Source organism: Aythya marila (genome assembly GCF_965140915.1).
Source record: "Aythya marila genome assembly, chromosome: 2".
Classification (NCBI taxonomy): Eukaryota; Metazoa; Chordata; class Aves; order Anseriformes; family Anatidae; genus Aythya; species Aythya marila.
Genome location: NC_139043.1, coordinates 110,738,978 through 110,858,718, shown reverse-complemented (window position 1 = coordinate 110,858,718; position 119,741 = coordinate 110,738,978). Strand labels below are relative to the sequence as shown.

The 119,741-nt window shown below is 40.1% G+C and overlaps 1 protein-coding gene across 4 annotated transcripts; it reads left to right on the top strand.

Moving 5' to 3' along the window:
• The first annotated feature begins 7,857 nt into the window (after positions 1–7,857).
• Positions 7,858–85,231, top strand: LOC309874480 (chloride channel protein C-like). 4 transcript variants are annotated; one of them, XM_082752691.1, is made up of 16 exons: positions 7,858–8,131; positions 9,070–9,199; positions 11,785–11,865; positions 12,823–12,998; positions 14,577–14,669; positions 17,894–18,137; positions 21,518–21,712; positions 25,555–25,652; positions 31,128–31,228; positions 31,723–31,894; positions 33,504–33,675; positions 50,291–50,457; positions 67,603–67,782; positions 80,763–80,859; positions 81,859–81,954; positions 84,119–85,231. In XM_082752691.1, the coding sequence occupies exons 1-16, from the start codon at positions 7,881–7,883 to the stop codon at positions 84,335–84,337; spliced, it is 2,472 nt and encodes an 823-aa protein (XP_082608817.1). In that variant the 5' UTR covers positions 7,858–7,880; the 3' UTR covers positions 84,338–85,231. The 4 variants fall into 4 exon arrangements, with proteins under 4 accessions (XP_082608817.1, XP_082608816.1, XP_082608818.1 ...); XM_082752690.1 differs by having other exon boundaries at positions 31,125–31,228; XM_082752692.1 differs by lacking the exon at positions 14,577–14,669 and having other exon boundaries at positions 31,125–31,228.
• Positions 85,232–119,741: the final 34,510 nt, after the last annotated feature.

Below are 119,741 nucleotides of genomic sequence, written 5' to 3'. Positions count from 1 at the left end.
TTGGGTTTTAGTTCTCATGGTTGCTCATAAGAAAGTAAGCTAATGCTATTCTTTTGGAAATAAGACCTCTCTTTTTCTCCTCTTGGAAAATGCAAGCGTTTGTTCATTGCAGTGAGAACATGTAACATTGGGAGCAAGTCGACTATTTGCATTCAAGATTTTATTAGTAGTTCTTTTGAAAAAGTGAATTTAATCAAAAGCCATCAAGTCAGGTAATTTTGTTTGACATGCCTTTGCTTATCTCTCATGTAAAGAACCTCTAAAAGCAATAAACTAGGTGTTTTTTTTTCTTTTCTTTTCCAGTCGAGAGATTTAATTAATATTTGTCAGTTTATGCCTCTTTTTGACAAATTTGGCACTTCTAGAACTGGTGGAACTGTAAGCTGCCAGCTACCTCTTGTCTGTATTTATATGACATATCATTTGTGACAGTATGGCTGAAGTGCATTGCAACATTTTCGTGATTTTTTCATTTGAAATATCTTGATGCCATTAAGTCTTTCTTACATTATCATTGCTAATCTATATTTAATTAAAATAATGGAACCACGCAGTTCTGAGATGTGAATTTTTTGGAAAATAACATAAACATGAGGGAACGAGAAGCACTTGTGGACTATTGCATGCCTGGTAACGTAATTCACACAGTGTGAAAAGGGGCTGGTTATTTGCTTGGTCATGTGTGGTACGAGATGATCCCACAACAGTTGTTCACCTTTGTCTGTACTCTGCCTGTTTGTTCACATCTGCATATCCAAGTGTAAGCAGGTGCATTTTGCATACATAAGTCAAAGTAATGGTGGTGAGAGTTGACCTGTCAGCTGAGCTGACACCAGGGTGTGTAATATAAAGGTTGACTGTAAAAAAATATTTCTGCAGCCATTTTAAGTCTTTCGTTTTTTTTTTCCATTTTGCTCACACTGGTAAAAGACTATATGTAACTGATTGTGGACTTTCAAAATGTCTTTGGCTACTGCATAAAATTGAAAGCCTCCCCCAAACTGTTTCATTACTTGTATTTTAAAGCAGAACTGCTTCCTCTCCTCCGGAAAGGTTGAATCGTTTTACAAGTATCCATGTCTGATCGGCATCTGTGCAGCACTTGTTTTATCATGTTATATTTCTTCTTGGTAATTTAATTTGCATACCAGAATTATAAATTTCCTCTCCTTAATTTGTGTTCTTTGGTCAGGGTTTATGTTTGCTGTTGTTAGGAAATGCCTGTGGGATTTTTTATTTCATCAAAATTGTATTTGTATGTCTTACAAAATAGAGCACTGTATTAAGCCAGTTTTCTGAGGACCGAAGCTCAAAAGTTTCAAATACAGGGTATGTTCCTCAAAATGAATTTGAAGATTCATGCCGTGCCAGTAGTCATGAACTGGGATTTTAACTAGCTTTGTGCTCTGAAGCATTGCTGAAGTTCTTGTGTTTTAATTGTTCAAGGGGGGAATAAAGTTCACTGTGAAACAGAGGGGAAAAGTAAATCCAAAAGATGGATTCATGCTTTGTAAACCTTAAGGTATAATGAGCAATCCAATGGAAATATCCACATTAGCAGTAATGTGCCTTACCTTGTTATTATAAAGTGCATAAAATGTTTTAAGGTGTACACCTGCCAGCTGCCTTGATTGCACTGATCTTCCTGACAGCAAGATGAGAATACTGGACACCCAGCAGGACCAAGTCAGGAATTCACCTCCTCAGCTATTATGGAATAAGTGCATAATTCGTGCTGCTCCTAAATGTTTGGAACTGTGTAGTGGATACCTAAAGGAAAATGTTGGTGTGTCCTATCTGAGTTGATCAACCGTAACGGCAAACTGTGTAATTTTATAACTCACTTTTTTTTTTCTTTTTTTTTTTTTTTTTTTTTTTTTCTCTAAGTAACATATTCAGAATTTGTGTTTGGTAAAAGTTACAAAGATTTTTGAGGTGGGGTGTTATTTCACACTTGGTAGAACGGGAAGAGTGCCTGTGGTCTTTCATTAATTAAAAAAAAAAAATAAAAAAGGGAAAAGCTTTAAAACTACTGTTAATGCATCTGTGGTAACCACATAATGAAAGACTCGTGGGAGAAGGATTTCTTTTTTTTTTTTTTTTTTTTTTTTTTTAACCTGTTCTGGTGTTTGTATTATTCCTTGAAACAGTGTATTATTTTCAGTTGCCTTAAAAATACCTTTAAAAAGTACAAAAGAACAGGTTTCAATAGCTGATCTTAGCTTCCACGGCACTTGAGCGCTCCATTGAATGGTTAAAACAGCAACTTTCTCCATGGCCTTAGTGTCAGTGCTGTTTACAACAATTTTTACTAAAAGGATCTGTACCTCTGCTCAACTGATAAACGGTTGTAAATAAATGTACAGTAAATTTCATTCCATGAAATGTGTAGTGTATGCCAACTCTCAAGTCGCAGTCTCATACCTCAAATAGGTTGATGAAATTTTTCTGTCTTTATCATTTTAAAATAGTGATAAATGTAAAAAGCCTTTTATTATTTATGTGCTTTGGCATTAATGTAAATGGGTAACTTAATGGATGGTATTAAGGTAATGCAGTGCTTGGGATAGCTTGTTATAATGCATGTTTTTGATACTAAATTTATGACTTCTCACTATTTCTTATGGAAAGCAACCCAACCTGCTTTTATTATATACAGTAAGGACAACATGTAAACATGGTTTTAAAATGTATAAACTTTGCAGTTCAGGGTTAAAATAAAGTTTTCATCAGCTCCTTTGTGCTTGTTCCCACTCTGCTCCCAGTGGTTATTGCAGATGTATAGATATGGTGATTTTCCTTATGCAGTATTATTGCTGTTAACTTTATTAAACATGCAAGAGTGTTAAAAAGGCGTGGAAAAAAATCTGCTTTTCTTCTGTAATTTCAACTAAAAATTGTCAAGAAGACAGAAACCTGACAGAAATAAACATGGACTGTGTGTACTTATTTATTTATTTATTTATTGTTTTTAATGGACTGTGGGAAAAAAATACCTAGTTTTATTTTGTTTCAGTTGTTACAGGCATAAAAGCTGTTACAGTTAGGATACGAATAGCTCAAACAGTAGAAATGTGAAATTCTTATGGAGATGAGAAGGAGATTTTTTCTAGCCAATCTTTCCAGTGTCATGAAAAATGTTGGGTTAATAGGGGAGAGAGGGTTCAGTCCTGCAGAATCACTTTGGGATATGAGCTATCACTTCTATCTCCTTAAATTCAGCCTGGGGCAACTGAACCCCGTTCTCTTCCTCTCCTTTGCTCTTATGAGATAATACTCTTGCACTTGGAACTGCTAAATGCTGTGCTGAAGTCCAGCAGGTTGAGATGGACTGTTTCTTTTAGGTTTTGATCTGCAAAACTTGCCACCAGGAGGAACTGTGTAAATTAAGACCTTGAAATTGTGTGATGCTGGTGGCTGTGTGCTTAGTTTTTAGGTTACTCTAAGGGATTGGTGATCAGTGGTATTAAGTTTATATGTGTAATTAATGAAGTCAATACTATTAATGAGGAAAATTGGTCTTAAAACCTCCCTGTGTTTGTCACAGTATCAGGTGAATTGTTGTAGCCCTGACCCCTGCCCTTTCTGGCCTACAGTTTTTTCAGCTTTTTATTATTTCCTGGACTGAAGCTTCAGGAGAGCGCATGATTTGTGATCTGGGTGGTGTGTTGCACAACTATGGGACCTTGTATGTGTGGGACCTTTGGAGAGAAATCTCCAAAATAACTCCTTGCCACAACATCACGGTTTAAGGATTCACAGAGGCAGGCACAGTCATCTTGGTTTGTGTTTTCTGAAACTGTTTCCTGTCTTACGTATTTTTTTTTCCTGTATAAAGATCCACAGTTTAAATTTCTGATCGTACATAGTATTATTAATCTGTAATGATATTTTAGATTTGTTACAGCTGTTTCTGAAAGTGTTTCAAACTTTGAAACCTTGCAGTCCACATTAAACGTATGAGTTGTATTTATAGCAAACTTCTCGTGCTAAGTTAGCACTATATTATCAGTTCTTAAGTGCTGTAACTTGCAGTATTGAAACAATGTGAAATGAAAATTACCTGTCATGTTTCTGGTTAGCAATACTTTTATTACTGCTATTCAGTCACTGTGATTGCTGTTTGCTTCCTTGCGCTGTCATTCAAATTGTCTATTAAACACATATTATTTAAAGCCTTTGACTGTCACTTCAATTAGTAGTGTAATAGTTTTGATTTTTACAGTGGGATGCTTTGAATAGAGTACAGTTTCCCGAGCTCCTCATTCTGCTGTCCTGCTTTCAAGATGCTAAAATAATAAAATCTGAACTGCTTGTGTTCCTTGAAGTCGTAACTATTCCTGGCATTTAAAATTCACATTTACCTTCACATGTTTGGGATTTTTGTGCTATTCAGTGTAACAATGTCAGTGATCAATCTGTAGTGCCTTACTGTATTTTTGTGACTTTATGATTTTTCTAATATCTGTATAATAATTAGTATTGAAACATAAGCCAACAAACAACTATCTGCTGCTTTACTTGACAGCTGCACGACTTGCATACCCTGCGCTAACAAGCCTGCAGCTGAAGAAAAGGGAGCAGTGAAGAGTGAAGGAATTCATTTAATTTAAATGCACACAATTCCGTCTGCTGTTCAAAAATACATTGTTCTCTGTCACAGAAAATGGAGGTGCCAGCTAAATATTTGCTTGGTTATCATATGCCTGCTTCTATACAGCGAAAATTGCATTGTGCAGTCATTTAGATGCAGGGGTGATGGGTCATTTCTTCTTAGGCAGGAGTGTTTCAGTGTAATCAATCGTATCGTGAGTTGTTGTAGCTGCTTTCATGTGTAATAGTTGGAATCTGCTTGATGTCTGTGCTATTTAAAGACAAGTGGCAAAATGTTTTGGGTATTAAATTCATGCTGTATTGCTAATGCTGTTTGGAGGGTAGTTCTTATTTGCTGTGGTTTGTGTATGTAGCGATAGGTATTTTGTATTCCACCGTGCGCTCCTAAAAGATAAAGGATGCGTGTGTGTGCATACACATACTCTCACACTTCAGGACCTGTGACAGCATTTAGGTAAATAAAATTATGTTGCCCTATTTCCCCAGTTATTTGGGAGAGAAATTAGCTGGGGAATGGCCAGCTAGCAGCAATCATAGCCATATCTCTTCTACTCACCACCACTCACCTGTGACTCGGGTACAAAGCAGCAGTGGGCCAGTCACTCGCTGATCTGTCTAATTGCCAGGGAGCTATTTTCCTGGTCCTGGCTGGAGGCAGTCTAGTTCAGTCTACCTGCTAACTGAGGACATCTACCCACCCTTGTTTTTGCCTTGCCCTTGCTCTTGGTCCTGTGGTCGTTGCGGAAGCTGCCTGGGCATGGAACCAGGAGCTCTGGGGCTCTCAAACAGGGTTTTAGCAGCTCAAAGCTGGCTCCTTCCCCACTGTGGTATTTCAGAGCTGTCTCCCAGTTGAGTCAAATTCAATATAGAATTTGAGTCCTCTGAGCATTTTATAAAAGAAGCATGTAGCTGCTAGCGTTCTGCAGTGGTAAATAAAGCATACAGACTCCTTTCATTCCTGCTCTCCAGAGTAGCAGTTTCTAAGTAGATTATGGCCCCTCTGAGGTAAAATCAATCATAAGGCTGAAGCCTTGCAGAAGCAGGAACCAATATTGGAAATGAGTAGAAAACCTGGGAAGTGGCCGCAGCCTGGATTCTCAGTTCTTGTGTTGGGGCATTTATCTTCCAGCACTGAAAAGTATACCTTCCTCAGTGCCTGTAGCCAAGGTAAAATCTGAGCTATTGCATCTTGTAGTTAAGCAGGAAGATCCCTGTGTGGTGTTTGGAGATGAAAATTTATTGTAGAAAGCATTACGATCCTTGTGCAGACTTGACAGGCCAGCTAATATACCCTCCAAGATGCTTTGCAGGAGAAAGATGAAAGCTCGTGTTCGGCATCGATGTGTTAACTGTGCTCCCCCATGCACACAAGGACAGCCAAAATGCATAGTTTCAGGCTCCAATTCGGATGGGGGCAATTAAGCAATATGTATTTCCAGCACAGGAATTTCTGGTATGGGATGCATTTATGGCTCTAGTAATAATCTGGATTGGCTGCCTTTAAGTATTCTGAAAATAGCCATTTTCAGTTTCAAGGTAGAATAGATCTTCAAGTTTCTTTATAAATCAATAAGTGAATGCCCTGTGAATGCATGTGCATGTATTTTACAAGGCCTTGTCTTTCTCTAGAAGTGTGTCCACTCCTTCACTCAGGGATGCAGATGTGCCCTCCTGCAGCTTCAAATCTCTGCTTTCTTGCTGTTTGTTTTTGGACCGTGGCCATTTGTGCGCTACTTCACAGAGCATCATGAAATGTATTTCAAATAAGCAAGCGTACTGGTGGATTTAAGTTAACTAGAGAGGAAAACACAGGGGAAAGAAATTAGGGGTTGGCATTTGAAAAGCCATTCTCAGTCTGTTTTGTTTTTTAAAGTTTGAAAGCACAAGCGGGTGCCTGTGAAAATTGGCAGTACAGCTGAGTAGCTGCTGTAGAGATCAGGATGGATTAGTGTCTGATGGAAATGCAGTCGTCAGCTTCCATCTTCTGGCAGCTAAGGACAGCAAAGGCAAAAGCCCAGGTATGCTCTTAGGGATGTCGATGGTATTCCTGTTTGAGGAACAACAGCTGTCCTGTTTGCATAACAAATCATGACGTGGAGCAAAGTATAGCTGTGTTGTCTGAGGGCAGTCTGATTTAGCCTAATCCCCTTCCCCTAGAAACGTAGCTTTGGTTTTATTTTATTTTTTTTCTTTTTTTTTTTTTTTTTCCTTTTTGCATTGTTCAGTGGATTTAGTATTTCTGTTTATGCTGTGATTTCTGTAATGCACAGGTCTACTCATACATACCAGCTTGATCCGATGCAACTGGAAAATGACATCATATGAGTCTTTGTGTCCCAGAAATAAAGAAAAGCACTAAATTGAGATCTCTTGCCATTTAGCACTCATTAATTGACAACCGGGAACGATGTATGTTTCTTTCTTGTTTCAGATGAGGCATTTCCAAATTGATCCACGTGTCAGCAGCTGTAGAGCAGCAGCAATCTTTTACTATCCTGCCTTTGTAACCAAAAACATGCCCTGGAGGTGGCAAACTCAGCATGTTACAGGCTTTTCTTTACAGTAAATATTTAACCTGCAACAAGTCGTCTGCTTTGACTGAGCTGCCAACTTGTAAACTGCATAGTATATAATATCCAAAAGTAGTGAGTTAGGCAATCTTTATTTGCCATTTATTCTTAATTTCTCCAATGAGATTTATCTGTACAGAAAAAATAGTTAAACTGCAACTTGAAAACTAGATTTTATCTAAAAATAACTTTGTTATATTTGTAAATTCAAAGAAAATTGTGTTAGAAATGAGCTTTTATAGGGTGACTGTGTAATACTGAGAATGTAGGGTTTAACTCTGAATGATGCAGTACACTAAATTTTTATTTTTAAACTGTGTGATTATGTTGGATCAAGATCTATGGACAGCCCAAAACACACCTCTTTAGTACAGACAAAGGCCTTATTGCTTAAACATCACTGTCATCTGAAGACTCAGGAACAGGTGCAATAATCATGTTACAATGAACTACCTTAAGGTCTCTATGCTTTGACTTCACCAGAGAGCTCCAGCTCAGACGAGTTTTAATTTCTTCAAAGGTGCTGGGTCTGTGCATAGCCACAACAAACCAACCCCAAACACAAAACATCTGATCTCTGCGTCACAGCCACTCCATCCTCATGGGCTTTTTCCATTTCTCTCTCAGTCTCAGGGAGCCTGATCTTGGGCTCATGTAGTTCTTGTTGGCATCCCAGAGATTCCTGGAGCCACTGTCATGTCATCACTTTTTTCCTGTACGCGACATGTGGATGATGGTGAAGAGGAGATGTTAATGGCAGAAGATCATGGGCCTGATTTGATTCATGCTCACGATTTTAGGAGGCCATGTAGCATCAGCAGAAGTGATTTAGCATACAGTCACTGCAAGGAGGATGAGAGAGAGCAGCCAGTAGCCCATGAGAGTTTGGATTATTTGCCTTCACACAGTGGAGTTTATAAGAAGTGGCTACAAGAGAAACCATACAGGTAAATATGCTTTAAATACTGTTATGCTGCCTCTAAGCTATGGATAATTGGGGCAATCCAGGGAGATGCCTGCTAGCAGAAGGAATGAAGAGAGCATTATTTGTTGTTTTTGTACATAGGAAAATATTTCCATGGAATAAAGAAGGGGGCCAAGCAGCAAACAACCTTTGTTTGAAAGCGTTTTTTTTTTTTTCAAAGTGCTTATTCCTTTTCTCTTAACAAATTACTGAATGTGAAAAAAAAAAAAAAAGAAAAAGGAAAAAAAAAAAGTTACTACCTGATGTATACAATTTAAAAGAAGGAGATTTTGCAGAAGTTTAGAGGAACGTTTTCTTACTGAGACTTTTCTTGAAATCCAGTGCCCCAGTGTAATTCGCAGGAAACATGGCGTTTGAATCTCAGTTGGGCTGCTTTAGTTCTAGATGATACCAGGTATAAATTGGAAGTTATTATCAGTGCACAATTATTATTAGAGGAATGTGTTTAGAAAAAGTACAAACTAGAAGTAAGGATTTGCACATTTGAATGTAGGTGCTGTGTCAGTGAATTTGTTGTGGTAGAAGACAACAGGAATTTATTTGAAACCAGTTCTAAGAGATCTACTGAGTGTTTAATTATTGATTCACATAAATGAGCTTTGAGAGGGCATCAGAAAATCAACATCCAAAAGGTTGCACTGCAACTTTATATATAAAAATGAACAAACACACATAAATCAATGATGCTCATTACCCAAATGGAAATGGTTTTCACGTGAAGGTAGAATTTTGGGAGTGTACACTTCTGTAAGAGATATTGGTAGAAATAAGCTTTTGCTTGTGCAGTCATGATTAGTAATCAAATGATCCTAAAAATTGAAGTTGTGTATTTATGAGAGGAAACACACCGAACAGTCCTTTGCTGGAGGCTGAGAGGTAACTGTATTTTCCTATTTCTAGAAAAGAGTGGGATCGATGGCTGCTGATGGGGCTAATCGGAACAGCAGTTGGGATGCTGGGGTTTTTGACTCATCAGATAATTGACTCTCTCATCACATTGAAATGGGACCTGGTGGAAAATTACTTGAAGGTGAGCAAAAGAAAGTTAGATTGACCTGTTTCTGTGTGTGTTTATTGAAAATCCACATCATGAAGTCTTAACTGACTAGAAGTGCTGCCTGTCTAGGTGAGTATGGACATGATATATCCTGTGGGTCTTTGTCCAGGCATGCAGTGGGGTCCCTTGCTCCAATTTACACTATATTAGTATATTATCTGATGGAGTTCTTGTCATGAGATTGGTGAAGGCCTTCCTCCTCCCCTTGTGCATGCACATGATGAAAGGAGCAGGTACTGCATTGTGTATTGTTGATGCCCAAGGGGAGGGATTAGGTTTCCCTTAATGTAACCTAAGCAAGTCCAAGTAACTGTGGACTTGGTATCAGGGATGTTACTTGTTTCCATTTCTAGGGTCGCTATCTGTTGTGGATGCTGTACACAGATTATTGTGGAATGCTTAATTTTGTTCTTGATGGGTATCATGGCATTGTCATCTCTGTCATGATCAGGATGGTGGGGGCAAAAATCACTGAATGGCTAAAACCAATGCCAGTGTTAAAGCACCTCTGACCCAACTGCCTAATCAAATTTTAGGCTGTTTTGTGATATCTATGGTAGACAGTAAGAATATTGAAGAGCTTACTGTGAGAAAGGTGCTGTCCAGCTGAATCCTGCCCAGGGAGGGACAAGCATCCTTACAGATGGATGCATCCTTAGATCCTTACAAAACTGGAAGAAAACAGTGGTTGATAGGCCATATGATTGTGTTGGCATTCAGCCATCAGCTTCCTCAGATGCACTGGGAGGAGTGTTACCAGCAGGCTGAGGGAGGCGATCCTTCTCCTTTATTCAGTGCTGGTGAGGCCAGTTCTGGTGTATTCTGTTCAGTTCTGGGCTCTCCAGTACAAGGGAGACATGGACATACTGGAGTGAACCTGGTTAAGATCCACAAAGATGATAACTGGAGCCTCCGTCATACAAGAAGCTGAAAGAGCTGACATTGTTCAGCCTGAAGAACAGAAGGCTCAGGGGGATTTAACTGTGTGTTTGCAAGTACCTGCAGCGTGTGAGTCATTATTACTGAGGAACAGAGATAGCATTCTCTCAGTGGTGCTCAGCAAGGAGAATCAATGACTATAAAGCAAAATACAGGAAATTCCACTTAGACGTAAGAAAAAGATTTTGAATCTTTTGAGGTCAAGTGCTGGGACATGTTGCCCAGAGAGCCTGCGGATTCTTCATCCTTGGAGACTGTCAACAGAATAATGCTGCCAATTGCTGAAGGGCAGATCTCAACCACTTTGCAGAAATGCCGGTGAAGACTTACTCCTTTGAAAATATGGAATATATGAGAGATAAATGTATCAGGAGGAATATCCAAGAAATAGACAAGTGTAGGTTTTCCATTTGGAAAGCATATTATAAGGCTCTTAAAATCTTATTTCCTTGGAGTTTCTCTTATACATACTAAGCATATGTTTATGAAATATATGAACATTGGATGAATACGTACCTGCATCTATGTATGTGTATGGATATATATATATATATGCATATATATTTGTGTATATATAAGCACTGAAGTATAGCTAAATAATATATAGAAACAACAGTTTATCTTCAGGGCACCACAACAACTGCTGTGCACACAGAATGTCCTGTTGTGTTACAAAGTTTGTCCTATTGTATTAAATTAACAAAGAAGGACAGCAGGTAAGCTCTCACAGGCTCTTACAACAATATAAACATTTAGCTCCCGCCCTGGAAAACCATCCCATCTATACAACTCCTTCATCTGAAGATAAGCAAAACTCATTTTTGTGCAGTTTGCTTTCTTGTTTGTCTGTGCTGCACAATATGCTCCGAAAAGGTTTGGTGCGAGATGCTGACGGGAAGGCTGCGGTGACTGGCTGTAACACCATGACCTCCAAAATGCAAGGGGTGTGTTTGACCTGCACACACACAATGAATCACAGCTGAGCACTGTGCAAGGAGGCAAAACATGTGGGAGCTGAGGAGTTCTGGAGACAGCGTGGCTGCGGTCAGCCCAAGGACAAACAAACAAACCCAAAATCCAGGGAGACTGAAACGGGCTTTTAAAAGTGAGAAGGAGCAGTATGGGAGATGTGCTTTTGGTTAAAATAGAGCATGAAAATGCTTGCTTACATATATTCTGTCTATTCGTAACAGCTGCAAATTCATGAAGATATTTGCCAATGTAAGACCTTGAAGCCTCTGTTTGAGAAAACATCTGCTGGAGGCTTCATTTAGTGATTTCTAGTGCATGTTCTTCAGGTCCCTTCACTCCACCTCTGTCCCCCAATGGGCCTGGATAAGTAACAACATATCCCTTGCAGTGTTGGTAGAGATGGGGAAAACATCCTGGAAAAAAAACAGGAATTGACTCTGAAGGTCAGCCTTTACCTTGCTGCCACTCCAGTCCTTTTAAAGAAGCTGCACTGCTCGTTTCGTTTATTTATTTATTTTGGTTGGTTGGTTTTTACCTGTGGTACACATTCTATCCACAGAAGTCTGTGGGACAAAAGATGATTAAAAAACAGGCTGTATAGCTGGTATATGGGTGCCAAAGTAACGACCTGTTTGTAAACTGGACAGGATGGCAACTTCCACCTGACGTGGGTGTGTGTGCTCGGCACCGGGCTGGCCATGATCCTCGTGTCCTCGAGCTCAGTGCTGGTGAGTGTCGTCTCTTATGCAGCAGGCCCACAATGCAGCAATAACCCGCATCTCGTGCTCTTCCAAATGCTGTTTAATTCAGCATTTAAATAAAAAATTATTAAAAAAAATCTCTTTTACAACCCAACTGGAGAGGCCTTTTTTGGCCTTCAGCCTATGCTGAATTCCCCAGCACGTAACTTGTATAAAAGTGTCTGGGGTGAAATCCGTGGTGGCGGCCATGCAATTTATGCTTGGCGTGTGGTGTTTGTAAAATAAATACTAGTGGCAACTTGTGTAACTTGTGAGAACTCGGTGTTTGGAAGGGGCCTGAGCCAAAGACCGTCAGGCCATATAAAAATTACTGTTGGTTTTAGACTGATCTTTTAGCTGCGCTGTGTGGGTATCTCTTGCAGCCTAGATCGGAACTTTTACGAGGCTGCAACGCCTAGAGCATTGAGCCTTGCTGCCATTTACTGTCCTGCTGTGCTCAATTTAATCATAGAAAGGCAATTAACAGTGTAGGTGAAAGAAAAAGTGAAGTTTTACTGAGATTCCCCCAAAGTCCAGCAGCAGCAGTAGGAAAAGGGAGTTTGCTGTGATACAGGTGATAACCGACCAGGTTGGAGCTAACTAAAGCCTGAGCTGGCCGAAGGGCTGCTGCAGGCTCATGTACACCCCCGCCCCTCAGGTAACCTGCATGCAGGCTCCAGCCATGGGAGGCAGGACCTGGAGCAGAGGTGGGCCCTGCTCCATGGGTGTCTTCTCTCTCTTCTCCAAGTACGTGCATAGCAGCACTGTTGGGAACACAAGTTTTTAAACATCTGTAGCCAGAGGTTTATGTATGTATGCATTATTAATTCTGGGAAAATTTGTTCGTGATCAGAGCAAGGTGAGAGCTGGACTTACAGCTGTGTCCATAGATGTGTCTGGCAGGATATGATCATTGACTCTGCTTATTATTTTTTCCCTTTGCAGTTCTTTTGTCCAGCAGGTTCACCGTCTGGCTTGCCAGAAATCATTGGGTATTTGAATGGCACTTCTATTCAGCATCTTTTTAATATCAAGACCTTCCTAGGGACGTTTGTGTCATGCGTGCTGGCTGTAGCAGCTGGGCTCTTCTGTGGGCCAGAAGGTCCCATGGTCCATTTGGGGTAAGAAATACCAGACCAGAGTTAAAGGTATCAGTCAACGTGGATGGCTTTGCAATGTCTTTCTTGGTGGCAGCATTGGCTTAAAGAACATCCTGTACTGCATTAGCACAACTGATGTTGTGCTGTCCCCTCTATTCAAGCCACACAGCGAAGAAAAACATTTTTTCACTGTGTGTTTTAAATATTGGCTGGGTTCCTCAATGCAACTCACAGCAGGGTTCAGCAAGCAGTTATCTGGACACCTGCTTCCAATGTGCTGGGCAAGAGGGGGAAACTGGGTGGACAAAACTGCCGTCAGTTTTCTTCCTGGAAGCAACCTGTCCTGGAGCAAGGCCGGCTGCCTTGCACCTCGTGTAATGGCTTTTACCTATGCAAAGCCAGTGTAAAAATAAAGTCAGCCTCAAGTGGTTGCACACAAATGAGATGGTAAAATTGATCTCTGATAACATGGTGCAGATCAGCTGTTGGTTAATTTGCTCTTTTATTTCTGATTCTTTTTGGTTTTGGAACTTACTCATAGTTGAGGTTTGTTCTCATTGCTGACCCGACCAAACCTCTCCCCTCTAGCACGCTTGCACATTTGCTGTTATTCTGTGGGGTTTTATTTATTTATTATCTGTCTGTATGGAGGTGCAGCACCCTTGAGAATGACTCAGATTTTCAAAAAGAGGAGAGCATGGTTAGTCAGAGGGAGCCACAAACCTTTCAGTCAGTAAGTACCAAGGGTTAGCTCTCTCTTTAGGTTTCTTTTGTTTTCTTTGCTGTCAGACATTTGTCTCCAGGAGCTTGGAGACTGCAGCTGTGATGTTTTTCCTTTGTGCTAGGTTGGTAACAGTGATGCATGAGCCAAAGAACTGAATCATATTTCCATGAAGAAAGTCAGCACGGTATTAACGTGATGCCTTTTCAAAACACAGGACTTAAGAGCTAGTTTAATTTAATTTAGTTGGAACCTTCTACCATTTTTATTAAACATAAACACACGTAAGTTGCTAAAAGCCTCTGAGAGATTCGTTAAGACCCCTAATTTAAGTCTTGTAGAAAAGTCTTCCAAGATTATACAATGAATAGATTTTTCATTTCACTAAGGATTTGGTTTTCTCTTTTTTCCATTTAATTGTAGTTTGAAGTGCTGCCTGGGAACACACTGTAATAATTTAAATCCTTACATATCTTCTGTCAGAAGCAGATCTGTTTTGCCTGCCACGGTCATTAACCTGGGGGCAGATGATTGAAATGATGGGCTACAGTCTGACATGTCACCACACTTGGGCAGACATTAACAGGCAGTTCTTCAAAAGGCATTTCGTGGTCAATCATCACAACACTCCTTGCAAAAGAGCCATTTAAGTCTCTAGTTAAGAATCTGAAAGTCTTCAATAGCCTCCTGCTTTATGTCAACAGGACTTTGCATATTTAAAAGATATGTTCAACGTTTTCCTTGTTTAAATCTGTTGAAGCCAGTCTACCTTTGCTGCTGCATGCCAGCTAAGGCTCTGTCCTCCCCTGCCTTGAACCATGGCTGATTTATGAATAATTTACTGAGGAGCACTCTCAATTATACAACATCACTTTTAGTGCTATCCTGGGTTGTGGCCTGAGCCAGCTGCAGTCGGACACCCTTGGCATCCACCTCCCATTCTTCACCAGGTTCCAGAATTCAGCTGACAAGTAAGTGATGTGCAGGGTGCAAGCTGGGGGGGTCTCTGTGGCTCCCCCTCTGTCCTCCGTGCTCCAGAGGTATCTGGCATGCCACCAGCAGGCTCCTTGTGTCTCAAAGAGTAATCCTGTCTTTTGGTCTTCCTGCCGTTTGTCACTTTGGGGTGGCAAAAAAACCCACATCTCACTTTGTTTAATAAAAACAACCCTTCACAAGTGGTTTTATTGAACGCTTGTGGAAAAAGTGTGTTAACACTGAAGGCCTTTTTCCATTGTCTTCTCAGCTGTAAAACAAGGGAGAAAAACACAAGAATTTTAGCCATGGGGTTTATCCTCAACTAACGGTGTCAGCTCAGGAAATGGGAGATGATGGGGATTCCACAGTGTGCACTAGGGGAGCCTTAGTTTGTTTTTCTAGTTTAAAAAAGTTTTTTTTTTTTTTTTTTTTTTTTTTTTTTTTTTTTTTTGTCACTTTTAAAATCTGTCTCTTCTCTAGTTGCGTATGTCTGCAAGGTAGCTGTGGTAAGCCCTCTCTCGTGAACAGCTCTACTGAAATTAATGAGATTAATTCCCTGATTAATTCTTGTAAAAAGAATTTACAAACCAGTTTATGTTTTTTGGATGGTATTTATTATCATGTTGTCATATAAAGCATCCACACAAAAGTTCATGCAATACTGATTTTTCTAAAGTGAGAAAAAGAGAAAGACTCGCGTGTTCATTTCCTAAGAAAAGCAAAGTGAAAGAATTTGTATGAATGGCCACTGAACTATCTGTAGCTTGAAAGTAAATCAAAAAATACCAGAGGGAAAATACGGAATCCCCTTTGCTTTTATGCTTTTAAGGTCAGTCATTTAAATAAATCTGAGACGTGCTGGTCTCAGCAAAATGTTACTCATGAAAGGAGTCAGCACTTGTGGTAAGAGAAGCACTGAGAACTTTTGTTTGTCTCTGCAGGGTACAGTTACAGAGTAATTAGAAAGACGTGTTAACTTGCAGGCAGGAACTGTCCTGGGAGAGACAGGTTGTGTGGAAGTCCCCTTTACAAAAAGGTTTATTTCTGAGCAGCAGAGGAAAATTCCAGTCTAAGAAAGACCTCACTTCCTTTGCAAAGATCAGAATGAAAGAATCCCACTCCCCTGGTATATTTTGTAGTTATTAAGTAGGCTCAGTACCCTCTCCCAGTACTGCCACTGGCCCAGCAGTAACTCAACCAGCATGAGGATGTTGAAGGATCCTAAGGCCTCTGTCCATCAGATGTAAAGGATCTGCAGGGTTGGAGGGGTCTCCAATGGCTTTACTGATACTACTGATGTGACACACAGCATGTACAACTGGCTGGAGCATGGAGATGTCCAAGCAAAATTCCCCTAGTTTTTACTGTGGCATGCAGTATCTGTGGAGTTCCCTACTGCTGAAAGTAATGTTACTTTGCAGATACAACATATAAGTAAAAAACCATGCAATCCGTGCAGTGTCTAACTCCACGTTTGTAAACAGGGAAATACCAGATGTGAAGTTGTAGCTTTATGGTGGGCTCCTCCACAGTCCTTAGGGGAGAGGGAACTTGTAAAGGCTTTGACACATGCACTTTCTAATATCTTCCATTTTTTTCTGTCTATTATCTTTATTGCTACCCATCTTTGTACTGATAAAATTTTTGGATACCACAGAAAAGTCAGAAGGGACACTAATAAAGGGTGCATGTTTTCAGATGACTGGTCATATATATATATATATATATACACACACATTATTTGCTGAGAACTTGACATTTTTAATACTTCAAATACTCAAGTATTTTCTATACTCATTGACCTCAGTTAGTAATTAACACCCAGCATTTGTACAAATCATCCCTGAGGGTCTCAGTTAGCATATCCAGAGAATGCAAATTTTATGAGCTGGTGAGCACTAGTGATTTGTGCAATATATGTGTCAGCATCAGCCCAGTTTCCTTTACAAGTGCTAAATTTGAATGCAATTTTCCAAGGCAGAATTCTTCCATATTATTTACTCTTTCTATATACTTCCCGCTGTTCCGCACACTACAGCCTTTCTTAAAAATGTATGATATAGGATGTTGTTTTCATATAATGAAATAGGCCCTGGAAACAAAATGATGATGTGTGTGAGGAAATGAATAGTAATACATGCCTTAAAGCCTTTCTTTACAACACTATAATTCTTTTTTGTTACCTATATATTTTTTTGAACGTTGGACATGGTTTACTGGTCTGCTTACATGGTCTGCTTAAGGACGTGGTTTACTGGGTGACATTGGTGGTAGGGGGATGGTTGGACCAGATGATCTTGGAGGTCTTTTCCAACCTTAATGATTATATGATTTTTCTTTTATTTATTAATTTATTTGTCTTTACTGCGACTGACAGTGCAGATCTTTGCTATTTGAGCTCATAGTGCTGTTTACAGCAACACAAATTTACAAATGTGTTGCTCCTCAGGGTGTATGTGAGCTTCACATCCTTATGGGAGGAAGACAGAGCATATATGTTCTCTGTGGATTTCTCAGATATATACAGACTGAGGAACTGCTTGAGACCAGAGGTTCCAGGCTGTACTTTCGTTCTCTGGTGAATTCCAGACTTTCTTACCTTTTTTCCTACAATATTTCACCTCTGTGCCTGTACTGATTCTAGTATATGAAATGATACCTCTACTTGGCATTACACGGCTAGGTGCCAGTTCAGCATCTTGCTGGCACGGCACTGCATTCCTCATGCGATGTTCTAGAATTGAGGAGTTTTGTCAAGGCTGAAGGTCAAGAAAGAGGACAACAGTTACAGTATAAAGGAGATCTGTGAATGAAACATCATTTCCCCATTCTTGCTGACAAAATCCCATAAAAACTCAGAGGACTATTTAATGGTTTTACTACTCTATGGGTGCTTCGGTCACTGTTATGATTGGGTTCATTTTTTCTTCACAAGCCCTTGTGGACTTGGCAGTATATCAAAATCACTGTATTTCTAAGCTGCCAAGTAGCCCCAATAACTTGAGCCATAAGAATCAAATCTGAGACTAAGTCTGTATTCAGATCTTGGAGATGAAAGGTGCCATAATAACCCCCAAATGAACCATCAGTTCTTCAAATTCAGCTCCTTAAACACAACTTTGACATGAAGAAACGTTTTTGAAGACCTTCTGTTTCTTTTATTTATTTATTTATTTATTTTTCTGCTATTATCAAATTTTGACTCTTCTACCTGTTTCAGGCGCAGTTTCATTACGGCTGGTGCAGGTGCAGGGATAGCTTCAGTATTTCGTGCCCCCATTGGTGGGCTGTTGTTCACCCTAGAGGAAGTGTCTTCCTTCTGGAACATCAGGCTGGCCTGGCAAACCTTCTTTTGCTGCCTGATGGCTACCTTCACCACGGATTTGCTGTCCTCTTCTCTTTATGGGTTTGTTTACAGAGGTCATTTTGGATTTTTTGAAGCGGAGAAAAGAATTCTGTTTTGGGTAAGTACTGTGTGGATGTGGGAGGAAATAGATGCAGAGTTTTAGGCTTGTTTCTCTCAACATTATTTTTGGGGGAGTAGCAGGGAAGTGGGACTGAGAAGGGAGAAGGATGGTGTATGTGCAGTTACCAGATCAGTGGATATGGGACCCCTCATGCTTTAAGTCTGGTAATCACTTAGCTACAAGACAGATGTTTTGTGTTACCTACTTAATCAGAGAATTACGTTTTACATTGTAGTACAAGATGTTCAATGTCTTCTCCTGTAGCTGGCGTGAGCTCTCCTTTGTTGCTGCAGCCATTGCTGTGCCATGGCCTTGTTTCTTTGTGCTTACAGATTAAACATTTAAAAGCATATGATCACTGTTCCTAATTGCACAACAGAGGTCACCTTCAGCCTTTGTTCCTTGCAGCACGATACAACGTTATTCTTTGAATTTTACTTCCTGTCCACCTAAAAACAGTTGCTTTTATTATGTTTCTCACTCATCTTTGTTGTAAGGTGATTCAGCAGCGATGTGTGAGAATCACGATCTTCACTTCTTTGTGCCTGAATATCTTTCTCTGTATTATGATGTGACTTGAAGGTCAATTAGAAAAGTAAAAATAAACCTCCGGTCTCATGAATCCCAGTGCACTTTCTGTTACTAAGTAATTTTTCCTAAGCCTATTCCCCGACCACTTTAATTGGTCTCTTAATTTCTTCTGTTTTATATCTCTCTAGCAATACAAAAAATAGAAATAATGACATTTTTCCACATGTAGGCATATTATAATTTGAAAAACAAGAAACTTCTTTTGTGTGTGTGTGTGCATGTTGCCTGCTATAAATACCATGATTTGTCATGCAAAAGAATTTGTGGTATACTTTCTTTAACATAAATTCAGCTGTGGCAATGGGAGAAGATACTGGTTTTTAACCCAAATCCTTTTTTGTGGACCAACTCTTCATGCAGGCTCCCAACAACTGTAGTGACACAACCAAGAAGACATAAATTTGTGGTAGAAAGGTGAGATTAAATGGACAACGAAGAGGTCAGGCCTGCTGAAGACAGCTTTATTGCTGAAGCCAAAGTATTGTGTAATGGACAGCTGCATGCACAGAGGAGAGCAGAATTACTTTGGTTGCTATTTTACAATAAACATCGCTCTTTCAACACTCCTTTCAGGTTGTTTTCAGAAAAGAGCAGTGGATTCTGTCTCCTGTCTTCTTTTAGTGTCATTAGCAGGAAAAGCTAGCTAAAATTATTATCTAGATGGCTTCTGTCAGGGTTCAATAGTTTTTGGCTCACAAGTTGGTACAGATAACCAGAAATATTTTCATTTCACTGAACACTGGGCTCAGGGGAAATTTTGCTTCTTTCATGTTTTGTGGCATTAACCAACACAGTTTACAGTGGATAAACTCTGAGTTGGAAGCTTGTGGGTTTTGTTTCTCAAGAAAACTATTTGTTTTCTTTAGCTTCCTTCTACTCAGGAAAAGGTTACAGGAGGAATTTATTGTACCCCAGAGCTTGAGATTTTCAGGAAGCTTCACTTTACTTTTATGTAGAACATTGGATTATTTATAAAGGTGAAGCTTGTTCTGTAGGTAACAGATTTTTCTTGATGACTGGCCAAAGCATGTCGCTAGCACTTTGACAAAAGCAATACACTCTGCCGCTGTTCACTCCCACAATGCAGAACACTGGCTTGACTTTACCTTTATTGCCACACATGTGCAGTGTAACGTGTGTGTATTGCTTTAAAACAATCATCTCAGTATATCTTTCCCTTAGGAAAAATAAAGGCAGGGAGAAAAAACAGTAAAAACCTGCATGTCCATTTTTAGCTTTCATGCAGGTTTGGAATTAAGTAGAATATGCTGGAAGATATTTGGATCCTGCAGGAAATAAAACAAATTTCCTACTTCCAAATGAGCTATTTCTTCTAAATTTCAACACCTTAAACATTAGATCTATTTAAATCCTTTGGAAAAAGATGGATTTTGATGCAGCTATTGGTAAAAAATAGTGTTGCTGAAGTTATGGTTAGTATGTACAACAGACATATATGATTGTTGTAGTTCTGATTATAGGGCAAGTCACTCCTGGCTTCCTCTGAGTGTGTCTCCAGGTGTTGAGTTTCTTGTGTCTGCCTTGTCTATATCAGTTTTCTCAGTCTGCAGCACCCAATGGACCAACTCTTCAGGCCTGACTGGATTTTGACCCTGGCCTTCTTCCTCTCAGGAGATACCATCAGCGCTTAGAACAGCCTCCTGGTGTATTTCTTAAAGTCTAGAGTATTTCTAGCAGGAGAAACAAGAATAAGATTAAGGAAAAAGAATAAGAAGAGGAATAAAAAAATAACTTGAGAAGGGATTGTGTCCTTGCTCAAGCAATTTAAGGAAGGCTACCAGTTTCTCCTATGCGCTACCCCAAATATTATCCCAGTGTAGTTTTTATTTATTTATTTATTTTTCTGGCCTTTAACATGTGCCACTACTGCTCTTTGCCAGTTAGCTTTTTAAATGTTTCATGATCTCTTACTCTGTCCAGATCATAATCTTGACAAAAAGCTGTGTAACTCTAAGCCTGAGCTAAGGAAATAATATTCTCACAGCATTTAATAGATTTCTACGAATCTATTGACTTATTGACACCTTTTTGTTTGCTGGAAGATTATATTAAAGCATGGTGTTGCTCTCAACCTTTCTGCCTATTGAGGAATCAAGCAGAAAATTCAGTTACTATTCCAGCTGTCAGATTATGTTCTACATTTGTAATTTGGTATTCCATGAGTTGTTCCAGATCAGCATCAAATTACAGTTTTACTTAGAGCTTATCAGTAATGCATGTGGAAGTAGCTTGACACTTAATAAATGAACTTTCCCAAATTATGAGGTAGATAGAGATACTGTGAGCAAAGCTCTGGTCCAGCAGAGTGTCTCAAAGTGTTCACTAAAACCAATGTGTTATGTTATTTGCATGTAACCTGAAGTGCTGCGTGTTTGAGCTAACAGCTATGCATCATTGAAGGTTCTGTTAGATTCATTACTTTCCCTAGGGAAAAGAAGGACCCAAGAGGATACTTCTGACCTTAATTTACCACATTACTTGTTCAAGTCCTTTATAGTTATTCAGGAATGAAAATAACTGGCCAATGGAGCTATATGTGACAATGAGAGTATCTACCTGCTAGCTCTACTCCTGTGAGGTTTGCAAGAGCACTACACTGTCTCGTGTGAGATCAGCTTTAAATTAATTAGCTGAATCCTTAAACCAGGAGGAAAGATTTATTTCTTCTGTGGAAATTACTTTGTGGTATCAGGTTTTGTAGGAGAGGGTGCAATATGTCATGTCATTGGCAAGATGCTCAGAACATATTTTCTTCTTCAATGCAGGTTAAAAACTTGCTGGACATGCACGTCTTGGCCTTCATTCCAACCATCCTACTTGGAATGCTTGGAGGTCTTTTGGGAGCTCTCTTTGTTTCCCTAAATATAAAAATTAATAAATTGCGTATGCGGTTCTTTAATTCAATTCCAAAATCATCAGTTAGAAAAACAAGCAAGCTGTTGGAAACCATGCTCATCCTTGTAAGTAAATAATCCTTTTCTCTTGATTATATAATGTTTACAGTGGTTAATGAGGGTAGATCATAAGTTGGTTGGATGCAAAAGTGAATTTGGCCCTCTGGTTCTTGACCTAATGTACAATGGAGTAGAATAAACATACAGATTTCCAGAGGATGTTTAGGTATCTAATGTTGGTAGGTATAAAAGAAAGTTGGTTGTTTTTGGTATCTTTTCTTTTCTTTTTTTTTTTTTTTTTCTTTTTTTTTTTCTTTTTTTTTTTTTCTTTTTTTTCTTTTTCTTTAAATACTTGAAGTATTTTACCATCCTGATCTCCTGCTGCTGCTCTACTCTGATGGTACTAGCTCAGCTAAGTGACATCTGCCAGTCACGCTAGGGTGTTTTTGCACTTATTTGGGATCTATAGAGAGCTGAAACAATAGGTTTCATCCATTTTTCCCCACTTTCCCTTGCTCATGGCTGGCCTTATCATTACCCCACAGAGTTAGCTTGCTCCTATGCCCTGCAGCATAACCAGGTGGACATCTTTCTCCACCCCTCTGCACCTGGAGAACTTTTCAGCTGCCAGCATTGGAAAGAACAATCTGAGACCTCAGTCATATGTATTCTTGCCTTAAGGCAGCAATGGAGATCTCTGTCTGTTGTAAGAACAGATGCATGAATAATTAATGCTATAGTGAGTTTGAAAGATGTGGCTAGGTATAGCAAGCTTTCTGGACCTAGTTGTGTATCTGGGGTGAGTTAGCCCTATTCGTCACTGATGGAGGCTGGCCTGGAGTCTCAGGTATTGTGATATAAGGCATGATGGTGTCACTTCACCTCTAGGCTTTGCAGTTTCCATTTGGCATTGTATGACTTTTATATATACTATTGTACTTCCTTCCCTTCTGGAGAGAAGGTTGTTGAATTGTTTATCAATGAGGTGACCATATAGATACTCTTCTCCCATCAGCCCAGACACATGCTTCAGCAGCATCTACTCTGAGGTGACAGAACACAAACTTTGGGGAAAAGCAGTAGCTTGGCTTGCATTAGCTACCTGGATAATACTAATATAAAACATTTAGTATTTTAAATACTAGAAGGGAAACTTTTATAGCTAAAAGTGTGAATAACCACAAGCCGAGGTCAAGTTTCTGCAATCTGTAGCGATTCATTTTCTCTGCAGATTGGTACAGAGATGTGTATGTTTCCCCTAGGCTGCACTTTTTTTTCCCCTCTGTAAGGTCTGAAAGAGTAAATGTCATTTAGTCCTTGAATACTGTGCACGCTATGGAAGTCCAGTTTCTCCTCCTTGGCCAAGTCCTGTTCATAGCTCAGAGCAGCCTCCTGCTTGCTTGGTTCTCTGTTAGCACCACAGAGATGCAATCTGAGCTTCTTTAGGCGGATCAGTAGAGAAGGAGGGATCTGCCGTGAGCACTCTGTGCAGGAGCACGTCCACACCATCGATGACAACTGGATTTTAGCTCCTCTTAGTGGCAGGATGTCGGCTTTTCAGCTTGGAGCCGTGTTTGTTCAGCATCTCGCAGACATGAGATACCCTGAGGAAGCTCATGTGAAGCTTTTTGCTTCTTTGTTTGAAAGAGTGGATGAAGTAAGTAGGAAAAACAGCATTTCTTTGCTCCAGAGAGCACCTTTTGCCTGCCCAGCCTTCTTCTGTTGTGCTATGAATTTGCTCCCAGGTCTTGAGGAGGAGTTGGGACTTTGTGCTGTTGGGTGCTGCAGTGATACACCATGAGAAAAATCCCTGAGCAGTGAGTTTTCAGTCCATCAGAATGAGGAGTAAAGTTCCTTGTGTGACTCCCATTAGTCCTGTGTAAACTAAACGGTTTCCAAAAGATCTCATTTTGTGAAAGGTCAGGTTTGTAACAATCATTGTTTTAATGATTTGGAGCCAGAGCTCTGCTTTTGACAGCACTTCCCCTACCACTGGGAAAGGTTTGGCTTTCTCATAATACATTAGAAAAGCTTTACATAAGCTACTTAGAAAAAACACACAGTTCCTTATTACTTTTTGGAACAACAACAAAAATCAGAAGAAAAAAACACAACACAACAGACAAACAAAGAAAAAACATGCCACAACAGAAGCCAGCATGGCCCAGCTTGTTAGAAGATACTGTGGGATTAAATTTGAGATTAGTTAGCAAAGAGTCAAAGATTCAGTATCAGACATAGAGAAAATGCCCAGTAGAAGCTATTCTATCCTGCTTAGGAGTGTCACCTTACTGACTCCAAAAGTTCATGGGGTGGTGAGCACCTTGCCAGATCACACTTGAAACTGCAAGAATAGCACGTGTTTTGTGGGCTGCAATTATTACAAAAGCTTTGCAACTTATATATTTTGCCTTCGTCATTTTAAATAAATAAATAAACAACATACAAACATACATTTTTTCCCCATTACTTTTGTAGCATGAACTCTTGTTCAGACTGTTTTTCCTTTTTATTAGCTCTAGGGGATCCTGCTCAGGTCACAGTCCTTATTTTATCATAAATTGGAGAAAAAAAAAAAAAAAAAAGGCAGGAAAGAAACTGTTTGATCTGAGAAAGAACCATACAATTCATTTTTTTTTCTTTTTTTTTTTTTTTTCTCATAAACTCACATAATCAAGCAACTGAAAGAAACTATGTCACAGCGACTTTAACCCAAAATAATCTTGTATAAACCAGTCTGCATTTAAACTTGGAAAGAACCCATCATGGTATCTTCCACACCCACAACATAACCCGGAGTACCATTCCTTTGACTGGAATTGAATATCTAATCTTCAGCCCATAGATTAAGCAAAGCCGTCTTCCTAAGTGCCCTTCTGCCCCTTGGCCTGCATTTGCTTCTCTTCAATTCATCACCTTGCTCTCTGTGAGGAAATCACAGTGTAGATAAAGTTTTGCCAAGAATCTGGCAGAGCTATCTTTTTTTTTTTTTTTTTTTTTTAATCTTGTTGACTAATGCTTCTGTTCCAAAAGCTTAGTGTTTCCATGGGCAGGGTGAACAATTTAAGGATATATGCATATATACGCATATATTAAGCTGTCAAAACTTTAAAAGGTTAAGTGCAAGGATATGTATTTTTTTTCTGTTTAGCTGTGAAGATAGGGTACTGCTTTAAATCTCTAGCCACTGGCTCTTTTCTAGCTGTCCTAGCTGCTGTTGGACTTTGTGGCTTTGGCAAAAACTTGACCTGGGTTTGAACTGTCCCAGAGTTAAGTTTTCAGAAACAAAACTTGACCTAAGTTTTGTCAAGACCGAACCTCTCCCAGTTTTACCTATCTCTTTTAGAAGTGCTCTGCCCATAAATTTATAATCTCAGAGATACAGAGAAACAAATGCTTGGGATACAATTGTCAGACAAATTAGTCACAATTGCACACAGCTGAATCTCAGCTTGAGGGCTTCTATAAATGTGCTACCTGAGCTGTTTTATAACAATACTATAACAGTAGTATAATTGTGTGTTCCAATAATCTTTCCTGAATCCTTTTTTGGGGGGATAATGGGGTGGTGGGGAGGCTGGGTACACAATGAGCTCCAGGTCTCTCGCTCAGGAGGTAGCTGTGGCCTTCTGATGGCTACAGAGAGAGAGACTGCAACTAGAGACCCAAGTTGCGATGGGTCAGTGCATTAAGTTAGATGAATCTGGGCCCTCCTTTTTTTTTTTTTTTTTTTTTTTTTTTTTTTTTTTTTTTCACGGGCAACAGCTGATATGGGATATGTGGGCAAGTCCACAAGGACAATTCCTTTTTGGTAACTGCTGGCACTAGTGAGTTTAGAAACTTTTCTTTTTGTTTGTCTCTGTTTCTACATCTCATGATAGTTTATTTGATTATTTGAATGCCTGCAGGTATGTACGACGACTGTTACTGTATATTTACCGTATTTCTTCTCCTGCACTCCAGTCATGAATGTGAGAGATGGCCAGCTGAGAAACAACTCAGAAATGTAAGTGGGGGGAAGTCATCAGGAGCTCTTTCAATTAATTAAAATTAATATGTAAATTATCATGCAACTAAAATTACAATTAATGTGTAAATACAATTATTCACATTTTTTCTCAGTTGTTACAATTTATACGTTAAATGTTACAGATTTGGGATAAAAAAAAAATAAAAAGCCTGTCAGAACCGAATATTTAAAATGGAATAACCTAGAGACAAGAATCACACAATCTATTAATCACTGGCGTTTAATCACACAAACTTTTCTAGTCAGAAACACTTGCCACCATGCCAAATTAAAGAGAAATAGAGAAATGAAGAAACAAAGGAGTGTTCAAAAATGGAAAGAGCCTGAAATGTGACTGTATGCATCATCCAAGTACATTTTCAATTTAGAATACTACTTTTGCATTAAAACATATATAGTCCGTTTATATAGGTTCATAAGCCTATAGGTATCAGTTTGTGCTTTGACTGGAAAGCTGTAATGAGGAAAAACATTGTTTATTCTCAGCTTCTGTCAGCTACTGCTGGCTGAGGGACATGATCAGTCATCTATATAAGAACACCAACCGGTAATGAACACATCAGAGGTGCGTGCCAGTACAGCACCAACTGTAATAAGGGACCTTAGAACTACAAACATTGTCTTAATAAACAGTCAGAGAATATGGAGCTGAATTGTTAGGCATTTTATTGGTGACACAGCTGAAAAGATCCTTGAATTTGTTACAAGTTTTGCAGTCCAGGTATCCTTCTTGAGAAATACTTAGGAGGAATCCAGAGGAAACAGAAAAGGAATAGCTTGGATTTTAGGTGAAACAATAGTTTGGTTTCACAGTCATTGCAAACGGTCACTACCAACTTGTAGTCTTACATATCCTCCTTCCAAGTGGGCAGCATTCTATAGTGCATGATATGGGTAGTAAATGCTGAATAACTTGCCATTGGTGACCGGACTCCAAACAGCTTATTTACGTACATGGAAAGCAGGCATATTTCCCCATTCTTGCCATCAATTCTAGCCTAGCATTTGACTTGCAATACTTTTTTTTTTTAGTATTGTCTGCTATACTACATATTTACATATTTTTTATAAAAACAAATTTTGTCATCTACTTAGTACCTTGACTTAGTGACTATTGCTTTTTGGTTTGCTACAAGAAAAGCTCTCTTCCTCACCACAACATCCTTTTTATTTCAAGAACGAAATGCTTCCAAAATGTTATTTTTCAAAACAAAACTATTTTTACTCTAAAGAAAAACATCTGAAACCATGATAATTTTATTTTTTTTTTTTTGATTTGTCAGTCTCTGGATGAAAAATAGTCAGGCTGATCCAACCTAGAGGCTAAACTGTCTTAATGCCAATTTTTCATTTGCTGTGGCTGCAAGTTTTAGAGTACATCCTGTTGAAAATGGATAGATCTGAAGGGAATTAAGCACCAAATTATCATGGACTTTGCAAGGCCATGCATCTGCTGAAGGTAGTGATAATGTCTCCAGTGAACCTGTAATAAGGTACAAAAGTGAACATGGATAATTAACAGCTTGTTAATTTTTCTCCTGTTCTTAGAAATTTAGAGAGAGAATTATGATTGCGATCATGAGATTTTAGTTGGGATCATTTAAATTTGGCTCATCAGAGCTTAACATGAAATTTAAAATCAGTGATCCAGGGACAAGTAAATATCATTAACCACTAAGTATCCAACAGGTGGGTAATAGGCACCCTTGCTGCTTTAAAATATCCAATAAGAACCATGTAACAAAAAGATTCTGAGATGCTTGTTTTTGTCTTTTGTACTGATCCAACTCTTTCAGTGAAGTGTATATATATATATATATATATTTTTTTTTTCTTCTTTTAAACCATAACATTACAACAGCTGCAGCTCCAGATGGTGCTGTATGTGGCTGTGCCAGTATGACAATACTTCCTTCTAGCATAGCTTATCTTCATTAATTTATGTTGGACCTGTGCTTGCAATAAGGTTTTGTAATATTTCCAGAAGCCCCAGATATTCCTAGGAGAATGTGAAATAGGAGGACATGGGGAGGCAAGAGGTAGTAAAGGAGCAATGGGCTCCTTCCCATTCTTCTTAGCAAGTCCTGGTGAAGCACATGCAGTGTAGCATTGCAGTACTCCCATCCATACCAGAGACAAACCTGTCTTTAGGAGCAAAAATTAAATGTACAGGAAGTGGAAGCAGGGACACACGGCCTGGGAAAAGTACAGAGATGCTGTGTGGGTGTGCAGGGATGGCATCAGGAAAGTCAAGGCACAGATGGAACTGAGCTTGGCAAGGGACGCCAATAACAGGAAAGGATTCTATAGGAACATTGCTCAGAAAAGAAAAGCCAAGGAGAGTGTGCCCCCTCTGATGAATGAGAAGGGTGAACTTGTAACCACAGACATGGAGAAGGCTGAGGTACTCAACAACTTCATTACCTCAATCTTCACTGACTGTCAGGCTTCCCAAGTCTTTTGTTTCCCTGAACCTGTAGATGGAGGCTGGGGGAGCACAGTCCCACCCACTGTAAGTGAAGAGCAAGTTCAAGGCCACCTGATGAAGCTGAACAGGTACAAGTCTATGGGGCCTGATGACATGCATCCGAGGGTCCTGAAGGAGAAGCTAGTTGCCAAGCCTCTCTCCATCATATTTGAAAAGTCCTAGCAGTCAGGCAGGGTCCCTGGTGACTAGAAAAAGAGAAACATCACTCCCATTTTCAAAAATGATAGAAAAGAGGACCCAGGGAACTACAGACCAGTGAGCCTCACCTCTGTGCCTGGGAAGATAATGGAAAAGATCCTCCTGGAAGCAATGTTAAGGCACATGCAAAACAAAGAGTTGATCTGAGACAGCCAGCATGGCTTCACCAAGGGTAAATCAAGCCTGACCAATCTGGTGGCTTTCTATGATGGAGTTACTTCATCAGTTGACAAGGGAAGACTGACCGATGTCATCTACCTGGACTTGTGAAAGGCTTTTGACAGGGTTCCTTATAACATCCTGGTCTCCAGATTGGAGAGATACATATATGATAAGTGGACCATTCAGTGGATAAGGTGTTAGCTTGAAGGTCACACCCAGAGAGTGGTGATTGATGGGTTTATGTCCAAGTGGAGGCTGGTGATGAGTGGTGTACCTCAGGGGTCTGTCCTGGGACCAGTACTATTTAATATATTTATCAATGACATAGACAGTGGGATCAAGTGCATCCTCAGCAAACTTGCAGATGACACCAAGCTGAGTGGTGCAATTGATTCAACAGAAGGAAGGGGTACCATCCTAACGGATCTGGACAAGTTTGATAAGTGGGCCCATATGAACCTAATGAGGTTCAGCAAGTCCAAGTGCAGGATGCTACACTTGGGCTGGGGCATTCCCCGATATGAGCACAGTCTGGGAGACGAACTCACTGAGAGCAGCCCTGTGGAGAGGGACTTGGGGGTTGTGGTGGATGAAAAGCTCGACATGACCCATCAATATGTGCCTGCAGCCCAGAAAGTCAACTGTGTTCTGAGCTGCACCAACAGAGGAGAGGCCAGCAGGGTAGGAAGGTGATTGTGCCCCTTTGTTCTGATCTTGTGAGGCCCCTCTTGGAGTGCTGTGTCCAGGTCCGGGGCCTCCAACACAGGAAGGAGGTGGATCTGTTAGAGTAGGTCCAGAGGAGGGCCACAAAGGTGATCAAGGGGCTGGAGCACCTCTCCTACAAAGAAAGGCTGAGAGAACTGGGGGTGTTCAGCCTGGAGTATAGAAGGCTCCGGGGTGACCTCATTGCAGCCTTTCAGTACTTGAAGGGGACTTGTAAAACGACAGAGAGCAACTCTTTGCTCAATCAGATAATGACAAGAGAAGGGGGAATGGTTTTAAACTAAAAAAGGGAGATTAATATTATAGATTAGAAGGAAATTCTTCACTCAGAGGGTGGCAGAGTCACTGGAACAGGTTGCCCAGAGAAGCTGTGGATGCCACATCCCTGGAGGTGTTCAAGGTCAGGTTGGATGGGACTTTGAGCAATCTGATTTAGTGAGAGGTGTCCCTGCCTTTGGCAGGGAGTTGGAACTAGGTGATCTTTGAGGTCCTTTCCAACCCAAGCCATTCTATGATTCTATGATTTACTGATTTCAAACTGAAAGAGTCAGTGGTACAAAAGCCTGTGCAAAAAACAAATCCTGCACCTCTGTTCTCTGTTCTTTCTGCTCAACCATGTGTTTTAATTGTAAAAACTTTCTCCTGTTGTTTCTCTCTCTGCTATTTTGACATCACTGCAAATTTCAAGTTACCTCTGGGATGTGCTGGTTTTTGTGTATACTCCTTTACTGGTAGTAAAGACATTGTTTGTATGGAACTCGAGGTTTTGCTAGAAGTGGGTTACACAATCATTTGATTTCTCAAGCAGGATGGAGTAAATAAGTTTTTTTTTTTTTAATTGACCATTATGAATTTGGAATATATTCTCTGAGTGGTTGGATTAATGTAAAAGGCAAATACAAGATTGGGGAAGTATCTTGTGTTCCTCTGGTTGCCAATCTGGGGTCTGGAATAAATTTTCTTGTACTAGATATTGGCTGCATTTTAAGTTTCCCTTGTAGTTCTGAGCAGGGATCAGGTAGGTCAAATACCATAGATCTCTGGCTCCTTGTTCCAGGAACAGAGTTCATATTGTTACTGGACAATTGTTTAGGTTGTGGTGCTGTCCAAAACATGCTGGATATGTCCCAGACTCACAGAAGGAAGTCATACCTGCTTGGAGGACACAATTGCTCAAGATGACCAAGACTGAGAAAGCGTCCAGGAATGGATGTGCTGTACCAAAAGTCTGGTTATAGTCAGCATGATAACCGGCAGTCTGAGTTGCAAGTTTTCTGATGTTGAAATAACTGGTGCCAGTATTTACCAAGGGAGAGTTTTGAGAATGCACTGGACAAACATCTTTTAGGTGTGGTTTGGGTACAGCCTGCAGTGCTGTGGAAGACGGGAACCTCTGAGTCCTTCCTGATCTCTGTGGTGCTCTCCTGTACTAACCTGTCCATCTGCAGATGCAGTTGTGAGCTTGGGATGCTGTGCTTACCCACAGAAATGTTCATCAGGAGTGACAAAATTCTGGTCTGTTGATCCTGTTTTACAGTTACAATGGTACAAGGAGATCAAGGCCAGGCTGCACATTTTAAACCATTTTTTCCCCCCATTTTCCCAGTTTTAGGTAGTGCAATGTGATTCCTGGTTTTGGAAATTTTGGTTTTCAGCAGCTTTATGCAGAGGAACATGAGCATTAATAAACCAGGTTTATTAATTTAATGGAATAATTAATAAATTGTTCTAGTAAACTAGGTTTATTAGTGAATAAAACAACTTAATTGGGAGATGAAAGGGAAAGTAGGCTTTCTATGTAAAATGTATCCCTAACAGACACATGCTGTATGGTCAGTAAGTTAAGTTAGATTTTTTGTTTGTTTTTAATGTTTAAGCAGAAATCTGTTCAAGAGGGAAATTTCAGAATATGGTTGTTCACCAAGCACATCATGGATTGGTCCAGATGGAGTCAGATATTCTAATCGAACCTTCAATCAAGGTAAGGAAAGCTAAGTGATTGATACCAGAGAACAAACAACGTATGTAACCAGACATGATATCCAAATATATTTACTTGTAACATAGGTTTTCTTCGAAATAATGTAGTGCTCCCTTTGGAGGGGTGTGTCAGAACTAAATCCCATATTTGAGCTCAGGACACTTGGAAGTTTCTGAATTACCTCTGAAAAGGATGGGGAAAGAGCCTTACTAAAGTAGTATGGTTGCCATTCATTGGCTTAACTGATTGCTGTTTCTCCTTGTTTAGTTCAAGATTAATACCACACAGCAGACTGAAAAGAACAAATAATGTTCCTTGTTTTCCTGAAAATGCCTCAGATAACTTGTCACGTCAACTCAAACTAATTTTTGATTTCTATACTTTACTGACTTTTATCATGCTTAGGCGAATGAGGACTAATTCAGCATGGATCCTTTTGTAAAGGATCCTTTTGTTGTTTAATATCTCTCCACATCTCTTCCTCTGTGTTGCAGCTGCTGCGCTTCTAGTTGAAAATGGGAAGCAAGGGATCACATATCTTTTTAAACGTGGGACTCATGAGGAATTTGGATACGCATCCCTCTGCACTGCTTTGGCATTTTATTTCATCCTCTGCTGCTGGACTGCAGGTTCTGCTGTTGCCAGTGGCCTGGTTATTCCTATGCTGTAAGCTTTGCCCATTTTGGTTTGAGCTGTCTATACAAAAGGCCTGTGTTGAGTAGAAACAACCTGAGTGGTAAGATGAAAGGTTGGCAATAGCAAAGCTATAATTGCTCGGAGGAGATTGTATAGGTAGAACAGGATGGTTTGCTTGGAAAGAGAGGCTAAAATTGAGGAAACGAATGAAGAAAAATCATCTGAGAATAGCAGTAGAAGAATGATAGCCAAAACTGTGTACTTTCCAGCATAGATCATTTGAATCCTTTGGGGACCCAGCCTCGACTGCTGGCTCCATCTCTGTAACTGTAGAAATACCAGTTCAGATCCAGACTTTTCATCTGTTTCTTATGCACATAATAGCCTGAATCTTAATCTTGGACATCAACACCCTAGACTTTGGAGAAAACTGCTGTTAGGTCTTTTGTTGTAAGTTTTTAGAAAGCTGTTGTAGACTAGAGCAGAGTTCTTACTGTAATGTTAAGAGGTTCGATGTGCATACTTGAAGTGTTCAGTGAGCAAGGAGCCATGGCTGGAGGTTGGATATCAAGGAGGGTGGGTATCTGGCATGATGCAATTCAAATGCTGAAAAACACTCTGAAAAGAAACTCATGTTTCTTTGCCATACCCCTGAGTAGCCCCTCTCTTTTACCTCTTTTCTTCTCCAAGCTGATGTCTAAACCATTTTTTGATATGTAGTGATTGCTGAAGCATGGCATAGTTGGCTGTGTAGATACTGATAGTCAAGTCTTTCAGCCAGCTCCTGATAAGCTAGTTTTTGTAACCATTTTAGAACTGCATCTAACAATAGAATGAATCAACTGTGTGAATAAATGGGAGAGAAAAAAAAAAAAAAGAGGGAGAGTAAAAGTGCAAGATGAAGCTCCCCAAGTCAGCTAATATATATCACATATGTGCCTATATTATATGTAATAATAATTCACCATTCCTGGAAGGTGAATGTCTGTGCAAATGCAATTAATGGGCTGACACTTGGAAATGTATATTTAATTGCATGTGGAATTAAATGCTGTATCTCACCCCAGAAATTACATGTTCAACTGTGCTAAATTTTGGTTTTGTTCTTCAGTGTAGCACATGGTTAGTATGACGACTCCTGGGTTCTCTTCACAGTTTCATTCCTGCTTAGCTTTGGGCAGGTCATTAATACTTATTACTCCATTTCCCCATTTGTTATGTGGTTGTAATATTTTAATTGCCAGGTTTATGGGATGCACAAAGACTTAGTTTTAAGAAATTATATAAAGCTGGATCTCCAAAAGTGTTTCTTCTGTTTGTTTGTTTGTTTTGTGCGTACATCTGTAATCTGTATTTTTGACTGTATTCCTGTAAGATTTATTCTCATTTGGCTTTGAACAACATTAAGCAACACATGCACATAGTTCTTTTTCTTCAAATTATAGCAAATTTGGCAGTTTCCTGCTAGTGATTGGAACTAAATAATCATTCATAATAAGGAAGGAAGCTAGAGCTTTTTTTGGGAAAGGAGTTGTTACAGAAGTTCGTGATTAAATCTGGGACTAGCAAGTTACTAGAAGCACCTCTAGAAAACAGGATCACTGGCAAAAAGACTGCTCTTTTTTCTTCTCACATACAGGTACACAGGAGCTTTGTATGGCAGAATAATTGGTTTGATTCTTGTTTCCATTTTTGGTGTTCGAACTAATGAATATGGAGCATGGATTGATCCAGGTCTGTTTGCTGCCATTGGGGCTGCCTCCTTTTTCAGTGGAGTGTCAAGACTCACCATCTCCCTCACTGTTATAATGGTAAGTATGTTTTCAGGTGTTTGTGTGGCCGAGGTTGTGCTGAGCTTTTGCTGCTGCAGCTAAATGAACCACAGATGGTGTCCCACACACATTGGACCACAGAGAAATAAATGTTTGGCCTAGTTATTTCTAGCTCACCTGGAGAGGTTTTCCTTTCCTTTCCATTCTGTTCCATTCCTTTTAATTCCATTCTGTTTTCAAACATCTTTTGGTTAGAGAAATGATAACGGCTCCAGCAGTTTACAAACAAGGAAGCAGAATATACCATCTCTTCTTCTTCCAGATTACAAAAAATAGTAGACCACGCTTCCTGGCTTGTGAATTGACTTCTGTGAGGGGCTGAGGGCCTTGTGAAGTGTATCTTTTTATTTTGGGGATGAATATAGCCTTCTGGACAGTGAGAGAAGGATTTGCAGTAGTATAGGCAAGCGATGCAAAGGGAGGCTTCTCAGGTCTCTCTGGTAAATTTATGCCTTATAGATTTCAAATTTTTTGAGGTTCCCTTGCAACATGCTTCACATTCACATTTCCTTCCCTCCTCCTTTTGTAGCAGACCACTTTGAGTCTACACTGCAATACTTTCAAAGCAAACCTCTGCAAGTTAAAAGCTAAAGGAGGTGCAAAGAACGGCCTTATAATTAGAGAGGAGGTTCTTTGCACCTCCCTGATTGCAACACCTGGGGATGGTGAGTTGTAAGGTGCAGCTGAAATTCAGCTCAATCAACACAGAAGTGATTTTGAGGTCACAAGGGCAAGCTTTCACAATGTGGAAATTTCACCTCTGACTAAACCAAGTCTTGGCTGCCTCTGCCCAAAAAGATCTCATTAAAATCTTTGCAGATGTCGGAATTCACCCAGAGTGACCAAGTGGGGATTTTCTCTCCTAGTACACTGTTGCGCAGCATCTGATAAAACGACTGCTTATCGGCACTCACTCGGAGCTGGGGTCATTTTAGTGATAGGCTGTGTAAATTGTGTAGGAAGCATTTCTGTGAAGTTTTAACTTGAAAGGTGGTGTAAGTGCATAAAAACTTGTCTATTGTGAAAGAACAATTAGAATGATTATGGAAACACTCCTCCTTCAGTGTCCTTGTGATATTTTAGCACTTGCTTAGCCTTAAAGAACAAATGTACTCTGTTATTTTTGCTTATGCTATTGCTATTAGGCATCTTTTTTAAGATCCGAATGATTTGTTGGCCAGCTACAACGTCTGTAAGACTTAAAGTGTGGAAAGATGATGCCTGAACAATAGGTGTAAGTTTCTGAGAGCTCCAATTGCCACTAACTGTAATGTGTCTTCCAAAGTAGAAGAAATTTTACCCTGAATTTTCTTGCAATGACTCAATAAATCTTAATTGAAGCATTGTTTATAAAACATTAAGTTAGGGTCTTGCTGCAGATATAGGTCCTCAGGGGCAAAAGCAGCTGACTGACATCTTCCTTAGCTTTGTGCCCATGAGGCTGTGCTTCATTGCAGGGAACTGAGGAGTGAATGTGTGCCAGAACACTTGCTGGTCTTGGATGACAGAACCACATTTAATTCAGCTCTAGTAGAGAGGAAAAAACCTGTTTTATTTGCTTCAATTTCTCCCTGCCTTCCCAATTACCTGCACTTTTTTTTTTTTCTTTTTTTTGTCTAAGTTCCCTGAGCATGCATGTACAGCACGTGCAAAACAATAGCTGGAAACTGTTAAGAGAGCTGTACAAAAATCAGTTGAAAAGGCACTAGAAAAATGATTAGGATTGCATTGCAATGTGTTCTGAATTCCCCTAGGTGTCATGTTATAACTCTTCTGTGCCTCTTTCTGCACAGGGAGATTGTGTTTCAATTCATGTTCATCCAAGATAAATAGCTGCATTGCTTGAGGAAATATTAATTTTTGAGGAGAAAAAAGGTCTTGGACACGACAATGCAAAAACATAATTAAAAGGTTGTGCCCTCAAACCATAAAATGCACATATTTTTCCTATATTGTCTGATGGGTTCAAAAAGAATTGAGAATGTTTGCTTTGGCTTTTCACGCGGCCTTCCATTTGGAAACAGTTATGAGTGTGGGACTTGCAGTGAACAGGTTTGTAAAATGCTTTCTTTTTTTCTCATGGCAGACCCCACAGGCATCTGCCCACCTCTTCTTTCTTGGCTGCCTTTTTCTACCCCCCATGCTGACACTCAACTCTCATCCTCCTCAGTTCTTTGTGGCAAACAGGAGATGTGGTGACATTTTCCTTGGCGAGCACGCAGACCAGCCTTATGATGTGCCTTCCTGCAGCCTTCTGTCTCTTGTGTCTGTGTTTTGTGTCCTGAGCTTGGTGGCTTTAGATATAGGAAGAGAAATAGCATCTTCCTACAAGGTGTGCTTTGTGTCCAGGACGTTGTATTTTTACCTCTCAATCATGCTGCCTTGAAAAGACATTACACTGGCTTGAAGAGAAAGGACGGTACTGGGCCAGCCTAGAATTAGTAATGGTTATACTCCTATGGACAAGCTGTTCAGCAGCCAGCCTCAGAAAGAGGCTTGATTTATACTGATTTGGGTCCTTTGACCTATGAGTTGTCTTCCTTTTTGTTCACACATGAAGGAAAGTAGCCTTGATTCTCTCCATTTTCCTGCCAGTTCTGTTCAAACAGAATTAAAGCAATATATCAGTTTATTGGTCTGATTTATTTCTCAAGATCTCTACTGATGGATATGGGGAATGTGATAAATTGTGAAAAGGTTAAGACTCAAAAACCTCCTCTGAGTGTGAAACACTGAAATATCAGTCTTTCAACAGATGTAGAATAAAAGAGAAAACAGCATGTTCCTTAGGATTTGGATGGGGAAATGCCATGTCTTTGTATAAGCCAGAGGAAAATGTACATAGCGGATTAAATTGCCTAAGGTCCTTCCTTCTCTAGCTAATGGCAGGTGTGGCTGCTGTGAACGAGTGGCTGGTGCTAACGAGCAGTATCTTGCTACTGAAATAAAATGACCATCTGATGGTGGGTCTGAGAATTATGAAAGGTTAATGGCAGAACTAACAAGCTGTATGCAAAGTCAGCTTGCATACAGCTCATTCATAAAGCAGTATGGAAGGATCAGGGATGAAGGTTATTTGTGCTCTCTGATGCTTACCTCAGGACAGGCACAGTGGTGGAGCATGGTACATATTAATCTACGTTACTGTATGTCCTATAGCTTGGAATTTTCATATTTTTTATAGGTTTTTCATCAAGAAACTAAAATTAACTTTTCTTTTTTTCTTTTTTTTTTTTTTTTTTTTTTCATAATTTGGATGCATCAGTTGTAACATATAGTTCTGACGTGCTTCACAGCAGGGATACAGGTCATCTTGGATAAGTGCAATGTAATAGCTGCATCAGCAGGTAGAAGCAATTAAACCCTAACCTCTTTGCTCTCTCTGAATTTCTTCAGTACTTCTAATTCAGACAAAATGTGCTTACCTCAAATTATAGGCAGGATATATTACTTCAAATTCTGTGGTGAGGCTTCTCACTTCCCCTGAGAGAGCAACTCTTAAGTCCTCTCAAGAGAAGTTTAAGTAGAGCATCAGCCATGGGCACTTACTGTAGGTATGAGAGGCACACCTTGTTTTGCAGGTATGATGTAACCTGTAGCTCAATGTTATCCAACTATTTAGAGGAAAGTTATAGGATGAGCAGAATGGTGATATAAGATGTTAGAAAAGTAAGCATAGGACTTTTAAAACACATGTAAAATCTGCCTGGTGCCCAGGTTTTCACAAGACAGCTGTGTTGCCCTGTGGTTAAAGGATACAAGCTTGGCTTCTCTATGTTGTTGCTAGAGAGGGACCATCAGGGGCCAAAAGTTGTCATCAGTTTAATTTTTCTTCTCCTAAGTGAGGCCTGAGCTAATGGGTGAGAGCTCTATTTTACAGGTAAAGGTGGGTAACTTCTACGTTAGCTGGGCAAGGAAATTGTGGTATATATTACACTTGGATTAAATGTAAATGCTACTATATGTACATTCTGGGATTTCTTCTTACCTAATGGGATACAAGAAAAAGTCAGAATAGCCATACCTTTTGACATGCTGTCAGCAGTTGGACTGTGCTATTTTCCACCTCAGCTTCCCCCTTTTAAGTCCAGGAGAGCCATGCATTGGATTATTAGTGGCTGTGTCTGGGGCTCAGTTGCCCTGCCCATGGCAGGGGGTTTGGAACTAGGGGATCTTTAAGTCCCTTCCAAACCAAACCATTCTGTGATCCTACAGATCCAGCTACTCTGCTGGTACTACCCCTTGCTCCTCCTCATGCAAAACACTAGTGCTTTTTTGCCTTCTGCAGCCTCCACCTCTGTTCAGATGGGGGCCATTCCCACTACCTGGACCTCCTGCTTCTTTGTCAGAAGGGACCTTCCTTGTCCCTTCTGCTTCTTGAGCTGGGAGCAGAGATCAGAGTGAGCTCACAGAACGTGCAGCAGCGAAACAGTGCTCTCATCTGGGTGCTCTTTGTCATCCTCTGTTTTGTGAGTGCCCTGGGTCTGTTGTGCTGGCAACAAGGAGAGCCTGCAAAGGGAGTTGGATGTTACTCAAGGAGGTGCTCCTGCAGAAGTGCCAAGTGTCTTCAGTGCAGACTGTGCCTTATGTGAGACCTGTTCACTTGCTTGTAGGTTTCTTAGCATCTTGCTCTAGTAAGAAAAGGGGACAGTAGGAATACGGTTTGAACAAGCTGACTTCAAGTCACCCTTAATTCCCAACTACAGAGCATGTGCTTTTCTGTAATGAACTTGTCATTACTGTAATGTAATGTGTTTCCCTTAGTTCGTATTTTTTTTTTTTTAATTACTAAGTGCACAAAATGAGTGCTGTTTCAAAGCTGGGCTTACTTACAGGAGCCCTGCGTTCTTCCTGAGTGGAGCTGTGGCACTGTCATGCTGTGGAGTGGACTTCAGGAAATGGAGGGTTTTAAATTTCAGTCTGTGACAGCTCTTCAGGGCAGGTCCTGAACAGCAGGACAAATAGAACACAAATAACTACAGGAAATGCATGATATTTTGCAAGATGACAGATTAAAGGATTTAATAAACCTTCTGGTCTTAAAACAAACCATTCTTGATTTCATCACATACAATGTGGTGTAGCACCTAGTTGAAGAAAAGGGGGCTCCCTTCCAAACTCATAGTGCCGTCCGAAGTGCCATCTTTTTGTTGGTGAAGATTGTCATTCACTAAGGTGTGAGGAGAAAACTTTTCTGAACACCGAGGGTGCTTTTGGTCTACCAGCAAGCAGGAGAACAGACTAATTTGAAATACATGAATTTCTTGTTCAAGTGAAAAATCTTATGGTAAAACACAGCAAAAGTTTCTTCAATACCTAGCTCTGTGGTGGGAGTGACTATAAACATTGAAGTCTGCAGTAGGTTGCTTTTTCAGCATCACCCTGTTTAGAATGATCACAAAAAAAAAAAAAATAAAATCCCTTCTACTCTATTTTTGACTGAAAATTAGGATTTCAGATTCGTTTCACAAAAACCTTGAATTTTTCATCAAAAAGCTGGACACCTGAGGAACAAAGATAAAGCAAAAGCTATTTGAAATATCTTGCCATGAGCTTTGTTGTTTCATGTTATCATTTCTCTGTAAGAGATGAAATATTTCCCATGAAACACCAAAGAGACTTCCTTAGCATGTTCTAGGAAGGAGGGGGCAATGCACAGTGCATCATGAAAGATGCAGTTGAATCTGAGAGGCCAGCCTATATCCAATTTTAAAATTCTCATGAGACACCACAATAGCATTCCAAACCAAAGCTTTTTGGATTTTAACCTAAGAAATACTGCTCTATAGGGATGATAAACAATTTGTCAAGTCACGGGAACGTTCCATAAAAAATGTGTGCTTGTAGGGAAAAACAGAACAACCCCCTTTTTTTTCTGGATGATAGCCTTGTGAACTCAGCCCAAGAAAGTCAGAACAAGTCCCCTCTGATTCATTCATTCATCATCCGTAAAGAAGAACTTCAACCATGGGACAGTGGTTAGTCTGTGTGTAATTCACAAGTTAGAAGAGAATCCAGCTTCATCTCTCATATAGCTGCTTCAGCTTTGGCACCAGGTTCTTATCAGTAAAATAAATAGATATGCCTGAATTATACATGGATTCAATTGGCATTGAACTTTTAGAAAGTTCAGTTGTGCATCTGAAATATTGAAATGGAGACTGCATTTCTGCTTTAAATACACACATTGGAAACGAGGTTGTAATGTGAGAAGATAACATTTTTATATAGTCATTTTTCTGGCTCTAACTTACAGTAGCTTTAAAGGTATTTTATAAATAAAGCGATCTAGTGTATTACAACATAGAATTGTACATATGGGATGTGTAATACAAACCTTAATGAAAGTTCATGAGAATGTAATGTGCAGAAGTTATTTTTAATTCACATTATCTTATCTGTTTTCAATTTTTTTTCAAATTACAGAATGCAATTGGGCTGTCTTATGTGTTATTTCTTTGCCAAATTTAATTTGTTTCCAAATTTCCAAATTAAAGGCATTTTTTCTGTTACACTGTCAAGAAAAGCATCTGAAACCATTAAGTTCTGTTATATTTTTAACTTAAAAACCTTCAGAATATTGCCAATAGTATTTTTTCCAAACTTTGTGAAAATGATTTATCTCTGGGACAAAAGCTACCTCTTTTTTTTTTTTTTTTTTCTTTTTCTTTCTCTAGCCTGAGGGGTTTATTATCATCTTAAATTAAAAACCCCATGTAACCGGCTGCTCTAATGAATAGGGGCTTGGGGCCAGAAATCCCTGTTTGATTCTTGGACCCAGCTGAAACAGGAGCAAGTGATTATACAGCCCAGCAGCTGCTCTGCTGAGCAAGGTCTGTCGGTGGGAAGGAGACGCCTACTGTTGGTCTTCAGAGAGGCAGATCCCAAAGGAGAACTGTGTCCTCCTCCCCTCTGCCCAGATGGGCAGGATGTGTTTTGTTCTTGCAGTTTCAACATTTTGCCTGTTTTCTTGTTTGTTTGTTTTTCAAGAGGAATAAGACTGGGTGTGGGACACAAATGATGGTGGCAGTGAGTACTGGTAAAGGTGTGTGGCTGTTGTAAGCAATACTGAGTGGAGGCAGGCACAGAGGGGAAGCTGTGAAAGCGTGTGGAAAAGGAGAAGCACAAAACAGAAGCAGAAATAGTAGCCACTGGGACATTCCTAAAGGTAGCTATTCTCTCATTTTGAAGTATGAAAGAGTGATAATGAAAGAACTCTTGAGTGCTTAAGGATGTGTCTGAATCCAGCCTGTAGAGCCAGACCTGAGCTGCTTTCTGGCGTCTCTAAAAGAAACAGAAAATCACCCAGACTGTCAGGTTGTGGTCCACTGGTGGCTTCTGTAGCCTCTGGTGCAACTTCCAAAATGGTTTTAAGAGGAAGAAGTTGCATGGCAGTAGAGAGAGTGGGTGGTGGAGTTGTCTGTTGCTTCAGGTCATATATCATGAAGAGCGACCTCAGGCTACTCTGGTTATACCACTCCCACCTTATGTTCTTCCTTACCCTGACCCTTGTTCAAGAAAAGAGAATTTATTTGAAAGTCTAAAGTTGTATTTTTCCCTTTCTCCTTTTTGTCTAGCAGGGTGTATGCAGTACTGGAGAGGGAACAGACAAAGAGACAGGAAAGAACTGACTATAAGAAATGAATACCTCCTTTGGCAGCACAGACCCTGGGAGACCTCTGGTCGTGCCTCCCTCTGACTTGCTCAAGACATGAAAGGGACATTGGACTCCTGGGGCAACCACAGCCCCAGAAAATGATATGGAACATGTGGCTGGCTATGAGGAGAGCCATTTCTGTGAGGGAGTAATGACGGCTCCAGGAAACAAATCACGTTGGCATCTGTCCTGTGACATAGGTGTAGATGAGACAAGATTGTCATGCTTACTTTAGAATGGGTACATACTTAGGTGCTTTCCTTACCAGGAAGCTTTTTTTTTTTTTTTTTTTCCTCTGCTGGTCAATATGATGTGCTCCCTCTACAGTGAGGTTCAAATTCTTCTCTCCTCTACACCAACACAGCCTTATAAATGCTTAAAAACAGTTCAGTACAATCACTCCAGCAAGGTTACTTAACATCAAACTTAGTTTTGGTCAGGGCCATCCACATAGCTAGATCCTTCATTTTAATTCCCTACAAGAGTGCCACATGGTTGATTTTTCCACCTTGTTTTCTTGGGAAAAGAAAAATCTTTTGGAAAAGTGGAGATAAATGTAGTTTTTCAGATTGTTCATATAATATTTCCTTCAAAGCAGGCAAAGGAAATGCCTAATTATCTGGAAACTCAGTTGGCAGGTTCTTCCCAGAGCTAGACTGTTCAATGCATCAGCCTGTCACAGTTAAATACTTTAGGGCTCACTTAACGTTTTTGATTACACCTGAGATGGTTCACAGAAGCTGTTTTGACAAGGCCTAATTTTCTGTTACTAAGCTGTCTGATTTTTTTTTTTTTTTAATGAAGAGTTTAAATCCTAGTCAAAACAATTTCTCAGAATCTCCAAGCCTATAGTTATTCGTAACAGGGTAAGCATTGGCTATGCTTATTCTACCTGTCAGAAGGAGCCCAGTGAGTCTGAATGGTGAGTTTAAAGGTGTTTCCTAATCTGACAGTAAGCGGTCACCTCTTAACAAGGAAGGGGAGATGTACAGTATTGTACAGTATAGTATTGTACTGATCCTAGTTCTGTTCATTTTAAACACAAAAAATTAAACCCAACTGTTTATATATTTGAGTAACAATACATAACCAACAAGCTATTGCATACATTAAGTCCTATTATTTTCTATTGAACGTATTCCAAGCACTGTGTATTTTTCAGCAGTAGCCTGTCTGGAAAATAAGTGAAACTACTCTCACAGAGAAGGGGATGGAGAACCACTTCAGGACTTCAGATTTTGTAATGTACTTCTTTAAAAAACTAGAGGCTCAGTGAATGATCACCTATGGTAGATTTGGAAACAGCAAGCTTTTGTAAATTTTCTGCTGTTATTTAAGGTCTAATCTCCTCCTGCTGTTAAAGCTGAAATGAAGTTCACAGCCTGTGGCATACAGCATTTATCAAACAGTGAGGAAGATCCACAGAGACCTCGTAAATCCTTTGTCCAGTCTTCATCTGACCACAGTCACGGGGCTTCTTCTTCAGCCTTTTCTAGACCTTGGGAGCTGGGGCCATGAGAGTTATGGCACTCAGGAGTTGTTGGTTTTAGCACTACTTAAACATAACAGAGATTCACTGCAGTTCTCTTTATTATTTCACAAAAATGCTCATGAATAATAATTCAAGGAATTCTGCTATATGGTGGGTTAAAAAAGTACAAGGTTGTTTAAATAGGTTATTATACAGTACAGTGCTTGTTTTGATTAGATTTAATATGTGAGCTTGCTGTATGCTAAGGCATATTCAGCAGGACACATACAAAACAATGCTGTACTTGTTAATGAAAAGTTCACTTGACACAACATGCACCGGTGCTGTCTTCCTGGGACATGGATTTAGAGCTTTGAAAGATCCTTTCAGGGTCTTTCTTTGGTGTCTACTATACACCCAAGATAAAGAGACAGATTAAAAAAAAATCACAGGTAGATATCTTTCCAGGGGATCTTGGCAAGAGTTGCTGGTATCACCTATAGTATTTCCTATATCACTGCATCCCTTGCTGCAGCCTGTCAAAACAGGTGTATTTATAGGCCTTGAGGGACTGAAACAAGAAATCAAACATTTCCACTTTGCATAGCATCTTCTGTCCAAATTCCCAAGGACTGAGACTCAAAGGATTTTGATACGTTTCCAGTGATTACTTAGCTTTTCTGGGTATTTCTAAGTTTTCTTTAGTAATCTCCTACTGCTGTGCTTGGTCTTGGAATTAGGAAAAGTTGTTCTCTCCATAAACAAGGAAGTAATCAACAAAATACTAGTTGGCTTCAGAAAAAATCATGCAAGTATTAAAATACACATCAGAGAAAAATGAGGCTTGATCTCACTGAACATTATGAATTAAAGTGAATTAAAAAGCAGCGGATGAGTGTGATTAATTAGGACTATTTTGCTTAAAGAGAAAAAAATATGCACCCCGTGCTAAGACATTTTTTTGTGCTCTGCCTTGGCAGTAATTAAGCTCTAGGGTGCTAGAAGCTGCCTACTTGTTGTAATGGCCTGGAATAGTTAACAGAGTTACGAATACAAGCAAGAATCCTGCTAATTGTGCAATTCTACTGGCACTGGGGATTTGGCAGGAAGTCCTTACAGTGAACCTACCCTGGGTGTGTCGTCCTTTGTAGAGCATGATGCACAGCTTCGTGTGCCTGAGGCTGCAAGAAATAATCATTTTCAGCAGCAAGGAACTTGAATGCATAATTTCTCAGGGCTAACAGGACTTTTAAAGAGATTTATGTTTACTGTATTGCAGCATCCCACTTCTCCAAAAATTTCCAGCAGTGATGGTGCTGAGTGATAAGGTGATACAGTAAAGTGAATTGAGTTAATGGATGTAGTCCTAGAACGATAAAGGATTTCTTTAAAGGTGAAGTGCACGGGAAAGGAAGATTTTACACTTAGTTTCAAAAGGAGAGATTAATGGAAGTTCAGGGAGGGAGTATTCAGCTGGATCAATACTGAGGAAGGTGCCTCTTTTGGCATAATCCCAGATGGAAATAGTGGACAATGATAACAACATTGCAATTCATAACATTTTTATGACATGATTAAGTGGGAATTAAAGTGACTCAAGTGTTCAACACACAGGTTACTAAGGGCCAGCAGTTCATAATCCAGAAACTAAAGAAATTGAAATGCAGAGCTGCATTGTTTATCAAATGGCTGTCATAATACAAATATCTTAATCCTGGGAGACGTTGTTTCCATAAACTCCTATTCTCCAGAAAGCTGCTTGAACAACTCCTCTACTGCTGTGAACAGGGAATTGTTAACTCCTCCCCTTCTTCATGTCAAGCCATCAGTTTACAACCTTGTTGGCATTTGCTCCTGAGCAAGAAAAAAACGATGAAAAGTTTTCTGCTGGCTACAAATGCTCTACTCTTTGGAAATGTTCTGTTGACTGCAAATGATGTTTTTCTTGGTGTGTTGAATCAATAGTAGCAAAAAATTAAAATGGGAGTAGTTCTGATTGCATCTGGTTGCATCCTGGGGAAATGTCTACTCTTCCACAAAATCTGGTCACCTGGGCAATCATGCCCAGGAATGGTGTTTTGTGCTAGCTACAGCCATAAACTTCAAAACCATTGGATTTGGTTTATAGGACCAGGGTTTCATGTCCCTTCCCACGCCTCCTCTTTTTTTTACTCACTCTCAGACATGTTGTCTTCTCCAGCAGCTGCTTGTTTTTTCCCAAATATTTTCCAAATTCAAGGGCTTTCAGTTAGGTGTGTATAAGTTTGTGAAGAATGACAAAATATTTCTTTTGGAGAGTTTGCTTCTACCCGGGCTGATTGTCATTATATCATGGGAAGGAAGTAGATTTTTTTCCTTCATTTGTTCAGTTTTTCAGGTAGCTTTTCTGTTTAAACACATTTTAATTCATTTTGCAGTCATACTATTTTTTTCTTCTTTTTGTCATTGTAGACTGCAAATAGCAAGACAGATCTCTTGCTAATTTTTTTTTTTTTTTCGTAGAAGAAAGAAAATTGGGTTGCACTGTGTAGCTGGCTAGTGATATTTCTTTTACATTATTGGAAATACCAAGGGTTCATGGAATATTTACTGTATCAGCAGCCTTGCTTCTAATGAGGTTCTTTGGCCTCTGTTCTCTGAGCTGGAGTAAAATGTTTGAAACACATTAACTACCATTTGATTGAAAAGTGTGTGTGTGGGGGGGAGGGTTTTTAACAGTGAGCTTTAAGTAAACTGCATCTTTTTGAATTTCCTGGGCAGCTGCCTTTCTCTCTTTGATGTACTGTGCCTGGTGATGCTGTTAATGAAATGCATAATTATGTGTTATATAATAAAACAGAGCTAACATGAAGGTGGCTAACAGACTATAATGATGTGGAGGCCTGAGAAACTCAGGACCGTGGGGGTTGTTGAAAAGTGCCTCCGGTGACAAAGAAGATATTTAAAGAGCTTTGAATAACAGTGCTAATAAATTAATTGTGGTCTGTGTGCATGTGTGTGCAAATGATATATTTCAATATTTTGTATATAGAGAGAATATTGAAAAAAATAGGTGCAATTTACTAGGCTGCTGATGTATGAAGTGTCAGCGCCGACTGCTTCCAGCGTCTATTAGCGCTGCTGGCTTTGCATAGATGGGTGCCCTAGGCAAAGAAATTTTTGGCACAGCCTGCTATACCCGGAAGATCAAAAGGAAAAAAAAAAATCTGGCAATATACACAGAGAGTAAATTGCATCCTAAAAAGCAGCCCCTAAAATGCAGTCTTGGAATGAATGTCAATAAATGAAACATCACTTTTAATTGCTGAAGAATTATTGGTGTTTGGTGGCTGCCCCAACTTTCCCCCTTCCTTTCTCTATTTTTGTCACCTTTATTTTCTCTTTCCCTCTAATACTCTGTATAACTTGTTCCCTTCTTAGATTTTTTAGGAACTGGTTTGAACAGATAACTATTTTTAGTGGAGAGGCTGCATCATCTTCCAGCCCTGGACCACATGGGTTCCTAATTTTGCTGGGCCATGGCTGGGCTTGCTTGGTGGCAGCGCTGTGCTTACTGGGGCCTGTCTGCAGGCAGAATTAGCTTGCAGGGAGCTCCAGTGTGAATTTACAATGTGCTGGTTACTTGGCACTAATTCCCTGGGTGGGTGCTTCTAGTACCTACTGAGAGTGCTTTTGTGCGAGTTAGCTCTCAGAGTGCTTTTGTGTGAGTTAGGCTTGCTCCTTTTTGAAGGTGAAGTATGTTGTTTTTCACTTAAGGTGTGCCAAGAGTACCCGAATGGGCAGTTAGTGCAGAGTAGCTAATATGCAGTAAATTCACACCCAGGCTCTCTGCGTGCTGACTTCCTCGTACAGACGAGTCCCGAGGCTCTGCACTTTGTCTCTCTCAGCAGGGAGCAGATGGCCCTTCTCTAAACAGGGAGACTACTAATAAAGCCTTATGAAGTGCACATATATGCGTGTGTGGGTTTGTGTGCGTCCTTATGTTTGTATAAGATAACTTGAATCTATCGTGTTTCTTGGATTAATTTGTGCTTCCTTGATTTTCATCAAGATACCCTAAGGAGAACTTTGCTGCTGCATTACCGGCATCCTTGGCATTAATGGCTTTAGCTTCTAGCTACAAGGTTTTGACAGATTTTGTTTAATTCTTCATTTTCCTTCGCTGCTGAGTGGCATACTTCTACTGTGTGAGTGACTGCGCTTTTGTGAGCAAATCTTTATTTATTGCAATTCCCTTCCCCAGCATTTCTAATTTGATCTCTGGAGTATATTCTTGTATTTTGTATGCTTTTATTGTTAATAAATGCTATTCTACGACTTGAAAACTCCCAGTAAGAAGGAAATAAGGTTTTCTCTAGGTCTCTAAATACTTGGATGTGGAATCAAATCCATCTTTTATAAAAACGTTGCTTTAGACTAGCATCACAAATAACTTGATCTATAATTAGTGTATACAGATTCATCTTAGCTTAAGCTCATGTGATGGGTTACACTTTCATGCAAAGTTTTCTTGACATTTTAGAAATGATTTTATCTGTTCTTTGTGCTCATGCTTCAAATGTATAGTTGATCTCTAAGTCATCTGCAGACTTGCTTTAAAGTGTTGCTTTAGTATTACCTATGTCCAAGAAAATTTCATATCACAAAAACTGACTCTCCTGTTCCCATCTGTAGTGAGAGTTCAGGACAACTGTAGCTGCTCTGTTTTGGCCAAAGTTTCAATTTACTTACATATAGAAGATATTGCTCAAAATGCTTTTAACATGTCTTTCTTTAATGACCTCAGCCATGATAGCCTGCCAAAGATAAACAGCATTTCTGCTTGGCAGGCATTAACTCTTGGAGGAAGTTTTGTCTGACACTGAACCCAGAGGCACTTGCTCTGAGTGTTTGCTTTGCTGTGTTCTAGAGAAGAGCCATCCTCACAGATCCCAGCACTCAGGAGGGCTGCAGTGCTGAGGAAAATCAGCACCAGCCACAGAATTTCTCAATAGCAGATGTAAAATGTTGCTGAATATTTGAGAGAATAAAAGAAGAGGGTGCGGGCCAGGCCAGCTTGACTGTTCCCACTAGAGGATGGGAGGGTAGAAAGAAAGGATAAAATGGGATAAAGAGCAAGGAGGGGAGCCTGGAAAGCCAGCTTTCTGGTTCTTGCTGTTCTGGAGGTAGTCAGGTTTGCTGCTTCTGGGATGAGCAAGCAATGATAAGGCTCTCATGGAACCAGGCACACTCTTGTGCTCTCTACAAAGTTGGCAATAATGTCCACTTGTTCCTTCCCATAGTCTGCCTGCATTTGCCCTTTCCTTGGGCTGGCCTTCCTGGTAACCTCTTCTTTTGTCCTTTCTGGAAGATGTCTCATTTGCTGGATGCTTAGCTTCCTGTGGCTAGAAGAAAGGAGGAGCACATGGCTTGAGTACTCAAGTCTGTAGTCAGTTCTTGTCCATGCCCAGGGGGTTTCCACTGATTTTTGGAACAGTAGTAATGATATCCACACAACTTAATGAATGCTTTCTCCCTGTAGTCTGGGGGAGATTACTTCTTTGCAGGTTAAAGCAATCACTTGAGAATGTTTTCAGAGCACAAAGAGTTTTTAAAGTTAGAGTTTTAGAGTGCTTTTATAGCTTTTTAGAGTGCTTTTATATTAATTTTTAATGCTTGTATTATTCCAGAAGAGTTCCCCATAGCAAGATACTTTAAAAATAACCTTAAAAGGAATCCACAATAAAGGAGTCTCCATCTGTGTGAATGAGTTGTGGCAGATACGCTGAAGCAATTCTTAAAATCCCACAGTTGCTGTTTTCCTTTCAACTGACATGTTCCTGGTGTTTTTAAATAAAACAGTTGAACACTAGGTTTAAAAAGACATTCAAAGAATGCTGTGCTGTTATTAGAAATCCTTAGCTATGTCCAAGCAGAAAGGACAGTTGCATGACCCTGTCGTGCATGGCTGAACGTGCCACGAGTCCCTTGTTGGCATATACCCTAAATCATCCCCAATGTTATCATTCTGAACCCAGAACTGAGACGGCACAAGGGAGAAAGTATAAAGCCTGGATAGAAGTGCTACAGCTTATCAGGCAGAAATGTGTTTATTGGCATTCGTTGAATGTGGATGCTTGGAGTACTTAACAATCTCTAGCTAATGAGCTCTATTAAATGGCAGTGTGCTGCAATTCACTTTGTCTGAATTGGAGAGAAATTTCTGGGCAAAAGCCTCTTAGTGTTAGGAGGGAAGTTTGCATATTTTATTCCAGGATAATTTTTAATGAATAATCTTTTTTTTTTTTTTTTTTTTTTTAAGGTGCAATAATAGGGGAAATAATGGGAAGGAGACAGCAGTTTTAATAATAATAAAACAGTATTAAACGACCATAAAGGGAATATTTCTGTGCAGCCATTTTCACCAAGAAAAATATTTGACCTAGTTGTGAGTTGGGCTTAGACAGATTAAGTACATTCACATGACTTCATGCACAGTGATTCACTCCGAATCCTTTGTTCAATGGTGGTTGTATTGGTGTGCTTCATGAAGTCACTGCCACCGTAGCTGTTAAATATCTGCAGGATATGTGAACTCAGACTACCTTTGCATTGCAGTGTGCTAACTATATTGTGGCTGTGTCCATCTGTGGAGGCAAAACTAAATAATCAAAGGGGGATATAGTATTAAAATATGTTAAATACTTTCCCACTCTCCTGACCATACCCTGTAGAGAGAAAATGCAAGTGTACTCAGGTAAGATACTTTAGGTACCATAGCCTGTGTATGCACTCTGTTTCCCTACAGCAGGTGTTGTTGTAGAAAGATTGATAGATTTATGATCGCAGGGAAAGGGATGCCTGCACCATGCCTTGTACTGCTGAATGCTGTTCAACATGGTAACTGTGTGATGTTCCTGCTGCTTGATCTCCTGGGCTTGACTTCTGCTGAAAGCTTCTTGTTCCCTTTTCTGGCATCTTTCAAGATGATGTTTGTACAAGGAGCTTGTTCTGTCTCGAAGCAGCAGTATGGGAAAACAATTTTATATCTCCTGAGCTCAGCAAGAAAGAAAAATATTTGGATTTGTTTGCATTTTTTAATATTTGTCACAATGCCAAGCTATTTAAAACAATCTGGCTACTCTTTCTCTACTTACCCTGCTTTGATACTGCAAAATTATCACAAGCCACCTGAAATATGGGAATCAGATGTGAGTTTTAATGCCAGTGCAGTGCTTCAAGATGATAGGAACGGGAGGGGGAGCTGTCACTGCATCAGCCAAGGCTTTTTGGTGGAAGTGTTGATTGATTACCTATCCCTGGGAAGGAGAGGGAGTGCTCTTTACTGTTAACTGAGGCAAGGTGACTGAATTGCTTCCTGCTCCCATGTGAAAGAAGTAGGTAGTCCTTTGCAACCCATGCTATTGTCTCTAGCTGTCAGAAAGAAGGAAAAAAAAAGGAAGTCCTTTGTTCTCTCTTCTCCTTAGGTAGAGATCACAAATGATGTCCAGTCCTTGCTGCTGATAATGCTGGCTGTCATGGTGGCCAAGATGGTTGGTGATTTTTTTAACGCGTCCCTGTACAGTTCCCTCCTGAGGCTGAAATGCATTCCCTACTTGGATGTGGAACCTTTTGTTCATCACGGGAAAAAATGGTGAGGTCTCTTTTGTTGCTGATCTGTAAGTTTTCTGTGTCGTGTTCTGCACTGATAATGTGTGGGTCCTCCGTGCTGTGGAGCTTGGAAGGACAAAGGGCTAAAATGTGACCCTGATCCTGATTGTGGACCTCATAGGGCAATACATGTATTCTATATGAACAATGGATATTCCCTTTCTCTTATTTTATGGTAGGATCTGAATTACCACTTTCACCAGAGCCCCGAGAGCACTAAGTACTCTATAATGCCTAAACTGTCTAGTTAGATGCTGTTTATTAGAGCAAGTGGTCCAATAGAGAATCTAGTAGAGGTTTTCAGAGAGTTGCAACTGTTTCTTGTGAACAGATGCCATAGAGCAGAGGAACAGCAACAGTTTGTAGAATCCCTCATGGTGAAGTTTGCCTTATCTAATTTGTGGATGACTGGACTAGGATTCCTGCGTATTCAGTACATTTTCAGGCAGAGTCCTGCCATCCAAGGATAGCAATTTGAGGCAGGTTGGATGAATGGTCTTCTGGAAGTGCCTCCACTGACTTAGACTGAATGAATAGCCTGGAAAAAAATACATTTTATTAGGTCAAATGAGATTAACCCTATTTGTCCTGTATATGAGCCAGTATCTGAAATTTCAGTCTGCTGATGAACATTTATAATCAGTAATTGAACCATTTATAATCAGTAATAAGAACCATTTTCTCTTCTAAATGTAGGTTCTGGGTCTACAGTTACTTGTAGGTAGTGAGAACTGTACTGTTGTCTTTTACAGAATAATGCAGAAATGCTTTTTCTTTAAGGTATTCTGTAGGAATGAAATAGGTAACGTGGTGAAAAAATAGAAGGAAAATTGAATTTATTTACTTACCACAGGAAGACTTAAAGGATATTTGGGTAGTATATGTCCATGACCAAAGCTAATTGTAGGACATTTTTGCTGTCATTTCTCACGGTACTGGGGTTTACTAGAAAATATCATATTTTCAAACAACCCTTCAGAAGAATAAAAACTTGTTCTATCCACACTTTATAACTTTCTTCTAAATATAGCTATATCTGAAAGTTTTTAGCAGGCACATTGAATATTGGTTGTACTCTAACTGTATTTGACATGAGGGAGAAAAAGCCAGCAATGTAGTAGGAGGAAATGAAAACAATCTGTGATATTAGGGATGACTTCTATATGTAACATGGCAGACAAAACAGAGGGGAAGAAGTCATTAAGTTCCCTTTGGTGTTCCAGTTATATGACAAGTCCATGAAAAGAATTGTAGCTATTTTCCTGGTTCAGAGTGAGGTCCCATTCCCTTGAAGGACAAATCTATCTATCAATCTATACATATATCTATATAAGAATAATCTAATTTCCCTCCCACTCCTTTCCCTTTACTCTCTAGGAACATTAAAGGAAGTTCCTGGCTGATGTGGTCACAGAATATACTGATACTCTAAAATAACAACAAAAAAATAGTATCACAACTTGGTAAAGCTTTATAGATGGTCACCTTCCAGACTGCTATTTTTAATCTAAATCTTCTTAAACTGTCTGGATAGGCTATGGCATCGACCCATTGCTTGGTCTCTCTGGCACACTTCTTGGATGCTCTGTTACCTTATTATCTCCTCAAAGAAATGGAGTTTTACCATTCAGTCACTTCAGACCTCCAGAATTTGGACCAATCCTTTGATCTGTTTTATAGTTTAGGCATCCCCAAATCTTAAATACTGACTCAAGGCAATTCTGGATTAATAATGCATCTCTTGATGTCATGTCATAATTTAAACAAATTATGATATTTTGCACACAGTCTTTGTAAGCATTCTAAAAGCAAGCTCCTGTTATAACCTAGCTATAAAAATACTCAGATTAAGATGACTGTCAAAAAAAAAAAAAAAAAAAAAAAAAGCTGGTTTACATGTTTGCATGCCTCTGTTTCCACATTACTTCTGAGCATCCCTGAAACTTGACTCAAAGTTCTACAGAAAGGTGGCAGGCCATGCCTTTTCTTTTCATGATTTTTCCATGCAGATCAAATTTTCTCATTTGTTTTCTCTTTTTTTTTTTTTTTTTTTTTTTTTCCTCTGACTGGTCCTGCAGCTAACAAGACGCTGTGGAAGCTTGCCTATCTTATTCCCTAGACTTCTATTGCAGGGCGACTACCCTGACTATCTCAGGCTCTGCTGTTTTCAAGTTCCATGTATTTGCTGCACTTTGAAGGTATTTTTATTCTTCACATATCATTCAGATATCATTTTGCACAGATTGTCTTCTTTCTCTGGCAGTAACAACTTGGCAGAGAGTTTGCAATCACAGTATTCCTGCTCTGGCAAAGCAGAGGTGACACAGTTACACATGGGGCAGGTTCTGCATCACCATTCCTCGATTAACTATTCTGTGAGAACACAAAATGTATAAATTGTGCACTTCTGGATTCCCCAAATCATAACAGGGAATGAGATCAGCTGTGTTGGAACTGGTAGCTAACATGTATTTATAAACAGGTGATAAATTGTATTTGTGTATGCAGAATGAAAGGCTTGGATAACTAACAGCTTGCTTAAGAAACATATAAATGCCACATAAATTGGGATGCTTCTTCGACTGAAAGTGAAAAGCCTTTGGAAACAATGTCTAGTTGGTATCAGGGAGGAAAAATGTGAAATTCAAGAGAACATATATTTTTAGGCACCCCGCACTCTTACTGTATGAGAGAAAGTACGGATCTTCTCTTTTCTATTTCTTGATAGGTGTTAAGGATGAAAAGATCTGTATTAGATCAGTAGTTCATTCCTCTTCCTGGGCTGGATAACATCTCCAGGCACAAGATTTCTTGGGCACTTAAATGAGAAGGGAAAAACAGCTTTTAATTGATCAAGGGACGTCAAGGCCCAGATCCACAAAATAATTTAACTCCTAACTCCTGTGGAAATAAGTGGGTATATTAAGAAGCTAAATTATGTACTTGCTTACTTTGAAGACAACTCTGTAAACAGTGTTATAAGTGAGACTGGTGGAAGCAAGAGCTTGATCTTCTGTGGTTTTCCACTACCTAACTCCTCCTTAGGCACTGGCATCTCTGGATGCCTTTCTTCCTACAGAGCAGACAGGCTTGAGGTTTGTTTTCTTAATACTTCATTGATCTGTTATATTCCATGCCCTGGCTGATAAGGCTCCAACCACAGCTGTGTCTAGTACATGGCTGCTATAGTGCACCATGATTTCTAGCTATGTCTCACACCACCGTAAACACCCCTCTTATAAAATCTGGTTCACTGGAACACTCGGAGCTGCTGGCTGCCAGGGAATGTTCTTTAATGAGGGTAAGGAGTACTTGAACACATCTACGTCTTGCCAACTCTTCCTGCTTTTTATAAGCTACTATACACTTCAGAGAGAAAATATCTTAGAGGCTACATTTTAATGGGACAAGTTTACTTAAGAGCTGAGTGGAGCTGGTGCCAGTAGTTCTGTTTTGTTCTAGCTTAATATTAGCCTTGTCAAAGTTCTTATAGCGTCTCCTGGGTGTTTCTGTATTGCATACCATATAAAGCTGTTTTTAGGAGCCAAGAATTTTAGCTGGAATATATATTATAGTGGTCTCATTATATATTTTTTTAAAGTGTATCAGAGGTGGCCCTATATTAAAGATCCACGGAACAAGGGTGATTTTTTTTTCCTTTCTCCTTGCTGGTTTTCCCTTAGCCCACACTGCAGACGTTGGATCCAGATTTTGAGCCAACCCAAGTTGGAGGGTTATTTGGGATCCAAGGTCCTGGTTTGGCCTGTTATAAAAATTGGGGTAATTAGTGAACTTTTTAGATGAGGCTTTGGATTTTGAAAATCACCAGACTCAGGGGGTATGTTTGTGGTTTGGGCCTAGGCTAGCAACTACTACACTAAGAGTTTCCTTGCTCATCTTGCTGACAAAAGTGTTCATTCAGGGCCAATTTACCAGGATGCACGTGGTGCATCCCATCTCGCCTCTTTGAAAAGTCAGCGTGTCTCATGGCTGCTTAGCACTTTCATCCTGAGAGGCATCATTAGGGGGTGGACTTGGCAACGTCTTCGCATCAGAGGGCACCCAGCCCATCTTTTGTAGAGTGCTTGTGGTGGAAGCTGGATCCTGTTCTGGCTGCACAAAGGAAAAGGGAGCCGCTGTAACAAGGCCACACTTTGTCTGGGGAGAACCCTGGCTGCTGCAGAAATGATGGAGGGAAGGTGTTGAAATGTGGGTGAGATTTATTAAAATTATATGTGGGCTTTAAGTTGCCTCGCTGTCAGGCTTAAGCAAACATGGCAAGGAACCATTTTTTTCATCTCTTTTTTTTGTCTATTCTCCCATGCTGGGCTTTGAGTTTAGTATGATTCCATTACTTGGGAAGCAACTGTGCAAAGCCATGACAAGGCAGTACTGGCCTTCTGACAGAAATCCTATGGCAGGGCCAGATGTAGCTTCACGTGCTTTATGAAGAAGAGCAGCATGGCCTCACCTTCTTTTCAACAAGGGTTTGGTGTTCTCATGTGGGATGGTGAAAGGACTTATTGTGCCTTTTTGCCCTGCACCAGATCCCACAGATCTCCATGCAAAAGTTCAGCCTCTCTGCCTTCATAGTCCTGTTAATCTGCAAAGAAGTTAATATTAGCTTGTTTCACTGGGCTCTGGCCATCAGACTGTGATGGGCTCCAAATTATCCCAAGCTATTCCTAAAAAAAACAGTGCATGTGAATCTGGTGCACATGAATTTATGTGAAGAACAATGTCTTAATGTGAACATGAATGAGAGGTAAACTTAGAGGTGGGCAGAGTTGCAGCTATGTATTAACCTGGATACTTACCTTATTGATGTACTTTTTGCTCTCTGACAGGTGGTGATGGAAAACACCCTTTAGCCTGTAGTTTTCTGGAGATCTGATTGTCTTCCTTTACAGGATTTAGGGGAAAACCAGATCTTAGTGGCAGTGAGTGATCTACAAAAATGACATAATGGGTCATTTCAGTCCATTAGGGCAGTGTCTTCAGAGACCAGAGACACTGTTTTCTCAGAATTTTTTAATGTTAAATTTCACCCCGCATTTCACACTTAATATCAAGTGAGTTCAGTGTCCAAATATGAATAATGTCTCTTAGGAAAAAGCCATATCTAAATAGAGTACTAATATTGATATAGATTCAGATGAGTCAGAAAAGAAGGCTATACGGACAAAAGCAGGAGACCAAAGGGAACTTGCAGTTCTGTTGTAGAGTCTGCCTCATTTCCTCATATTGCTTTGATCAAAACAATTTATTTCTCAGTTTTCTCAGTTAAAAAAGAGATGGTGCCTAGATACCTCATGTAGCTTTCAGCATTGCTGTGTTAGTAAAGTGTTGTCAGTTCTTAAATGAAAGGCCTTGTGAACCCTAAAAGATGATTTTCAACCTGCTCTAATTTTGACTATTTAATGAAACTACTATCTAAAGGCATGGTGTGAATCAAAATGACTTTATTTATTTAGATTGTTAAAACCATATAAAGATGCCCAATATTCTGTTTGCCTTACTGTTTATTTTTAGAATGGAGTCTGGAAAAAAAACAACAACAACAAAAAAAAACCCCACAAAACTCTTCCCATGCAACAGTAAATACCAGCAGATACAAGCGTTCCTCCAACCTAAAATAAACCTTTCCCACCCTTAGCCATTCCCTTTCCTAAAAAGTCCAGGATGAGAGCTGTACCTGGTGCTGTGCTCTCAAGGTTAGGAGTTGCGGGCTTACATGGGGCAGTGATGTGGAGTAAGTGTGAAGCTGGCTGAGAGGAGAGCTTGTGGAGACATGGCCAGCAGCACTCTCCTTTGGCAGGAAGGGCTGGGGGCTGGCTAATAGCTTGCTGATGACCTCCTGCAATTTACAAGGGTGTTGGTAGGCACTGCAGTCCTCTGAATGGAGTATATACAATGGAAGCATGAATACAGGAAAATAATGACAAGAATAGTTAAGACAAGCCAACAAGCTGTCTGACTGAAATCCTTGGAGAAGCTTGTAAATACTTTAATGTTTATACATGGCCTGTATATTTGCACAATTACCTTTCCGTGAGCCTAAAATGTTTTACACTGGAATATTTTCAGGCTCTGGGAAATGGTGTTTTCTGATATGTCTGAAAACTGAAGGGTCAGCTTCTCCATCCCTTCATTTTCTTTCATTTTTGTCAGGAGAAATTTAAGCTGGTTTTCCTCCCTTTCCAGAATATGCAAAAGGTAAGTGTTCTACCAAGGTTGTATACTGATCACAATCACTGTGCACTAGGAAGAAAACATTTTGTATTTACTAGTGAATGTTGTACTCCATAGTGAGATTTTTAAGGGAAACAAACTTATAAGAAGTTTGAAAGACTGGTTTGGTGAAGTTGGGCAAAATCCTGAGGACAAAGTTTGGATGCACATAGACACAGATCACATATGGTGAGTTTTGAAGCAGTTGTCCCATTCCTTTGGTTTCTGTCACAAGGCACTTCTCTCACCTATCTAAAGCAAGGTCCTCATTAGGGCGTGAATGGGACCACCAAGGGGTTGGTAATCCTGCTGCAAGTATTGGGCATGCTATGTCAATGGACAGGACCTTAACATGAGATTGTGGTTCTTGCTGTAAGGTCCATCAGGAGACAGCCCTTGTATGTCAAGGTGTCATTAGTGACAGGTCCCTTTGGATCATGGAGAAATCTTTCCACAGATCTCTTAGCTGACACTGCAGCCTGCTCAATGCTGAGGGCGGGATGACAAATCCACACTGACTCTTGATGCATTTTCCATTGCTGGGGAGTCCTGTGAAACTGAAAGAAGTGACTTCTGCACACTTTCCACAGGAGGAAACGCACTCAAGCAGCATCTGGAACTAATAACCTGTGTTTCAGAGCTAGCTGGCTGGCAGCGAACAAGCTGCTCCAACTCCTACAGGTCTGTATGTAAAATATGCATGCAGGGACTTTCAGCTGTGTGAAACTGAACATGGCTTCTGCTGGCCCAGCTCGAAGGAGACTCCCTTCTAACTCACCTGGGAGGACAGGCTGCCTGTATGGGTACCACAGCAGCCTTCAGATGTGGCTGCACACAGGTGGAGCATGCACACAGGCACAGGCACAAACCATCTCCAGCCACTGGATGGGGTATTCCACTAATTGGCTGAGTCTCCTCTGGTGTCTGGCCACCATTTGGCAGATACTGACAGTTTCCACTTAAAACCAGCCAACCTTGCCGGAAATCCAGCTGTGCCGGCAGAGCAGCCGATCTCATGAAGATGTCATTGAACAACTCTTTGAATTCATTCAAGAAATGGTGGGGCTGACTCAAAGCTCACTGAAGTCCCTGGGGAGCCTTTGCTGGATATGGGAACACAGACATCCATTTATGTAAGAGCTGTATTTTGATATTCTTGAGTTACGTGTAAGGATATCATCTTTATTATTGCTCTGGCGACTGCTTCCGAGTTCACCTTAAGCTGAAATTAATTCTCTTTGCTGTTCATGCATATGTCACTTTTTCTGTTCCTGTGAGTGTTGCTATATCCTCATAAATATTAGGAGCTTGTCATAGTGGTTGTCATGATGGAAAGAATTATTTATTTGCAATGAGGAAACAGATGGCACAAAATACTTTAATGAATTTCAGCATGCTTGAGAAATGAAATACCCTTTTTAGAAATAATATCAGTTTTGCGAAGCTGCTAAATGCCATTTCACACGATCACAAGGGAGGCTTGTTTTTCAATACATTGACTGTACACAGAGACACAGCAAAACTAAGGCGAAAGAGGGCACAAAATGGAGTAGTTTTATGAAAAGTCATAAAGCCATGAACACAGTTTTATTAGCTGCTGCCATTCAGTAAGTGGGTTTGTGACAGTAGGTGAATGGGAGATGAAAGTGACAGCACATGGAAAGAGCCCAAAGAAGCTGAGTCCTGCCTAGTGCTTGGAATAAGGAAGGAGAGAAGGAAAGCAAGTCAGACACACTAAATCCTTTCCCAGAACTTTTGCTATATATGTTGACCATGTTGTGTTGTAGGTACGGTGCCAGGTGCAGAGAGATCACCACTCATTTTCTGGAAGAGCACATAAGTAATACCAACTTTGGTAATTTTATTTTTAACTGGGATGCAAGTACAAGCATATTCTCCATTTGTAGAGGTGGGTCCTTGCCATAAAGTCACAATATAGGAAAAAAAAAAACACACCACAGATCCTGCATGTGAAAGGTACCTGGAAAGCAGGGGGGTTATTTAAAGAAATATTTACAAAATAATGTATATGTAGTGTATGTGGAAAGTTGTAGCTTACAGTATTTTTAAGAAGAAAAAAAAAAGGAATGGAATAATTCAGTTGAAAGAGACATCAAAGGGTCATCTAGGCCAACTGCTTGACCACTTCAGGGCTAAACAAAACATGGTTTAGTGGTGGACCTATAGGTGGATGGTTTGACTTAGCGATCTTAAAAGTATTTTCCAACATAAAAGATCCTATGATTCTAAGCTATTGAGGGCATTGTCCAAATGTCCCCTGAACACTGACAGGCATGGGGCACCAACTACCTCTCTAGGAAGCCTGTTCCAGCGTTTGACCACCCTCACAATAAGGACATTTTTCCTAATGTGCAGCCTGAAACCCCCTGGCACAGCTCTGTGCCATTCCCACACACACTAACACCAGTTACCATGGAGCAGAGGCCAGCTTATCCCTCTGCCTCCCCTCCTCAGGAAACTTCAGGGAGCAGTGGGGTCACCTCTCAGCCTTCTTTCCTCCAGACTACACATCCCAGGTATCCTCAGCCTCTCCTCACAGGACAGGTCTTCCAGTTCCTTTACCACCTTTGTTGCCCTCCTCTGGACACTTTCAAGGACCTTATCAACCTTTTTATATTGTGGAGCCCAGAGCTGCACAAAATATTCAAGGCAAAGCCAAACCAGTACTAAATACCGTGGGAGAAATTCCTCTTTTGACCATCTGGCCATGCTGTCTTTAATACACCCCAAAATGCAGTTTGCCCTCTTGTCTACCAGGGCACACTGCTGGTTCATGCTGAGCCTGCAGCCAGCAGCTCCCCCACGATCCTTTCTACTGAACTGCTCCCCAGCTACTTGACTCCCAGCCTGTACCTGTGTCTGGCATTGCTCTGTCCCAGGTGCAGAACCCGGCATTTTCCCTTGTGGAAATTCATACATCGATGACTGTCCAATTCTCCAAGGTATCTAGATCACTCTGCAAGGCCTCTCATCCATGTAGAGAGAGTCAACAGCACCTCCCAGTTTAGTATCATCAGCAAGCTTGCTAAGGATGCATTCAACTCCTGCATTCAGATCATTGATAAAAATAATAAACAGAACTGGCCCTAGAATTCAACTCTGGGGAACGCTGCTAGTGACTGGCCACAGTTTACTATGGTTCCCAATATGCTTATGGCATAAGAAATGGGCTAGTATTTTTGGAAACTGGAATGTTGAAATTTGAGTGGTTAAATGCCTTACTTTCCCAATGCATGAACAAATGGAAGAAGTGCCTTTGCTCAAAACCCTGGCTGTAAGTGTCAAAACCTTCTATTTTCAGAACTGGGATTAGGGTAAAATCTGTATCTCCAGATACCACTGGTATGTTTTAATAACCTGACCACCCTTACTCATTACAAAGTGTCTGATTCTTAGAGGTACTGAGCAATCAGAGATGTATCTTCTCATGTATTTTTCCATCTGTATTGCTTTAGTTCACTTATTCTGTAGTCTGTTAGACCTAAATCTCTATACCTTTTTTTGACTAAAAGGTCATCTGATAATGTGTCTGATTATTAAAACATTTATTGTTTTCACTGTCCATTCCCAAACATTTTTAAGCCAGCATTTCTAATATACTAGTCAGTACTTTCTTGGACCAGGCAGAGTGGAAAAGCTAAGGTGGCTGGTACAGTACATGAGGGTGGAGGCCCTGAATGAAACTTTTATAAAAATGGTCTCATAGGAGCTTTCCTCTCTTCTTTCCAGTTTGTATTAGTTTTTTTGGCATATGTTTGCAAGAAACTCATCATGTCATTGCATTTGAACTGCAAGAGCCAGCTTAGTATTTTGTGAATTTTCCTTGGAAATTGCTCTGCGGTGATCTATCCAGAGAACGTGCAATTCCCTTTTTTTTCAGTTATAAGCAAGATCACGAGGTATTTATTTTAGCACACAATTTACTTGTTTCTCCCGGCTTATTCCTATGGAAGTTTGTTTGAAATGTTTATTTGGATTTAAATTGCTTACACTGGTGTAGTTTTGAGAAATGACTTTCTTTGCTTCTGGTTGGATATAATGCCAGGGAAGATGGAGTCTACAAAAGCTTAACATTTTATTTTTATTTATTTATTTTTTTTAATGGCAAAGATTTCTAGTGGCTCAGATAATCATTTGGAAAATGCAAGAATATCTGAATCATTCCCTTTCTGAATATGCTAGTAAGCAGTGTAATTAAACATCAAGATAGCAAATCCATCTTTGGTCCTTCTCTCTGTGTACATCTACACACATTTGCATGTGTATGAGTACTACAGATACAAGGGATGTCATGCAAATATGGATGCCTGTGGTGACATAGACTTTGTATACAGGGATTGAATGTTATCAGTTGTTCAGTTATTAGGTAAAATTTGGCCTTTTTCTCTATTAGATGTCTACCTGTGAGAGAGAAAATACTGCATGACTAGATATAGGGGCATCTTACAGGTCTCTCTGGAGAGGGGGATATCTCAGATATATTCCTGTGCCTGGCACTTTCTGCTGATGAAGTTTATGCAGCCCCCAAGTCAGCATGCACTGTTGCAGAGCTGCTTGGATTGCATAGCCATTACCCTGAGGAGGATTTTGAGGAGAATTTCAAGGGCATAGGGAAAATTAATCCTCAAAGAATTTTGTGCTTGTCAGTGAACATAGATTGTTTGCTTCTCCTAGTTAGTGAAAAACCTGCCTCAGGGATCAGGATGGAGACACACAAGAGAAGTGGGGGAACACTAATAGAAGTTTTGAGAAATTTATATAAAATTGAGAAATTTGTATAAAATGACCAGTAGTATATAATGCAACAATTCACAGATGTGTAGTCTCTTTACAGCCAGCTATGTGTTGCTTGTGTGAGTCCTGCTTTGCTGAGTATCCTCAGTGTGAGGGTGTTCGCTCCCAGTTCCCTGAGCATCTTCAAGACAGCAGGTAAGAGTTCAGATTCCCCATGGTGAGAACTGATTTAGTATCTCCCATACTTCTGCCAAAGGCAGTCTTCTGTATGAAGGATACCAGATCATGTCTGTAGCATGTCACTCTTCAATGGCCATGGTGCAATGCCCTCTGTTTGCCTCACAGCGTTGTTGATAAATGTGTAAGAGCAGGTGCTTTCAGGCAGCTGCTTGCTTGGACCGAGACATTTCCACACTTACTACTAATCATGTGGGGAAATGCACAGTTCTGAATACAAATACCAAGTGAGTTTAGTTTCCTTCAGGTTTGGGTGGTAGTAGTGAGCGGGCACTGTCTGTAGCTATGAATCTCTAAATGCCTGTACTCCCCCTAATACTGTCTGACATGACTCTTTACTAAATTAGGTGGCTAGTTACAATCTCTAAATTTGTTTTTGGACTTGCACTCTGGAAGCTAAATCAAGAACTATGTCCTTTGTGTTTTTACCTACAGCTCAGCTTGTTGTGTGCTGAGGCTGCTGTTTGAGTAGTTCCAGCATGAGGATCCCCTTATACAGTCTTTTACCTGCTTGTCCCAAGGTCCCATGCACAACCAAATTTTTTTTTTACGTTTATTTTTATTTTTATTTTTTAAAGCTTAATGGCCTTGTATAAACACCTATGTCTATGCAAAGTGAGTAGGAGCTGCTATTTTTCTAACTTGGTAGTATTTTATACTGATGGTGGTAGTGGGAAAACCTTCATAAGGGAAGAACAGAGAAAAAAGATTTTGGCAGAAAAAAAAATTAAAAAAAAAAATATCCCCCTCTTTCTTCTCCTGCACATTTATTTTCCAAAACACAAAAGCTTTCTTATCTTTTTTTTTTTTTTTTTTTTCTTTTTTCTGCATTTTTTCAAGTATTAGAGAGAGACAGTTTCCCAGCAGATTATGAGACCATGTGGAAATCCATTAGTCTTTAGCATACGGTAGTTGCTAAACATATATAACTTTCAAATCCTCTCTGGGAAGTAAGTGACAGAGACATTCAGCTAACCCAAACAACACATTTCACAATAAGCACTGTGCTATCAAAAGGCCTCTGCACTGAAGAGCTAAATGTCTCCTCATTTAAGGATATTGAGTGAGCCAGGACCAGGAGATGCTGGGAAGCTTGTCATTTTACAGTCAATATAAATATTTGTAGATATGCTGAACAGAGACTGAAAACTCTGCCAAACTTTTGGCTCCTGGTTTAACTAGAAGAATTTCTCCCTCAGTTGTGTTCAACTAAAAAAAAGACAGCAAGGAGTCACAGGCCTTTTCTGCTGCACAAAGTTCCACTGAAAACTGATTTTAAATAAATCTAATTAAATTAAAATGCATTGCTAGCACGAACACACTTACTTCAATTTACACTGTGCTTTTATTCATTTAACTTGAAAACAATTTAAATGTGTCTATTTCAGGGTTTAGTACTGAGTAGAGCAAGTATATTTTAAAATTAATATGTGGTGTCCTTTTCCAGTGTAACTAGATTTTACAGAGCTTTTTGTTTCCATCTATTGATGTTAGTGAGTATTCTGTGAACATACTGAAAGAATATTTTTTTTTCAAAGAATTCACTTGCAAATCTACTGAATTCATCATCAGCACACAATCAGCTTTTCTGCAGTACTTATATACTCTTCTATTATATAATGAGATCAATATTGGCATGTAAACTTTGAATTGAATTTTTGGTATTTGGCTTTTACCAAGTGACTTGTTGAAAAGAAAATTGGTGGGATTGGGGCTTGTATGTAGAAATCTTTTTATTATTAAAAAAAAGAATTTGGATTTAAACATAAGCAACTTTCTGCAATGTTGTGAGTTTATTCACAACGGGATTTCTTTAAAGATGGTAGAGAAAAAGAAAGATAACATTAATAAACCCTTTTTATAATGCAGTAGCAGATTTTCATAAACATGCGGTTGCTTTTGTACTAGTGTGAAAATCATGAAATAAATCTGTTCAGTTTTTCTGGCCAAATGAAGTGAATGACAGTAGAAACTAGAACAGATTTTTTCTAATATTTGGCAATGTATTTACAATACAGGCAAGTAATTGTAATGACCTCCATCCTGATAATGTTCCCTTATGCTAACCACCCCACCTTCTCAATTGTTTGAAATTCTGACTATGCTGCTTAAATGGTCTGAAAAATCACCACAAATGTTAAGCAAACCCCAAAAGAAGCTCCCAAGAAGAATTTACTCAAGATGCTGTAGCCATTCAGGGCAATAAAAAAGTGGTTTACAAGAAGTCCAAATAATATCTAGGGCTGTTCTGAGCAGAATGACCTGTAACGAGTCAATGGGTAATCCTTCTCAATGCAGATAGAGGAGGACTGGAGACACAGCTAAAAAAGATGAGGCAAGTATGTGAATAAATCCAAGCAAGCAGTGCTGCCAGTTTTCTCATGTACCTTGGTTCTTGAAGTGTGTTTGAGTTAAGATTATTTTTCAATCCTTTTAATCCTTTTAATCATTTGAAGCTTGTATAAAATATAGAGTAAATGCTCTTTGAGCAACAGAAAAGTTCTCTTGTATTGCATGTTGTCCAAGGAAGCCTCCACGTTGTGATTAGATCTGTTATGGTTAGATCCTTAAAAATTTATTTCAGTGGGAAAGCTTCCATTGGATTTAAGAGCAACGGGGTCCAATCTACAGTTCCATAAATCATTTCAAGACAGTTTACAGGGACAGGGATATTGGCTTCTTACCAAATGACTGTCCTATTTCTGTTGTAAAGCAGAGTGTCTTTGTTCCATGTTGTATCCAGAGTCATGAATGTACTCTTGAAAGGAACCTGAAACTTGGATATCATAACCTCAGTGAAACAACCTTAATGCTCTAACATGTTACACTGTTGTAATGAATTTGGGAGAAAATGTTCTCACATATCCTATAAAAGAAAAATTGATGGTATATCTATTTCAGTAGTGTGGCTATAGCTCTGTCTCCTTGAGGAAAATCTAAATATGTGAGAAAGATCTACATGATAAAATCCAAATGTAAGTTCCTATTATTATTACACATATAAAGGCATTTTCAAAATGGTAAGTGAGATGTCTTTGCTTGAAATTTCATTGTGAAACTGAGGGCTTTGTTGCATAAACACAAGTTTGCAACAACAATGACACTCACCCGTTAAGCAGTGTCCTTGGGAGATATTTGGGCAGGCTCGCAGTTGCACAAGAAGGAACACATCAGTAGCAGGAACCTTGCCCATAGGACTGATGCCTGCATTGTGTACATTTGATATATAAGCAATCTATCTATGGGGAGCACTACTATCTGTGGGTCTGTGAGCATGGCCTGGGCAGTTAGTGTGGTTGCAGGGGATGTGAACCTGCAGGTGCCTGAGATGGTTTTCGTGCTTCTCTGTACTAGCAGTACTCTCTTTCTGGCTCTTCTGCCAGCTTCCTCTGCCATCTCTGTATCCTGGCTGCTGCTGGGAAGGGTTATTCTGGTAAAAGTGTGTTGAGCACCCATTTAAGAACAGCTTGAACCCCCAGCTGCACAAAAGGAGGGACCTAGAGCCCATAGCAGGTTGTGAGTGGCAAATGGAGCCTTCCACAATGCAGAAGGCTGGAGACCTGTAGCTCTTGGCATGAGGAGAATGGTGACTTCTCCACTTTCAGGTCTGCCAATGCAGAATAGGTTCAGTGCTCTGATAGCAGATGAGAAAGGACACATGAGTAGTGACAGCAGCCATTGGTAAAACAGTTAATGCTTTCTTTGCTACAAAGATGCCTTGGCTTTATAACAATCCTCTATAAAAGGAGGAAAGGCTATTTTTCTTGCCTTTCCCTTCCCCTCAAATCAAGCTTACTCTTTACAGTAATAGATGGAAGAATAATTGAAAGAAATGCCATCGACAACAGGCAGTGAATCAGCTCTAATACCTAGTATGTTGTTCTTACATCTGAAAAAGCTGGCCTATGATAATGCAAGGTCTATAGTTCCTGTAGGCAATATGGACACTTTATAATACCAGACAAGGCCAAGATCACAGAACCGTATAACAAGCTATGCCTTGCTTTTATACAAATGACTGATTTGAGAAAACCTAAGGATGTTTCATGGACTTCTGCTATAATTTGGAACATTTGTTTTCCATGCAATAGCGGAAAACCATGAAGTTGTGAAGATGGAAAACTTGCATGCTGCTAGTAAATATGCTGTAGAATCTGTTGTAATGTAGCATTATTCACATTGCTCTTATTTAGAAATCATTCAGGGGTTGCGCATACTTCATGTAATTCAGGAAGCAGTTATAATTCATCATGTTTTTACATCATATCTACTATGCTAGGAATAGTATTTTTAGTAGCAATGCAGTGCATGTTGAATATAGAAAAAGTTTAAGACAGCAAAATATAGACCTATAGAGATGGAAGAAAAGAGGAGGACAAACAGTAGTCTACTCTTTTAGGAAAAATAAAAATTCCCTGGTAGTGTTCTAAAAAAAAAAACACAAAAAACACCACCACCACCACCAACAACAACAACCAACCAACCAAACAAACAAAAACAACCAACCAAACAAAAAAAAACACATCACTTTGGGACTTTTTGGTATTTTAACTGTTTGATACTAAATTCTACACTCAGCCATCACGATTTGCAAGGTAAACTACTGCTCATTTTAATTCAGAAACAAAATGTTTTTCAGAGAGTTTCATTTTTCTATAAGATGGTGTTCTGGTCTCTTGAAATGTGGATCTGCAATAAGATGGTGTTCCAAATTTTCCTTGCCTGCAGTCTGTTTCACATAACTGGGGATGGGCATGGCGTGATTTGATGCACATAAGACTGTTCTTTTTCAGGATTCATTTAAATCCATCTCAGTTTAGGAGAAGAAGAAACTTCTTTAACAGCTGTGTGTGTGCCATGTATGAAGTGCATTGTCTTCTCAGTTCAGTTATTCTTAGACAGGTGGTCACATCACAAAACATCAGAGTAACTGCCTTGAAAAAATAACCTTGTGTCTCTCAGGAGGGAGGACAATAATTAACAGCATATGGAAATAGTTGCTTTTACCACAGGGATGAAAGGTAACATTGGTAAAACAGGATGTGGGCAAATTTATGCTCCAGTTGTCTCTGACTGTGGTTTGTGTCAGCCTGTGTCTGAACAGGAGATTCTGTCTTATGATGTGTCCAGATGATAATCAGAATAATTAATGTATTTTTTGAAAATAGTAAATATGAAACAAGTTTAAAACAAGAGAAGTTCACTAACTTCTGTTGTCAGAATCTATAGGCCTATGGTTATTCTGTAGAAATCACTGCTGAATCTTGCAGAAAGTATATTTATTTTCCATTTCACTCTACTGTCAGCAGTAGCAGGTATACATGTCTTTCTATTAATGTATGTTCATGTTTCCTGAAACTTCACCTAGAACCTAAAAAGTGTTAGAAAATACTGGAAAAAAAACGTATACAACTTGTAAGAAACCCTTAAGGGGCTATCTTCCTAGACGTTACTGATGAAAGAAAAAATTGCAATAAAGATCGTGAGCCTGAATTTCTCTAAAGTGTTTAACATTAAACTATTTGATATCAGTCAGAATTCCAGAGGATTTCAGTTCAGATTAAAAATCTTTTTTTTTAATATTTTTTTTAATTTTTTTCTTTTTAATGAGAAAAGTCGTGCAAATTGACAAATGGCTCTTGTGATACCTTGACTAGGATGACTATGTCATACATATGGTAGAATTTATCATCTCTCACACAAAGAAAGGCTATGCTTGATAAGCAGTTTTACTGTATAATTACCTTTTTTTTTTTTTTTTTACATTTACAAATAAAGCAGATTGATTTCCATCTTGAAGTAATTTACTGAAGTATTATAAACTCGTCAAATGTTAACGTGGCACAGTATGCCTTATTTCCTGTTTACTAAATAATACTTTGTCTGTCTGTTTTATGTCTTTCAGGTTGAACCTGGAATTGTTCTCTGCCAGGGATGTCATGGAGCCTCACGTCAGAGTCCTTCACCTAAAGGAAAACATTGCTTCCTTGGCCCAGCTTCTTGCAAGTACAAGCCACGGTGGATTCCCAGTGGTTTGCAGGCCCAAGCCAGACCACGCAGAGGTGTTTCAGGGAACCATTAAAAGGTAAAAACGCTATCAAATTATGTGATATTTATGGCCATTTTTCCGATGTTTTTTTCTTAAAGCATTTTTGAAGACCATATGGGATGGTTATGAAGCTTCTTCCTACTTTAGCATGAACAGCAGGTGTTCTTTTAAGAAAGGACCTTGGAGAGATTGAGGAACACGCCAGTCTTTATTATCAAAGGTTTATTGAAGACCGTCAATGAAATGATCTTGTGTGAATTGTAGAAAAAGGTTAAATTTCCATTCATAACCTTAAAGGTTCACAGAGACAGTAAAGGGATTTGAATCTAGTTACTCATGAAATGATCCCACACCAGTTCAGAATTGGCCTGTTCCCCCATCACATTTTTTCATTTTATTAGTGTATGCTTTTAAAGGAAATGCATTAATGTAAATCATATCACAGATGAGATAAGCAACAAAGTCACTGGAAGAAACATGCAGTGTAAACGAGAATTAGGCTAAAAGAATCCTTGCATACTAGGGGCTCTCAAAAGGCATATAAAACATCCTGATAAATGAAATATTTCTGGTACTGTATTTCATGTGAGATCAAGAGTGACTCCATCCTTTCAGGAAGGTACCTTAAGACTGTTCTTTGAGTGGTGGTGGGTCATGAGTGGGAGAAGCAGTGACTTAATTCCCACCTTGAGTATCCTATAGGAAAGGAAAAGGTGCATATGCAACTGCTATTGCACAGGATTTCACGAAGCAAAGCTCTATGAACGTAGCTTCCAATAACCTTAATACAGACATGTTGTCCTTTGTCTTGAATGACCATATGCTCTTATATGTTTCCTTGTAGATTTTTTTTTATCCCCTTCTAGTTTAACCTCTTAACTGGGTGGCAGTTTGTAGCTATCTGTGATCAGTCCAGGATAAATGTATTTTCTTCTATTGATCTGGATGGGGAAAAACGTTATCCATGTATCATCATTGGAAATTTAGTTAGGGCTTGTCTCCTTGCCTGCTTTGTAACAGCTTTTCAAGGATGAAATACTGGCAGCTGGATCACACTACCTCATCTATTGCTCTATGGTTAGCTGCAGTTTTGGACATGAAGATGGAAAGGGAATCAGTATTTTTAAAAAAATTGTTAACTCGCTTCACTGTCAAATAAAACACTTTGTGTGAACCTTTTAGAGAATTATCTGCTTGTAATGAGAGAATTGTACAGTGGAGATTGGTTTGCAGTGGCCTGAAGGAGTAATGACATCCGTAAGTGCGAGATCATATACTTGTATGTGGTATATATACTTGCTCCCTTGTCATAAATATCGCTAATAAGAAATGTGCTAAGGCACTAAAACCTAAATTTCTGAGTGATAGTCCACAGCGTGCACCAGTGTGGAAGATATACCATATACTAGTGTACTTGTTTAGTTCTCATCTGTCCTCAAAAATAAAACTAGAAAATGCTAACAACTGACCCAGCCAAAGCTCCTTTTAAATTAAATTTATAGTCTCATCATTTCCTCATTAATTCATCAAATTACCTGGCAGGGAGAGTCCCAGGCTGCTGAGAAGTATGCTGAGTTTACACAAATACAGTTGTGCTTTGCAGCACAGAGCGATGTTGTGTGGAACCAAGCAGAAAGGGAGGTCAGAGGGATGATCATGAGGACATCCCAAAGAGAGGCACCTTTAGAGACAACCTGATGCTACTTGACAAATCTGGTAGGCTTGTGGCTTGCTTAATTGCTAGAGCTCTTTTATGAATACATTCTGCTAGAGCCTTAAAAAGGATGAATGAAAAAGCTTTTCTCCTGCCATTGTCAGCATAAATGAGTTGTTGTTAGACTGTTTTGAGTAAAACAGATATTGCTTTAAATGGTTGGCAAAGCAGAAGCATTTTTTTTTTTTTTTTTGATCCAGTCCATTATTTGCTGCCCACGGCAGTGAAACCCATACAGAGAGGTTGTCTGGGAGCAAGTATTGCATTCTGGCATGCTCTATCAACACCCTTCCTTGCCCCACCGCATGCCCAGCTGCCTGAGAATTTCTGAGATGATCTCTGGATACCTTGTTCCCAGCAGTGACCGCACGCGGCTTTGCTCTTCTGCTATGGGTCCTCACCAACACTAGGAAAGGAATGCTCTGCAGCCACCCTCTGAAACAAGCCTCCAAAAATGTGATGCATCATGGAATTATCGTATTCATAACCATAAGTAGTTAGGCTCTGGTTTTCCATCTTAGTCATAAAATTACAGCTCTTGTGGCACGTAACTGTTAAGATGAAGATGAGAAATGCTGTGAACTCCACAAAGGAAAAAGGTGCTCTTCAGCCTCTTACTGTGGAGGATCTAATGCAATTCCATGTGGAGGTGACATAGCCATAGGCAGAAAAAGGATCATTTGTTTTTCCATCTTGTACATCAACAGCGTTTAAGTGGAGAAAATGTAGCTTGCCTGTCATGTTTTGAAAAGGTGGATGAGGGAAGATGCAATAATAATTGCCATGATGTTTCTTGAGAATTGCCTTAGGCATTATTATTGATTCTTTTTTTAAATTTTTTTATTTTTTTAAATATGGCACAAAAATGTTGGTATTACATTGCAAAAATGGGGGCAAAGAGCTAAAGAAAGAAAAGAAGCATCTTATCTGCTAAGCTTGCTTGAAGGCAGCAGCAACTCTTATTTTTTTCTTACTGTTTCTCATTTATGTGTGTTTCTGTACTTCTTCTCGTTAAATGTGCATGGAAATAACACTGAAAATTTGACTGAATGCAAAAGTTTTTCAGTATTTGCCCACACTTGGAAACTGCAGTGGTGAGAATTTCTGTACAAGGACAGAGTGTTGTTATTTTTGTAATACATATGTACGATTTTCACCCTTTGAAAAGAAAAGGTCAATGTCAGTTCTTAACAAATGCCAGGACTGTGGCCAAGAAGTGTTGGCTGGGACTTGCATGGACCTACAAATGCACCTCAGTGCTGGCCTGAGTAAACACACAGATACTCCAATTTTATTAAAAAACAAACAAACAGACAAAAAAAATAATCTTCCAGTCCTGCTTAGTGGGGCCAGATTTTTCACCTAATCTTTGTGATCTGGATAGTTACCTACTGGGTATCAAGATGAGATCACCAAACACATTTTTACTTGGGTGACCTAAATCTGAAGCTGTTATCTTCCCTAGTCGAGTAAGCAGTAGAGACTAAAAATGAAAACAACTACTAAAGAAAACTCCTTGGCTTTAAAATTGTTAAAGAGGAAGCAAGCTGTAGCTGAGAAGCCAGTTTCCAAAACAAAGATCTCCTCAGAGTAACACTCTTGACACTTTGCCATAGGCAGTGCTGTATGCATGCCTGGGAAACCCTTGCAGAATTGTGTTTGAGGAACATGTGGCTGGTGAGCTAGATGCACAGCACTGATAGGGATGCTCGACCTGTTGTGTGCAATGCAGAGTGCTCAGGGACTGCCTCCCCGCCTTCATTTCTCCCCAACAATGAAGATTCTTGCACATGAGAATACAACAGGCTATTCTTTTGCACTGCAGCTGAAATGCCTGCCCCATCTACCCCCCAGCATCTGCAGAAAGGGAGCTGGGCTGTTATGAATGTGCTTGCCCAGAGTCTGCTGAGAGCTGTGAATGTCATGGCCTACGTTGCAGGCCCTTCTGGCTAGGAAGACAACTGTGCCCCAGGTGGAACCCATTCTTCAGAGAGGCCTGAGGACAGGACCGCTGCCTGCCTTCCCTGGAGGCTTCGGCCAGAGACATTGAGTGAGGCTGTAAATACATACTGAGGAGTTGCTTGGGGGGTCCACTGTCTCTTGTCTTGGCTGCTGTAGTCTGTGGCTGCAGATCCTGTTCCAGAAGGAAAAGATAGAGTTGTGTTTCTGCCTAATTTCTGTGAGACCAGAACTGAAAAAAGAACTATTTTTTTTTGCTTCCACACGTGTTACAATGTACTAGCGTAGGGCTGCTGTAGGGCAATGAAGTGGTTCTGTGACATGATGAAGAGATTAGACACATCACCACTTATGTTTTGTTGATCCATCTTCCTTTGCCAGAGATTACTTTAAAATGTAAACTGTAGTAAAAACAGAAGACATGGAGGGTTTGTGGAGGAAAGCTGTAGGTAACTCATTTCTTTTCCTTGCCCGTGGACATGGGTGGGATATAACATGGAGGGTGGTGGTCTTTCATGGTCATCAGGAACATCTTTGCTGCCAATCTGTGCAATCCCCCATGCATGATCACTTCCCTCTACATGCCTGTGTGACACTCACATCCTTTCTGATTTCTTCCACCAAAATGGACAATAACATGCTCTCTACCTAGATGTTTTTCTGAGATTCTGTTTATCCCTTAATGCACTTAGGTTCCCTGTATGTCTGTGACTGATAAATGCCACGTTGCTCCTGAAGGTGGTTCTGGTGTCAGTGGATGTCCTTGCCTTTAATTCACTTTTTCCAGGGAAATGGAAGGTTTGGGGTTTCCGTACTGCAGTTAAACACTCCCGGCATTCACTGAAGAAAAGCAGGTGGATGCTGGTCGCTTGTTAGGCCAGGCTCGGTCCACTTCATTTCCTTTAAGGAGCAGCGGTGCAGAGGCAGAAGCTGGAGTGCTGCCTGGCTATCTTAATTTCTACCTTGCACACCACTTTGATACAGTTTTCCTGGAGAGACTACTGGGCTGATGAATACCACTGAGTAGCCCATTAGGGAATTTTACTATAACAAATAAGCCATTTTGTTCATGCCTTGACTCTCTCAGACCTGTACCATGCACGGCTCTCCTATTGTGAGGCTCAAGGATTCCTCGTTTTTGCCTTTGCACTCTTACCTACACAGCTGTTAGCTATTACTCTGCATTTTGTTTGTCTATCTTTTAGCTGAAGGAAATTTTTTTTGCTCAATTTAGTTTGATTGGGAGAAAGTAATTATGCAGAAACCACAATATCTTTGACCATAAGCAGACTGTACAGAAAAAATATATGTAAGCAGAAATGAGTAAAACTTGGTTTTCTGCTACTTCTGTACAGGATGTGACATTTCTGGCATCATGCCTGCATTTTTGTGTGTTTTTTTCACCTAGGAAACCCCGTCTCTTCCCACCCATCAAGTCTGCTGAAACTTCAGCATTTGTGGTTGATGGAAATTATTATTTTGGGTCCCAAAAGAAATTACAATAAAAATATTGTTGGTAAAGATGTCAAATGTCCTTGTAGTTTACATGGTCATTATATTTGTACTACTTTATTGCAAATTTTGTATGCTTTATGGGAGTGTACAAGTGAGATGCTCAAAGTGCCCAATTCCCATTTTCAGAACATAGTTGGAAACCTAAAGAAAAAGCAGAACTTAGTGCTCTAAATAAGAGGAGAAATATTCAAAAGCCGTGGTGTAGTTGAAAAATCAAAAAATAGTGGATGTTCAGAAATGCCTAGTTATTACTAGTTCCTGAAAACATGGTTTTCCATTTGAGGACATTTTAAAAAGGTCTAATATGCTGCAGAAGAGATTTTACTTGAAAATCCATCTTATTGTAGAAGCATAGAGTGGCTTGGGTTGGAAGGGACCTTAAAGATCATCACTTCCAACCCTCCTGGCATCTGAAGTGACAGCCTAATGACCTTGTTCAGGAAGGCCTTGCTCAGGAAGGTGAGCTAGAGCCTGAGCCTCTGTGTGATGAAGTGGGAAGCTGTGGCTGCGGTGAGATTTCCTGGGAGATGTGCAGCTGGCAGGAGCTGAGCGGCTTGAAGCCCTTGGAGTACAGCGAGTCCAGTGGGATGGCGTCGCTGCCACAGAGCTGGGTACGGAAACTTGCTTCAGCGAAGCTGGGAGTGTGGGCAAGAGTGCATAGAATTACAGCTTCCCACTTCTGAAACTCGGGGGAGATATTAAACAACTTGATGAACAGCAAACTCCCTGCTCTAATTGTTTCTTGCTCGAAGGATGCCACCGCTAATGGAGCTTAGCTGCCTGAGAGCTGCACCTGAGGGCTCATGCTAGTCCCCAGGCCAGAGGAAGAAGAGCTACCAGAGGAGGGAGCCAAACTACATTTCTGTGTACATCATTTATTTTGTTGCTGTTCTTGCAGCACTGCGCTTTCTGCTTCCTTTGTGGTAGGAGGAAGGCAGGTAGAGAACGCTGTGTCCTTGTAACCCTCCTGCTTGCTAGCCTTGCTTTAATTTCCCAGCTTGTAAACTGGTCTGAGAAGGGAGACGCGCTGTTTTCCACGATCGAAAGACATGGTAGAGCAGCTGTTCCCAGTAACAATAATGACACTATTGCTGAGACAAACATTTTCATGATGATGCATGGGAACACTAAATCCAAACCACATTGTTTAGCTAATGCATGCTTTCACTCCACTAAAGGGGAATGTCACATAACTGAAAGTAAATTGAAGAGATCAGAGTTTAGAAAATATGACAAAGTTGAAAACTTAAAGCTGTATTACACAGTAACATCCTTTAACAGAGAAATCATTGATCCAAAGTGGTGTGTGGATGTGTATTTTATGGCAGTTTATTAGGTATGAGTTGCCTCTGGTCAGTGCAGTGAACAGAAACCATTGTGAGTCAGGAATGTGTTCTGCCAAGCACTTCAGAAAAAACGAGTATAGTGTATTGATACGTGCTGTGGGAAAGGAGATAAAACATTGCAAACTGTTATAGATAAGTCAGGTGGTAGGTACCGTTGCTGTTACTTTTCTTTAATCTGCCCTCCCAGCTGGGACTAATGAAACACTGTTCTCAAGGTGTGTGCATGCACATGTGTGCAGAGGCTATGCACACTTGTTTAATGAGGATATACCTTTATTTTTCTTAGCAGTAGGAGAAGCACTTGCTTTCAGTAAGCAATGCAATACAGCAGCTTAGGGGCAAATGGAACATTAAAGACAAATCAAGACCCAAAAGTTTAATGCAAAAATTAATTACTGAGCTTAGCGATATCGAATGTAATATTATGACAGCCTTGTTGCTGGCATTCATGAAATAACTGATACAGATTTGAAAGCTTCTTGGAGAGCCTCTTCCTTCTGGCTCTGTTATGGAGAGGTTGCTAAGTTTAGATCACAGGAATTTACTCAAGTTAAGTTACTCAATCAAACACAGAAGTCCGCAAAGTTCATGCAATATATGGAGATAAAAACAAGGTTTTATTTTGTACTAGGAGATCACGGACAGCTTTCTGCCTGCCTCCTCCCCGTCCCTTTGCTGTAAGCCCTGTGCAATGGTGGTTCTGCTCTGATCAAAGCTAGAAACACCATCAGCAGTGGTTTGAAGGCTGCATCTAAACTGAGCCAGCAAAGAAGAAAAAAGGGGAGGGGGAACACGTTAGGGACTTGGGCGCTATTTTTAGGTGTGCAGGCTAGGGAACAGACTGCAATATCAAAGTGGTGGTGTGATTACTTGATTTCCATGGGAGAGGGTAGAATCTGTCAGCACATTGTTTGTTTTTACTGTCTGGACTCCTGCTTTTGAAAAGCTGATCCAGTTAATTTCAATGATACACTATACAGTGATCTTGCCTATTAAAATAAATGGAATCCAGCACTTTCAACAAAAGCTCTTGACATTACGATCCTCCCATGTATTGTCAGGGTCCTGGGGCACTGCAGCTCATGAGTAACACAGATGGAGGAAGGTTTATAGAGTCTGTGGCAGTGGTTTTATTCTGCATCCTAAGTGAGAAACTTTTCTTCCAAAGAGCAACATTATATGATACTTTTAAAATTAGTAGGCCTGTTTGGCCATAGGAATAATTGTGCAGGTGCTGCAGGGCTTTGTGACGGCACCTTTGGAGGGAAAGCTGGAGTGCTGCAGAGGCTGTGTGCTCACTCAAAAGGCCAAATTAAAAACGTATGCAGCCTCGCTGCAGCATGTGGGTGGCTTTTAGGCAAGTGCAGAGTCTTGTTAAATGTCGAAATCAAATATAGGCATGGGGAAAACTGGTGTGTGAATGGAAAGACTGATCACATACTTGTCCTGTCATTTCAGCGTGTGGTAGGTTCCGCTGAAACTGAAAATCTGCCTGGTAACAAGCCGTCCGGTAGGGAAATGTAAATCCGATCCTAAGTTTTCATAATTTTCTAAGATCTAGTCTTTCTGTAGGTTTGAAATACTGTTTGTGTTTGCAGTTTATTTACAGCAGCCTTTGCATTTTCATGTTAAGACCACAGACTTACTGTTTGCTCATTCACCCTGATTATGGTGTCCATAAAACAGAAGGCAATGTAAGTAATGAGTATTAACCTCAAAACACAGCTCTGAGGTAGAAGAAATGCCTGTTAAGTAGATCTGAAGACTGAGGCACAGAGATTAAATATTTATTCAGCATCCTTTGAAAGGCTGTGGGGCATAGACAGGACTTGACCTTAGCTCTGGAAAACCTCAGTCCGGTGCTTGATAATGACCTTTTTATCATCATATAGGTCAAATGCCAAAAACTTTTGCAAAGCTCCTTCTTGGTTTGAAGAACCAAACACATAAGTAAACACTAATGATTTAGGCTGCGTAACCTGAAACAACCCTGTAATCTGAGGGTTTATTTTGTGAAAGGTGAAGGTTTGGTGGATTTTAAATCAGTTTCAGTGACCTAGTTCTTATCTACTGTCATTTGCCATATGCAGAATAGCTTTTTTGTTTGTTTGTTTGTTTTAACCATTTAATGAAGGTACAATGCTATTTGAAGCCAGGAAAAATGTATTTAGTATACTAGCAGATAGCTTATTAGAATGTAAAAATAACTGTTCTTAAACAGCATGTATATTTTGCAGTTCATGTAAGAATTTTCTCTCATTGTGTCCTTTTGCAAGCATTGCATGTTTATGCAAGAACTTCTGCTGAGAGCAAAGCAGTGATCAAATCCTGCAAGATATTCTGAGCACTCAGTTCATTTTAACTGCTACGAAAGTTGAAGGTGTAAAACAATAAATCTAATCCCAATCAGGGTTTAGGATGAGGAAAGATCATGAAGGATTTTGGGATGGCATGCTCTGCCTTTGCAGTGTGCAATTTATTGCCACTTGTTATTGTGCTATTGTCATCATTATTTCAAGTGACTGGCATCAATCAAAATTTCATAGTCAGTATCACTGAGCTTTTAAATATGTCTGAGAGAAGCTCTGAGAGAGAATTAGATTTTTACTACATGGAAGGGACATTTGTGTTATTCTGGTCAGAGTACATTAATTGCTGGTCCCCGCTGAGATGGATATTGGCTGAAGAATAAAAGCTCAAGAATAAAAGCAATGTAGTTAAATGTAGTAAATGTAGGTAAATGTAGTTTTTTTTAAAAAAAAGCAGTGGATTAATGCAGGAGAAATAAGCCTGAAGCTTTATGAAGCAAGCTAAAAATGATGCTTCAGGTTCTCTACCCTCCCTTCTCCCTCTGCCCCAACTCTATAGTTGTTTTATCCATTCAGTCTGGGAGAGTCCTGCCCTGAATACTTTTGCCAGTGACATCACCATTTAATCTTCCTTCTGTTCATTTGCAGCTACTTTGGAGCTGTAGTTCCTTTTTATGTCACTCCCCCAATATTTAGAATTTGTAGTTTCCTCAGATAATTGGCCAACTTGACAAGAAAAGAGTGACACAATCAGCTGTCAGATACTTTTCATTCCTGACTTTCATGCCAAATCTGACATGTGGATACTGGGATAATAATGTGTTATCTTAATTAGGTGTATCTTCATAATGCATGTTTTATAACAGATAGAACATATGAAACTACTACAGTGCCTTGCCAGGGTATCTTTGAAATGAGATTCCCTACTTAAGGGTTTTCTTCCTTCTTAAATAAATAACGAGTAAACGAACAATTGCAGAGTCCAAGTCTGAATCCTAGCACTTCCTGTTAAACCTCACAAAATAGTGCAAGAAACATGTTTGGTCTGCTTTCTAAGGCTTGATGATGTGATAGGAAGGATGTTGTATGTAACATCAAAGAGTGGTGTTGTTATACCTCTGAAGCATGACTTCTGGAAGTCCAAGTGAAATAATGTATGCTCATTTTTCTCTTGAATATGGCAGTTTTTAATAGGCTTGGATTCTTATCAGAAATGATCCAACGATTTCCTTCACTGTGTTTGCATGTGCTTTTTTTTTTTTGACTAGCCAAATTTCTCTCACACTTCCCAAAGCCTTGTTAAGTGACGCCCTGCTGGGTTTAGTTAAGAGCAGTGCTGAGCAAATTGCAAGCTGCCAAAACCAGCCAACAAACCACTGGTGATGAGCAAACATTTCTGCTCTTTAAGCTTGTGGTGAATGTTGCTGGTTTTTTAATTCCAGCCCATGATGTTCAAGTGGAAAATGGTGAAGTCTGGACTATGGGCAGGCCTGAATAGTTTGATTAGGGTGGATCATAGCTTTTGCACTTAAAGTCTATGTATTCATGTTAGGATTAAAGTCTTGAAAGTATTCCTTTCAAGACGCCCAGAGATCATCCTAGAAATTGACTTCTTGGAGCTGTACAGGATGATCTAGGACCAGAATATAGATCTGTGTATTTATATCTTGCTTACAACAATCAGAAACCTGTTTATGACAGAGCATAAACTGTAAAGCTGTAGAGAGCTCTGGAGAATAAAGTGTGTAAAGCACCAAAGGGCATGACTGGGTTAATTTTTTCTCCATGTCCTCTGCTGTAGTGAATATATTCTGAGTACATTGTATTTTTCTCCCTTTCCTCCTCCAAAAGGAGTCTGAGGGGAATGGATCTCATCTGTTGTAGCGTGCCTGTACCGTTCTTTATAGGGTTTTCTCATGATTGCCCTCAAACCCAAGTCCATTAATTGTCTACATGACATGTCCACACACTGGCATGCAGATGGTGAGGAGCATAGGGCAGGTCCGTGCTTTTCCCAGGAGGGGAGATGTGAACCCAGGGCACAGTATTTCCCAAGCAGAGTTTTCTCAGCAGTTAGCTTGGAGGTCTGCTGCTGCGCTGTGCTCTCCTTAGCAGTGTGAAAGAGATTTTATGAAAACTATAGCCAGTCAGATATAGAATGGAGATGAAAAATACTTGTCTGAATTCCTTGTTTGTCCTGCAGATGGGATGTGCTCTAAAGGGGACCGAGACACTGATTTTCTTCACATCTGATTTTCTTCCACAAGTTACTTTCACACTCATGTTTTCTCCTGTAAAGGAATGATACCTATATCCTAGGCACAGTCATACTCATTCATAAAATCCCATTGAGATCCTTAGATGAGAGACCAAGGGCATGTCTGATTTAAGGAAATACAGATTGCACGAGTGGATGTGCAGAGTGAAACAGGCAACTGTTTTAGAAGGAAGGAGACTGCTCTGCAATACTTACCAAACCATGGCAGGTAGAGTTGACAGGGTAGGTTGCTTCAAAAGCATCTTTCAGATCTGAACAAAAATGCACAGGTAGATGCACCCAAAGTATCTTGGGTATAATCTGGAGAAAAGGTGGACTATATGAAACATCAGAAACATCTGACACTGCAGTTGGTTTATGTAATATGCTGGAAATTAGTTTAATGTTACATCTTTGTGTGTGAGAGCTCAATGGGATTTCACAGTAAGTTTACTATCATTTTTTGCAATCTTTACATTTTTGATTCAGCTTCATCAGACATGGGACAAAGAAGTACAGAAGAGTGAAGGGAAGACTATTTGGAATAAAAATAATTGAACAATAAAGAGTCTGCTGGTCAGGGCAGCCAGCAGGAATGTGGGGGACCCGCTCCTACAGATTCCTGTTTATTCTGTGTGGAACCCCTCCAGCTGGAGAAGTGAAGACATGCCAAACACCGCCACTAATGTGCTTGTTATGAAGGGAAGTGTGGAGAAAGGGCTTGAACCTAGTTCTTCCATATCCTGTCCCTAGGGAGGGCACTAACCGCCAGCTTTTGGAACTGGCAGGCAGGTCTTCTTAGTGTAAGTCCTCTGCTGTTGAGTGCTAATCCCACCTTGAAGCAGACTTAATCTTTCCCAGGAGACGTTATGTTAAAACCGGTAAATTCCTATGACAAGTTTGAGTTTGAGAAAATCGATATTTTCTAATACGGAAATATTTATTTGAAAACTTCCCACCTTATTTTTGGTGTTCCATTTACAAGAGCCACTTTGTACCTCCCTTGTATTTCTCTGGACATGCTAACAAGAGTTGTGCCTCTGGTCTTCTCTGGGTCCCTCAAGCACACCATTTAACAGTGTGTCGCATGTCTTTGTACTGCTATAGTAGCTGCTAGCTGTAACCATGGACCAAGGCTAACATCATGTTAAGAATGTTGCAAAACAAAAAGCTTTGTGGTGGTCCCCAAGGTGTTTGTTATCTAAATATACTTAAAAGGCTGGAAGTGGATAGTGTGGATGGAGTGAGTGTATGTGTGTGTGGGGAAAGCAAGGAAACACTGAGGTATGTCATAATTTCAACATACTGCTTGTCAAGGCTTTTTTTTTTTTTAATTAAAAAAAAAGGTTTGAAATGATGTAATAATTGATGAAGATATGCAAACCCAAATGATTAAGTCAGCAAGAATATTAAATGCCTTGATGAACTCTTGAGTGCAGTCCTGTGAGAGAAGGTTTCACCGATGATTTAAAATGTGCCATGAATTTTCTGCAGGTCTTATTTTAATGTAGATGTTACATCTACATGTAACAGATGTGGGAAGGATGTGGGCAGGAACAACAGTCTATCTACTTAAATGCAGATTGTTGTTTCCTATTATTGGCATTGTCTTGTTGGGTGTAAACTAGTACATGAGCTGTTCCTGCCAAGCAGGTTGATCCAGGTCAAGAACGCGTAGGGTAGGTGATGTCCAATTAGGCAAAACTAAACCATAAAGCACCTGTGTGATGCTGCTATTGGTGATGGAAACTTAGGAAGGTGAAATATGTGGTCAGCCTGCTAATACTCTATCTACCATACATCTGACAGTAAAGCAGTGTGTGCTTGTTTTTTAAAATTTGCTCATTATAATGAATTAAGTCCTCTTCTCTCTTACTTTTATTTTATTCATTTATTTATTTATTTTTAAACCTTAGGCTAGAGCTGTGCATGCTGCTGGAAAACGAGCACATCTTCGAACCAGAGACAAACTATGAGTCTTTTTCCTCCTCTCATCCTCTGTCCTATGAGAAGGTAACCTCTTTTCTTTCAGATCGTTCCCTGTTTAATCAGTGTGCATATTGGGTAATTGAGAATGAGCTCTACATGAATGAAGAAATGATGTAATTAATGTGGCTGAGAAGAAAGAAAGAAGTGGTAAGGTACAATTTAAATTAAAGGATGACTAGAAACCTTCCAGGGACAGCTGTCATAAACTATAATGTCAATCAGAGTCTAAGAGTTGCACAAGAGTGCCTGCAAAGTATGTTCTTTCTCAAATAGGCTGTTCCAATTCTCTTTCTCAACTCCTGTATGGACAGCAGAATTATTATAATATTTAATTTGGTATGGGATAACACCTCTGCGAATGATTAGTATTTGTAAAAGCTTTCAAACTTGAAAAGCATGTAGAATTCTTCCCCTTGATAAATGACGAAAGGATTTTTAGGTGTAGTAAACATTAAGTGTGGTAAAAGAAAGTCATGTGTTACCAAAGCAATACTGGTAATGGAGCTTGAGCAGTTTATACAGGAACAACTGGAAAGTCATCATATATTACTGAAGCTTGGTCTGCACATGGAGATTTTGTTGGCAAAACAATACTGAGAAGGAGCAGGGCAATTATGCATGGAATGAGGTGCCAGAGTACAAATAGGTATGCCTGTGGAAGAAGGCTGAAGCTCAGCTGATGGCTGATGCTGGTTTTGTTGCATTTTTCTGCACTATTTCATCATGCAATTACCACTTAGTAATAGTGTGAAAAATCTCACCCCTAAGCCAGTATAAATTGCATTGTTTTAATAGAGACACAGCTACACTAAGGAAAAAAAATCCTTTTGTAAGTAAAGAGTGTTTTATTTTAAAGTGTTAGTTTAAACCTAATTGGCAAAAGAATTTATAAAGTTTGGACAAGCTCTGCCAGCAGAGCTCTGCTAGAAAACTTTTTCTTAGAGACAAACTGGAAAGCTTTTGAACCTTCGGTTCTAATGTGGAGTGCAGAAAGAAAGAGAAATGGATTCTTGCCTGTTGCAGATAACAGTGGAGAAGCTGCCCAATCTGTCGCGCCTAACCATGCTGCTGAATCGCTACACTACAGATCCCCGGTATCAGCAACTCTTCATCAATCTGGTAAGACTGAAGCCAGCTCTAAAAACAAACATTTCCTCCATGAACAATGTGTTTGTTATATTTTCTCATTTGTTTATGATGGCTGTGTCAGCCGCACTGATTTACATAAACACTGCCAATCCTGGGACGTTACATTCTCAACAAAAGTAGCTGAGTACAAACAGCATTCCGAAGTTTTAATTCATATTGTATAAACATAACAGATGTTGATAAAATGAGCCAAAAAGAAAATACAACAAAGGAGACCATTTCAAGGGGGCTTTTGATTAAAATACATTCCAGATTGACAAAATGATACAATGTTAATGGAATAGATCATTTAAATGTCATTATTTGGCTCTTATAGTCCTATAAAGCAAATATAAAGCAATGCTTTTGAGTTTTTAGTCTCCATTATGCTACAGTGCCTATACATCAACTTATAAATAAAGCTATATTTCTTCTCCCTTTCCTTTCCTTTCCTTTCCTTTTTTTTTTTTTTTTTTAATCCCTGCTATGACATTGCCACATGTATTTCCTAAATACTGTACTAAAATACTGGGTCCAAAAGCAATAATGTGTTTGGTATACTGAACAAGGCTTAAAATAAACATGTTATAAACAAAATAAATGTAGTTTCTGTCCCAGTGAATTTCAGTCTACAGCACTGAAACTGAAGTAGGGTACACACTGGGAAATCTAGATGAGAGAGACTAATTCAGATGGGTTTTATTTAAAAAGATAAAATCAGCTCCTGTTTACTCATATGCAATGAAGTTTGAGATCCATCTAGTCTGGATTCCTCATTCTGAGAATAGCTAGAAGGAAAGGAAGGTTACTAAGCCCGCAATACTCTTAATACCCATATTGTAGTTTGGTTTAATAGCTTCTTTTTAATAGGTTGGGAAACTGAGGTGGAGGGAGGACCCATGGCTTTCCAAAGTTCAAAAGAATGTCATATATGGGAGTAGAAGCCAGCTTTGTTGAGACCCAATCCAGTGGGCCGCACAACTTTTTTTTTTTTTTTTTTGTTATGGGAAACACATTCCTCTCAATTAGGTTTCTCATTGGTACCTAACTTTTTTGTACCTGGTATGATCCCTGAAGCACAAAGGTTAATATCCCATCTAACAGCTTGTTGCTATTGCTCATGAAAGCTGTTTCTGATATCCACAGAAATATTCACTGTGAAGTTTAGGGGTTTAATGATTTCCTGTGGCAGTGTGTTCCACAGCAAAATTATATGGGATATAGAGAAAAGGAAACCTTTTTACCTTTAATTTCTTTTTCCTCCTTATGTCTTTGACTGTTTCCTCAGTTGTGTAAATGACAGGGGGAGAACAGATGTGTCACTCTCTCCTGTGCATTTCTTTATATTATTTTAAGATGTCTTTGCTTCATTTTTCCTTGGTCTGGCAAAGAATCCACTTGGGAAGCATAATACACCTTCCCTGACAGAAACTGGCCAAGTCGTAAGTAGGATACTGTATAATTATGTGAAAAATAAAAACTTAGTGAACACCTATATAGGCTATAAAGAGCAGATTGGTTAACAATGGAATGGCTTTAGCTGTATTCCTATCAAGTTGTAACCCTCATAGTTTTCAGTGACCAGACTTTAGTACTTGCAGCCCCCTTCTTGAGAAGAGCTATATGATTGTTTTCTTTGTCCTCTTCCTCACAGTCTATGTTTCTATGTGAACTGACTTTTATAAGCATTTACTGCAAAATATTACAGGATGTCATAAATGGTTGTGTAATGAGATAGCAGCTATAAAATATCTAAAACTTAATAAATATTGGGGTCATTGGCTATTTCCAAGTAAGAACTTAGGCCATATCAACGGAGCTCAACTTTGCTTTTCCAGCCTGTGAGATTTGGGTACATTCCAGTCATAATAGTTTATTTAGAATGAACCTGATGGTTTAACAAAAAAGAAAGTGTTTTTTTTTTTTTTGTTGTTGTTTTTTTTTTTTTTTTTTTTTACTATGGTATTTCCTGATGTTTTAGGTATAATTGGGGATAGGAAACAGGAGAAGAACTAATATTCTTATTGAATCCTGTCCCTCAAGTCTGGGACCTCTCCTCTGCCCAGCCTCCTTCCCCTGCCTCTCCTTCCCAACTGTGTAGCAGGGGTGCACTCATGGTTTTCTGTTATCCCTGTCTCCTCTCTTTGTTTTACAGGAGCCATACATAAACAAATCGGCAATGTCAGTCCAAGCTCATTTCTCCCTGCAACGCACCTATATCATCTTTCGCACCCTGGGGCTGCGCCACCTCACTGTTGTTGACCCGCAGAACCAAGTGGTTGGGGTGATCACCAGGAAGGACCTGATGCCTTTCCCCTTGGAGGAGAGGCTAAGGCTCCAGCTGGCATCACAGAGCCCTGACACGGGGGAGTAACCCCTGAATTTAAGGCCGTGGATGTATTCTCAGGCTTTGTCCCTTCTTTTTAAGCCCATCTTCTTCATAATAAAATAATCCAATCTTTTTCACTTGATCCCTTCTGGAGAAGAGACACTTAAAAGCTGTTGTTTCTAGTCATGTGGGATTGTAGCCCAGAGCTATGTCTCTTCAGCTGTTTGGTGATTGCAAAATTCATTGATTTAAATGCTTGTGAAGCAAAATAGGAATTCATGTGTTTATGGAAGATGCACATAAAATCAGATGTGAAGGATGGAGATCAAGAACTATTTTGTCACACTGTGTCTGTGCCTCCCCCCCAGAAAATGTCATGACCCCCAGCAGCAAAGTTATGTTGGCAAAACCTTTGAGCAAGGACTAAATTTTCAACCTTGGAATATCTGCCTGTTAAAAAAGAGAATGTTTCCATATCAGCATTTTTATGTTGAAACATATAAGTTTAACTGAAAGGAAATACTGCCTTGGAAGAGGCAGGCCACTGAAAGTAACAGGGGATTGGACTTTCTTATTGGCCTACCTGTATTAGCTATTGAAAGGGAGAATTGAGTGTAAGAGAAAGATATTGGCTGTGAGGCTCCTGCCAAATTTCGATGACACTTCTCAGTATGAAAAACCTGACATGCTTTTCTGTTGCTTACATTTCTCTAATTTCTGTGACTGCTCAAATAGGCTCTCTCCTTCCACTTGATATGATAACATTTTTAGTTAAGATCATGTGTAATGAGGTATGGGATAAATTCTAATAATGGGGAGGCAACATGATAAATTGTTGGAGTAGTTTTTGATAGCAGCATATTTAGAAACTGGACAAAAAGTAAATTATTCTTCATGATTTTGTGGTGATACAATGTTTGAAAACTTGGAAAGTACTGGTTGTTAATAAATTAATGTGAACAATTTTTTGGACAAAGACACTATTAGATTTCCTTCTATGACTTTGTAATTGATATTTAATTTTATTCTGTTAAATACCAGTGGGATTCCCACAGATTTGGAAATTAAAACCTAGTATGTACAAAGGAATTAATGTTGTTATAATGAATACCAAGAAAAGCTAGCAATAATTTACTGGTTATAAAAACTTGCCAAATTCCTGAAAATGAATTTCTGGTATTTGAATCATGCAGCCTTGAGTCTCCTATGAAAAAAAGATTTGTTGGATTTTCTCCTATTTTCTCTGCTGATCTTGTCTTTATTAACAATAATGTTGCTTTTGTAGCACCATAGAGAATGCACAACACTTTAAAACTCAAGTGTCCCAGTCGATATAAAGAGGTGGCAGACCAGAAACATATGTAGATACATGAGAGAGGCTCTTTAAACACCCAGTTAAAATATGTCATATGCGGGATGAGAAATGCCTTGCCAATCACCCAGCCAAGAGACATAGAGGTGGGTGTTTGTTTATATTCTGTTACAGTTAGTAATAGTTTGCTCATTAGTACATTAGTAAGGTCACTGTCACTGTCAATCTATGCCTCACCTACCTGAAGAATGCAAAGCTTTTCTTGAAGGAATTAGGGCTAGATCAGTCCAGAGTTTTACTGGCTGTTTTTGTGCTAGCAGAACAGGACATCTAATCTAGAGACACCTAGTGATTTCCCCTGAAGGCAGTGAGAATCTCTTTTTCTCGTGATAACCAAATCTCAATAACCTTGCTGTGAATTTGTGGTTTTGGTTCAAAGGCCACTGGTGATTTCCTTTTTCTTGATCTCTTGTGTACACAAAGCATCACACTCATAAGACCTGGGAAATGAAATTGCTTTTCGCTGACAGCATCTGTGGCTAAATGTCTCAGTACAAACTGTTGCCAGAGTGTACTTTGCAGAGTATGAGGGCTGGAGACAGCCAGGATATCAGTAACCCGTTACCTGACTGTGAACAGATCACTTAAATGTTTGGCATATCATTGACTCTGCCTTTAAATTTGGAACGATATTGATCCACAATAGCTCCTGTGCAAAGTATACATGTGAAAAATATTATGGGAATATAAACTTTTCATAATAATACTTTGTGCAAGCCAATTGTAAAAGGCAGTGTGAGACTCTCCCTGCTCTGTGTCAGTAATAAATGCAGTTTCTAAGGAAAAATTCACACAATGTACGTGCAATATCTTGTACCTGTGTTGTGAGCTGGGTGGGAGAACGCATACTGCATTTTTCCATGCAGTTTTATCGACCTCAATAGCCAGATTATTTTTATTCATTCATCAACTTATTTTTATTTAATATATGTGTATTCAGAAAAACAGATGAAACAGAATTCCTCTGAGGACTTACTGAAACAAGTGGCTCCCTCATATTCTGGACTCCAATGAAAAATGTCTCATCACAAGCCGTAATAGCATAACACACATAGGAAGATGAGAACAGACACAATTTGTAGGAAACTTTTAATCAACATAAGTTTCTCATGATGTTTATCAGAAACAAGTCTCTAAGGAATGGCAGCAACAAGGAGACACATCATTTGACTCTTTGGCACAAGATACTTCTGTTTTCCTTCTTGTCTGCTTAAAGTGAGTGGTAAAATTTCTGCTATTTCCTCATTTGATCTGAACTAAAGAATAGATATTTAGAGCAAAGATACTGTTTTTATGGGAGATATAAACTGTTCATAAATCCTCACAATTTCTGAGCACAAACCTCTGTGGAAGAGAGAAAGAGCTTTAAATGAAATTCAAATCATTGGCATTATTTTTGGCTTGTCCTATGCATATATATTTCTTTCATCTCACCCTCTGTGATTGTGTTTTTCCTAATACTTCTTCCTCTTTTTAAGCCAAACTGAAATTTGGCTTAAAAAACAGGCAGACGGAAATTTAGATATGGGTTCGAAGTACAGTGATGCAAATATCCCCCTATCTAATTTAAAAAAATGCTTTCATATTAGAAACATTAAAACATCTGTCCATTACATATTTGCATGAATGTGCCTAAACTATTGTGAGAAGATTTTTTTGTTGCATGCGTATTTTAACCTGTTTTTCTTCAGGTATCCTTTAATGTGCATGTTCTTATCTAATGTACATGTATGTAATATTGGTGGTATATTTCCTGTCATCTGATACTTATACATGTTAGAATTGACTGCCATGTGTTTTTAAATTGCCCAGTTTATCATGCTGTTGAACCCTTTAAAATTTTGTTGTTTTCCCATTTATTCTTGATTACATTTTTAAAGTTGATGTTGTCCTTCTTCAGTTGCATTTATTTGCTGACCATGAAGGAAGGAGGTCTGAAGGAGGGAAAAACAATGAAGAAATTCTTAATATACTCTTTATATGAAAATGATGACTTCAAGGACTCAGGAACCAACATTGCTAAAGGTATTAGTAATAGTGTATGGTCTATGTAACCTCAAAGCTGAGATAGCCTTGAGTCAAAAAAGCTAAAAAGGAATGGGAATGGAACTTGCTGTACTCTGAGCGGTTCCTGGAAAATCACTGATGAGGAAGTGCTGTAAAATGTTCCTGTTGTCTCCACTGCCCCTTTTCACACAGCTTCAGCTAACAGAGCTGTCAGTGTACCTCTGGTGATCATGAAATCACTTAATGAAATGAAGTGTAACCAGCTCTCTACTAAACTAGTGGTTAATTAAGTGTGACCATCAAGCGATGGGAACCATAGTAGTATACAAGGGAATGCTTGTTCATTTCTGAAAGGCCTATTAAAGTAAGAGGAAATATATGATCAGCACAGTTGTCTGGATGTCTAACACTGTGTGACGTGGGAATGCCAGCATCAGGGTTCAAACACGAGGAGTTACTGCTGCTTACTTGAGGTACTGAAAGAACCAGAATAACAGACACTGTGTGATTGTAATCAATAGCTAGTATTGATCTACTGAAATGCTTGACTGACTTGCAGTAACTCATGAAAACTGGCCAGTCCTGCTTATCTGAGATCATAGATTCTGTGCAAAGACTCCATGTTCTGTCACGGAGGCCTTTCTTTATACCTTGCCAGCATAGAACTGTGGGGAATTACCAGTTTCTGTGTATTTTATTTTGAAGGGGATACAGAAAAAGAAAAATATATTTCTGTGCAGTTTATGTTTGCAAAGAGCTCTGCTGTGATGGTGCACCTCTTGGTTATAGTGGGGCTGATATAAGGATATGAAACAGCCTACTGAGCACTGGAAAGTGAATCTGCAGCAAATCGAAAAGGAGAACTGTGGACTCCTGATGTCTTTTATTCTCAATATTGATGTCTTACTTGTGAAGTAGAACAAGGGAAGGCATGACAGGTCAGCACAGCAAAGGATGGGACCAGTGCTGAGTCACTGCACTGCAAATACATGAGGTATGGGTTTTCTGTGGAAGCATGAGATGGAAAACATTAAATGCACAAGACTTTATAGGGCTGGTATGTGCGTATAGGTATATATGTAAGCATGTGTATGTGCATATGCAGTTATCTAATCTGTGACTATCATTTGTAATTTACAATGTAGGGAGATAGGATAAGTACTAGATGAGGATATACATTTCCATTAAGGAAAAAAAAAAAAAGAAGGAAACTGTTTTTATTTTGAGCTTTATTACCTTATAATAGTATGACTACCGTCTGCAGACACCATTTTAATCCTCATGTGGTAAGCAATGGGACAGGGACTTTTGATGAAAGCTATGTATTGAGAACAGGGCACAGAGGTAAAACAGAAAGAAGAGATGTAAAATGGCTTGGTGAATCAAGCACCTGAGACAGCTGTGTCTTACAGGACATACAAATAGGAAGGAGTAACATTTATCTGAAATGCCATCAACAGTAGTAACAAATATGTCATGACATTAAGCAGTCTGGACAGACTGGATCTCTTTCAAAGATCTTTCTTGCACCTTGTCTTTAAAGTGAAGAACATCTGAAAACATCAGATCTTTCAATCTGGAAAGCTGAGTTTCATAGTATCACAGAACAATTGATGTTGAAAGGGACCCTCTAGAGGTTGTCTGGTCCAATACCTCCACACTCAAAGAGCTCTGATTGGATCAGGTTGCTCGGGACCATGTCTAGTCAAGCCTTGGGTACTTCCCAATATGGAGATCTCACAACTTCCATCCCAATACTTGACTGCCTTCATGGCGATTTTTTTTTTCTTCTTATGTATTATTGGAATTTCCCATGCTCCAGCATGTGTCTGTTGCCTGTCACAGTGCATCTACAAGAAAGGTCAGCTTCTGTCTTCTCTGTACCCTGAGGTCAGGTAGTTGCAGCTGTCAAGTGTCCCCTGGGCCTCCTGTTTTCCAAGCTGAATGGACTCATCTCTCTCAGCTTCTCCTCATCTCTCTCAGCTTCATTTAAATTTTAGTATATATGCTGCCAAAGAGTGCAAGAATTTCATTAAGAGATAAGCTAAAACAACAAATTTCTAAAGAAACTTGGAGACAATGGAAACTAAGGGTTTTTAACCCTTTTCTGACTTTTCTCCTATTACCCACTGTTTCCCTATGTTCTGGTCTTTCAGCCCACCATTTTCAGTGACTTTCAGCTTTGTAACAGTCTTCACAATACACCTAACATCCTGGGAGAAATGCTTACATCCATCACCTTGGAGACTTGGTTCTGAATGTCTTTCCTGCCTCTCTCAGAGCTCTCCTGTCTCTGCTTGTGCTGCCCGCTCCTCCCTGTGCGATTCTCCACTCTCCGTCTGACTTGCTTTGCACTCCATTTTTTCCGCCTCTGAAAAGTTGCTCAACTGCTCTTGGAAAATCACAATTCCTTTCTCCTTCCAGAAGATGTCCCTGACTGAGTGCAGCAGCATTGTTCTCTGCTGTTCCTTGAAAGGACCATAATGTCTATTAGCACAGAGTAACTAGAAATGAAGAAATTAAAATTATACACTGAACGTGGTAACAGACACATCCACAATATTGTTTTCAAAAATTGTTCATTAGGGCCTGGCTGTGATTTTGGAAATCATTCAGGGTGGTTTTATAAAAGACGTAAGGTGCTGTGTGTGAGGCTTTTGGGTTTGGACGTCTTTTTCCACAGCTCTTTACATTTGTCAGTGAGAGCATCCAGCTCTTTTGACAGTAGGACTTGGGTGGCCTAATGGTTGCTGGAAACTGTAATAGGAGGTTGGCAGGACACAGAATGATAAACTCACTTGTCAGCAGCCTCTCTGGCTTTCTCAGGAGGACAGGCTATGTTTTTTTTTTTTACCTCTGTATCTTGTTTCTCATGTAGTCCTCAGTAAGTTCTCCAGTTAATTAATTTTGTATTTGTTTGCTGTTGTTTTTAATGTCTGCCCAACATGGAACCCTTCTCAGCCACAGATGCTCATTTTGTATCTATTATCCTCTGCTTCATTCTTTTGCTTCCCTCATCCAAAAAGAATTCTCCTTAAATTGTTTGCATGTTGGTGGCAACAGAGATGGAAGACCAAAGAAAATAAAGAAGAGATCCACAGTAAACGTTGAAGATGGGGTTCTTCCAGTATGTGGGATGAAAAATAAAGCTGCAAGCACCATTAGAGAGATCTCCAGGGAAGGCCTCAGCAATAAGAGCTGGAAGAAAAGCTTAGGGAACACCTCAAGAGAAAGCAGACTTATAACTGCATCTACATACAGAAGGGCACTTTCCATGAGAAACAAATTACTGGCATAAATGGCATAAAAATGTCTGTGATGTAGGCTTTTATTTGTGGCCTTGAGGATGAAGACAAAATAACTAGTGTTGTCTTTAATGTTGTGGCAGTGTCCTAAAGCACTGCTGGTTACTTGGACTGACTTGGGCTGTATGAATACTGCTGTGTGTCTGCCTTCGAGTAGTTTTGTGGTGTGCTCTGTGGTCTTGGGTCTCTGAGTGTCCATACCAGGGCTTGGTCAAAGGGCTCTGTAGGGCCTTTTTGGCTTCTGCACCTGCATCTCCTTCTTGTGAGATCAAATGATTGTGTAGGGTTGGTGCTCACTAAGGTTTCCCATGGCATGGAATTGGGAAATTAATAGCATATGTGCATGAACCAGGAAGCTAGAACTGCTCTTGGATACTGCAGGCTAGATGCCTTAATGCCCCATCAGTTCATAGTACATTTGTGGCCACTTTCTCTGTGACATTGTCAACATTTGCTGTTTCTCTCATGAAACATCTTTAGATTTTCTTACAGTTATATATTAGTTATAATACAGTTGTTTAAACAGCATTTTCCCACAATGCATTTGACTGATAGTTTCTCTCCATTTTTTTTTTTCTTTTTTAGCTTCTTTGGCTTATTTCTTCATCCTTGCCATTGATTGCATCTTCCTCATTGCTTTGTATGGGAATTCTTTTGTCTGCAGAAATTCAGGAAATTTTGCTCACTTTGTTTCCAAGTCTGAATGTTGGCATAGAAAGCAACTCACTCTTATTCTCTCTCTGCTTACCCTGTTACAAAGTCATTTTCCATACTTGTGCCATGCTTTGAGTGCTCCTGTTTTTACTTTGAAGGCAGGGGGCTCAATTTCTATTGCTTCGCACTGCAGGTGTGTTCAGAATGGCTGCTTTCTATGCACATTTGCTTGCTAATTACTGCTCTAGTGCAAATCTACAGAGGTCCAGCTCAAGTAGGCTCAGTATACACTTCCTTAAGGCTACCCTTAAGGCTACAGCTTCAGTTTGGCAAAATTTCACCTAAGAGAATTAAAACAATTTCATTAATATTTTGTACATTTAGTGATCTTGATTAGAGCAGTGTGAAAGGTCTCTGCAGAAATAAACATAGCAGATCAGGGGCCACGTGCACTTTTCTCTTGTGATTTATATATTTCAAGATTAGATCTAGCATTTTGAGAAATGGTGTTAGAAGTTGTTAATTAGCTTTGCCTCAACAAACTAAAACAGACAGAGCTAATTGCTTAAGATTACAGCTAAAAGATTTTGACCTCTCCCTGTGAAATGTCCTGGTACACGTTCTTGCTTAGGTCTGTTCTTCTGGTTTTGGTGTGCTTGTTTTTTTGGAGGAGGTGGATAAAGCATGCATGGTATCACTGAGATAGTGAGGAATATTTTTTTTATCATTTGGGAGTAACATCCCTACCTCAATCCACTGTTGTTAATGGGAGGTTTTTATTTAATATTTATTCACTCATTCTACTTGCATTTTTGACAGGAAGAGCACTGACAGGTAAGTTTTCAATTTTAAGAATAAAACCTAATAGGAAGCCTTTTCATAGCATCACAGCACCTATAAGTACAAAGAAACTTAAAGTCTCACAATACATGTAGTTCCTGGTGAACCTGATTCATTTTATGAATAATTTTACTTGGATCTTAGTGAGAAAAATGTTCATGTGAAGAGCATGAGCAACAAATTTCCAGACAAAAGCATGGAGGAGGGAGAGTATGTATAGACAGAGTCTGTGGGGGCCTGTGACTTCATCGCATTTCACACGATAAGAAGGTTCACTTCAGGAGCTGGTAACTGGACGAAGACTTGAAAGACCAGGCTACAGGAAGTGGGGATGGTGAGTCAAGAAATGGCAGCCTTCCCTCCTAGTCATCCTTGAATCGCTGCCCTGATGTACTCATAGTGGGAATTGGATTAGTAGAGATGCTCTTCCTTCAGATGAGATTTCAAACTTGGGTCGTGACCATTTGATGTCATTAAGAGTTACGTGCCATTTCTTCTCGAGAACATGGATTTCAAGTTCTGCATCTGGTCTGATTTCCAGTTCGGTTGCCTGTGTTTTGCAATCGCACCTCTCTGCAGTGTTGACTGGATGTGCAGTTTCTGCTCTGCGTCCTGTCCCAGAGCTGCAGGCTCTGTTACACATCCACCCTGCTTTTACGTGGAAGCCACTGCGTGGCAGTCGGTCCAGAAGCTTCTTCCACGGTTGCTAGATAACTGTAATTTCCTGTTAGAAGTATTGCCACGCTCACATTCATTTTTATAACATTTGATCAGTTTACCAGGGGGAAAAGAAACCTCGGTTAGGGGGGTGAACAGCATTATTTCCTGCTTGTAGGGGCACTTATGGAGACGGTGGAGTGGCTGAACAAGCAGGCAGCGGCACGCTTTGCCAGCGTTTCAGGCTGCAGTTCAGCTGCAGCTGGCAGAAGGCACACGGGACGCCACGATCGTCTCCGCGTCGCTTTCAATTAGCAGGACGAGCCGATCCTCCGTGGTGAATCGCGGCCCCGGAGGAGGCAGACGGCGACAGAGCACAACACCGAGCCACACCGCTGCTGCGGGCTGCCTCGGGCCGGTTCCCCCCGCTCCCCTCCGGCCTCTCCCCGTCTCTCCGGCCGCCTCCCGGCGCCTCTGCCCCGGCCCCGGCCGCGGCGCCAGGCGGGCCCCCGGCGGCGGCTGGCGGCGCCCTGAGCGGCCGCTAGATGCCGCCATGCCCAACGCCTTGGGTCGCCTCGTCAGCCCCGGGTCTGGATTCCCTCCTCAGCGTGCTCTGGAAAGGGAGACCTAAATCTTCCTCCGGCCCGGTGTCAGGGCACGGGCTGCCGGCTAGGGACAGTGCCAAGGCTCCGGGTGGTGGCTGTGGAGGCCGTGGGGTTGTATCTGTCATGGTGATGGGGCAGGTCATGGCGATAAGATGGAGCATGGTCGGGACCATGGTCTGCAACCAGGCTGGACCACCAGCCCTGGGGGACAGCCGGACCCCTGGCCGGACAGGGCTGTGACTAAAAATTACAGCTTTGCTCATTAGAGCATTAGTTCTTAAATGACCGTTCTTTAAGACGAATAGCAAACAGCCCTCAAATGGATTACAACACATAGTTGGGATGATGCATTTAAGTAGCAATTGGCTGTGTGTTGCCCCTTTGAACCTTGCGTGTTTCCTTTTCCCCTCATAGAGTATTCTTCTAAGATGAACACACATATGACTCCATGCATGGTTTTGGGGAGCAAAATCATCTGAAGAAGATATCTCCGTGCTGCAGCTGGCCGGCTGTGTACGTTCATCGGGGGAAAAGTCAAGAGCAATTAGTCCATGCTTCAGGACTGGCTCTCAAGGAGGCCAAGGTCACTGAGATTTGGGATTATTCATATTTGAAAGCCACTTTGCAAGATAAAATTTAGTGGCTAAAGGAATATAAGCAAATGTCACATGTATTTTTTTTATTTTTTTTTTTGTTTTTAATTTAGGAGAGGTTATTACTTAAAAATTGCCTACAATTGCTGATTTAGTGTCTGTGTGAAATGCTGTATTGTCTGGACTCCTGTATTTGCAAACAGAGCAGATAGCAGAAGTGGAAGCACTTTCTGCACAGCTTCTTGGCTGCGACCTGGACTGACCCTATGAATGGCAAGTGGGGGTGAGCAGTATCGAACTTGGAAGCTTTCTCCTGTTATCGCTGGTGTATTAACCCAGCAAAACTGCTTAGCTTTGCTAACATTGCCATGTAGTTCCATTGGTAATGTAAACATCTGTCTACTGACTAACTGCACTAGTGGAAGCACTGTTTCATTTTGTGTAGGCTACCGAACAGCTGTCAGATGGGAATAACTTAGGTTATCACAGGTCTTAGCCAATGTCCTAGATGCAAGAGGTTCTGAATGCATTTATCCTTGTTTGACTTTCTTGCTTTTGGACTTGATCCTTCTCTGCTGTATGTTTTCACTCTCTTACTAGGCTTTTAAATAACCCCCAAGAGTGTGCTGGACGTTATCCTCCTTCAGAGCTCAAGTAGATTAGACAGGAGCATTGAATTCAATGGATCGCTATGGATCCGTTTCGTTCTTCTTTGCATCTCCTATCCATTAATGTCTCATCTCTAAGAGACCTCCTTATATTAGTTTTGACAGGATGCATTATGCTGTACAGGGTTGTGTCTTAAAATCATACAGCTATAAAAAGAAGATTCCCATGACAGCATTTCAAACAACTGTGATGTCAACTGAGCTGAGATCTGAGAATTTTTTTTCTGTCAGCATGGGTGTGTATGTAGCTTTCCAAGTGACAGTACACTATGAGTGAGCATACCTGAGCAACTAAATAGACCATGAGCTTGGAAACATTTGGTTTGGAAAGCAAAAAAAAGCTCTTCATATATGTTAGTATGTATTCAGCAGGCAAAAACTGTGTTGACCACTCACCAGACTTCTTGAAGTCAAATGGGAATTTCAAAAGTTTGAAACCTGCAAAAGCAGGCTGTGGAATATATACAGAGGAGCCCTGTAGCATTCATTCTTGTTAAAGACACAGCCTCACTGAAGAGATGCTCATATAGATAGACGGTCAGGCTTCAAGACTTTTAAAATTTGGGGTTTATTTGGCTGAGTACCCCAGAAGTCATCTTTAAGTTCTCTGTGACTCATCCAGCCTGTCTGAACTTCTTAGACAGAAGAGAGGAAGTGATGAGCAGGTTCACTTATGACAGAGCTTCCTGTTTTGCCTTGAACAGAAGATGTTTAGAAAGACCTTTTTTATGATGTTCTGCTGATCCTAGCTGAGTTCGGTGACTCGGCTAAAACAGGAGATGAAGTGCTGGTTGTGGTGAGGTGGTCTTGCCAAACCTTTTCATCCTCCAAGTAAGGTTTATTTTGGCAGAGTGTTAAGCTTTTTCGGTTGCTTTTTATTTGGGGAGGGTGATGGGAAAGATGCTCCTCCCCAGGCACCGAAATATAAATATTTGACTAACACAACTGAAATGCCTCTGGGTAGACATGGAATAAGTGACAAAAAATGAGCTTTTACCAAACCTTTGGAATTCATTTGAACTTTGCCAGGTGTTTGGCTGTAAGACTGTGAGGTCCCATATTTAACAGCTCATATACTTTGCCAGTAATATGTGAAGTGTTTCATTATCTTCTACGCTGTAGTTGGCACACATCAGTTTGCAAAGAGCAATGGCTTACGATATTTGTGGATTCCATGTGCTGTTGTAGCCATGAAATGGTGTGTATGATAAGACAAATACATAAGAATGAAAGAGCTCATATAGCATATATTGGATACTTTCAAGTCTATGATAAGGAAACCATAAATTGTTAACTAACATCAGTATTTTGATTTTTGTCTCCTCTTATAAATGCCAGGAGTCAAAAACAAATAAGAAGCCAGCCTTCAGTGCATCCAAGATGTACCCATAGTACCTGGGACAGATGAAAAGCTAATTTGTTTTGAAGCTTCAAAATAACCAGGTTTCCTTAGAGTATTCATCCTAAAGGCCAAATTTTTCACAAATTACAGTTTAGGCGGGCAAGCTTACAGAACCAGCTTGTGTACTCACACCATCTAGTGAAGGCAAGCTGCAAATCAGTATTGAAATGATTAGTGCAACATTCTGGTTGGACGAAAAGGTCTTTGTGTCTATATTTATGGCCTTTTTTTCCCTGGGGTGTTTTTTTTGTGTTTTCTGAGTTTTAATCTTTCCAGAAAATATTAAAATGCCTGCAACTTTCCCTTGCTTTTCTTTTAAGTAAATGTCTGATTGGACAAATCTCTAATGTGTTGCTTTGCAGGCCAGCAGTGTGCGTAAGCACACACTTCTTTATGTGTAAATGTTTTGTTGAGGTAGGGTCTAAGGATGAAGTGACTATTTATACCAGCAACTCCCCAGGCTTGGGAATCCAGTGTGTTGCAAGAGTGGCGACGTCTGCTGTGGCAGTGCTTGCAGCAGCCTGTGTGGTCTGCCCTCGTGGCCTGAGCAGCCTGTCTGGAGGACTGGAGAACTGGCAGAAGCAAGGAGACCTTGGGCCCTGGGTGAGCTCGAGCTCTCTTCAGCCCACCAAGGAGTCACGGGGCTGCTACCCAGCTGCAGTGAGCAGGGCAGCTCAGGGAGATCTGCTGTGCATCACCCATTTCAATCCAGAAAAACGAACAAACAAACAAGCAAACAACAACAACAAACAGCCCCAGGTATCAAGAAGAGTGAGAAGGAAGAAGTTAGATGATGCAAATTAGGGCTGGGAGCTCTTCTTTTTTTCTGCAAGGACTTTGCAGACTCTGGTATGCTCGTGGTGGTTCTGCTGGTCCTTGGAACCTCTTTCAGGTGCCTTTTCTTTGGAGAGCTAGTGAACCTTTGCATGAAAGAAACAAGAAAGCATGTCATTTGGTGCTGAGTTTCAATATTTGTTGTAGTTTTCCCTTTGAGATAGATGGTTTAGGAGTATAGAAGTTTATTTTAATGACTTTGTAATGGTTATTTCTAGTGCATTCTGTATGCTGTGTGCACGGACTGAATGAAAAGCTCAAAGGCAGCCCCTTCCCCCATGGGACCAGGGTCTAACGTTAGCAATCTGAGCAAGAAATGATTAGACTAGTCAATGGGAAAGACAAGGTGGTGGGAGGACATGGTAAGAGTAACGTCATGTATGTTTGTCCAAATCAGTAGACTGTAGTGCAGGTGGCCCTTCATCCCAAATAACTGCAGCCTTTTCAAGGTGCTCTTATTTCTGTGAGGGGTGGAGGTTGCAAATAGCATATACGTAGTTATCTGAATTCCCTGGTTTCTTATTGTCAAAGTAACTGGTGCTTCTAAGAGTTGCATGTTTTTCTTTGTATTAATAAATAAATAAATCTCCAAAGAGCCCAAATCCTCTGAGAAAAATGGTGAAAATAAAGCTTTTCACTGAATTTGTTGTATGCTGACACTTCTGTGTTCACTTTTTCTGTCATCACTTTTAGCAGCTGCATTGAGATCATTCATTCGTATTCCTAACGTGACGGCTGTAAAGGCATTTCTGCACCAGTGCTGGTGTAGCAGTAAGACCAGAGGATTCCTATATCAACTGGCTTTCTGTATTTTCTGCTTAACCTCTCTTTGGAAGAAACAACTTTATTTGTACCAAGTAACAACACACATCCAGATCCAGCCATGTGTTTTGGCCACTAGCAGTTTGATGTGGTATTATGTAACTTTTGTTCTCCCAGCTTCCACAGTGGAGTCCACTCTTTTATGTTGGTTGCCTGGACTCTCCATGCACTGGATGCAGAGATTTTTTTTTTTTTTTTTACAGAGATCAAAAATGATCAGCAGTTTGGCTATAGAAATCTGTATTTTAAATAGGTATAGGTTTAAAGAGGACTTAAGAGTGTCCTAACTATTCATCTGCCATCTACTTTTGCATGTTGGGCAGAAATAATTCAGTATTGTTGGGCTTTTAGTTATAATATATATTGATTAGGATGTTTATGTAGGATAAGGATAGCAGAAAAATTCTCAGAAAACTTGCTGGTACTTTTCTAAGCAGTCTAACCCCAAATGCATCTGGATCAATTACTAGTGCCCTCTGAACAAAGTGGTAAAACAAACATATCTGTTTGAGACATATGAAATGTCCTCTAAATAGCTTCTGAAAAAATGAGAATAAGGTAAATTTTGGCTGTTAATGAGCTGCTATTTGATTTTGAACTACTGATTAAGTGAGAGAAATGGCAGATTATTAGTTTCTGTCAGTAATCACCTAAATGAAATTTCATTAAAATACTTGGGAAGATAGAATAATTAAAATCAAATCATTGACATGTTATTAATTATTTTTTTCTCTTCTGTTTCAAGAGACAAACAGGAAAAGCTTTTAATGTAAATCTTGTGAAAATGTGCAATTTGCATGAATTGAAATAGGAAACACCGAATCCAAGCTGCCTAAAACAATACAGAGAAAGAAGTTGAAGATCAGCATATCAGGAGTTTGAGATATAAGTATAATATTTTTCATCTTCTAAAAGATCGGTGCATGTATTAGAAGTAATAGGACACATCTGTATTTCAGTGCATATCCAGGAGTGCAGAATGTGAAAACGAATTTCTCTCATGTTGCATTTTAATCAGAATAAAATGACAATTTTAGAGTCACATGGTATACATAACCAGATAAGCAGTGCTGCTTTGGCAGAACTTGCAGGTACTGTTAGAAAGAAGGAAACACTGACAGCCCCAAAGTTGTATGGTGACACTGTAAGGCACTGGAATATGTGGCTATCTTTTATATCATTCTTACAACCTTGGCACACATTGTTTATGCTCAAGAATATAATTTCATTGGTTTTGTATTTTTACAGTACTTAAAATCTGCCATATATCCAAAAATGAATCCAGGCAATTAAAGAATTTCATAAAACTTATTATTAGGGAGGGAAAAATATTGGAAAGAAGAATATTTGTATCACCAACATATTTACAACACTGACTTTTCTCAATATATGCTCACAGCTCTCCACTGCTGTTGGAGGGAATTGCATATATGAAGCAGAATGAGTTTTTTATAAGCAGATAATTAACAGAGAAATGTAGTATCTCTGAGATCCATAAATTAGGTATTTGTCTTAAAGAGAGTTTTCTGAAGCCCTGGTTATGAGTTTTTGCTTGGCTGAATTTCATGTTCTTACCTTGCTTTTTTTTTTTTTTTTTTTTACCCACTGTATAGCTTTTGAAAACAACAGTATGCTTTATGGTGGCTGATGATTTTTGTTAAACTGACTCTACACGTTGCCATGAAATGCCATGAAATATTCTTGTATTTTAATGTAACTTGGAAATATGATCCATTTCTTTAGGTGTAGCTAACAATGCTCTGGACCATTGTAGTAGTGTTAATTCTTCCCAGTCTCAAATATGCTGGTCTGGCTTGCACAAAAGGCCAGAAACCCAAGACCACCTGCACTGCAGGGAAATAACATATGATAAGCTCCCAGCCTTATAGTTAGCCCTCCTGCTGATGAAGAGCAATAGGAAACTTGATTTCGATTTATTTGCAGATGGCTATTTTTAAAGAGATAATAAATAAAACAGCACAGATCTTATATGACATTTTACCCATTCTGATTTGTTGGTTGCTGTAGTGACTGATAGAAAAGGAAGTACACTTCATATTTTCCTACTGAGAAATTAAACTTTACTTAAGCTCATTTCTTTGGTTGTGGTACATTTCTGCAATTTCTCTGCCTTTCGTTTATAAATCCAAATACATGGATTCTACCATGTTTTTTTCTTCCAAAATCCACGGATTTTGTAGTTATCAGTTCATAATTAGTGTAAGTCCAACTTCCTTTTTTTGCACCTTAGATCCATCTTGCAGTTCCTGTTTAGTCCTTACTTTGGAGAAAAGCCTTAGTGACTTCAACAGGTGGTCTCCTGGAATCAACTCTTGTTTATGGCATACTGAGCACATGATATCTGCTAGAGAAATGCAGCTGAAACCACTGTGCTTGTTTGTCCGGTCACAGCCTGAAATGGTAAGCCAAAATCTTTATCACCAGTCAGGCCCTCCAGAACTGCTCTTTCAGTTTGCTTTATTCCTGAAATCTCTTCCTTCTCACCCAGCTATTTGCATGATGGTCTGAGCAGTAAAGGCAGATTTCAAAGTCAATACCCTCCTTTCAGAGCCTAGAGAAGGAGGCATAGGAGTACATTTGAGAGTCTCTTAACAGACAGGATCAAAAAAATCTTGCTATTAATTGGCTTGCGTGTTGTCTCAGCAGTTGAAAGGTGTCCTTTTTATTTAAATGATGGACCATGAAGTGGAGATGCCCTGTTCACATGTACACATAATACATGTGCTGTAAGACTGGGGGGAAATGAGATCTTGTGTTTGTTTTTATATCCAGAATCTGCTCTGTTAAGTTGCCAGGTTCATTACTAGTTTCCTTGAATGCAGAAGCATGTCTGTTTTGCAGGTGTTTTGCTAAAATTGCTTCATTGTAAAGAACAGATCTTATCCTTTCCTTTCCTTTTTTTTTTTTTTTTAAAAATTATTTTTATGCAACCTTCATTTGTGGAATCATATAAGCAATTATTAATAGCCAACAGTTAATAGTAAAACAAAGATGTCCATGCCTTTGATTTCGATTTAAGTCTTCGAACAATCTTTTGCTGAGCCAGGCAAAAAGTTTCTTTTGCGTGATCATTTGAATCATCATTAACAAAGTCGACACACCCATGATGTTGTTTTTGGCTTTGATACCTTGAGGACTTACTGAAGCTGCTGGAAGATTTGGGTGCGATCCACATCTCACTGCATCATGGGACGCTGGGACAGTAGTTGCCTCAGGGAAACAAGAGAAATTCAACACTGGCATCACCACTGTTCATGTTCACTCCCACTGATTCTGCACTGGTTCCTTTTAGCTTCTCACTTCTTTTCTTCAGTGCAACAGCAAGAGAGCATCACAACTTGCTCTGTGCAGAAAAAAAGAGGCTAAAGAGGGCCTTATCTCTATTTTTTAAAATTTGTGCCTGAGCAAAAGTAGGTGATACTTTAGGGTACTTTGCTTTGGCAGAGATAGTTTACAAAATCTAAAGATGGGCCATTTAAAGGTACTCATATTTAACCTGGGAATAAATTGAAAAATAAGTTAAGCAAGGGTAAGTAATTATTAGAAGATTGCTAAGGTATGTTATAGTGGACTATCTATCCAGGAAGTCTTTAAAACAAGATTTGGTATCTTTCTAAAAGATAGGTGCAGTAAATCAACCAGAAGTTATAATTTGTGTAATCAGGAGGCCTGTCCAAATGGAGATAGTAGATTCTGATACATTTCTAAATTGTACCACAAAAAAAGCAGTACCACAGAAGGAACATGTTACTCCTTTTTAAGTTACCACTACCTCTTGGCTTTTCTGTCAGATAGGCCTTGTTAAAAATGTGTAATTTGACAGGAATGAGAGATGTTTAAAGTCAATAGTTCTTTCCTGTATTTAATTTCTCAATGAAAAGGTAGGCTCTCTTCAGGAAAAGCAGCCATGTTAATAACTTTTCAATGTTAAAAAATGCTAAAATGTGATGGTTTGCAGCGTTGAGAGACTTGTCTTGGGTTGTAGAGTAGAAGAGAAAAACTGTCTCCCTCTGCTTTCTTTAAACTGTCCAGGTTCTGACTTTAAATTGTGGGGCATGCCTTTCTACGAAGAAAACAGCACCTGGAATTCAAACCTCTGGAAGCATCCCATTTGTGTTGGGCTTACTTTGAAGTTCAGAATTATTAGTGTATAATGCCAGTAGGTAGAATGAAGGAAGCCACCATAATATTAGGATAGAAATCACACAGGAATAACAATGCTGGTGGAGAAGTAGCATGATCCATTACAAATCAGGGTCAATGAAGCTAAATAAATTAATTGTATCATAGTATGCTGATGGATTCCAATTAACATGATTATTAATAATGTTATGTTTACAATGTTTATCACGTGGTTGGGCAACTAACAATGAACATGTAATGCAATGAAAGAGTAAAATATCACAATAACAATGAAAAATGTCAACTATTCCGGTATGGGTAGCGTAAATGTCATAAATGTCATATGGGGCTGAGATATGGGGCCTTTTTTTGTTTTTCTTTTTTATTATTTTTTTATTTTTATTTTATTTTTGTTCTGACACAGTTGTGACTTCATTTTAGATTAAATAGTCAAAGAACACAAGAGAGTAGAAACAGCATTTGATTTCATTTAGTCCTGAGTTACTGTGCAGGACATGGCCCAAAAGGTAACTGCCAAAGAGTCAATGCAATAGCGATCGCCATGTACTGAAGCCCAACATTCTTGTGGGAATGAGAAAACCACAGAGATATTAGATAAAACAGAGGAAACCTCTCTGAAAGGAAATTTAAACATCCCAAATGGTATATTTCTTGAAATGCCATGATGTATAAGTATAAAGGGTTGCTTTAGGGACAGTTTGCTAAATAGTGTTCATTCACTGCCTGTAAATTTGCTTCCAAACAGACTAAAAAAGAATAAAAGAAATAAAGAGACATAATTCAACAAGTGGAAGTCATTCCAAATAATGGGTATGCAAAAGAAAATAAACTTTCACAACTTGTCTGTCAAATCATAGGAAAGTATTTCAAGAAGATTTTGAAGAAAAATTTGTCAAAAGCATAAACATAAATAAGTTAACTATTTTATTTCTAATACAGTAGAAGTTGAAACTCTACTGGAATATTTCTAGATTCAGTATATGAAAAAAAATGTAATATCATTAAAATGTCAAAACTTTTTTTGTACTGATATTTAGTGTGGAAGAGCTTATAGCTACTACAACATTTATTTATTTATTTATTTATTTACTTCAGGAAGTGAAACAAAGAAATGTGTTCAAATTGAGACAGAATAGTATTAACATGAGTATAGCACCATTTTTACCAAATTCTGCAGACAGACAAGTGCTGCTTACCCAGGAGTTTAAATGATACAAATATGAAATTGCCAAATTATTAAGTGTATTGTACACCGCAACTGGTGGTAATAGAGGGATGGAAAGTGGTTGTTTGTGCTGATCTAGAGTAACTGGCTTTGTGGCAGGCAGACTGATAGAAGCTATGTAATGCAGATAGGTGAGTTGGCACAGAGGTACGTATGATGAAAGATTACTGGTATGGTTTTGTAAGTCTGCTTCACAATTTTATTTTTTCCGAAGAAGTCAATGTAGGGAAGTTGGATGCTGTGTTCTGTTTCTCCAAAAACTATCATCAGCCATCATCGCATTCACTCATAAAAATATGGTGATGTGCAGTGAGTGGGAAATGAAAATATGAATTTGCAGAATAAAGGGAGTTTTCCCCTAGCATCTTACTAGGTTAGTCTGGGTACGTAAGAGTGTTTATGAAAAGAAGATGAAGGACAAGGCTAGGTTATTCAGGCAGGAAGGTCCTTTGTAGAGCAGCAGAAAAAGATCACAACACTTAATGACTGAAAGACAAAATGGCAGATGAAATTCTGTGTTAATGAATGTGAAATAATTTGCTTAGAGAGGAAAACCAGCTGCAACTGCATGTTATTTGATGCTAGACTCTAAATTAGCTGTTTACTGCTTGGGAAGAAATCTTGGAAATAGTTGCAGGCAGGTATACGTAAACTTTAGCTCACAGATAGTCAAAATGACAAATCAATTTTAGGAATGAATAAGAAGAGGACAGAGAACTAAACAGAAACCATCACTAACTTCCTTAAGTATATGATAGATTCATAATGAGCCAAGTGAGTAACTATTCATTTACTTAAGTACTGGCTGGTTTCGTAGGAAGCCAATCCAATTAAAAAAATCAGACTGAAAGGGTGATAAAAGCATCAAAATGTTTAAATGAAATTTTACCCCTCAAAAATCAAGTTGGAAGATTTATAAATTGCTTCTCCAATCCCCTACAGATGTAGGATTCACAGACTCCTTAAGCTGGCTATACATTAAAAAGTTCTGTGATTGATGTGTCATACCATAACTACCAAGAAACTTCAGGCTTGTAGGAAAACTGCCCAGTGAGCAGCCCACAATACATACAGAGCCATTTCACTATCTTTTAGCATGTAAAGTTATCCTACTTCATTGAATGGGGAATAATCCTTACGGGTTTCCTTGACATGCAACAGTATGGGATGGTGTCTAATAATGTTTTATTTTCAGTGTGACAAACTAACTGTCAAAATCAATTTGCTACTGACACTTCTCATGCAAATCAGTAGCTTGAAGACAATATTTCAATGTTAACTTTCATTAGGGATCAAAGAGCGAGGATGTAGGATGAAAAGCGGACACAATATTCTGTTGGGAGGGGAACAGAGGTATATTCTTATGCGAATGTCATGCACATTAGCCAGCATTTTATTAACAGTTACCTTAGCTTTTTTTTCTCATTCCCATGCTTTCTGGGATTTGAGGAGGGAGGCTGATATCTCTCCCTCCTTCCTGTGCAATAAATAGTTAACAACATGGGCATTTTCCATGTCCCAAGGCAGTCCTCTGAGTTAACAATTAACATAGGAGAGACACCCTGTCAGTTATTGTTTCAGACTCTCTTTCTGCAGGCTCACAAAAGCATTCTGGTTCATGTTTGGCAATTTCACACTCGGAAGGATTTCTGTTAGCCAGAAAGACCAGGTTATTATTATTATTATTATTTCCTTAACATCAAGGTTATTATTTCCTTAATATCAGCATAGTTTCTATAGGTTCTGGCAGAATTGATGAGGATAAGGACAATCGACTTTCCCCGAGCTTGAGATATCACTGTTGTACATATATGCCTATATAGGCAGTGAAATCTCTATCACTTTTTTATTCCTCCCTGTCTCCCAAAAGTTTTGGAAACAGGTAAGGGTGTCCATTGTGTTAGCAGAAGCTGGAGTAAGTCTATTTACTTAGCATTACTTCTTTGGATGGGCATGCTGACTGCTGTAAGTGACATCAAGCTCAGGCTGAAAGTTTCCAAATTGAGACAAGCTCTGCCAAAACAGAAAGAATTCTGTTATTGTTGAACTTTAGATGCCTAACGTGCAACACTTACACAGCAGCGCTAACTTTTGGGAAATACTGATCAACTGGGACCCAGAATCAGGCAACAAAAAGACAGTGCTGGTTCCAAATGGCAGAGTCCTATCTCTGAAAGGGACAAATGAAAGGAGGTATGGGATTTTTACAGAGAGTGCTTGTTATTCCTCCTTACTGACACATTTCTAAATACGATTTCCTATTTGAAAGGATTGCTCAGCTAGGAAGACAGATTTCTTGCAACTAACCGAGGTAGAGGAAAAAGTAGAGAGAAATAGCATCAGAAGGGCTGATAAGGATGAGAGCACACCATCCAACTTTGATAATATTTTGCAATTTACTGTAAATACCCTTGTGGTACTTTCATATTTTTGGGGGGAATTCTTTGAACTTCTGCTCAACTAACTTCCATGGGAATTTACATGAGTAATGGCCTTGGGATTCTTATGTGGAAATAATTATCCTCCTACTGGATGCTACCTTGTCAGCCTGTCTGGTACTACTGCGGATGTGGTAGTGCACAGCTGTCTGTGCTCAGCTGGGCCAAACCTTGAGAAAAGAAGCTACATCAGGCTGCCTAGCTTGTCCTGCATCCTGAGAACTGCATACTTCTAGGATCTGCGAACTTCATTCCTAGACCTGGGAATGACTGTCCATATCACCCCTTCCCTTCCCTTCCCTTCCCTTCCCTTCCCTTCCCTTCCCTTCCCTTCCCTTCCCTTCCCTTCCCTTCCCTTCCCTTCCCTTCCCTTCCCTTCCCTTCCCTTCCCTTCCCTTCCCTTCCCTTCCCTTCCCTTCCCTTCCCTTCCCTTCCCTTCCCTTCCCTTCCCTTCCCTTCCCTTCCCTTCCCTTCCCTTCCCTTCCCTTCCCTTCCCTTCCCTTCCCTTCCCTTCCCTTCCCTTCCCTTCCCTTCCCTTCCCTTCCCTTCCCTTCCCTTCCCTTCCCTTCCCTTCCCTCCCCTTCCCTTCCCTTCCCTCCCCTTCCCTTCCCTTCCCTCCCCTTCCCTTCCCTTCCCTTCCCTTCCCTTCCCTTCCCTTCCCTTCCCTTCCCTTCCCTTCCCTTCCCTTCCCTTCCCTCTGAATAACATCCTAGATCTGTTGTTCATTCATTCTCTATAGTATCTGCTGATGTCACTTGTTGGAATAAAAACCTACTAAGAAAAATACCTCCTTCCTTGCATCAAAATGGTAAAACTAATATATCCAACAAATGCAGTGCTACCTTGCTCTTTTTGTTTACTTCCGTTTATTTAAGGGATTACCAAGATGTTGTAAAGGATATCTCATAATTAGGAGTCTGGGGATGTTCTTTTTACACTCTGATATGAAAAATGTAGACTTTGCTGCTGGCACTGTGCTAATTGGTAGGCCACACGTCTCTTGGTTGGAGCATGAGCAAGGCAGGCAAACAGAAGGCAGGTGCTGAGCCGGCAGCAGCAGTGGTTGCAGGGCATCTCTGTTCCCAGTCTTTCCTTCAGGGGCATAAAAAGCCCGTATGTAGCTAGTCAAGAAACAGACGTATCAATAAAATAAAACCAGAGTGTAATTAAACAACGAAGCATGACAAGCAGTGCATTTCTAGGGAATTACAACATGCCTTGGGTGGAGCTATGAGGCCTGAGGCCAAAGGTTGGATGGCTTTAATCACCCAAGACACACAGAAACCCCCTAATGCAGACAGTTCTAGAGAAAGGAAGAGTGGAGTGGTGTGGGCAGGCTTCCTGCATGCAGCTTAGAAACCAAGTTTTGATTTTATCCTGTCTGGGTACAGAAATGCCTGTAGCTCCTGCATGCCTCTTGCTGCCTACAGCTTAGCTGTTTAAGCTGCTAAGGCTGAAGCTGGCACACCCAGCAAGCTCGTCACTTGCTCAGCACCTGAGTAGATCTGATGTGTGGAGCAGAAAGTTTTACCCTGGATTAAGGCGTTTTTTTCCAGCCTCTGTGCCTGGGCTGGGATTTCCATGAGCAGAGCTCAGGAGTAATGAGAGCAGCTGTTAACTCTGGTACAGGGAATGAGAAACCAGTGAAATGAGAGGATCCTCCTGATGCTGGGGCTGGGGAGCCTGCAGGGACATTTGTGGGGTGACAGACATTCAGGACAGGGACTTGGCCAGAGAGGCCCAGGGATGAGCTGGAAGCCAGAGTTACTTTGTCCACTGAGGTGGGATGAATGATGGGTGAGACCATTTGAGTGCTTTTCAGTGTGGATAATTAAAATAAAATTGTGATATCACCAGGTGTCCCGGTGTACTTCTGTACATGGGGCTGTGAGATTTCAAGGAGCTGTGGGTGGGATGGCCAGCTGCTTCCTTTTCCTGCTGATCTTCTTTCTCCAAGTAACCTCTTAAGGATCTGAAGCTTTACCCAAGAGGTAGGGGTGAGGCCATGCTTGCAGGTGCAGTGGTTTTCTTACCCTGTGTTCCTCCTCTCTGTTAGATTCTGGGGTTTGGCTGGAGATGTACAAGACCTCTGCAGAGACAGAAGACTTCAGCTGGGTAGCAGGATGAAGGGTAGACCATGGTCTGCCTCCAGGCTTTTTTAATTTCATTCTTTCTGCCTCCTGAAGAGATTGTGCATGCAGCAGCGCTGCTTTCTCCCTGCCTCTCCCATCCTCCCGAGTCGTGGCAGGGCTGTGTGCACTTTCTGTGTCCCAGCAGCAAAAAAAGCTGCAGACAGTTCAGAGCAGTCTGATGGGGTGGCACAGACACTGCTATACCACCCGGGTGGGAGCCCCTAGCGCTTCTGCCTGCCTGTGGTGGTCTCTATCTCACACAGGTTCAGAAATGCAGTCAGAAGCAGGATATGGCCTCGGTTGTAGGCAGGGCCTAAATATGTCTTGCTTGCTGCAGTGGCAGCTCCCAGGAGGGTGTGGGAACAACAGGCGCTTGGAAAAGAGGTCTTGTGAGGTGGGAGCCTTTGTGTCATTCTTGCAATAAAGTTTTCAAGCACGGAACATGCTGATTCACAGAAATTGAGACTGTTTGTGGGAAAGGGTTGGCTTTCACAAGTATCTTGACTCAAAAAGTATTGTGGAAATAAAGTTTTGGAACTGTCAGAATGTTTTGGTAGTTTCTAACTAAATGGCTTTCCCATTCAAAATTAGTTTTTGTTTAGAAAATTAAACTTAATAGCATATTTAAAAAGTCACATTGAAAAGATATGTTTTGAAATTGTCAAAGCAAAATGCTGGCCTTGAACTCCAGGCTTTTTGTTTTTTGTTTTTTATTTTTTTTTACCCTTTGCTCTAGGTCTTTAGCTTTGAAAATTTTGGTAATTTAAACCTTTTCTCTCACTTTGAAATGTGGAAAAAAAACATTGATATCTAGAAAACTGTTTACAGGGAAGCCATTTCTCGTTCAGCTTAACATAACAGTCCATGCCACTTTAGCATGGAGTAGCCCCATTTAAAAACAACGGGTTTCTAATAAATTCACTTAAAAAATAAATAAAATGATTCTATTGCTACATAAGCCACCTTTTACTGCCACAATTAGTCTCCCACAAGTACGACCAGGTTTTCTGATTTTAGGCTTAAAATGATTGCTGATGACTGTAGCGCGCTCAAAAGAAACCAAATACAGATGGTTTAGTTCGAACAATGTTTTTCTCACACAGTATTTAACGTTCAAGAAAGTCATAAAACAAAGAAGTCCCAATTCAGTACTGTGCAGCATGTCCTGCTGATGTGTTTATTTCTGTTGCCTGGATTTTAATCACTGGGATGTGCTTACTTCAAATGTGATGCTAAACATTGCCCATTATTATAATGCATTTCCCAGGAAAGTGCATTCTGACTAGCATGCAAAGCGCAGGAGAAAAACATAGGGGGATTATTATTTTTTTAACGTGGCCTTAGGAAAAACAATGGCTCATTCTTTCAAACCTTGGATCCCGACTCCTATTTTTACTGTTACCAGCTTGGCAAAGGGAGAGGGCCTTCCAAGTGAGCGTGAGCTGCAGTCGTATCGACTGCATCCCAATGCCGGGGGGCCACACGCTAAGTGTGAACCCAGCCCCTTGCAGCTCTGTCATACTTTCTGCCATGGTTGTGCCAGGAAGCTCCATGGCATGGCTCACATACTTCCCAATGTGCTTAGTCAAGCTTGCAGGGCTGGACTCCAAGTCCCTGTCTGCTCTGCGTGGACATTAAAGAAGCCGCTATGCTTTTTCCTAAGAGCAGTGGTTTGTTGCAGAGTTCTTGACTATAATTATGTCCCGCAGTAACCATTGTGCAGCAAGACATGAGTCAGTTGACTGCTTCCAGCCCAGAAGTGGTTGCGTTTTGGTGGTGATGCGGCTTTCAAGCAGCAAGTGGGTTATATAATGATGTGCTGTTAGCTGAGCTCGCAGGTTCAGCCTGCGTGATGGAGGCGTTCCTCCTTACAGTGGTGTTGGGGCACTGCAGTTTCAGAAGACGTGTAGAACAGATACTATCACTTTTTCCTTTTGTAACATTGTTGGCACCTTTCTATTGCTATGTATAGGCTCAATGTATTGCATTAAAATGAGAGTGGATGGTGAAGGGAGTGGAAGGTAAATCGGAACAGCAATGGGAAATTTTCCAGTTTGCCCATATTATTGAAATCATGACAAAACTTTTTCCATAGGACTGGCTAGAACCTCAGAGTACTGGCTCTGACTCTGTAAAGCATAAAAACTGCTCATTCTATGACTTTCTCCACTTTTAGTGCCTTCTGAGTATTTTTACCTGGGAAGCTTTATGACATAAGATCATATGACATAAGATCATGCAATATAAAACTTTACTGTCCTATGCTGTGTGTTTGAAACTTCATCACTGCAGCCGCATTCCAAAAGCAGCAGGTTGGCAGGTTTGCCTGTGAGCTGCATGGGTGCTTCTGTATTAGCAGTCCAAGTTACATGCGTTGTACAAGCCCACTGAGGTAAAAAGGAAGGAAAGAAGTGCTGCTGGCAGTCGTAGTCAGCTAGATGTTCTTGTCTTCAATTTCTTGATGTTTAAGGCACAGTGGAGCTTTTTTCTCATTAGCAGGAGTCAGTATGCAGAAAACAGATCTCACCAAGTGCTGGTGTACTGTGTCACCCTGTTCCATCTTCATTTCAGCATCACCCACTCCTGCCTTGCCTGAAAAGTTACACACTCTGCAGGTTTCTTTGGGAAGACGGATTGTTTTCATTTGCAGAGGGGTTTGCAGCAGAGCACTTTTAAAATGACATTGTAAGAAATTGCTACAGTGCAAGACCTGCTCTGACTTTTATTTATATAAAAAGAGATCAGGGTTAGGATTTCTAGTTGGAAGAGACCCATGATTTTACTAGGATAGGGGGGCTCATTCTTCTCTCTTGGCATGCCATGCTCTCTGCAATCTATTTGAGAGGCTGTAAAGGCAGTAATAAAGTGGCAATCAGAAACAACACTTCAGTAGTCCTGAGCTGCAGTTTGTGGGATTTCATTTGGAACTTATTTACTTGACCCCCTCACACACAGCTATCTGTTTCAGATACCTATGTGAGTCTCCTCTTTGGATGAGGTGAACCTGTCTGAATCTTAAATTTTGTTCTTCCTCACAGCAGCCTAGAAGGCTTTATTGTTGGGAAAGGGATGTGCAAAGAAGGGAAGGGAATATCGGCACAATAGATGTGGAGCACAGAGACATAGCAGTAACAACTCTGGAGCCAGGAGCAGTATAGGCATCAGTGCCACGTTATTCCAGGCTGACTGATCCTCCTGGGAAGAAAACCTTATCTCTCAGGGATGCAATGCCACCAGATCTGAGTGAGCATTTCTGTGTTGGTCCATGCTGCACTGCACTGCAGCCAAGCGGTGCCCAGCAGGTCAGAGCTACCAGTGTCTGGGTGCTCTGAAGTACAAAGTAAATATGCTTGAGCAAAGAGCTCCTGAGATCCCTGCCAGCCTGACTTATTGTATGACCCTGTGATCCCACCTTTCACAAGTCCAGAGCTATGGCTGTAACCACTAGGCCATCCTTTCCTTTACCTGACAGCTGTGGTTAGCTGGTTACGCTGACAATAGGACAGCGATGCTTCTCACGTGGTAGCACAGCTGAACAAATAGTACATGAGAATTGACACGTTATTTTTACTGACAAACACATAATGAAAGCAAGATATCTATGAGGTGGTCATAGTTTTCTCTCATTCATTACTTTATGTATTTTAGAAAGCTGTCTTTCATAGCTCATTCCTCTGTATATTGCTTATGAACCATTCTGTGATTGTCACCAGGCTTCTTAATTGCTAATTCACAATTAGGCAACAGGACTTTCAAGGTCTTGTTTATGACCTAACTGGGACAATTCACAGCACTGCTGGCTTCCATAATCCTGAGTGAATAGGTTGGATACTTTCTCTAATTCTTCAGGACAACAAGATTAAAGTACATTTTCTGCAAGTTTTCATGCCAGTAAAATATTGACCTGGATGTGGCAAAAAAGGTTAAAGAGAGGTCTGAATGATCTTAAAATTCAAAATTATAGGTGCAGAGTAGGTTTGTTTCTCAGTTTCCTCTGTTTTACATTATTCCTCTGGAAGTCCTTTTCCTTTCCCCTCTGTATTTTTTGCACATACCTTCTGTTGGGCAGGAACATGATGAAAGGGTAGAGCTGAACAGCTGGTGATAGAAATATCATATGTTTTTTATATGCATAGGTACTCTTCTGTCTCTGGAGTCTAACAGATTTAAGGTCCTAGACTAATTGTTACATATACAGCTAATGAAAAGTTGGGACACACTTGACCATGATTATAAACTTGTACAAAGTGTTTCCTTCAGTCTTCACTCTTCCAGAGTGAGGGTGGGATTCTGTGTTCCTTGCTCAAGCAAAATCCTGCTGTGCAGCAGAGTCAAGGTAATGGACCATTGCCTAAATGTAGACTGCAGTATTTAGAAATATAGGACAAAGCAGATTTTCTGCTCTTTTTTTAAACTTTCTTCCTTGCTGTGGGCATGTGAGCACATCCCAGTGCCTTTCTCTTTATCATATACCTTGGCATGGAGAAAAATGTTATCATCCCAGATCTGCCTATTGGGAATTGGCATGGAAACTGCTAAAGCAGTCAGGTTTCCAGTGGTACAGGGGGGGGTCTTACTCAGATGCCTTACTCACATATCTGGTAGCTAGGCATTTTTGAAAATGTCCCTAGAGATGCTTCTTGGCAAATCCAGTCCTGAGTGATGTGGCAGAGCAGGGACTTGAACCCACCCTAGTGCCCCTGGTGCTTAGCAGGGCTGCAAATGGGGTTTTTTCCTTCCCGTCCTCGCTCTGCGCGTAGTTCTTGCACTGCTGCCTTTGATATAGAGGGGCCACTCTGAATAGAAAGTCTGTGCTCAGGGTGAGTAATGGTGGTGAAATTAGTCTGTCTTTTTAGTAGCTGATTTTTAAGCCTGAAAAATCTGGCGTCTTCACAAATTGTGAATCAGAGCATCCAGCTACAGATGTTATCCTCTGCAGACCGAGGATCCCATACCCAGCCGGACCGCTGTTGAGCTAAAGAAATGCTCTCTGAGTGTGAGTCCTATTTCTACAGCATCCAGAGGGTATTTGCTTTCTCCCTGTAGAAGAAAAAGATCAGAGACGGTGAAAAGCAAAACAGAGTAACATGAAGGAAGGGGAAAAAATGTGTTCAGAAGATCCCTGTCTCCCTGCAGCTTCCTGCTCCCCTCCCCCTGCCCCCGCCTCCTCTTCCGTCTGTCTCTAAGGGTTAAATATGCAGAGGGAAAAAATTGCTAGACTTTATGTCTGTGCTTGGTGGGAACTATTAAATTACGGCTGGATGTTTTTAATTATGCCACACATAAATGCCTGAACACAACAGCGTTTTAATCCAAATGTGAGCCTCATTTATGTGTGTTCTGTGTTTGCTCTGAAATGCACTGGCTGGCACTTGTTTGTGGTGGCCCCTTTGTGGCATTGTAACAGTGTGGGGCTTTTCCCCCCCTCCCCCGCCCCCTTTTTTTTTTTTTTCCCAAGTGCGAGGATGGGAGCTAGTGCTGGTGAGGGGGAAAGGAAATGGGTAATAAAACAGAGAGCTAAGCGGCTCACTGGAGCCAGCGATGCTGGGATCTGGTTAATTGCTCCAAAATGAAAAAGATTCGGGGGTTTTCATGAAATCCCATAGGTGCATTTGCCAAGCCTCAAATATTAGATTGAATTACAGTTTCTAATTCCTCCCCCCCTTTACCCACAGCCATGTGTCTTATTTCTTCCTAAGGCTTGTCCACTTTTCAGAGCAATGAATAGAAGAGGGAAGCTGAGTAAGGACTGCCTGCCTGCTTGTTTTACACCTTCCCCACCTCCAGCTTTTCTTAATCCTACCTTTTATTAAAAAAAGAGAAATCTGTCTCGCCGTCCTCCAGTGTATCCTGATCTGTTTGTGGCTTTGAGGTTGAAGCGTTGCCTCTCTATTCCGCCTAAGTCTGGGGCTGTGGGGAGCGTGTACTGAGGGAGACAGTCTCTGTCCCTTGTTCTCTGCACCCACGCACTAGCTAAGCATAATATAATCTGCTGCTGTGCAGCCACCAAGACTTGGTGGTTTTTTAAGGGGCTTTGACCTGTCCCTCTCATTTTCAGGAACAATTTTGCATTGGCGGTCAGCTGTGCCAGCATTTTTCCTGTCCCATGAAGGGATTTCAGCACCTGATTTGTGGGTGTAAGGGGACTTCACCGGGAAATGACGCCAGTGGCGTGGCTCAGAGGAGGTGCTGTCTCTGAGGCCAGATCCTGACATGGTGGGATTGGCACCCACAGAACTGACGCCGGGGCTGAGACTCCCCTGTGCAATAAATTATATCCACAAATCAAGACACAAGTCCCGCTTTTGACAGTTATTGTGTTTTGTTAACCAGGGAACAATGTATATTTTCTCAGTCGGGACGTTTCAAGAGTACGGAAAGTACACCTTGGTTATTAGGCTGGTATCTGATCCAAGTGTTGTTTCTCTTCTTGTGAGGAACTGGAAATCTTTCCTCTTTCTTCCATCCCAGAGATGGAAAGGCCCTCTGAGTCACCTAGGTCCGTCCCAGCCTTGGAACAGACCTTTCTGCTGGAAATTTCTCTGGCATGTTTTTTCTGAGCTGGTTGCTCTAGTGCTCCAAGCATCTCCCTGAGGCAGCTACTTCTAATGCACTTCTTGAGTGATTTTTTTTTTTTTGTCTTTTGCCTTTGTTTCAACCTCTTTTTTTTTTATGTTTTGGGTGAAGGTGTTCCTTCACGCCAGTCTCAGTCAGTTCCCTCAGCCCCTCTGTCCTCCTGGAAGTTGTTGTTTTCTGCATTCCTGTGTCATTTCTCACCTTCCTTGTACCATTTACCAGTGCAAGCTCCCTTGGAAGTGTTCCTTCAACATTTGCATGCGCGTTAACAATTAAATGTAAGTTCCCTCTTTTAATCTGCTGTGATTATTTTAAGTAATTAAAATTAAGAGGCCCTTTTCCCACCCAAAGGCAAGAAGGGTCTGAACCACTGTTGAGCTGGCAATGCCTCCCCAGCTCCTCGCACGGGCCCTGCCATTAGGCAGTAGCCTGGGCTGCCTGGTTGAGGAGAACAGAGCAACTGAGGGCATGCTCTAGTAAAGCATGCTTTGATGCGTCTGCTGTTTCCTTGTACGTGATCTCATGATGCATTGCTGTGGGGAGATCTAGCTGTTCTGCCAACTCGTTTTCAAGAACTGTTTTCAAAGAGAATGGTTTAAAATTGCTCACTTGGGGGGTCATTTATTGTCTATTTTTTTAGTGCTGGGTCCTCAGGCATTCGAGGGTGAAATCTCTATTGTTCACCCCACCTCCAAAAGGATCAGAAATCACGGATTTTTATTTAGCCACCCACTGTCTTTTGACCTGAATACTTCAATTTTTATTTCCCACCCAGTCCCTTCCCAATGTTAGCCACAGTCTTCCCATCTCGCTCTCACCCTGTAGGGTAAGGAAATGTGGTTTCAACCATGAATGACATTAATGCCATTGTGTGAATCATTAGTGGATCCAGCATCACAAGCCCCAGGGGATCGAATATTTGCAAACCACTAGAGAGAGATTCTAATATCAAATACGTGGCAGGAATCATCCTAGCTCGAAGAAAACAAAACAACTCTATTTAATATGCAGAGAAGATCATGGTGCTTAGAGAGAGCGGAGGAGCTTGTGTAATGGCCTCGAGGGGCCCAGTGGCAACCATCATGCAGTGCTTCTCCCCCATCTCCGCAGCCCCTCTTCCCTCCCCTCCTCCTGGAGCAGCTCCCTTTCCAGCTGAATAACCAGCAATTCCCACTTGCCGTGTGTGATGCCAGTATCTGAAGCCATGAGGAAGGCTGTTGCCTTGTTCTTCCTCAAAACAAACAATCAAGAAGTCAAGATGAAACATGACTAACTCAGAAAAAGAAAAGAAAAAAAAAAAAAAAAAGCTAAGACAGAAAGACAGAAACTGAGCTTTTGCAGTAGAGTAGGAGAGGAAGAGAACAACACCTGCTGCTCTGTTGCGATGCCGTCTTGATTGCCTCGAGGCTGCTGTTAATTCTCTCTTCTTGGGCCTTTGTACCAGCATTTCTGCCTTGCCTCACACTAGGTACAAGAGCGCAGGGTTGTCTCACAGGCCAAGGAAAGATTGTAAGGTGTAACCCTGTGATCGCTGGCCCCTCTGATGATCACAGCACTTAAGTAGGTGTACAAAAATTGATCTTCTCTTTGTTTAATGGCAGGTGCTCATGTATGGAAATTATGGGTAAACATCTGCTGGGATGTAAACACAGAAGGAATGTTTGGCTGTTGGCTCCTGCCATATGCATTACCTGTGTAGGAACAGGAATCCTATACAAAGGCAGAGAGGGCAGATGGGAGTGTTCTGTTATGCATAACAGGACACAGGCTTCCCTTAATGATCTCATCCCTCTAACCTTGAAAAGGAAATTCAAAGATATTGCAAACCCTCTTTCTGTGGAAACAATTATTCCCAAATATCAGGCATTAATACTTGACATTCAGTGCAAATTAGAAGGTTACTAAAAATGGACAGTTTATTCAAATAACTAACTGGGAAAGCTAGATCCTGTTCTGATGCAAGTGGCAAACCTAGAGATATTTAAAACATCTTAAAATAACTACTGAAATATTTGTGTAAAACTACATATTTATATTTTTTAATAGTATTTTTTATTTTTTTCCTTCAGAACCTGCATTTCATTTCTCTTCTGTTATGTACTATGAATTGAAGTATTGGAATATGGGAATGTCTGGTCCCCAAGGGACCTGATCTGAAGGGAAGATTAGTTAATTTTATCAAGTATACAGAAGAAACTTGAAAGGTTTTGAAATCAGCTCCTTTGGCTTTATCTACATTCATGTTTGAAAATGTTTGCCAAGTAAATATGGTTGTTCATATTGAAATTCTTGCACACAGTCTCCAAAGCTGACAGGGATGCCCAAGCTCCAGGGAGCAGAAAAGTTCAAGTAGGTATTCTGAGAGATATCGGGTTACACTCTTGATTTCAAACTCTTCTATGCTGACGTCTGTAAACAGATTCTGTAAGATTTCTTCTTGCAGGTCACTACTGTAACAAACTTGTTAGTTTTCTGGTAATTATGAAGGTTTTGCCAGCAATGATGTCAGACTCAGAATTAAAAGTATGTGTATCGCAGATAAGATAAAACGTGCCTTTTTTCTTTGAACATTGAGAGTTTTCTGGTTGTAGTTTCTTGAACTTGTTGAAGAGAATGATAACATAACCTATTTGGGGATGGGAAAAATAAACCTTCAGGCACAACAACAACAACAACAAACAAAACGAAGAGAAAACCTCTCCTACCTAAACCCTAACTATATGGAAGATTGTTTTTCTGTGTGCATGAATAAATGTTGTAATTAAGACTTAGTCAAAAAGAAAGAATGACAACAATGTGTAATCAATGCATACGGCTATTACAGAGTCTTCTTGAATAATGGATATTTTCCTGCACATGAGTGTTATAACAAAACTGGAAAAGCATCTAAAAAATCTTTTGCTTGCTGTATGATCCTTGGGAATTTAAGCACTGAGATGAGGCTAGGATATGTTTTCCCAAGCTGTGAAGCTTAGACAAAAATGGGGCTTAAAATGGCTGTATAAGGTAGTATAGGTACAAAGTTATGTAAGTCAACATAAGAACATGCCTTAACTTCTGAAATTTCTGATCAGGAATGTTTCTATTTATCAATTACTTGGAAACACTATGCTTTAAAAAAAAAAAAAATAGATACTGTCCCTAACTGGATACCTCTTCAAATATTTTATCTTTCACAATTTCTACAGTAACTTACATGAGCTGTAAGTAGTGAAAATATAAAGAGTAGCCAATGACATTTTTCTGTGATAACTCCTTTTGACAAGGTAAAACATAAGCAGACTTCAAGGTCTATGAGCATTCCTTATCAAGCAGAAGCTTATATGATAACTGAATAATTTCATGGTTTCTAAAATGCTGCTTAAATGAATGGACTGAAAGCAACTCCTGTCAATGTCAGAGGGAATTTTACCAGTGGAAACAGAATTAAGCCCGAAAGAGATCATTTTTTCAACACCTTTGCAACTTTTCATCTGGCACCACTGAAGCCAATGGAAAGGTTTTCTTTGACTTTGGTGCATAAAGGGATGTTAGCTGTGTAACCCAATACATCTCTTGTGTGCCAAAGAATAAACGAAATTTAGAATGAGAGCAGCTTTGCTGTAATGGTGATGATATAATACTCAAGAGCAAACAACTAATAAAGTCTTCTTAAAACAAGAATCCATCATGCATGCTCTAAGACCAAAGGGAAAATTTGCCTCTGGCCTCTGGGATCCCCTGCTGGGCAATGAAAAGAGGAGCTATATCATGCAGAAAACTATGAGGAAAGAGAAAAAGCCCTCAGGAGTAAAAAGCCTCTTTCTTTTCCTCCTCCCCCGCCCCCTCTCCTGGCATAGCTATCTTTACTACTTGTGCACAATCCCATTGAGAAAAAAACAGTTCATGATAGAACAAACTGAGAAAGTGCTAGTTCAGGCTGCCTGTTCTTTCCTCTCGTGGGTTAATAACAACCAAAAATTAAAGGATTATTTAAGGCCACTTGGGCACTATTAACTACTCCTGCATATTGTGTGACTCTAGGATCACATGCAGTCTGGAAACCAAAGGCAGAAAATGACATTGGGTTAGTATAGGTGGACACCTGGGTTATGAAACAGGGAGTTCTTGAGTTTATTTGTCAGTAGTTTGAGAATTGCCTGTTTCAAAGATGGAAATGAAATAAATGGTGGTCTGCAATCAGCCATTCTGAAACCCCATAAGACTAGCCAGGCTACCTGATCCTCTAGAAAACCCTTAGTGACTGTTCTCAGTGACCACTTTTTCTTGGATTTATGCTGAAGATACAAGAGCTCAAAGTTAAATGAAATTCAGTTTTCACTGTGGGTACCAACATGGGGATGAACTGGGAACAGTAATTCTTTGAAAGTTATAACCTGTGTTGTTAAGTGTTTGTTAACCATTTCAGAATATTGGGAAAGCTTTCTTCCCCAAATCCATTCACGTCTGCATTCATGCTTGTTCATTAAAGACTTTGGGTCAAATGCTCTTGTATTTAAGCCTTTGGAGGGCTGGTGGGAAATGCATTTCACAGCTTGGCAGGACCTGGGGGAAATAAGAATTTAGGTGAGTCTAGTCGGGGGGTGGGGGGGAAGGAGGGGGGGAGTGTGTCATGGGACAGGAGTAGCTTTTCTGGTAGCTCACTTTGGCTTTTGCTTCTACCTGCATCACCTAAAGATTCTAGATGCTGCATACCTCCAGTTCTAAACAGGTCTACGTGTGTGTAACAATTTCACTTCATCTTTTCTGTGAGAAAGCTAAACTGGAGAAATAAGCTTTATTTTATCCTCGCTGAACAAAGGAGATACATGCTTATTCTGCTACCACATGGATGTGAGTTGCCTAGACGGAGGCTTGCTGTCAGACCTCTCTATGTTTTTATGTTTATCATCTGGCATTTTCATTGTGCCCAAGGAGATTTGCATCTATGGATAATTGTGTCTATAAGAAAAAGGGTATGAAAAGTGCACATCTTTAACACAATGCAGTGTAGACATCCCTGAACCACCATCAGATGAGCTATCTCAGGACCTGAGAGCTTCGGTACAGCTCTATAGCTGAGATAATTAGTCCCACTGGGGGCAGGGGGAGGGAAGCAGGCCTAGTTTGCTTTGGTGCCATACACTGCTAACATAACTACTGTTTGTAGAGTCTG

Bases quoted from the DNA above. Each gene is read 5' to 3' on its own strand.
- LOC309874480 (XM_082752690.1), top strand. From the start codon at position 7,881: ATGTCATCACTTTTTTCCTGTACGCGACATGTGGATGATGGTGAAGAG. The intron at 31,895-33,503 runs GTAAGCTTTGCC...TCTCACATACAG, and splicing joins GGCCTGGTTATTCCTATGCT to GTACACAGGAGCTTTGTATG. The intron at 50,458-67,602 runs GTGAGGTCTCTT...TATGTCTTTCAG, and splicing joins GTTCATCACGGGAAAAAATG to GTTGAACCTGGAATTGTTCT.